Below are 144,179 nucleotides of genomic sequence, written 5' to 3' on the forward strand. Positions count from 1 at the left end.
TTACAATAGAAAACTTCTGTTAACTTACTCATAATTCCCCCCTGCCACCGCCCGTAAGTACCTGTGGTGGTTTTAAAATGTCCACAAATTCTTTGACAGTCCTTCCACCAAGAGGTAGAGTCCATGCCTTTCCCCTGGAGCCCAGGCAGCCACTATGACTCCCTTGATGAAACAGAATGTGCTGGGAGTGACAGGCCAAGTCAGAAAAGGCCCGGCCATTCTTGCTAGTTTCTCTTGAAACACTTTCTTTCTCTGGCTACTCTAAGGCTACCATGCAGAGACTGTGTTAAAATCTTCCCGGTTCACAGGCAGACAAGTAAGTGAGAAAGCTTTCGAAATGATTCTGTCTGGGGCTTGGAGATGAGAGTAAGGGAGAGAGCTGAGTCCAGGCATAGATTTAACAAAGGTTCTTTCAGATCTTTTAAAAAACATAAAGAAAAGGGAGAGGAGTTTATAATTCCAGAAAAACCGGCTAAGAAAGGAAAAAAAAAAAAAAACTAAAAAAAAGGAAAGAAAATATATATTTTTTTAAGTTAAAAAAAAGAAAAAGAAAAGAACAGAAGAGCAGGCTAGACATACTTGCCAAATACATACAGGTCAAGATCCATGAGGCACCAGGCAGATTTTTGTAATCTCCTTCCCTTCCTTAACTCCATCTCTAACCCAAACCCTTTGAGTCCTAGAGGAGCCAGGAGGTTAAGAGTCTGCCAGGAACAGCTTTAAAGTCAACAGTTATTACTAGGGAGACCTGTGCTGCTTGAAATGGAAGGAAGGAGGTGCAATAAGAAAGACATATACCAATGTTAGAGTTTTGAAGGAATTAAGACAACCCAATAAGGTAGGTTGAGGGCCTTGTATTCTTGGGACTGTAAGGACTGAGTAACAGTGGGGGAAAACCAAGTAGGAGACTGTCAGACCTCTACACTCGGAACTGCAGTGATAGAGGAAAATGGGAAACCAGAGAAATAGACCCATCACCAGGAGACTGACAGTCGCATAGGCCCATAGCCTCTATTAAATGCATGCAGCTCCATGGTAGGGGTCAAAGCCATGGGCCCAGGCACCACACTAATGGGCTCTAGAACAACATTCTCTCAGCAAACCCCTCCTTGGGGTCAATCAAGCAGGGCTCACAGATGTTGGGGATCAGCTCCTAGATTAATGCTAATAACTAGTTCCCTGAACTCAAAGCAAGGCCATGAGTAACATTTCCAGGCAGCCCCAAGGCTCACTGGAGCCTAAAAAAAGCAGACACACATTTCTGAGTTACATATGCTAGAGTTGAATATCTGAAAATCAAAGTGGGTAAAACCAGGTCAAGAGAATGAGCCTTACTCCTCTGGTGAGGGATGGGCTGGGTTCGCTCAGGCTTGCCAGAGGCAGAGCCTGGTCCCATGAGATTCCCTCCTCTTCAAGAGCACAAGTATGCCCTCCTACCTGGCTGAGGGCTTTTCAAACAGATTACAGAGAAGTCTCCTTGAATCTGAGGTGAGCTGGAAAGGGCCATCCAGTTTAGCCCTTAGCTACTGCTATGCAGTTTGACTGACTAATGCACTGATCTCTAAAACTATATATGGTTAGACCCTGGAAGAATAGTTCCTTTCTTATTAGAAACCCCTTTAAGAGTAGAATTTATCAATCTTCTTGTCTAAAAGGCTCTTTGGCACTTCAAAAATTATTTCAGATGTTCTAGACAAGTTGAGATCTATTAAGTTAAAGACAGCCTCTAAGGCTGTTATTTGCCTGATTCTCCCATCCCTAGTGCCTGAAGTTCTACAGGAATCTCACCTCTCAGTGGGTACACAGAAAGCATGCTAATCCCTCCCTTTCCCCCCAACTTGCCTGGAAACTCATGGGACATCAGCCCACAAACCAGATGATGCACCTGGTCTTCAGAGTGGCAATGGCGGCATTCACATGCTTGGGTACCACATCTCCATGGTAGAACAGGCCATTATTTGCCATGGTGAGGGTCACACTTGACCCATCTGATTGGAGGCTTTGGAGCAGACATTGGTAACCCCTGACACCAAGAGCTGCTCATGATGGTCTTTCTCAGCTGAGACAACGTGTGAGTGAGTCACCAAGGGAAAGTGGATGTGGGGGTAGGCGCCAGATTGGTCTTGGACTCTGTGAGGTTCACATTGAGGGCACTAACCAAACGCAGGAAGGCAATCGAAGGACAATCTGGCTAATGAGCCAGTTGAGGCGGGTGTAGATTGGGTACTTGATGTTCCAGTTACAGTGACAGATACCATAGATGGCTTCATTGTCTACATGAAGACAGAGTCCAAGTACTTCAGGGTGGAATGGTGGTAAGGATGGAGTTACCAACTTCTTTGGACACTTGAGAGGCTGTGTAGATAGCAAACTCCAACATGGATTTCTTATCATAGCAACAGAAGGCCAATCCATCAGCAAGATACAGAGCCAGTATCCCCCTCAAAGCTATAGAAGATCAGGAAATAACACTATTAAGGATGCAGATGGCATTATCATCTCTCCCCAGCCCTCTTCTCTTGACAGAAGGATTTCCTGTCTACAAAACTGTTGTGACCTAACTACAACTGTATTCAGTTCTGTACTTAAACACAAAACTTTCAAGCATAATCTATACTTAAGTGTATACATACTATTGTGTATACAATGAATGATTTGACAAATGTATATACCTATAGAACCATCAAACCAATCAAAATATAAAAATTTCCATCACTCCGGAAAGTTCTCTCATGCTCTGTTGCTCACCTCTAGAGATGTGAGAAGAGAATACTTAGAAGGGGCTTGGAGTTCTGGGGAGACAGATGACCTAGAAGGGCAGTACTGTGTGTATGAAGTGGTGGGGGTATGGAGAGGGGAGATGAGGGTCAGGTGGACACAGGATTTGTCGTCAGAGAGCTGAGCTCTCTCAGCTTTGTAGCTTTGCCACCTAGTGGCAGGAGAATGGGACTGAGGTTGGTGGTGCTGCAGTCCATGGGGTCACAAAGAGTTGGACACGACCAAGTAACTGAACAACAACAACAAATATATAATAAATTATTTAAAAGCTAAGGATAAAAGAATTAGGCTTTATGTAAATTGATAACTAAAAAAATTCTCCTTTTAAGAAGGCTCCAAGCTTAGTGAGTACTTCGTTTTACTTTCACACAGAATCCCATTCTTCAGATCTCCAGCAAATCCTCTGTCTCTGAGCAGCAGAAAGCATATCTGGACAGTCCCTCTAGTCTAGAAGGCCAGTGACAATGTACTGGCTCCTAGCTGGGCTCAGTCCTGGCATTCTTGGCCTCAGGCAAGGGTTAGAGTAAGCTGGAACAGGAGCCTCTCCCAGCTGGAAAGCCCTGCTTAGGAGTCTAAGAAAAACAAGCCGAACTGCTGAGGCAGCTTCCTTCCATCTGCTGGGGCTAGAGATGAATAAAAGATCAAAACAGGTTTGGATCAGACCGTCAGGCTTGGCAAAGCAAGGAACCAGCAAGGTGGAAGCCCGAGCCCACAGACTCAAGGCAGAGCAGGTTTCTCAGGCTTCTAACCCTAGATCCACACTCAGGACATGCAGCTCCCTCCAGAGGAAGCCAAGTGGACAGACAGGCCAGAGAAACCAGCACCAGCCTCAGGCCTGTGGCTCCCCTTTCTTCCACGCAAGTCCATACTCCAGGCCAGAGAAGAGGTTACGTGTGTGTCTGTCACGCAGTCGTGTCCGACTCTTTGCGACCCCATGAACTGTAGCCAGCCAAGCTCCTCTGTCCATGGAATTCTCCAGGATATACTCCAAGAGTATATACTTCAAGAATGCATTGATCTGCAGGTGCCAAGGGCACATGGTCTGCTCACCAGCTCTTGGGTCCAGTCCAGCGCGGGATAGGGATCTCCTTCCACACAGTGCAGTGGCCTCTGGCAGCACGGCTGACAGCATCTTTCTTGTCAGATATCAGCTGCTCAGGAAGAGCCTCCAATACCTGCCAGGTTTCACCCCGCCTCGTGGGGAGGAAAGGGCTCCTCTCCCATGGGGACACGGGCCCTAGGTCCCTTTCTGCTGAGTTCCCCCCGGTAGAGCTGGAGAGCAGGGCGTGAGAGGCATATGGCACTCCTGAGAACCGCTTCCAAAGCCCAGTCTTAACGTGAGCTGTGAGGAGTCCCAGATGGCCCTAGTGGTAAAGAGCCTACCTGCCAATTCAGGAGACATAAGACATGAGTTCAATCCCTGGGTGGGAAAGATCTCCTGGAGGAAGGCATGGCTACCACTCCAGTATCCTTGCCTGGAGAATCCCATGGACAGAGGAGTCTAGTGGGCTGCAGTCCATAGTGTCTCCCAGAGTCAGATATGACTAAAGCGATTTAGCATGCACACACCTGAACTGTGAGGGGGAAAGTTAGGGGGTCCCTTTTCCAGTCCTGTCCCATCATGGCCACTTCATTCTGCTTAGTGAGGAATCAGAGGCGTGTTTAGAGGAATCTCGTTTGACTTTTGATTCAGATAAGAACACAGACTAATGCAGAAAACCCCATCCACAGTTTAATATCTGCAACATGTCTTTAGGAAGCCAGGGGAGGGGCGATGTTTTCAAGAACAAGAAATAGGAAATCCAGACGCAGAGAATCCCTGGGAGCCAACAACAGCCAAGTTCACACAGGTCCACATCCTACTAAGCAACCCATTTCAGTTAAACTTAGAGCTTTTCTGATATCTCAGTTGGTAAAGAATTCGCCTGCAATGCAGGAGACCCTGGTTCGATTCCTGGGTCGGGAAGATCCACTGGCAAAGGGATAGGCTACCCACTCCAGTATTCTTGGGCTTCCCTTGTGGCTCAGCTGGTAAAGAATCTGCCTGCAATGTGAGTAGAACTCGGTTCAATGCCTGGGTTGGGAAGATCCCCTGGAGAAGGGAAAGGCTACCCACTCCAGTATTCTGGCCTCGAGAATTCCTTGGACTGAATAGATCATGGGGTTGCAAAGAGTTGGACACAACTGAGCGACTTTTTCTTTTCAGTTAAACTTAACTGTTATCTCTGAGAGCCTGAGGGTAGGGAAAGGGCAGTTTAAAGTTTCTGCTTTAATATTCACTCTTTTCTGCAATCCTCTTTCTAAGTCTGACCCTTGACTCAAATATTTAGCAGTTTCCCAGGCAGAGCTCTTTGACTAATCTCCCCCTCAGCACAGGAAGCCCCCAGGACCCCTCCTGGAAGACAGAGTCTAGACGAAAGCAACAGACCTTATTGCCGTTCTTGGTGGGTGATTGCCTGCAGTACAGGAGTTTTTTTCCCCTAAGCAGCGCCCCCAGCAGATTTTGGGAATCGTGAAAAATATGGGCTGGGAGTGGGGAACTCCCCAGTGCTTGCGAGCCCTGTCTCACTGATGGTGTCGAAAGAGTCACTACTACTAGCTCCCTAGTTGCTGGGCACAGTGCCATCTGTGCTCCTGGCAGTCAAGTTCCCAGCAGGCACTGCCCATCTGCACCCCAGCCTGGCCCACAGGGATAGAGTCACACTCATGCTGTTGGGGGAAGCAGAGCAGTCATATGATCTGAGAAGGTAGGGGGGTTTCAAAAGCCTTTCCTGGGAGCACCCCTTTGTCTTTGCTCCCCTGAGGCTGAAGCCTAATAGTGCATTACCCAGTTCCCTTTACTGGCTGCCCTTTCAGGCCTTCTTACACTTCACAAGGCCCTCATTTTCTCTTCATTTACTCAGGGCTTGAGAACAAAGGTGGCTAAAGCCTAGATCTTCTAGAGAAAGTCAATACCAAGCAGCCAAACCCCACTGCCTAGTGCCCTGTCTTGCTGGCTGGGGTGATTTGGGAAGGTGCAGAGCCCCACATGCAAAGTTAGGGCACCCTGGAGCCCTGGAGCCCTAGGAGAACGAGTCTCCAGGCCCGGGACTCCGCGTCCTCCACACCCTGAGGAGGCAGAAGATGGAGCTCAGGTCTGTGGGTTCATGGAGGCAGAGATTCTGGAGTTAGAACACTTTACAAGCTCATCTGCACCAAGGGCTGTGCATGGACACAGGCCCCAGTGCCTCCCAGAATCTCAGGATCCCCACCTCTGGCCTGAACCCCTGTGGAGGCTCTGGGGCTGTCTTGGAGGACTGTTTCTAACTAAACTGAACTGTGAAACTGTTGCCAATATTCTAGAAGACTCCCCTCTGCATCTAGAAAAGTCTAGGGTGGATTGAGGTGGAGGAACAGAAGTCTGGGGAGTCTGTCCATCATAGGAGCTACCTCAGTGAGGAAAGTAGACAGGCAGGGTGAGTTTTCTGCTTCTTTTGTGACCCTTGGAGCAGTTATCTGAATTAACAAATCTGTGGTCAGTGGGCCAGGACCAGTGTCCAGAGTAGGGGCTTATCCCCCTACGCCAAAGGACAGGCTGTGATGTAATAGGTTTATAATACTTTTCACACAAAAGAATACATAAAAAAATAAGCAAACATTAAAAATAAAGAAAGAATTTTTAATATTACAGTAAAGTATGACCTAAATCAAATCCCTTATGATTATACAGTGGAAGTGAGAAATAGATTTAAGGGCCTAGATCTGATAGATAGAGTGCCTGATGAACTATTGAATGAGGTTCATGACATTGTACAGGAGACAGGGATCAAGACCATCCCCATGGAAAAGAAATGCAAAAAAGCAAGATGGCTGTCTGGGGAGGCCTTACAAATAGCTGTGAAAAGAAGGGAAGCGAAAAGCAAAGGAGAAAAGGAAAGATATAAACATCTGAATGCAGAGTTCCAAAGAATAGCAAAAAGAGATAAGAAAGCCTTCTTCAATGATCAATGCAAAGAAATAGAGGAAAACAACAGAATGGGAAAGCCTAGAGATCTCTTCAAGAAAATCAGAGATACCAAAGGAACATTTCATGCAAAGATGAGCTGGATAAAGGACAGAAGTGGTATGGACCTAACAGAAGCAGAAGATATTAAGAAGAGGTGGCACGAATACACAGAAGAACTGTACAAAAAAGATCTTCACGACCCAGATAATCACGATGGTGTGATCACTGACCTAGAGCCAGGCATCCTGGAATGTGAAGTCAAGTGGGCCTTAGAAAGCATCACTATGAACAAAGCTAGTGGAGGTGATGGAATTCCAGTTGAGCTATTCCAAATCCTGAAAGATGATGCTGTGAAAGTGCTGCACTCAATATGCCAGCAAATTGGGAAAACTCAGCAGTGGCCACAGGACTGGAAAAGGTCAGTTTTCATTCCAATCCCAAAGAAAGGCAATGCCAAAGAATCCTCAAACTACCGCACAATTGCACTCATCTCACACGCTAGTAAAGGAATGCTCAAAATTCTCCAAGCCAGGCTTCAGCAATATGTGAACCGTGAACTTCCTGATGTTCAAGCTGGTTTTAGAAAAGGCAGAGGAACCAGAGATCAAATTGACAACATCCGCTGGATCATAGAAAAAGCAAGAGAGTTCCAGAAAAACATCTATTTCTGCTTTATTGACTATGCCAAAGCCTTTGACTATGTGGATCACAATAAACTGTGGAAAATTCTGAAAGAGATGGGAATACCAGACCACCTGATCTGCCTCTTGAGAAATTTGTATGCAGGTCAGGAAGCAACAGTTAGAACTGGACATGGAACAACAGACTGGTTCCAAATAGGAAAAGGAGTTTGTCAAGGCTGTATTTTGTCACCCTGTTTATTTAACTTATATGCAGAGTACATCATGAGAAACGCTGGACTGGAAGAAACACAAGCTGGAATCAAGATTGCCGGGAGAAATATCAATAACTTCAGATATGCAGATGACACCACCCTTATGGCAGAAAGTGAAGAGGAACTAAAAAGCCTCTTGATGAAAGTGAAAGTGGAGAGTGAAAAAGTTGGCTTAAAGCTCAACATTCAGAAAACGAAGATCATGGCATCTGGTCCCATCACTTCATGGGAACTAGATGGGGAAACAGTGGAAACAGTATCAGACTTTATTTTTCTGGGCTCCAAAATCACTGCAGATGGTGACTGCAGCCATGAAATTAAAAGACGCTTACTCCTTGGAAGGAAAGTTATGACCAACCTAGATAGCATATTCAAAAGCAGAGACATTACTTTGCCAACAAAGGTTCGTCTAGTCAAGGCTATGGTTTTTCCTGTGGTCATGTATGGATGTGAGAGTTGGACTGTGAAGAAGGCTGAGCGCCGAAGAATTGATGCTTTTGAACTGTGGTGTTGGAGAAGACTCTTGAGAGTCCCTTGGACTGCAAGGAGATCCAACCAGTCCATCCTAAAGGAGATCAGCCCTGGGATTTCGTTGGAAGGAATGATGCTAAAGCTGAATCTCCAGTACTTTGGCCACCTCATGTGAAGAGTTGATTCATTGGAAAAGACTCTGATGCTGGGAGGGATTGGGGGCAGGAGGAGAAGGGGATGACAGAGGATGAGATGGCTGGATGGCATCACTGACTCGATGGACATGAGTCTGAGTGAACTCCGGGAGTTGGTGATGGACAGAGAGGCCTGGCGTGCTGCGATTCATGGGGTCGCAAAGAGTCGGACACGACTGAGCGACTGATCTGATCTGAAGGTACCTTGAGAAGTACAGTGCGTGTTAAATCGCTTCAGTAGTGTCTGACTCTTTGTGACCCCGTGGACTGTAGCCCACCAGGCTCATTTGTCCGTGGGGATTCTACAGGCAAGAGTGGCAACTGAAGTGGGTTGCCATGCCCCCCTCCAGGAGATCTTCCTGACCCAGGGAGACAGGAAGATGACCCAGACATCTCTTATGTCTCCTGCACTAGCAGGCAGGTTCTTTACCACTAGCGCCACCTGGGAATGCAACAGCTCTTTACTAGCAGTTCTAGCTACATCACCGCTGCTTTCACTCTTGCTTCCGGACATCCTGGACTTGAAATAAAGATACTGTCTACTGTACTCTATACAGTACTGTAAAGGACACAAAAGCACAACCACTCGCAGAGGATTTGCATGTACATGACAATGTATGCCAGACACATGAACTAACTTATGTGATCAGACATGGGAATGCATGTTCATAACTTGGAAAGTTCACAACCTGAAGGTTCATATGTAAGGGACTAACTGTATCCTGAAATATTTTAAAACTTAATGCTCAGGTGGCAAAAGAGCTTTAAGTCCAGGGTGCAAAGGTTAAGTTTGGAACTCTGAAAACTATTCTTTGGTCTCAACCCTTGGGTTTTATGAGGTTGCCAGCTCTAAACTGGCTCTTCTCCAATGAATGTTTGTTCAAAACAACTCTAGCAATTTCCTTCTGCTGCTGCTGCTAAGTCGCTTCAGTCGTGTCCGACTCTGTGTGACCCCATAGACGGCAGCCCACCGGGCTCCACTGTCCCTGGGATTCTCCAGGCAAGAACACTGGAGTGGGTTGCCATTTCCTTCTCCAATGCAGGAAAGTGAAAAGTGAAAGGGAAGTCACTCAGTCGTGTCCGACTCTTCGAGACCCCATGGACTGTAGCCTACTAGGCTCCTCCATTCATGGGATTTTCCAGGCAAGAGTGCTGGAGTGGGGTGCCATTGCCTTCTCCAAATTTCCTTCTAAAACCTAACAAAAGCAAACCCCTCTTTGTTCTCTAGAGTTACCCATGATTCACCATAATTTGCTTTGGCAGTTTCTCACTGGATGCAAGTGGGAGTTAATGCATTTTTTCTTGGTAAAGGAGGGATTTTCTTTCCTTTTTTAAGAGCAGGAGATAGGGATTAAGAACTGCCTTGCAATGCAGGGGATGTGGTTTCGATCCCTGGTAGGGGAACTAAGATCCCACATGCCTTGGAGCAACTAAGCTTGATCACCACAACTAAAGAGCACACACACCACAACAAAAAATCCACTTGACACAATGAAGATCTTGCGTGCTGCAATTAAGACCTGACACACCCCCAAAACAAACAAATCATTTTTGTTTTAAAGCAAGAGATAAAATTGCTCTGTGAACAATGTCCTGCCAGTCAGAATGGCTGCGATCCAAAAGTCTACAAGCAATAAATGCTGGAGAGGGTGTGGAGAAAAGGGAACCCTCTTACACTGTTGGTGGGAATGCAAACTAGTACAGCCACTATGGAGAACAGTGTGGAGATTCCTTAAAAAACTGGAAATAGAACTGCCTTATGACGCAGCAATCCCACTGCTGGGCATACACACTGAGGAAACCAGAATTGAAAGAGACACGTGTACCCCAATGTTCATCGCAGCACTGTTTATAATAGCCAGGACATGGAAGCAACCTAGATGTCCATCAGCAGATGAATGGATAAGAAAGCTGTGGTACATATACACAATGGAGTATTACTCAGCCATTAAAAAGAATACATTTGAATCAGTTCTAATGAGGTGGATGAAACTGGAGCCTATTATACAGAGTGAAGTAAGCCAGAAAGAAAAACACCAATACAGTATATATACACCATATATATATATACAATACAAACACCAGTACAGTATATATACACCAATATGCATATATATGGAATTTAGAAAGATGGTAACAATAACCCTGTATACGAGACAGCAAAAGAGACACTGATGTATAGAACAGTCTTTTGGACTCTGTGGGAGAGGGAGAGGGTGGGATGATTTAGGAGAATGGCATTGAAATATGTATAATATCATATATGGAATGAGTCGCCAGTTCAGGTTCGATGCACGATACTGGATGCTTGGGGCTGGTGCACTGGGACGACCCAGAGGGATGGTATGGGGAGGGAGGAAGGAGGAGGGTTCAGGATGGGGAACACATGTATACCTGTGGCGGACTCATTTTGATGTTTGGCAAAACCAATAAAATATTGTAAAGTTTAAAAATAAAATAAAATGAAAAATGAAAAAAAAACCAAAAAAACCCAAAAAACAATGTCCTCCCTTATACCAGAAAAAAATTAACATTCTTTTCTTCCTTCTTGCGGCTGGTTATGCAGATTGCAACAAGTGGCAGGTGGGTGAGCACTCCCTCTTTAGGGCTTTCTGATTCCACTGAAGATGACTGTTCCTTTCTTTTCATATTTCCCCCTTTAGTCACCATCTTCCTTTGAGAGCATGCTTGACCAAGAGTCAGGTTTTCCAGATCTAGAGGTTTTGGTCCTCGGTGCCAGGGAGGAGCTTTATTGGTGGCTGTGCCCCATGTCTAAGGGAAAATGCAGATTGGAAATCATTGAGGCCACATTTGAAGAACAAAGAAAAGTAGGAGGGATAGGTATCAGGCATTTCCTATCTAAAGTCTATATCTTATCAAGGCCATAAACACTAGAGATCATCTTGAACTGGTAGGCTATTACCACCCTAGCAAACTTGGGTCTACTCACCCATGCACAGTAAAGCTAATCTACTGACACCCGATTGTGGTGGAGGAAACTGTAGTGCTTATTGCAGGGCACCAAACAAGGAGTCCAGGCAGCTGGTGCTTAAAAGACCCGAACTTCCTGATGGCTTTCAGGGAAAGGTCTTTAAAGATAAGCTGAGGGAGGGGAGCTGTGGGGTGCATGCTCAGCTCATGGAAATTCTTCTGATTGGTTGGTGGTAAGCTAATTGGGAGTCAACATCATTAATCTTTTGGTTCCCAACTGGCTTGGTTTCTATGTGCTTATGAGCAAAATATAGCTAACTTCATCCATTTGCAGGGGATTTCATTAGCTGCAGAAAAACTCAAAGGGATATAGCTCAGAATATTAGTTATAGCACTTGAGGAGGAGCTAAAGATTCTTGACTTTATGGCTAAACTGTTTATTTTGTCTTACTTGTTTTTCTTTTTTTGTGCATTTTCTCACTTCTGTAATTAAATTTATTCTTTGGAACTTAGGGAAGGCAAGTGGAGGACATGCAAGGGTGAGATCTACCCCAGAAGGCCTCATAGGATCCTGCTCAGTTACACTGGGTATATGTTATTCTTACAAAGGTTTAACGAGCACAAAAATGATTATGCAAAGCAGAGTTAAGAGAAATATAAGTTCAGTTTGTATTATGCTTCTAAACCAGGAGCCCAAATTTAAAGGTAACACTACATAGGTTTAAAACAAACAAAAACAAAAAAAACCTAGGGATCATCAGGTGAAATTTATTGTAACCAATGGGCTAGTTTCCTGATCTTTATGATTGAGTTTTTAATCTCTACAGAGGCATTTAACTATGTGTAACAGGTAGTATTTGCTACCAAAAAAAAAAATGCCTTCTTCTTCAGCAAGTAGGTAATGAGGGGATATGCAATTTTCCAAAACTACTTTAGCTAATGAGTCAGGTGATCATTGCTGGGCTGCTATGCTCTGGCTGTGGAATTGACTAGCTCTCCTAGTGTTAGGGAGTTTGAATCATGCTTTCATTGGAACTTATTCTGACCTTGAGGAGCAAGTCTCTCCATATGGAGGCAGACTCAGAGTCAAATAGGCTTCTTTTAAGAGGTGAATGAATGGGAAGCTTCAAATGTTTTACTCTGCAGCTGATGTCAAGTGATTGATGAGTGAAATTAGCAATAGTGCTTGGGACAGGTGAAAAAATGTGTTACAGGATGGACGAAAGGGTCACCACTGTTGTGAATAGATTGATGTCTCTAGGGGCAAACCCAACAATTAGGTAAGTTTCCCCCTTTTGTAGCAGATTGAAAATGTGGACAAAAGCACTGTCTTTCCAAGAAGAGGGAGAGGATAAGGCAGTAATAATAGAGGAAAAAGTTACACAAGTCTGGTCTAGTCATCTTGGGAAAAAAGATGTGTCCTTCAGCTGTTATCTACTGCAGTTCCTGGTCAGTTTGATTCAGTGGTCTTCAGAGCTTGTTATAGGATGGGATGCCAGGTGGAATCTTCTTTAGCTGTGAGATGGTTTATTGTTGTTTAGTTGCTAAGTCGTGTTGGACTCTTGCAACCCCAAGGACTGTAGGCTGCCAGGCTCCTCTGTCCATGGGATTTCCCAGGCAGAAATACTGGAGTGGGTTGCCATTTCCTTGTTAGATGTTTACCCAAGGTTCAAGTTTCTGGTGTTTTGGCGCATCTGGGTAGTGAGAAGGACCTTTGTGTCCAAGGAAATTCACAAATTTTATTCTTATTGATTCCAAACCAGAAGGGTTGGGAAAAGTTGGAAATGTTAATTTGGAGATTTGTAATCAGATATTTGAGGAAAAAAGAAGACTTAGGATCTAGTCCAGCTTATAGGTATATAACAAAACTTTAAAGAAAATTAACTGGACAAGAATCTAATATCTACAAAGGTGCAAACATAATTTCTCTCGCCATAATTTTCTCCCTTTTATCAAAAAAATCATAGTAAAACTAATTTGTTTGTATTATATTTAGCCTAATTATTTATATAAATGTAGCAAGAATAGTGATTGACCATATAACTTATTTTTTAAGATTACTGTGCTGGAACATTACAAGCAAGGTGCTAGGCTTAGTTTTTCCAAGCAATTCCTTAAAATTGGTCACATCTGAGTCTATGTATCTCTCTCTTAAATATGACATTCCAGCCAAAGCCTTGGCAATGTAGTTAATATTTCCTGTTGTATACTGTTATAAGAACAGGTCCTCACTGAATTCATGCAAATAACTAACTGTACTGTCAGGAAAAGAATATTTAAGAGTTCCCAAATTCTGAAGGGATCAGGTAGGAAACGATGAATATTTCATCTTTGTTTACAACTACTGTAAGTGACAGATGCTTAAGAGAAAATTTTCCTTAAATGTGGAAAAGTAAAAATTAGGAGACTAGCATAAGAAGTCATAAAGATTATAATCATCCTCTAAAAGACTTCATTCAGGAAAAGTAGAACATTAGGGAACCAGCATAAAAAATCATATGACTTATAGTCATTCTTATTTGTTCATTCAGTCTCCTGTAATTCTTGTTGATCTTGGGTTAGCGGCTTTATGAATCAATCAATTTTCCATTAAAGCTTTATACGTTTTTACCTAGTTCAGTGTTATGATCTTAAAGTTATCAGAAATCTGCATTCTAATTATTTGGGGAGGGGGGTCTTTTCCATGATTCTCCTTAAAGATGAAGCATTTTTATAGGAATATTTTTGCAAAGCATCAGAGTGAAACCGTAACTCTCTACGGTGACAAAAGACTTAAATGTCTGTTATTAGAGATCCAATAAGAGCTCATTATAGTAGAATGGACAAGGGAATTTGGTAAGTACATGACTTTTTAGAACTAACACCCAAAAAACATGTCCTTTTCATTATAGGGGACTGGAATGCAAAAGTAGGAAGTCAAGAAACACCTGGAGTAACAGGCAAATTTGGCCTTGGAATACGGAATGAAGCAGGGCAAAGACTGATAGAGTTTTGCCAAGAAAATGCACTGGTCATAACAAACACCTTCTTGCAACAACACAAGAGAAGACTCTACATATGGACATCACCAGATGGTCAACACCAAAATCAGATTGATTATATTCTTTGCAGCCAAAGATGGAGAAGCTCTATACAGTCAGCAAAAACAAGACCAGGAGCTGACTGTGGCTCAGACCATGAACTCCTTATTGCCAAATTCAGACTTAAATTGAAGAAAGTAGGGAAAACCACTAGACCATTCAGGTATGACCTAAATCAAATCCCTTATGATTATACAGTGGAAGTAAGAAATAGATTTAAGGGCCTAGATCTGATAGATAGAATGCCTGATGAACTATGGAATGAGGTTCGTGACACTGTACAGGAGACAGGGATCAAGACCATTCCCGTGGAAAAGAAATGCAAAAAAGCAAAATGGCTGTCTGGGGAGGCCTTACAAATAGCTGTGAAAAGAAGAGAAGCAAAAAGCAATGGAGAAAAGGAAAGATATAAACATCTGAATGCAGAGTTCCAAAGAATAGCAAGAAGAGATAAGAAAGCCTTCTTCAGCGATCAATGCAAAGAAATAGAGGAAAACAACAGAATGGGAAAGACTAGGGATCTTTTCAAGAAAATCAGAGATACCAAAGGAACATTTCATGCAAAGATGAGCTCAATAAAGGACAGAAATGGTATGGACCTAACAGAAGCAGAAGATATTAAGAAGAGATGGCACGAATACACAGAAGAACTGTACAAAAAAGATCTTCACGACCCAGATAATCACGATGGTGTGATCACTGACCTAGAGCCAGACATCCTGGAATGTGAAGTCAAGTGGGCCTTAGAAAGCATCACTACAAACAAAGCTAATGGAGGTGATGGAACCCAGATAATCACGATGGTGTGATCACTGACCTAGAGCCAGACATCCTGGAATGTGAAGTCAAGTGGGCCTTAGAAAGCATCACTATGAACAAAGCTAGTGGAGGTGATGGAATTCCAGTTGAGCTATTCCAAATCCTGAAAGATGATGCTGTGAAAGCGCTGCACTCAATATGCCAGCAAATTTGGAAAACTCAGCAGTGGCCACAGGACTGGAAAAGGTCAGTTTTCATTCCAATCCCAAAGAAAGGCAATGCCAAAGAATCCTCAAATTACTGCACAATTGCACTCATCTCACACGCTAGTAAAGGAATGCTCAAAATTCTTCAAGCCCAGCTTCAGCAATATGTGAACCGTGAACTTCCTGATGTTCAAGCTGGTTTTAGAAAAGACAGAGGAACCAGATATCAAATTGCCAACATCCACTGGATCATAGAAAAAGCAAGAGAGTTCCAGAAAAACATCTATTTCTGCTTTATTGACTATGCCAAAATCTTTGACTGTGTGGATCCCAATAAACTGTGGAAAATTCTGAAAGAGATGGGAATACCAGACCACCTGATCTGCCTCTTGAGAAATTTGTATGCAGGTCAGGAAGCAACAGTTAGAACTGGACATGGAACAACAGACTGGTTCCAAATAGGAAAAGGAGTTCGTCAAGGCTGTATTTTGTCACCCTGTTTATTTAACTTATATGCAGAGTACATCATGAGAAACGCTGGGCTGGAAGAAACACAAGCTGGAATCAAGATTGCCGGGAGAAATATCAGTAACCTCAGATATGCAGATGACACCACCCTTTTGGCAGAAAGTGAAGAGGAACTCAAAAGTCTCTTGATGAAAGTGAAAGTGGAGAGTGAAAAAGTTGGCTTAAAGCTCAACATTCAGAAAATGAAGATCATGGCATCTGGTCCCATCACTTCATGGGAAATAGATGGGGAAACAGTGGAAACAGTGTCAGACTTTATTTTTCTGGGCTCCAAAATCACTGCAGATGGTGACTGCAGCCATGAAATTAAAAAACACTTACTCCTTGGAAGGAAAGTTGTGAACAACCTAGATAGCATATTCAAAAGCAGAGACATTACTTTGCCAACAAAGGTTCGTCTAGTCAAGGCTATGGTTTTTCCTGTGGTCATGTATGGATGTGAGAGTTGGACTGTGAAGAAGGCTAAGTGCCGAAGAATCGATGCTTTTGAACTGTGGTATTGGAGAAGCCTCTTGAGAGTCCCTTGGACTGCAAGGAGATCCAACCAGTCCATTCTGAAGGAGATCAGCCCTGGGATTTCTTTGGAAGGAATGATGCTAAGTCTGAAACTCCAGTACTTTGGCCACCTCATGCGAAGAGTTGACTCATTGGAAAAGACTCTGATGCTGGGAGGGATTGGGGGCAGGAGGAGAAGGGGATGACAGAGGATGAGATGGCTGGATGGCATCACTGACTCGATGGACGTGAGTCTGAGTGAACTCCGGGAGTTGGTGATGGACAGGGAGGCCTGGTGTGCTGCGATTCATGGGGTCGCAAAGAGTCGGACACGACTGAGCGACTGATCTGATCTGATGACACACATTATAAGATAATAACTAGAATTATGAATGGTGCATGTGTGTGTGCTAAGTTGTGTCTGACACTTTGCAATCCTATGGACTGTAGCCCACCAGGCTCCTCTGTACATGTGATTCTCCAGGCAAGGATACTGAAGTGAGTTACTGTGTCTTCCTCCAGGGACTATTCCCAATTGAGGGGTAGAACATGTCTCCTGCACTGGCAGGCAAGTTCTTTACCACTAGAACCACCTGGGAAGCTCTTATGAATGGTAATAATACATCAGAAATATCAGATTTCAAGGAATGTTATATTTATGAAGCATTTATAACACATACCTATACAGATGCAATATAAAGAAGGCTTAGTATTATTTACTTGACAATGCTTCCCATGTAATTTCCCAAATAAGTCCTATTAGTTTAATATCTCCCTTTTTATAAACAGAGAGAACAGATCCTCTGAGATGCTCCAGAGGCCCTCCAAAAAATCCCAAAGTTAGTTTAAGGTCAAAAAGACTTCAATTATAGCTTGATTTGGAGGAAGTTTTTCAAAAATATCAAAAATTTTGGACGTGACTAAATTGGGTCACAGATCATTATAAAATAATATTTAACTATTCATTTAACTAAAGTGACAAAAAGATTTCAAAGGTTAGAGCATTGTTGCTGGGGCAAAGGAGGAAACTGCCTTCCATTTTTTAAAAGCAGGAGATAAAATTCCTATATGAAAAATGTCTTCCTTTATCCTAGAAGAAAAGTAATATTCTTATCTTTCTTCTTCCTTGTTAGGCAATCTGCTCGGAGTGGTACCCGCATGAGAGCTTTCCCCTTTGGGGCTTCCTGATTCCGTTTAAAATGAGCTTTATTTTTATAGTATACTTGGGAATCTAATGGCAACTGAAACATTAAACACTACAGAAAGCACCTGGGCTCTGGACTGACCACCTAGGTACCAATTCACTCCTCACTAGAGGTAGTTAACTAGCTTTTAAATCCTGTAAAATACGGATAAGATAGTATTACCTACCTCATATGGTTGTTACTGTATTCTGGCATACATTATAATGACATCGGCATTTAATTCTAATAAGGTATAGGACTCTACGTATTCTGTAGATTTTCAGGCCTAATGACCTCTACATTACTGCTTTACGTTCGAGTTTGCCCTTTTCTGATGCCCGTTCGCATCTCTGTTTTTACTTTCAGACCTTACTTTCCAATTTTAAATCTATAGTATGTTCCAATTTCATCCCATTTGTATTTTGAAATTCCACCCTTCGTATTTTGTATACACTATCTCATTCCCTAATAAAAGCATATTAAGAAACAACTTAAAAACAAACATTTTTCACAAACTGAAACGTGCAGATGGCAGACACCAAATCACCGGAATACACCACTTTGACCAGAGCGCTGCCGGGAGTTGTAGTCTGACGCACTGGCACGTACCTCCCCGCCTCTCCAGTTTGAAAAGCCCGAGAAAGGGCTGGTGGGCGGGGCGTTGAGGTTGAAGCGCGCTCGAAGCCCCGCCCCCATCCTTTCCGTTCTGAGTTCGCACTGGAGGGGCGCGCCCGGCCGCGGAAGGGGCGTGGCTTTTCCCTGGGGCGGTGCTGCCAAGGCCGGCGTGCGCGGGGAGGTCCCGGTGTCCCTCTGAGAGGGCGGCGGGAGCGCGGGGCGGGCCTGGTGGGAGGGTGGCGACCCGGCAGGTGGGGCGGGGCCGGGCTGGCTCTGGCTCCTTCTTCCTCCGCATGTGGCTGGCGACCGCAGGGCAGCTCAGTTCGCGCACTTCAAGCTACCCGCCTCCCATTTGGGCTCTCCTCGTGTCTCCGGAGCCATGGCGTTTGCCGAGACCAACCCGGCGGCATCCTCCTTGCCCAACGGCGACTGCGGCCGCCCCAGGACGCGGCCTGGAGGGAACCGGGTAACGGTGGTGCTCGGCGCGCAGTGGGGCGACGAAGGCAAGGGGAAGGTGGTAGATCTGCTAGCGCAGGACGCCGACATCGTGTGCCGCTGCCAGGTGAGGCGGCAGGGCTCTGACGGGAAGCCGGCCCCTGAGCTCGGGCCCAGAACTCGCATCCACCGTCCGAAATAAGGTGTCACCTTGAGGTTCTTTCCTCTTACTACGAGCTGCGGCGACGTGGAGAAATGGCGGGAGGTCGGAGACCCCTGACCTGGGTCTCGGGCTGCGGGCTCGTGATGGCTCAGGAGGAAAATGCGGCTTGACTCTGGGAGCCTTTGAAATGCGCGATGCCTGGGGAGTTGCAGTGTTCGGTCCGAGGACCAGTGCTCAAACCCAGGACTGGGGCCGGGGTGGAGATGGGAGACCGTTCGAGTTTGAGGAGCTACCGCCCGAGGCCTGCTGCCGGCTCCGGGCAGAGACCCTAAAGGGCCGCAAAATCGTCCCCGTCATCACCCATCCGCCCAGGGGATACCAACCGGGCCGAAACGCCCAGAAATCCAAACTCGCCACTCCCCCACCTGCAGGCCCGAGCTTGCCGAGCTTTGCCTCTTCGGGTCCACTTTGTTGACATGAGAACACACTTCTGGGCTTTAGGGCGGTTTATAACCGTGTAATGGCCCCTTTTTTTACTCGGTACACGGTTATACTAAGGAACGTTAATTTTACTTGTTGGTCCTAAAGGTAGGCATCCCAGCTCTTTTACGAGTGAGGCAAGTAAAAGAATACAAGTGTCAGATCTAGTATTTAGAAATATTTACATTGTTAACGCTCACACCTAGAGTGAACTTTCGGGAAATGGAATGGTAATATACTTCCTCCCCGAAGACTCGTGGTTTTCATTGTAAGCCTTCTTCCTATTTGTCGTTTGCTTTGAAGCAGCCAAGAGGCTGGGCCTTTAAGGCTCATAGTTAACTGTTACGAATTTCAAAATTCGAAATAGTTGAGCAATAAGCCCTTTCTGAACGAATGGTAATGTCTGAAGTTAACTGCTGTTTAGGTTGCAAGAATGTTTCTTCTTCATGAACTGTGTACATGGCATAATATAATAATGCTGTGTGCATTCTAATAAGTTCGTAGGCCTGCTTGATGAGAAGTGTTCTACCAACTCCAGTACTTTGGCCACCTCATGCGAAGAGTTGACTCATTGGAAAAGACTCTGATGCTGGGAGGGATTGGGGGCAGGAGAAGGGGACTGCAGAGGATGAGATGGCTGGATGGCATCACTGACTCGATGGACCTGAGTCTGGGTGAACTCCGGGAATTGGTGATGGACAGGGAGGCCTGGCGTGCTGCGATTCATGGGGTCGCAAAGAGTCGGACTGAACCTAAAATTGAATACCATTTTGGCAGGCAGAAAAAAGTAATCACAAGTACATCAAAAGTTAAATGAGAAAATTTTGTTTTTTGCATGAGGAAATCCATCCTGCCCGTTTCTGGGTTAAGCTGCTTCTTATTATTACCACTACCACCACCACCACTTCTCTTCCAGTCTTCTATTCTTCCACCTCTCTGGCTAGACACATAGGAGGTTACTCATGACACCCCTAAAGGTGTTGCCTCATACTGCTGTAGGAGCTGCTCCAGAAAACTGACCATCACCTTCCTTTTCTCTTAAGATCCTATATTGCTGTGCTGTGGCAAAGTATGGGAATACCTAACTCTGGGGGGGAGGAGAGGTTGGAGACCCCTTTATCTACTTCACTGTCATTTCTGATATCTTCCTTATACAGAAATGGTTGTGGTTTAGCTGCTAAGTCCTGTCCAACTGTTGCAAACCCATGGACAGAGGAGCCCAGTGGGCTCCTCTGTCCATGGGATTCTCCAGGCAAGAATACTCCAGTGGGTTGCCATTTCCTTCTCCAGGGGATCTTCCCAACCCAAGAATCGAACCCGGGTCTCCTGTATTGCAGGCAAATTCTTTTATACAGAAATAGCTAACATAAATAACAATATAGGTTGTAAGAAGTTTTGGGGGATGTAACCATTTTGCCTTCATTCTAAAAGATCCTCAATTTTAATAATCACTTTGAAAAGAAGTAGAACTCACTTGATGGTTGGAGAGGGTATTGCCATGTTACTGCAAAAAGTAGTTTTGAAGGAGGTCATGGGCTGATCTGATCTGATGCCCTTGGAAAGTCTGGAGAGAAGTGAGTGATAAGGAGCCAAGTTTGGCTTTAGTGTTGGCTGAAGATAGAGGAGACATGTATGAGCAAACTTGTTAGACAGATTTGACTCACCTGTAAAATTTTGACTTGCTACCTTCCTTATATAATTTTAAAAATTTATATTCTTCTAGTGTTTTAAGAACCCAAAGGATTCTTAATGTCTTGTAGAGGATTCTTAATGTCTTGTTAATGCTGGTAGATAGATAATGAATGGATTTAAGAATATCTGTTGTGATTCACTTTGGTAACTATATTATTTGGTCAGTCCCAGTAAGCTGACATCTCTTAGTGAAGTTCTCCTGAGTTATAAAATTGATAGTTATGGACTGTTGAAATTCTTAAGAAGTATAGAGAGCTGGGAAAAGTCAACTTTTGGAAGGACATTTGGACTTGAATTGCTCTGTTTGATGATTTAAGTTTTGTGTATTATTGAAAATAATATGCACTTTTTAGAGTTTAATCAGTATATTTTGTCATATTCATGCCATAAGCTCAGATTTTGTAGTGTTTCTCCAGAAGTGGTATACACATAATGTGTCTCTAATGGAATCATAAAATAAGGAATTTCTCCCAATGAAAATACAGTTTTTTAAAAGAAAAGCTGACATTGCATGTAACTATTTATTTTAAATATAAAAGATCTTTTTGGAAAGAATAGGTGCAAAGCTTGTGGCATTTTCATCATCATTTTAGATTTGGGATTTATAGGAAGTTATAACTTGTTAGATACTTATACTTTAGATCCTTAAATAAGTGTGTAGGACTTGGATGGAAGGATGACTTAATTCAATAGGTCTTGCAGGAAAAAGAGAAGAAGAATTAAGTATAGGACCAATTTCTGGCATAGTTCATTCATCCAACAATCGCATAATAAATATCTATAGGGGACCACTTAGCCCCAGAGTTTTAGCTGACAAAGGCAGGGCTTGTGCTCACAAGGTGTTTATAGTCTAGTGGACAACTGTTACTTAGAAAAGTATTGCCAGGATGGGGATGGAGAAGCGTGTTAGTGTGGGTTTTTCAAAAGGTTAAAATATGGGAATAGGAAGGCCCCTTCCTGGCAACACAAAAATAGTTTTATTAGAAGGTCATTACTGTCCCCCTACCCCAATTCCCTCAAAGTAAATTAGTCTCTATTTTCTTCATTTCGTCGAATAGAAACCACAGAGATTTTGACTATTGTACTTTATATCAGGCCTTAAGCATGGGCTTGTTTATTGTTCTGGTGAAAGTAAAGCTTGGCAGTCTTGGCTGTGACAGGCATGAGGTTAGTTGCCTGTGATCGGGGTAGCTAGAACAGTATTTCCTTTCTTTGTGATTTCCCCCAGGGTTTTAATGTTAATGTAAAGAGGAAATACTAAGTAAAATTAATTATAAAGGGAAAGTATGTCCTGTCACATGCTGTATGTAAAGTTGGCCATAAAACTAAGCACAATGAAAAAAATTTTTGTAGCTAGATGTGGGTATCTGCTGAAGGGTCTGAAACCAGCAATTAGCAAGTGATAAAGAAATGCAAAAGACATATCAGCAGCAACTGAGACTTTCTCCTTGAAATACTCAGAAAGGTTGAGAGATAATTTAAAAGAAAATAACTTCAATGTTCTTTTAATGCCTTGACCTTATACAGCTAAAATTATCTTCTAAACCACCTTCCATAATTTTGAAGCTGGTGGAGAATTAGCATTTAAGGTAAGCCATTCTTCCAGTTTTATAACAATTGCTGTTTCTTTGTCTCATATCAGGATTGTTTTCTATATATAGTATTTTCCAAGATCGTACATAAGTGATTACCACTGTGTGGTGTACTTGGTTAAATTTTACTTTCTTGAATTATTGTGCTTTCCCTAATAGAATGCTTTCCAGGTGGCGCTAGTGCTAAGAACCCACCTGCCAGTGCAGAGTCGGACACAACTGAAGTGATTTAGTACTATTAGAATGTAGGTTTCTCAGAAAGAGGACTCATTCCCTTTTTGTTTTCTTCCATAGCACCCAGTACTACATGAGGCAGTGTGTGCTTAGTCGCTCAGTTGTATCGATTCTTTGCGACCCCATGGACTGTAGCCCGATAGGCTCCTCTCTCCATGGGATTCTCCAGGCAAGAATACTGGAGTGAGTTGCCATGCCCTCCTTCAGGAGATCCTTTCCAACCCAGGGATCGAACCCAGGTCTCCTGCATTGCAGGCAGATTCTTTACCATCGGAGCCACTAGGGAAGCCCTGTGAGGCAGAGAGGAAGTAAATACTTAACAAATATATATTGTGTGACCTGAATCACCCTTAGAAATTTCTTTGAATTCCGTAGTTTAGCTCTTTCCTGTATTATTTTAATACTCATGCTCAGTCACTTCAGTTGTGTCTGACTGTGACCCTATGAGCAGTAGCCCACAAGGCTCCTCTGTTCATGGGATTCTCCAGGCAAGGATACTGGAGTGGGTTGCCATGCCCTCCTCCAGAGGATCTTCCCCACTCAGGGATTGAACCCACATCTCCTGTGTCTCCTGCATTGCAGGCGAATTCTTTGCCGCTGAGCCACTGGGAAAGCCTTATTATTTTTAATATATTCCTGGGCAATTTAATTGACTATTGATGTGAGCTTAATGTGGAATCCCCAGCGTTCCTTGGATTAACAATTGTTACATAGTATTTTTAGCTAGTATTTTTTTATGTTGTACTATTATGTTCAAAGGCTTTACTCCTTTAAAGTTTTATCTCCTGTATCTATGAGAAAATAGATAACTGATAATTGTATAATTTTTGTGCATTTCCTCAACAAATTTCAGTTGACTGCCATGTGTTTCTATTAAACAGTTTTTCTTTGCTGAGGGCAGTAGATCTCAAAGTTGTTCACTATTTAAGCTTACTGTATTAGTATAGATAATATAGCATTATCTTTATTTTTGAGGCATAAATTTTTTTAATTATATGAAATTATCTTCAGTAATCTGACCAATATTATTCTGTTTCTTTAATTTTTGTGAGAAAGGGTAGATTAGTTTGGTTGTTTTAAGTATCTTTAGGAATAATTGTTGCCTAGAACAAATCTAGAGTGAACTTGTAAATTGATAATATACTTAATAGCTTACTTAACAGTAATGGATACAAATCTATGTATGTTTTGGGGACTAAGTCAGTGTTGACACCAAAGTTTAATGTGGATTAGCTACATAGCAAACAGTAAGTGAAGATTGGTGATGTTAGAGTACTTTTTATCAGTAGAAAAAGGGATGTTGAGGTATTCAGTATTGTCTGGGGAAAGCATTTGAAAAGAACAGTAAAGTGTGTATAGCACAGGGAACACAATGTTTTGTAATAACCTATAAGGGAAAGGAATCTGAAAAAAAAAAGGTATATATGTGTGTATAACGAATCACTTCACTGTCTACCTGAAACTAACACAACATTGTAAATCAACTCTGTGTTGTTGTTCAGTTGCTAAGTTGTGTCCAACTCTTTGTGATGCCATGAACAGCAGCATGCCAGGCTTCCCTGTCCTTCACTATCTACAGGAGTTTGCTCAAACTCATGTCCATTGAGTCGATGATGCCATCCAACCATCTCATCCTCTGTCACCCCCTACTCCTCACGCCCTCAATCTTTCCCAGCATCAGGGTCTTTTCCAGGGAGTCAGCTCTTAGCCTCAGGTGGCCAAAGTATTGGAGCATTAGCTTCAGCATCAGTCCTTCCAATGAATATTCAGGGTTGAAGATTTCAGCTTGTGATTCATCCAGCCCAGCATTTCGCATGATGTACTCTTCATAGAAGTTAAATAAACAGGGTGATAGTATACAGCCTTGATGTACTCCTTTCCCAATTTTGAACCAGTCCATTGTTCCATGTCCAGTTCTAACTGTTGCTTCTTGACTTGCACACAGGATTCTCAGGTGGCAGGTAAGGTGGTCTGGTAGTCCCATCTCCAAGAATTTTCCACAGTTTGTTGTACGCTAAGTCACTTCAGTCGTGTCCTACTCTGTGCGACCCCAGAGACGGCAGCCCACCAGGCTCCCCTGTCCCTGGGATTCTCCAGGCAAGAACACTGGAGTGGGTTGCCATTTCCTTCTCCAATGCATGAAAGTGAGGTCACTTAGTCGTGTCCGACCCTCAGTGACCCCATGGACTGCAACCTTCCAGGCTTCTCCATCCATGGGATTTAGGCAAGAGTACTGGAGTGGGGTGCCATTGCCTTCTCCTCAGTTTGTTGTATGCTCAATTAAAAAAAAAAAAAAAAAAATGGGACAATTAATAGAGGACAGTTCCCATGGCTACTCTGGCTCCAAGATGGATGGTTCTTTACATTGAACCAACTTTTAATTATATTTAATTCAATGTAATAAAATTCCTCTTTACAAAATAGGAAGTCCCATGACATTTTTTAAAATGGGACTTTTGTCTGTATTATGTTTTGAAAACCCTTTTAAAGGAAGGGTTTTATTCATGAGAGAAAATTTTTTTGACTTGAAATCTGCAGTTCAATGTCAGTGTGTTTTAAGAAAATATCTCCATAAATGTTTTAATGATTAGGGGAGTTTTTATCTGGAATTTATAAAGAGCTGCATAACATTGGTTTATGCATTTTTTTGGTTGCATGTCTGATCCTCCTATCTATGACTGTGGTCATCTCTGACCCTTGTTAAGTGTGTATATTAGAGCACACACATGCACCTAGAATCGGAGCTTCTTAATCAGGAACCTGAGATCCTCCAAGTCTATTCCACTTTCCATTTTCCTTGTGAGTTGTTTTATAATGTAATTTAAGGTACAAAATACGAGGTACCTGAGATTTTTGTCATCCTTGTGACACTTATCTGTGTATGAAAGTGGAAGGTAAATGTAATACTGTAAGGTAAAGCAGATGTCTTAAACCTTTAAGAGATAACTGAGCAGTGCACTTGGATGTCTTTGCTAAAAAGAAATTCAGATACCCTGTATATGTTTTCCTATCTAGCGTGTCTGGTTACTGTTGAATAGTTTAATTTGATCAGCTTACTGCCGGTAACTTAAACCTGCTCTACTTTGGAATCACAAGCTAATTGCAGTTATTTGAGTGTTTTTATAAAAGAACAGTCATCCTTGTTTATAATTCCTTTATTGCTGTGGATTGCTGTGTTTTAGTTTTGGCAAATAGTGAAATCAACAATGGGACACGGGCTGGAACGGTCTTTACCAAGAAAATCAGCACAGGTAATCAGCACCAACTCCAAACAAGATTGTTAGGTTTCTAAGGAACTTCAAGACTAGATATGAAGTGGGAACCCTTTTTTGGTTGCTAGAACAGTTCAAAGGCATGGATCTGAAGCATTGCTACTCTATGCTGTAATTCATAGTGTTTATTCTGACTTTTTTTGATTGACGTTCATTTTGATCTCTATGATTACAGTATAGTATTCATGTATTCAGAGGAACAAGGACGAAGAGAAGACACAGACTATTTTGGAGGCCAAACTAAGTGGCCTGAGTAATGCCTTTGGGCTATGTGCATGAAATTGTTAGCCCTTAACACTCTTGCTATTAGATGGAAAAGAGATACCATTCTTTCAGGTTTGTAACATTGACTGTTTCCATCTCCTCTCAGAAACTCACTTAGTTTGAGTGATTTTGGAAAAGAGGAAGACCTAACAGCAAAATAAGTCAAGACTCAGGAGTCACTTTTGCAGACTAGTGTCATTTCATTCCAATCTAAAAAAATTTTTTTTTCTTTTCCTTTCCTTTCTTTTTTTCTTTCCTCTCTTGGACCTTCTTAGAAACTTACATATAACAACATTTCCTGATCCAAACTTGTATTATAGAGTTGGGCTTCATAGCCTCTGGTTCTGACGAACTATGGAAAGAAAATTTAAAACACTTGTCATCTGACTTTATTAAGTTTAAAATCAAATTGGGGGAAAAAGTGTACATGAAAACAGTATAAAAGAGCTAAATATTTTTATTTTGAAATATACAATTTAAAACCCCAAGAAACCAACCAGTGGAGCCCCAAAGTGGCTTCATATTGTGTGGCAAGTCTCTTTGAGGAAAATCATAAGTTTATAATGACTTTTATGATATTTAAGAGAACAGTTACAAAACAACTAAATAATATATTATCCCTGTGTCCTCCAGTACCATGTTTTAGAGGTTTATTCTTGATGGCATAGATATTAAAATTTAGAAATTAACTTTTTTAGAAATTAGTTTTTAATTGAACTGTAGTTGATTTACTGTATTAGTTTCAGGTGTACATAAGTTAATTATCTTATATTCAGTTATTACCAGTGCAGGACGTGAATTTAGAGAATGGGCTGTATACATACCGTCTTGCAGTGACTTTGTTTTGTAAATACTTTGGATTCTTTATAAACAATGGAAAACAGTCTGTCTTAAGCCAAATGGGGCTAGGCTTGAAGGAAGACCTAGATGGCTAAACCCTGGAGTGGCCTGGCCTTAGGCAACTCCTTGGATCTCAGCAGGCAGAACTGGCCGTTTTTAGGATGCTCTCTTAGAGATAGGCATCTCTCACAATCAAATTCCCTAGAGAAGCTTGATTGGCTCAGGCCTGGATCAGGTTTCCTCCTCTGGATCAATTACTGTTGCCAGAGGGGATGATTACATATTGTGATTTAGGAAGTAAATGGTAAGGGGGAGGGGAGGCAGAGGGACTCACTGTACTGAAGGTATAACTAACCTTCAGTTCATTTCATATGGGAAGATAAGAAATGAGGAAACAATTCAGGGTTATTCTCCTTTGTAAGTTGTTTTCTACTATATTGTAGACCTTTGGTGCTTTTCTGGAGGGAAAATGTTTGGTGTTAAATAGGTTTTTATTTTAACTATAATTAAAATAATGAGACTTAGCTGTATTGGTTTTTAAACCCTAAAAGTATATACAAGAAACTTTGCTCTTCATCTTGGAGAACATAGAATTTTAGTTCTGCTCTCCCCCACCTCCATGATAATATTCTAATTTATTTCAGTGAGGTACAGTGTTTTTTTTTTTTTTTGGTTATTAAGAAGCTTGTTTAATATTTACCTTGAATCTTAATGTAAGAATAATGGTCAAAGAAAATCAGTAAAATAAACACCAAATTAGAGGATGTTTTTGTGATTGTGATGAGTGCTGATTGGATGACTGGATTTTTTCCTTTTACGTATTCTTCACTTTAATATTGTTAATTTCCTTTTGTTTTGAAGAGGTGGTAGAATGGCTTTATTTTCAAAGAATTGTAGAGTTTTACTTTTCTAAAATTATCGTTGTTGTTGTTCAGTTACTAACTCTTTTCCAATTGTTTTTGACCCTAAGCACACCAGGCTTCCCTGTCCTCCACTGTCTCCCGGGGTTTGCTCAAGTTCATGTCCATTGAATCGGTGATGCTATCTAACCATCCCATTAATTAGTCCATATCAACTATATCAACCATCTCATTAATTAGTGCATATCAAATAAGTACTAACAGTGTCTAGAACTTTATTGGTCACTGTGGGGGAAGCAAAGAAGTATTGAGCCCTTGTATTTAAAGAGTTTATATTCGTCATCTTTTATCCCCGCTGAATTTTACATTTGTTCTTGTTATTTAATGTAAGAAAAATATATAAGGCATTATAAACTTATGTTTTTCCTCAAAGAGACTTGCCACAGAATATGCAGCCACTTTTGAGCCCCACTCGTTTGTTTAATGGGGTTTTAGATGGTATATTTCAAAATTAAAAATGTTCAAAAGTGAAGGCATCTGAGATTCATTAAGAAACATTTTCTCGATTGATACGGTTGATCTGTAAAACAGCATTAATTACTGTTCCACAACTCCTTGTTTCTATAACAATTGAACATATTCTGTTTTTTAGTTAAGTAGTATAAAATATACAGCTGTGATATTTAGAAGTATTTGTTAAATGCTGCATAAATGAGTGGGATCATAAGTGTTATGGAAATTTAGCAAAGCAACAAGAGGTAGTTACATATAACTATTAATATAAATATGTGACTAATGTTGGATCTGGGAGGATACTTTTCGAAATTTGCTTTGAGGCATCTGTTAAAAATAGAATGAAAGATATATTTATCTTCCATCATTTATCTGGCCTTCCCAGTGCTAGTTAGGAGAAACATTAATAAATATATATGTCCTTGCTACTTATCTAGGTACATACTGCAGAGAGTTGCCCATGTGAGACGCTCTTCATTGCAAATGTGGGAGTCTGCAGTTGAGAGTACAGTTGGCCCTCCGTATCCATGGGTTCTGTATCCAAGGATTCAACCAACTGTCAGTCAAAAATAAATTGAAAAAAAAATCCAGAAAGTTCCCAAAAGCAAAACTTTATTTACATAGACTTTATGTTGTATTGGGTATTATAAGTAATCTGGAGATGATTTAAAGTATCCTTGAGGGTTTGCATAAGTTATATGCAAATGTTGCACTATTTAAACACTTGTGGATTTTGGTGTCTCTGGGGGTCCTGGCACCAATCTCCTGTGGATACAGAAGGACTATTTGCCCTGGTAATGTGGTCATGGGTGTTGGTTGGGTGAGACTGGCAATGGTGGTTCTGTTGAAACCTCTTCGTTTTTGCTGTCTGCTGCTAACATGTGACCCCTCCTTGGACCTGTGTTTCAGAACAATTTCCTTAGCTCCCAAGAAGAATTTTGTATATTCCACACAATTTATGGCCTTTCCTGGTGTCTCAGATGGTAAAGAATCTGCCTGCAATGCGGGAGACCTGGGTTTGATACCTGGATTAGGAAGATCCCCTGGAGGAGGGCATGGCAGTCCACTCCAGTATTCTTGCCTATAGAATCCACATGGACAGAGGAGCTACAGTCCATGGGGTCACAAAGAGTTGGACACAATTGAGCGACTAAGCACATTGCACACAAAATTTATACATATTTTAGGTTGGCATCCAAATAGGCAGTTGAAATTTGAAGCTTCATCTGAGGCTTTTTGTGAAATGACTATACTGAAAGCTGTATCATATATAGATTTGTCAAAAAATGCCTTATGAGTAGCTCCGTCTCAGTTCACCCCAGGACTCTTCTGCACAGCAAGTGTTTCAAGGTTAGAAGCTTTTTACACCCCAACCCTTGTAGGGCACTAGTGACCAAGCATACTAGCTAATACACGCATTTTCTCCCTTAACTCCTCAACAGGATAGTTTAGGGTTATTCTTGAATATATTTAACCATATTTTCCTACTCAATTAAACAATTTAAGTGGGATTTAAACCATATAGTAATCCTTAATAAGGCATTGATTATTGAACAATCTTGGTTAATGTTTGAATGAGCAAGCTGTTCACGAAAGTGTGATTTCAAGCCTTTTGCAGCTGAACTTTTCTAGCCTGAACCACCACCTGTGTGTAAACTTGGAAGAACTCAAAGAAGTAAACCAATGTATTGCCCTAAAGTCATTTATCACCAATCACAATGACCTGTCTCAAACAAATGTATCAGCCACTATCCTTCCATCATTACGTCCTGTCTTAGTAAGATATTATCTAAGAGAGTAGTAGGCTTTGTTATACACAAGAACAACTGAGTTAAAAATTATTTATCCAAATGACTATATTAGTATATCTTTAAAAACAACTGTGTAAAAAAAATGTATAAAGAGAGTTATTTTAAAAGTCTACATCAAAATTACAAAGTGGATAGTTTGTTTTATATTAAGCAAATGATGAATTAAAAAGAAAACTGATTCTGCTTAAATAATAACACTTTATTGATTGTTTCAAAGTCACCAGTACTTGATAACAGTTTAATATGAATTCATTAAATTTAGTGTTTTATAACAATGTAAATAGTTATAATAACAAATTAACATTTTCCTAAGATTTGAAGAAATTTTAATGAGTTTTTATACTCTGAAAATATTTTTCCTGAAACTTGGAAGTTTCCTAAATCACAGAAAGTTGTGATAAAAAGGCTAATATTGGTATGAGGGATAGAATGAAAGAAAAGCCATAAAAACCAAGTAAGAATTGTTCTGTGGATTATTTAAGAAAGACTAAGATCAATATGTTCTTTTTTTTTTTTCCAGTATATTCTTTAGTTTATGTAATATGTTTTAGGATTCTGTCAGAGTTGGTGATAAACTTGCCAAGGGTAAAATAATAATAAAGTATGACCAGGAAGTATATTGCAACATTGTTAATAAAGACAAAAGGTTGGAAACAATCCAAATGCCTTTCTGTGGGACCAGTTTAATAAATGTATGTGTCCTTATAAAAAAGAATACAGTGCAGCTGTTAAAAGGTTTGCAAGGTTATAGAGAATGAGCTTTAAGATTTGTTAAGTAGAAAAGCAATTTGCCCAGGTATATATCTTTGCTATTATTTGCATAGGTGGAATATGCAAATATGTGTTTGTATATGCAGAATTACTTAGGGAAGGACACACAAAGCAGGCAGTAACAGCAGCCTTGTAGCAGGTAAGGGAGAGCAGAATACCAGAAAGACTTGACTTTTTACTGCGCATCCTACTGTGCCTTTTGTATCCATGTGCAGACGTTGCCTACAAATAAGTAAATAGTCAAAAAAAATTCACCTGTTCTTTGATGGAATCAGGTGAAGGAGGTGTTGCTTAAATCCCTGCTTCTGTCTTCCTGTGTCTTGTCACCTCCCTGTTACCTGGTAGACTACAGGCTACCACTGCCAAGTCTTTTGTTTCCTTTTAAACATACATGACATAACTCTAGTCTTTAAGCAAGGAATTCTTTGTGCAGTGCAAAACACTGTAAATAAGTATTTGCTTTGTTGAAGATTTTTTTTTGCAGGACCTATTTTTCTGGCATTTTTGTGAATTCATGATGACAGTAAAAGTACATAAATTTGGTAGCCTTGTGATCAAGTTAAACCAGTCATGTCCTACAAAGAAGTTAAACTTTTTATTTCTTCAGATATATTCCTAGTTTGTTGTTTATTTTTAAATTAGTGTTCTGTAGACGTTTAAACATAATCAAATTGATTTGTGTCTTTTCCTCATGCTTTTTAAGCTTAGAAATTAGAAAAATTGTCTGGTCACTTAATACTGTCTCATTTGTACCTGATTTTTATAATTCAGTTTTACATTTTGTTTCATAGAGTAGAAATTTCACCATGGATTTGTACTATGATGCTCAGCTTTAGAAGTTCCTTGACTCAGTGTATTACTTAAGCCAGAGACAAGCAGATTCAAGGAATTGGTCACTAACCAAGCTCACAAGACTGATTTTAAAATTTAAAAATTAGTCTTCAGGATAACTAATAGCTGAGGGAATTGCTTGGGAGATATCCTAGTTGATAAATCCATATAGGAATAATAATTTTAGATCAGAGTTGCTTGTCACACTTTTAAGACAATGAGAATTATATGAATATTTCTATCAAGTTAGGATAGATTACTTTTTCAATTTTAAGGATATTTTAAAGATCAGTGTCATGGATAATTAAGTAGATTGCTACATGTTCCACATAGTGCCAGAAACAGAATAACAAGCTGATTGTTCCCTGTACTTTGTTCATTTCTTTCTCTTTTTAAGACGGAATATGTCTTCCAGTCTTCCAGAAATCTGAATTCTCCAATTTCTAGATACTGTTAGGAATAATCACTCAAGTAGGGAAAGGAAAGAGGATGGCCAAACTGTTGTAAGCCTCTAGAGAATAAGTATTCGTGGCAAATACTTGGGTTGCCTCAAGTAACGTTGTCATTGTAGTAGGAGATCATTAATTCACTTTGGAAGGAGTTATATTGCTTGTCATATTCATTGTTAGGTTTAGTTTTCCCAATCTTGTATTTCAGGGAGGAAATAATGCTGGCCATACAGTTGTTGTAGATTCTGTGGAGTATGATTTTCACCTTTTACCCAGTGGAATAATTAACCCAAATGTTACTGCATTCATTGGTAAGTATGTAAACTGAACTTAGGGATTTTCTTCCCCCAGTTGATAATAGTGTTTATTTTTCATTAAGCTTATTTAATCTCTAATCAAATGATTTATTGATTGCTTATTAATCCTGACAGTGGTACCTCCTGGAATATACCTGACTTGGACTGTTTAACACATCTTTTAGATCTTTTAGCCCTAATACTTTTTGGAATGATTACTTTGCATTTATTTCTTTTTGGCATCTTAACTGTGTAGCAAAGTGTTGGATCATCGAATCAGGTTTCCAAGCACTGTGAAGCATAGTAAGAAAAGCGAGAAGTCTATGTTTCATGGATGGATTCTGAAGGCTTGTAACATAAGATGCAATCTGACATTTTCTCTTCTAGCCTTATTTTTAAAAATGCTAATCACAACCCAGTAAATTGATTTTATGGCCACTAATTGGTTTGAGTCCCCAAGTTGAAAGACTGTGATCTGGGTCAGTTTGCCTAAAACTATATAACTGGTTCCTTTCAAAATAACAGTTTCACTTCATTTCAAAGAAATTTCAAAGTTTATTGAGTATAGTTTTAAGTGTTTTATATTATGTGCATTATGTTCAATTGTATATTTACATTTTACTACTATTTAAGACTTGGAGTCATTTCTGTGGTAACTCCCTGATAAATTAGAATGTTCTACTAATTCAAGTGTATCGCTCTTCTATTATTCTAGATAAGGGTTATTGTAAATGTCTTTGTTTAAATATCATTATGTATTACAAATATAGATGTTTAAAGTTGGGAGTTGTTTATTTGTGTGTATGTGTTTTATTTTTTAAGGAAATGGTGTGGTGATTCATCTACCTGGATTGTTTGAGGAAGCAGAAAAAAATGTTCAAAAAGGAAAAGGTATGAAAGAATGAGTCTGCTTTATCTGGTAACCAGTTATTTGGTTTTTTTGGTGGGGGGCAAGGGTAAAGTTTTAAAGGGACTCTCATTCCAGAAAAAACTTCACATTTTTATCTTCTACTTTAAAATTACAGGTTATTGGGACATAATTTTTATGTCATAATTTTTATTTATTTGAATAAATTTTTATTATATTTTATTCATTATAATCAGTGTTCTAAACAAAAAACAAGCATAGCAAGTTCATTGTGTAAGTCCTGAATTTTTACACATTGGTTGTCTGCAAACCTTATCTTTAGGTAGCTAGAATTACTATATGCTGGTGGCACGACTCTGGGAAACAAGCTCATTTTGTCACTTGTGGTTGCTAGCATCCTCTTCTGCACAAACCAAAATTAGCTGAAGGCAGTTTCAGGAAGGCACTGTAGCCCATTTTGTACACTATTAGCCTCGTTTCCTAGAGGATCTGGAAGTCCCTTGGTTACTACAACCCAGGACAAAAGAGGGTTGTTTAGATCCCTCCCTCCAAGTGAGGAAAACGCTTCTATGCAGTGAATCCACTTCCATCTTAAAAAAAAAAAAAGACTTGATTTCCTGCCTTCTCTTATGTTTTCTGGGGTTTTGGAAGTCTGTTTACATTCAATTTGGCTGCCTTTCTAGGGTTTGAGGGGACTGTGACAATACAAATAAAACATAATTGAGAAAAATCATTAGTGTAGTTTCCCCTTAACTCATGTTTAATGTACTGTTCTATTAAATTTTTAAAGTTTATCTTTCATGCATAAAAGTAGCAGTCCATCCATCCTTAAGTGTTCCTTACAACTAAATCTGACTTAAAAGAAGCCTGTCTTGCTTCTCTCTCTGTAGTCTTCCTGAAATTTTACCTGTTTGTTGTGTCTGCTTTCTTTAATTGGTTAGGTTGAGGTTCCCATGCTGCTCTCCGCTGTTCTTCATCCCCCTTAACAGTTTTGCCCTACTGTTTTTCCTTCTTCCCTGCCTAACCCAGCTGAATCCACCTTACTGAATTTCTTTGTAATATTTACTTTATAATATTGCCTAAGCTAACTTTAGAATACATATGTGTTTACATGTCAACAACTATGGGGGCCTTAATATCTTCTTTATAAGGAATATTTTTAAAACAAATCTTTGAATATTATCAAAAGTAATTAATATTTTTTATTATTCAAATACTAATTTTCAAAATTAGTATTTGGTGGCTTATCCTTGAATACATATAACCTGGGCTGGGTGGCTAATCCTTAGAATACATATAACCTAAGGTTCTGTCTTTAAAGAAAAATATTTAAATTCATTTATTTATTCATTTTCTTTGAACATTTAGTCATTTTCTTTGAACATTTATTGGATACCAGACCCCATGTTATGAAAACTCATGACTCCTACTCTCAGGCATTCACACTTAAATGGGAAGATACATAGATCTTCTTATAATTCAGTGTGATAAGTGCAGTAATTGATAGTACTTTGGAAAAATTAGTGAGAACATTTTATTATTTTGTTTAATCACATTTTTTGTAATTGTCTTGGGAAAGGGCACCATTCCCAAAATTAACTCCCTTTCTCAAAATTCTCCCCATGCTCTGCTCCTCACTCCCCACTGCTGACAAAATGATATTTTGTACCATTTGTGTTTTTGGATGCTTAAAAGTATTTTATGTGGCTATGGCTGGCTTGAGTTTGGAATAACTTAGAGCAAAACATTTAGAAAGATAGAATTTGTGAATGAGTTTGTATAATGACAGATGAGAAAATTCTTGTTAAACATATTTCCTATGCAGAAGAAAAAATACTAAAATGATTACTTCAGTGAAAAACACTTTTAAACATTGTATTTATAAGGAAATTAAGATTTAAACATTATTATACAAATGTTCAATTAAGCATGTCTATTCTTCCCTTCCTTCTAGGTCTGGAAGGCTGGGAGAAAAGGCTTATCATATCTGACAGAGCTCATATTGGTAAGGGGGGGTACACTGTATTTATATATAACTGTCTTTTTATCAGAAACATGAAAGCGTTTAATAGATGATTTGATCTTTAATTTTATTGAAAACTAAGTAGGATGAATTGTAACAATTGAGTTCAAGTACATGAAATATTAATAATTTTTTTCTTCTGTTTCTGGTAAGGACTAGGTTAAGATTACCTACTTCTGAAGAATTAGCTAACCAAATGAATAAGCAGTATTTCAAGAGGCTTTGCTACTTCTATTTGAAAATAAGCCATATTAAAATACAAAGAGCATTTATTTGCATATATTATTAGCCTATTTATATCTTTATATTTATCGCTCATTTATTGTCAACAAGTATATTGGGACTTTGCTTTTTATTCATTGTGATAATGTTCCTTTTAATTGGAGTATTTAAACTATTTACTTTTAGTATAATTAGTGGTATGGTTGAATTTATATTTACTCTTTGTTTTCTATTTGTTCTTTGTGTTTTTTCTTCTCTCCTGATTTCTCTGGGATTTGATTTTTTTAATATTATCTCCACTATTAGCTTATGAGAAAGAGAAGAGGGAGATGATCAACATAACCCCCAAATTTCTAGAGTCCAAAACTTGCAGAGAATATCTTAGTAAATGAGCTTTATAGAATTCCAAAATTACTGTCTTAAGGACTCATTTGTAAAAATATGATAGATTGCAATAAATAGGAATGAATGAACAGGTATATTTTCATAATAATATACCAGTTAGGCTTGTATTTGTCATAAGCTAGGCTGAAGGGATTTGTAACTTAAGTAATTTAAAACAAAATACATTTTGCTTTCCTACATTACTTTTGAGTCAATAACAGCTGATTTTGTTTTTTCTCCCTCAGTATTTGATTTTCATCAAGCAGCTGATGGTATCCAGGAACAACAGAGACAAGAACAAGCAGGAAAAAAGTATGTTCTGTTTTTTGTGGGTTTTTGTGGGTGGGTGTGTATGTGCAGTTTTAAGCATATCTGGTCTTTTTTTGTTTCAATTCTGGGCCAGAAGTTTAAGAAAAATAGCTATTAGACTATCCTGTTTAGATTTCAGAGAAAATCATTAAGATCATGAAAATAAAATAGCATAAACAGAAAACACTCATAGTAACTTAATTCTTTGTGGTCAGCTGACATTAAGAACTGGATCTTTCTCTTCTAACTCAGAGCTTGTTTTGATCTATTTTTAAGTTTGGGTACCACAAAAAAGGGCATTGGCCCAGTTTATTCTTCCAAAGCTGCTCGGAGTGGACTCAGGATGTGCGATCTTGTTTCTGACTTTGGTGGCTTCTCTGAGAGGTAACTATCTTGTATTTTGAAATGGAAAGAACAAATGGATTTTTAGAATTTTTAAAACTCAATATGCAAATTGATAAAAATCTGTATTCTACTTGATTTGTGGTGGTTGGCTTTTTTGTTTCTTTTGAAATACTATTTTTTATTACATTTGAATTGATCCTTAATTTGAGATTAACTTCATGAAAATAACATGATGTTGATATCATATGAGTACCCCCAGAAAGACAAAGCCAAAATTATATTTAAGGATTGGAATTTAGAATGCTTTACTGAGAAATAGACATGTTTCCGGGAGTATGTGGCAGTGCTGTGGTGGAGTCTGCATATCCTAGGGTCTTGATCCTTAGATTTTCAAGTTCAAAGACACTGCTGTGTCCTTTCACCTAGAAATAATTAGGTTATCAAGTACTTGTGAACTAACATGTATCAAGCTCAGCTTGAAAAATAGGAATGCCCCCTTGACATTTAATCACTGTAGAAAAATCTCCGTGGGAAACCTAATAATCATCAGTAAACTATATGGTGACTCAGTAATGAGTTAGTTGGTTGCATCTAATAACAGCATTGAAGATCACTCGCTGTATCCATTTTCAGTCAGCAGTTTGTCTGTCTGCATTGTTAGGGCACCTCCAGTGAGAATATTGGAGACAAGTTGCTAATGTCTGCCGCTGACTCTCCTAAAAGCATCATTTTAGACCATTCCCTTTTATCTTTCACAGAGTATAATATAATTAATTCAGATTTAAGTCTTGTGGTTACAGATTTGAGTCATTCCCTGCTCCTCCTGCCCCTCACACACATCACCTTAATTATATTGTTGATATTCCTATCAGTAAAAAATATTTTGAATGTATCATTTATTCATATGACTGACCTTAATTAGATTCTGTTTCTCAGAGTATAACTTCACTTTGGGGATTGTTATTAAGACCACTTAACTCCAGAAATCATTTGAATAGAATGAAATTATTCAGAATATTTTAAAACAGAGCTAAGGTCTTGATTTATCTGTTTTTTCTCAGGTTCAAAGTTCTGGCTAACCAGTACAAATCTATATACCCTACTTTGGAAATAGACATTGAAGGTGAATTACAAAAACTCAAGGTAATGCTTTCTGACATTTATAATGTCCTTCTTAAAACTTGTTTGCCAAAATAGCATCTAGATCTTTCATTCATTCAGTCTTTGTATTAGGAACTGAAAATACGAGATTGAAGAACATGTGGTTAGTAAGTGCCGCACAGATATGTGTAAAGTATTATAGGTAAGAACTGGTAAAGTGAATTTGTATTTTTAAGTCTAAAAGCATATAGGCCTAAAAGGACGTGGCATGTTTGAGTAATTTTACATGATGTGCCTTTAACAAAACATCCATTGGGGACCAGGGAGCAAGAATAAAGTACTTGAAAAGGAGCTTGACAGGCTACAGTGAATGAGATCACAAAAAGTTAGACAAGTAGCAACCAAATCATAAGTCTTGTGTTGATGTTATATGCAGTAATAGGAAGGTTAGCTACTCAATAATTTTGAGCAGAAAAAAAGGACTAACTTTGTATTATATAAAAATCACTCATAAGCATTTGGAGGGTAGATCAACTAAGGGACAAGTGAGAGATGATAACTTTTAAAGCTAACCAGCACAGGTAGGACTGATACCCCAAAGGGTCAATTAAAGGGACAGCTCTAAAGCACTGTACTCTTTAGAGACATAGAAGGTGATTGACCAAAGATTAGGACCACAGTTGGTGCCTAAGTTAGTCAGTAATCAAGTTGCCTATCCTCTCTACCCTTCCTTTCCTCCAAAATCTTTGGAGTTTCAAGCTGCTTCCGTTGTGTCTGACCATTACTCTTTGTATCCTGTGAATAAGTATGACATCAGTTCCAGAACTGAATAGGAATTTACATACCTTATATATCATTTTAGAGTTGTAGCAGACCTTAGGTCACCTACTCACTGAATTTCTTTTGAAAAAGTGACCTTCAAGGGACATTGTGAATGTTAGGTATTTGGATTTCAGTATATTGATTGTTGCTCAGAGTAGACTGCCACTTTGTTTTCGTTCTGTCATGCAACAAATATTTTAAATTTATTAGTAGCAACTTGAAAATATTTACATGCTAATATACGGGTGTATCTTTTCAATTCTATTTTATATTCCATATGAATGTAAAGTATATGAATAATAATGACCAGAATTAAGTAAGAAGATTCTTAATAGGTGTTGAACAGTATTCCCCCCTTATCCTTGATTTTGCTTTTTGTGGTTTCAGTTTCCTGTGGTCAAGTGCGAAACAACTCTTAAGTTTTAAATTTGAGACCTTCTGAGTAGTGTGATGAAACCTCTTGCTGTCCTGCTCCATCCTGCCCAAGACATCAATCATCCCTTTGTCCAGTGCATCCTGCCCGTTAGTCGCTGACTAGCCATTTCACTTGCCAGATTGACTGTCCTGGTATCACAGTGCTTATATTCAAGTGACCCTTTTAACTTACTAATGGCCCCAAGGTACAAGAGCAGTAATGCTGGCAATTTGGATATACCAAAGAGAAACCATACAGTGAAAATTCTTGACTTAATAAGGAAAGAAAAAAATATGCTGTGGTTGCTAAGGTCTACAGTAAGAATAAGTCTTCTATCCAAGGAAAAAGAAATTTATGCTAGTTTTGCTGTTGGAAAAGTATAACTGTGTTACATAATTTTTACTATAGTATATTGTCATAAGTGTTCTATTTAATTATCGGTTATTGTTGATCTCTTGCTGGGCCTCATTTATAACAAATATTATCAAAGGTGTCTATGGATAGTAGAAAACACAGTGTATGTAGAGTTTGGTATTGTCTGTGGTTTCAGGCATCCCCTGGGGGTCTTGGAACATATTCCCCTAGGATATGTGGGGGGACTGCTGTATGTTGAACCAGGACTTTAAGGAACATGATGAATGGTACAGTCACTTCAGACATTAAAAATAAAGGACTAAAACAGAAAGAAGCATGAGACTGGCGACTAGAGCCAGAGGGGGATTATATGTCCATCAATAGGTATAACATACTTAGTGAGTTCATGAGTGGCTCTTGGAATTTCCTTACTGGTCTGGCTAAACACTTAAACATGGCTGAAACTAAATTTTATTGCAGTTATACTATAGGCCTTGGGAGAACTCTTGTTTATATTTTTAATTGAATCTCTAGAATTAAGCAGTATTATTAATACTTTAAACATGTTTTGAGAAAGTTTTATCATGTTTATGTGAGTTAGTATTTGATATTACTAGTAATACTGCTAAGGTATTTTACTGTAATGGAATACAGTGGGAAAAGAATATTAGTAATCAATTATTGATGCTTGTTGGCAGTGACACTGGTGGTCCTCACAACATTTTGAGAAAGACTTTGATGCACTTATGGTTATATGGACTCTTAAGTGCTGCTTTTTTAATACCTACAAAATATAAAAGCACAATATTCAGTTCTTTTTGTTTTCCTAAAAGCTGTTATATGAAGTATGAGTACTGGGCTGTTCAGAAGATTGTTATCATTATTTGCAGTGAGGTTGAAGTAGAACCTTTGAATTTCATTGTATCTCTACTTTTCTTAAAATAGTGTCTCTTTTCTGGTTCTGGGGAATCAGCATGAGAGACCAAAGCCAATCCAAATGTTGCAATAGGGTGAGCATTGTCACCAATCCCCTTCTCCTTTACAGTTGTCAGTTTTCATTGTCAAAAGTTGGGTGATTTTTACTCAGATAGTTTACATTGTAAATTTATTAGTATACATCGAGCTTGGTTTTTGTCTTTGTATATAGGGTTATATGGAAAGGATTAAGCCAATGGTGAGAGATGGAGTTTATTTCCTGTATGAAGCTCTCCATGGACCACCAAAGAAAATCTTGGTAGAAGGTGCAAATGCAGCACTACTAGATATTGATTTTGGTAAGTGAAATACAATTTACGGGGAGCATAACTGAGTCCTAAATTGCTTAAGATATGCATAATTAATGTTAGCATTAAAGTATTTTAGAATAAGGCTTTTTGCTTGTATATTCAGGAATGATGAAAGTTTGTCATCTTATCCTAACCCTTTTTTTAAAAAGGGAATATTTTGTGTTTTGCAGTTATTAGAAAAATGAAATCACTCTTTGGGTCAATGGGATTTTTGTTGTTGTTTGGTTTATAGCAATTCCAGACTATTTCCTTGGAACTGAAAGATGATTAGGTGAATTCTGTGAAAGAACCTATAATTCAACCTTTTAAAAACTGTCAAGAGCTAATAATATACAGTGTTACTAAGCATGCACATCCTAAGATCTATGGAAGTCTGTTTAATTAACTCCCTGGATGTGAGATTCTGAATTTAAAAATTTGATACTTATCATCTTCAAACTACTGCCTTTGTTGACCTTCAAGCTAAACATGATCTCTCACTATAAGACTGTTCTCAGCTGTTACTAACATTTCATTGACTTTTGATTCCAAGTAAGCCAATTAAAGTGTACTTGTGTACAGTAGATACATATTCTTGATACCATAATATGCCTATCCAATCTGGAAGAAAGCAGTGTCTAATTAGCGTAGGAGAGAGTTCAAGTATGAATAGGATCTTGGGGTCAGGGTTGGGGGGGATAGGAAGTACACCTTTGTTTACTCTTGTCATTTCTGGGGTTTATTCCCTGAAGAGAGATCAAAAGGTCATAAACTGTGGAATACCACAGAATTCTTGGTGTACTCTTGTCACTCCAGGCTGCTGGGGTATCCGTATCAAGGGAGTAAAATAAAATTTACTCCTGTTTTAAATTAACAGGAAAGTATAAAATATAAATCTACATAGTAGGATAACAGCAGAGTTTTGGCATTAAATTAGGTGAGTACCTACTGGACAGAACCGAGTAATTGCATGTACTCAAGGGGCGTCTGTAGTACAGCACTGCAGCTATAGCTTAACCACCTATGTTTTTATCTCTGCAGACAGAAAGAATCAGGAATAAAACATCGAGGCTTTGAAAGGGTGGTTCCATAAGTCTGTCAGATACGTAGAATATACTCAAATGCAGAATTTGAAAAAATAATGTCTATCATTTGTGTATATTTTACTGTTTGTTTCTGTTTTTAGGAACTTATCCTTTTGTGACCTCTTCGAACTGTACAGTTGGAGGTGTGTGTACTGGCTTGGGTATGCCCCCTCAAAACGTTGGAGAAGTGTATGGAGTTGTGAAAGCTTATACAACTAGAGTTGGTATTGGTGCCTTTCCTACAGAACAAGACAATGTAAGCCTGTTTCTCAGTAAATCTGATTCAAAAGTTTGAAAATGAAAAATCATGCTTTTTTCTTAAAGAATTATTGTCTTTTATGCATTTCACTTAATTTGCAAGATTAATCAGCACAACTCTAAAAGAAAATTACATATACCTTTATTGTTAGTGGCAACAGATTGGCAACAAAAGGGGGAAATTAGTGGGCACTTAAAGGTAACTGTAATTGCAGGCAAGTGAAGGTGGGTTATGAAGGGGATTAAGATAGTAGAGGAGGGAGAATTTAAAAATAACAGGTATCTTTCACCAAGAGCTTATTAGGAGTCAAGGTTGAGGAAAGTGATCTCCAGACGTTGTCTAATCATAGCCCACTGTTTACTTGGTGGTGACCTCAGGCCAGCCCCTGTGTAATCGCTGTAAACTTAAAAGCTCTTTGTATCCTCACAGCAACTCTGGGAGCTGGGTGCTGTTACCATCCCCATTCTACATATGGGGAAACTGAGGCCTGGAGAACTGAAGTAACTACCCCAGGCCACACAGATAAACAAGGCTGAAATTCAAACCTGACAAAGCAGTATTTAAGTTGTAATTCCGTCAGAGTATGTGTGATAATGAAATGATGGCTTTAATCAGAAAGGTGTAAATTAAGGAATAGATAGATGATAGATGGAAAAATTAGGTTGTAGGGAGTGGCTGTAGCTTAGAACTTTGAGCATTGTTTTCAGCCTTAATTTTCTTCGAAGGACATTGTGGTAGCAACTACTAGATGGGAATTTGCCTTATGGTTTTCAGGAAAACCATCAAACTATAGTTCTTAGAACAAATTGGCCAAACTTATCTATTTTAGTAAATATTTATTAGCAGCTTAGTTTTTAATATGCAATATTTATATATGTTAATCTAAATTTTTAGAAGTTATCTGTATAACGTAAAAAAATGTTGGTCTTAAAATAGTGTTTAAAAAATAAAGTCAAAAGTGGATGTATTTCAAATAATGCCTCCTTCACATAAAATCTATCTCTGTGAAATTATACCTTCCAACTTATTTTTTCTGAAAGATGTTTATCTCTAAGAAACTTTATGCCTTGTTATATCATCTGTAACATGTTATATCATCTACTAGATTTAGACTATTGGTATTCTAATCCTAAAGTTTTATTTTCTGTTCTTTAGGAAATTGGAGAATTATTACAAACAAGGGGTAGAGAGTTCGGTGTAACGACAGGAAGGAAAAGAAGATGTGGCTGGTTGGACCTTGTTTTGCTCAAATATGCTCATATGATTAATGGATTTACTGCGTGAGTATTCTTAGAAACCCTTACTTCATAAATGACAGTTCTTGACTACAGGTTAAATTTTGTGGAGTGCAAACTTGAGGTAGTGCACTAATACAAAAATTTCACTCTTTAGACTCCAAATGAAATTGCAGTTCAGAAGTGGACCAGAATACAGGGGAGGGGTGCGTAAGGAGAGAGACCCTAGTTTTTCTCCCTAGATATCCAAGGTTGGGAGAGAAAATCTTGATACTCTTACATGCATATAAGTTTAGAGGGAGGTAAGCCAGGCAGGTAGAAAGGTGAGTAGGTAGATAGATGGAGCAACATGGAGCATGCATATCAGAAGGGAGGCAATGGAACTGATTGAGTGGGTAGGCTTGATTGACATCTGACTTCTGGATTCAAATACCAGATCCATACATTATGCTATGTGACTTTGGGTAAGTCAATCTTTCTGTGCCTTTTTCATCATCTTTAAAATCTCAATAATAGTACTACCTACATCCAAGGGGTATTTTGAAATCTAGATGAGAGTATATAGCATGCTCCCTGGCACACTAAAAATGCTCAGCAAAAGTTGCTATTAATATTGCATACACATAATAAATGTAAAAATGTATTCATGTTTATATTATTTAGGCTTAACTTTTAGCAAATATTAGAATAAAGGATAAAAAAATAATCTGTGGACAAGAATCTCAGACCTAGTGTTTCATCTAATTTCTATAGATTTTCCTAGAAAACTGTTTTCCAGTCAGTTTATTGGGAGGTTTTGATGTGTTATGAAGAGATCCTCACTCTCCTTTGACAGTTTCTGACCAGAGGGTAGTGTTAAAGGAGAGTGAAGAAATGAGGATTGATTGCATCTGTGTATGTATCGTGCATGTACCTTGTCATTCACGTGGAATAGTCAGTCTTGCTGTGTCAGCCACAGAATGCGTCCTTTACTCCAGGCAGCCCTCTCTGGATATGTATTAGCTGATCCTGAGAAACTAAGCCAGAGGACGTGGACTATCAATCAGTGAAAATCTGTTACAGTTATTAGAAAAGTGACTCACTAGTAGATCAGTTAAGTCATTGTTTTTAATAGAGGAAAATATATCCATAAATTGCCCTGTAGTGTTTTATGTGTGGTATGCTTTAAAATATAATTCTAACCAGTTTTCAGAATTGCTTTGGAACTTTTAGCTTTGTATGAATTTGCTTTACTCCTTCATCAAGTTGTTGACGTCTCCCTTTCTTCCAAAATTAGGTTGGCACTTACCAAATTGGATATTTTGGACATGTTTACGGAAATCAAAGTTGGAGTTGCATACAAATTAGATGGTGAAATTATACCTCATTTTCCAGGTACTCTTTTATTAGGTATATGTATCAGAGCAATTCATAAAACTCTTTTGTATAATTTATGACGTACAGCCACAGACTTGAAATGCGCTCTGTGAACAGTGCAAGTATACGCACTAACGTTTGTTTCATAGTTGCTGTGGATTTGGGTGCTATGTCGTGACAAGCTTGTGTTCACACTTGAATAGAAAAGAAGAGACATGGTAGCACTGGGCCCAGTTATGCTGCTCCTGAATCTTATCTTCCCTACTTTGAAAGTAACCTTTCTGTAGGCATTCCTTGAGAAAATGTGAGATAGGAGAAAAGAGCCCTGCTTGTCAGGGTAAGCAGGCTTTTAATGCATTAACCCACTGTGTCCTTCAAGCTACAGGAATGATTTTTTTCTGACTTATGTGTCTAAAGTAGATGGATGTAAGGAGATTTCCTACTAGAGCCAGTGGGTTTCTTCAGGCATATCTTTAGTTATATGAGTTCTTCAGTTACTCAGCAAGTTCCAAAAATGTTTCCATTTTCCAGAAATAGAAACTGTTAAATTGTTTAGTCATCCTGGAAGACTAAGAATATGTCAAATGAAGGAATAGACTAGCTTAATGGAACTTGGTAGACTGGTAGGTTGGAATTGAGAACTGTGAGTTCTTAGAAGCATGTTTAAAGTCATCATTTGTTAGCTGACATCTGGCCATCTCCTGTTTGGCTTCTTCTGACTATTCTTTTCCTTGATTGTGGATCACTGTGTCTGTGTCTCATGACTTTTGGTTGAATATTGGACATTGTGCATAATATGTTGTAGAGACTTGGATTCCGTTATCTTACTCTGAAGAGTATTGGTTCTTGTTTTAGGGGACAGTTGAATTACTGGCTTGTCATCCTGAACCTTGTATAGCTTGGTTTTTTATACTTTGTTCATATAGTATATGGAGATTGTAAGGTGTTTCCCAAGTCTTTCTAACCTAGTGTGAGACAGTCTCCAAATTATCTCTGTGGGTCTTGGCAGAACTTAGTTTTAGGCTTTATTGAGGGGTGGATGTGGGAGGGGGTGGGGCGCGGGCAGGGTGAGGGAGAGTCTATAGGAGATTTCAAGTTAAAGTTTGGTTTTTACTTTCAGTGAACAACCTTTCTGTTGTCTCAGCTGGATGCCAGGAGAGTTAAGGTATAAAGAGATCTTTCCAATCTGGCAGTGCTGGAGCTCCAGTGTACCCTGTCCCTTCCCTTTCACCAGCACTGCTTGGCCTCTAGAATCTTTGTCTCACTCAGCTGTGTGACAGCTGCTATCCGGTGAGCCACCTATGGGACCATGAATGTATGGTTGAGCTTTAGCCATGGTACCTTCACACCCATTTCTGGGGGAGGAATACCCTCTCTGTATAGCTCTCTCCTCTCTGATGCTTGCCCTTGATGGTTCTAGCTGCTTCAGCTTTCCTGAAGTCTGGTATCTGTGTTCTCAGGTCAGTAGGACCACCATTCCCTACTGACTCCAGTGTCCTGACTTTCCTTGATCAAGAAATTGTCCCTGGCAGAGAGTTAAGTAGTTTCAGGAATTGCTTGAGTTTTCTTCCTCTCAGAGACCACAGTTTGTGCTACCTGTTGACCACTGCCTGGAAAGAATTGTCATGTATTTGGTTCAGTTTTACAGTTATTTATGCTAGAAAAGTTCATTTAGAACCATGTACTCCATCATGGCTAAAAGGAGAAGCCCCACTGAGTCTCTTGATTTCTTCTTCTATGGTCTGTCACAAGCAGTGCGACATAGTGTGGTTCATCACTTTCTCTAGATGTCCATGAACATTCCTAACATGATACATTCTCATTGTATCATGGATCATAGGAGAGAACTCTCGTATCCATATATTCTCTTACTAAACTTTTTATTCCACCACTTGTAGAATCCTTTCATCCTGTACCTTTAGGATCCAGTTTTGTACATACTCCTTTCGCTCCTACTAGTAAATATTGGCTCAGTTACACAGATCCTTCAGAATATATTTCCCCTCCTCCTTTAGCAGGCCCTGTGACTCCTTGGCCAACTTATGTTTGCATGTCAGGAGAGGAGGCCCTGAGAGGCTTCTACATCATCCTCAAGCCAGGGGAAGCCTCAGCCATTCTGCAGGCCATCAGTGAATCTATAGAAGGATTCAGCCAGATGTCTCAAAAGTCTCAGGGTCCCACTTTTTTCTCAAACAGGATCTGGCCTTGTCGTAGCAGATTCGCTGGATTTGAGAGTTCAGCTTTCTCTGGAGCTCTGCCATCTGTATGATTGAGTCCTAAGCCTGATCCTCAGCTCTTCCTGCTGTCCGCTGTAGGAGATGAGGTTCTCTCTAGGTGTTTCCATTAACCTTTGTCTTTGTCCAGTCCATGAATGGCATCCATCCAGAGCTGTTCAATTCCACGTTTCCCTTGTGCTCATTTCTCACAATGAAATGAGAACGTCAGCTATTGCCAGTGCTTTACTTCCCACCACGGCGTCCCAGTTCACCTTCTGTGGATAGTTGCACGACTAGAACATGCCCAAGGCTGCACTCTCTCTACCACTCGCAGTCGTCCTTGTTGCCAGCCCGCTGGCCAGTGACCAGGCTTCCAGATCCCATTCTAGAGCCACTCCTGGCGCCAATTGTCTTACTCTTGGTTCCCTGGGAAACAGTCTACGTTACAGAGATGTATGTGTAGGTAGTTTGTTGGCAAGCGCTCTGAGCAACAATGTCTGTAAGGGAGGGGGAGAGAAGTAGCAGGATTAAGCAGAAGTTGAACTGCTAAGAAGTTCCATGAAAAACCCTCAGTTGGTCACATGGGGAACTCTGGGACTAGAATAGTCCTCCAGAGTAGTCCCAAGTTAAGGTAAGTAGGCAGGTCCTTCATATCCCCGTTTTGATTAGTCGTTGGTATGGGCTGCTCCAGGGGATTCTGAAGAGAATTCTGAACTGTGCATTCTCAGCAGGCAGTACTCCCATAGCTGGGGAATTAGCGTGTGAATCCTGAAGAGGGAAGTCTGGACAGTGTACCATAGCATCCACCATACAACCTCCAGTCAAAGACACTGTTCTTGTTTTAGTTTTCGGCTTCTATTAGGGAATACGGAGAAACTGGTTAGGTGAGATAATGAAGAAATTTTCTGGCTAAGTCTTTGTATACAGTCACAAAAACAATAGAGGATTTCCCAGGTGAGAGCACGTATGCAAACCTTCTTTCTGTGACACTGCTGCCGTTATACGGATCCATAGCCCCCAGTCCATAGTATGGAAATCTAAAAAGCTCTGAAGACGGAAAGTTGTAAGTTTGGCACCAAAACTGATTTGACAGCAAAACCTGACTTAAAGTACCCACTTAAAGTAAATAATCCTATTACTGCAAAAATATGTTTGATTATGAAATACTAGATAGTGTACTTTTCTACCTCCCTAAATTCTGAAAAATTATAAATTTCAAAACATTATTTGGCTCCAATGTAAGAGATTGTGAACCTATGATGTATTAAAAACTCATTTGACAATAGGCAGTGTACACCATGGGCAAATATATTTATTCTTTAACTTTCAGCAAACCAAGAAGTCTTAAATAAAGTTGAAGTTCAGTATAAGACTCTCCCAGGATGGAACACAGACATATCAAATGCAAGGACTTTTAAGGAACTACCTATTAATGCACAAAACTATGTTCGATTTATTGAAGATGAACTTCAAATTCCAGGTAAATACACTTTATGAACAACTATTTTTTCTATTTTGATTTCAACTACCTTTGAAATAGGATAAAAAACAGATTATTTCTCAGTAGAGTGCTTATGATTTGCACAGATGCCCAGGAAAAGATAAAATGTCTTTCTGTAATCTTTCACATGCCTCAAGATAATATATTACCTCTCACCCTTTTTGACCCTGTTTTTAATTCTCTGTTAGTCTTTTTTTTTCTTTTTGCCCTATGACATTCATTCTTATTTCTTTCTCCCTCTTAATAATAAATCATTATGTCTTTACCACCATCAAAACTGGTTTGTGATTTCTTTTCCACTTGAGGTTGTTACCCTTGAGAGTTGGTAAAGTTTCTTGACTAGAGTTTAGGAAATAGTAGATGCAGAAGATAGGAAATCCAACTTGAAAAAAATGAAAGAATAAAGAATAAAAGTTCTTTATTTAAAAAAAATAAGTAAGCTGGCCAAGGAGTTAGACATAACCAAATTATGGCTATGAACTAGTTATGTGAAATCTGTCTTTTAAAACATTGCTTTTTTCCCCTTTGGTACTGGTTCAGAGACAAAAGGTAGAGTGGAAAATCGCCTCTGTATAAAATCTGTTATGCACTTAACCTGATTTTATATTGTTGATTATATTTGTGGTTCATTTCCAAACATGAATCTTGTTTTCCATATTTTTTGTTTTGTTTTGTTTTCCATATTGCTAGCTGTGTCTCCCAGCTTGATATTAAATCTTGTAAGCATGTTTGCTCACTGTACTTTGTCAGTGTCTTCTGAAATAAAAAGCAGTGAGTTTAACAATGACATCTGTAAAATGCCATAAAGGTTTGCCCATGTAGTGCCGATGAGGAGAGATTCCCCTAGACTGGTATAATAGCCAGATTCTCAGGCTGTGCAAATAAACAGTATTCTCTTCCACATACTTCAACTTTTTGTGGGATATGGACATTGCAGTGTCACTTCAGTGTCCTCTTACTGTCATCCATTTATTAAAGATGCTTATTTTTTCTAGTTAATTAGGAATTTGATTAAAGGTTCTTTAGGTCTCTGCTGGTTTGGGCCAGTATTTTACTAATCACTAGGAACTGAACAGTTGTAAATATTGTACAATTAAAACAGGAGAATTTTAAGGCATACTACCCTGTCCTGGATGTTGACCGCACATTCTGTTTAGAAATTGGCATAATCTGCTAATAGAGGAAAAAGATAGCAAAAGACATGGGGGGAAAGTTAAATGAGAAACACTGAGAAAAGCGGGGGATCTGTTAATCCCAAAGATTGAACATTATACGTGGATTAATACTATTCTTATACTCTTTTTCTCCCTCCCAGTTAAATGGATTGGTGTAGGTAAATCCAGAGAATCTATGATTCAGCTCTTTTAAGGATTACCAGTGATGCAGGAAACACTCCTGGAGAGGCGGGGAAAGGACTTTCTTAAATATTTCGTTTATGATCTGCAAATTCCAAGAATAAAGACATTGAAGTGAGTTTGAAGCCCTACAGTTGTTTCCAGTCTTTGAGATGGATGACTGGTGTGGAGATACACTTTGGCGTTTTCCAGTGTCAGCTTCCTTAGCTGGCATAATTGCCGAATCATTTGTTGCTCCTGCTGCTCATGGTGCCATGTTTTCTTTGAATATTTAGTAATAATAAAATCAATGTTGTTTGAAATCGAAAATAGAATTACTTTCAGTGTAGTTTTTCTTCATTATTGTTATTGTGTTCATAGGTTTTACCTCTGTTGAATGGTCAGAACAATTAATGCAGTTTTGCACAAATATTTTCACATTCTGATCATTCATTTCTGTCGCTGGAACCTTTGTTGTTCGAAAGAAAATAAGAAGAGAGGAGTCCTGTAAATTTTTGTAATGCTTTAAATTGTTTAAATTGTGAACTGTTTATTTTCTGCTGAGACCATTGCAAATTTGAGCTTTGGTGGTGGGAGGGGATTATATTCATGAGTCCTCTAATTTGTACAGAACACGAAACTTATTTCTCTTGTGTAAATTATTTAACATTGAACATTTAGCTAACTGTTCAAAGAAAAGAAAAAAGTGTTCCCTAAAATAACAATTGTAATGTTAAAAAACTTAGTCATTAAAAGATCTGTTGTGATATTTGGTGGATATTTTTCTTTTATTTCAGACATTAATTCTGAAATGTATAGCTTTCTTACCATTATTTCTAAAGTCAAATGGGTTGATATTTGAACATCGTGCCTGCCAATATGCCTACAGAGTCATCTATAAGTGTCCAAACGAAACCAACTTGTTGGTCATAATTTTGATCATGCCTTTATTTCTTCTTTCTTGAAAAAAAAAAAGGTGTTATTTTGACTATTTGGCTTAACGTACTGCGTTGTAGATTATCCTTCAATGAACTATTTTAAATGTTTAAATTAGGTGCCACTTAAATTTATTTTATTATGCCATCAATAGCTGATTAAAAAGAACCAACTATTTCTAGTATGTTTTGTGTATTGTGTTTTTGTTCCAATAAGAGAATTAATAGTAATACTACTAGTGCGTATAAGACAGAGTTCTACCTTTACAGTCTGTGGGGTAAAGTGAGGAAAACTCAACAACAGAATCTTTGAAAGGATCTAAGTGTCTTTTATCTTTACTAAGTGTATTTAGATAGTTTTTAGAGTCCATTATCTTGGCTATAAGCTTCGCATTATTAAAACGTGTCTTTAGTAATGGTCCAGAAGCAAATAAAGTGAGCTGTTTGCGGACTTCCCTGAGGGTCCAGCGATTCTGCGTTTCTGCGGCAGTGGGTGCGGGTTCAGTCCCTGGGCAGGGAACTAAGATGCCACAGGCTGTGCAGTGCAGCCAAAAAGTTTAAAAAAAAATGAGCTGTTACTAATTAAGTTGGTTGAGAGAATATGTTCTTCAGATACAGTTAAGTCTTAAAAATCATAGGCAACTGTATTAAAATAGTCTTTGTTGATCAAATAAATATGCTAGGTATTAGGTATGTGATAAGTAAGTACACAGTCTTCCTAAAGTTTATTGTAGTGGGGAGAGCATGCTAAACAGACATATGCTAGGGTGGAAAAGTCCCGGAGTGCTATGCAGGAGAACCTAATCTAAATTTGGAAAAGGTCAGAGAAGGCCTTTAGTGGAAATAGCATTTAAACGGACCAAAAAGTTAGGTGGCTGGAGTACAAAGTAGTCAATATGCAAAGACCCAGAGGCTCGAAATAATTTGGAAAGTTTGAGCAACTGAACAAAATAGCAAGGGACTGGTGAGGCTGCTGAGGCTGGCAAGAAAAACCAGAGGAAGGTAAAGCCAAACAACCAAACCATGTTTTACATGAGGACTGTAGGCTAATATGTATATACTTCAGGAGGCATAATGACTGCATGGAACAACCGCGGAAACAAAACTCTGAATTGTAAAACTTAGTAGAAGGGAAATAAATGACAGAACAAGATATTTTAGTGTGGAGAGGACCTGCCTAGTATATATGTTTATGTATATTAATACAGTTAAATGGGGATGCCTTCCCTTCACAAATGAGTATATGAATGTAATGCCATTCCAACCAGAATCACCATGGTGTTCCTTGTAACTGGACAAAAATTATTGAAGCTTAGGTGAAAAAAATGAATATGTAAGAGTGTAAGATATTTTTGAAAAAGGAATGTGTTGAGAGAGGAGGTTTTTACTCACCAGAGATTAAAGCAGTATAAAGCTACTAAAATCAAAGTATGTGATACTGTCATGGGAAAGAACAGATATGTAAGGGAAGTGGACTAGACATTCCAGAAATAGATGCACATGTGTGGGAACGTAATGTAAGCACTCCATTTCACTGGGAAAAGAATACATTAAAAATAATGATAGCAAAACAACCTCAACATAGAATAGAAATTTGTAATAGAATAAAAGTTAAGTTATAAAGTTTTAAGTAATGAAAGTAATATCAGAAAATATATACTCTTTAGAGCCTTCTAAAGAAAAACAGGAAACTTGGAAACCCTAAAGAAAAAAATTTGACCAAATTAAAATTTTAAAAACACTATAAACAAAATTTTTAAAAAACAACTGAGAAAAGTAAAAGTTTAGAAAAAGTCAACATATATCCCTAAAACAAAAAACTGCAACAAATAGACCACTGACAACCAGTAGAATGATAAGCAAAGCTTTCATTTGGGAGGCTTCTTGTCTAAGTTCTGTGAAATAGTTCTTTGAAAAATACCTCTAATGTTTATCGCTTTGTGTCTTATTAGTTAGATGATGGACCTGATTTATTACTTCACAACTTAAGACTAAGGCAATGGAGATGTATGTATATTAATACATGTGTGTGTGTATATACATATATATGTGTGTATATATAACTGTTCTTGGGGGTAGTTTATTAACAGACTTCACTTTGGGGTGATGAGTAGGGGATCAACTACTATGCTTGGGGAATCCCTAGGGAACAGAATGTTTAAGATTCTTTTCTTTGGGAGCATTTCTTTAGAGAACCTCTATCATTTTGCCTAGGGAGCTGATCCCTAGTTGTCAGGCTTCTTGTCAGTATAGGGATATTAATTCTTCTTTGTGGAGACTTTCAGTTAATCCTCTCACTGTAGCTCTCTGCCATACCAGGTTCTGCATCCAGAGCACCTTCAGGGTCTGTGATGCCAGGAATCTTCCTTCTTGGCTACATCTTTAGGTTCTTCTCTCTTTTTTTCCTAACAGTGATACAGTTATTGAACAGATGCAGTTATCTCTTTAGCTGGTCCCACATGTAACCACTGGACTAAATGTGAGATGGTTTGGTGACATTAGCAACAAGACTGGTAGTGGGGCCTTAAGAACAGGTGACAAACTCTTTTAAGGCTGATCTTGATTCCCTGCCCTAGGCTGGCCAACTGATTGGAAGAGAATTTGCAACATGTAAATATTTTTAGGATTGTAGCCATCAGGATACACACTGAAAAGTAATTCTGTTAACCATTATTTTAGCCTAAAGGAGCCACTTAAGAATGCCAAATGTTTTGTTCAAAATGCCATGGTTACTTTAGTTTAAAAGCCTTTCTTTCAAAGCCACCTCCCTTCACAACAGTAGTGCTCTGGCAGTGAATTGAGTGGTCTAGGATTCGATGAAACTGTGGCTAATTTCCGTTCCCAATCTGGAAAATAAAACAAATTAATGATTTATTTTAAGACTACTTAGTTTTAACACACTGTCTTTTCAGCAACAATTGTGTGCAATAACAGTGATTTATAAGATTTAAAACAAAGGAATATATTTAAAAGATGTGGGGGCAAAAGGGTTTAATCAAAAGGTTGTTTTTGTGGTTCAATCTCTGATTGAGGCATGTTATTAGATTATTCCAAAATGTAAATAAAACGAAATAAATTCTTAAATTTGTATTCTTACATTCTAATTCTAGATACCCGCTTTGTCCTTTAAGCCCTAATAGGTCTCTTTGTGTCATGTTTGTATCAAAATGTAGTTGTTACCATCCCTAAATTCAGACCCATTGGAGTGCCCTCATGTTTTATATTCCTTGTCTACAATCACCAGCAGTTCTGCTTATCTAAAGGTATGGGTTCAAGGAGTTGGGTTGGACACTGCAATCATTGCATCTACACCCAATGGACCCAAGACTAGAACGTTTCAGTGATAGTGTAACAAAACTTGATCAGGTACCATGCTGTTCCCTGTGTTAGGTGTTGTACTTAGGGTTAACCCTAAAATTCACAGATCCTCAGAGGCCCACTGATAGTTTCACCGCCTCAAAGAGATCAATGAATTTTCCTGAGTTTACAGAGCTTGTGAGAGAGGAGGAGCCCACATTTGACCCAAGATTGTCAGGCCCCAAAGTCCCTAATCTTTTCATTGTTCTCTCCACCTTCCATAGCACTTCAACAGCATTTAAAGAAATAAACATTTCTTAATATTAAGAATGAATAACATTTCATTTACTCAGGAAATATAGCTGGAAATGCCATCTCTGGAAGATTTTAAAAATCAGATTTAACTAAATGTGATGCTGTCCGTAGTTGGTAACCATATGACTTCTCAAAGCTTACTATTGTATTAAATATTAACTCTGACCTTCTTAAGGATTACATTGTATTCCAGGGAAATAATATTAATGATGTTTAGAAGTGTTAGGAATCCTACTTGATAGCCTTAGTGATCTTTGTTATGAGAATTATAATGGAGCTGAATTAGGTACTTTTAACCAGGTAAATTTGACAGCAAATGTTTTAAGAACAGAGCAACATTTTGGGGGGATTTCTCCTGCTATTCCACTTAGTGCGTATATATGCCTTCTGACAGTGGGTGCTACCAAGTCTGAAATATACTATACAAATTTGGGGGTGGGGAATACTATGGAAAGAACTGAAATGATTTTTTAGATTTCTATATCATTTGACAAAGTCAAATTATTGTTCATGTGGATTTGTGTGTGATGACTGCTTTGAAATGCATTGCTGAAAAATGAAGTGAAAAATTAGTTGAGAACCACAGAGAAAATTTAATGAACTTGCTGAAGAGTCCCATGTATTCCAAATGATTTAATGATTTAGTATTATTTAATATTATCACTTTGGGCAATTAAGAAATTTTAAAGGATAACCTTGATTATATATGATTATTACTTTATGCTCTAGTTTTAGAAATTAATCCCAGTGAGATAGGTTTTTTTTAAAAAACAAACATTTATTGTGGCACATGTTTGACTTTGATCATTAGTAATAGCTAACAGTTTTGGAGGTTTCTTAATGTTATGTACAAGCACGATGCTAAATTACTTACATGGGTATCTCAATTCTATTAGGTAGATATTATTTTTATCCTTTTTGCATGCGAGAAAACTGAAGGTCAGAATCTTAAGTGTCACACTGCTACTAAAGGAATATATTGTATTTCGGAAGAATGAGGTTTTTTAATTATTTGGCACCAAGGTGCATAAAACAAGGGCAACTTTCATCTCAGGGGCCATCTCACCCTCCCAGGCTATAAATTCCCTGAGAACAGAATCTTCTCTTCTACTGTGTCTTGCACATAGTCAGTACTTAATAAATATTTCCCAAATAAATGGACCCCTATGTCCTAAGAAAGAACTTTTACTGAGGAGGAATTTCTTAATCAATAACCATAATCTGTCATGGTCTGTATGTAATCTGTTCTTCAATTGTTCCCAAATAAGAGGTAAGAACCAAACATGAAATGCAAATTGCTAATCTAGACATGAACTTGGCCCTTAAAGTCTGATGACAAAGACTAGCCAAATGGATAAGATTTAAAAACAGTCTTACACCTTGATAAACACTGTAATAGTACTTTCTCTTATTCTGTGAAAGGCCTTCCCCCAAATACTCCTTCAAGGAGTCAGTTTCTTGAATTAAACAAAAGCTCGATTCAGTCAGTACTCAGCTTCGTAATATTTATCTGTTAGGTCTCTTGCAAACCAGCCCTTTGCCTGCCTGATAGTTGTTTATAAAATAATTGCCACCTAAGTATCTCTAAAATCCAAGTAAGGTGGTTCAGTTCAGTTCAGTCGCTCAATCATGTTCCAACTCCTTGCTACTCCATGGACTGCAGCACACCAGGCCTCCCTGTCCATCACCAACTCCCAGAGTTTACCCAAACTCATGTTCATTGAGTCGGTGATGCCATCCAACCATCTCATCCTCTGTCATCCCCTTTTCTTCCTGCCTTCAATCTTTCCCAACATCAGGGTCTTTTCAAATGAGTCAGCTCTTCGCATCAGGTGGCCAAAGTATTGGAGTTTCAGCTTCAACATCAGTCCTTCCAGTGAACACCCAGGACTGATCTCCTTTAGGGTGGACTGGTTGGATCTCCTTGCAGTCCAAGGGACTCTCAAGAGTCTTCTCCAACACCACAGTTCAAAAGCATCGATTCTTTGGCACTCACCTTTCTTTGTAGCCCAACTCTCACATCTCTAGATGACCACTGGAAAAACCATAGCCTTGGCTAGATGGACCTTTGTTGGCAAAGTAATGTCTCTGCTTTTTAATATGCTCTCTAGGCTGGTCATAACTTTCCTTCCAAGGAGTAAGTGTCTTTTAATTTCATGGCTGCAGTCACCATCTGCAGTGATTTTAGAGCCCCAAAAAATAAAGTCTGACTGTTTCCACTGTTTCCCCATCTATTTGCCATGAAGTGATGGGACCAGATGCCATGATCTTCGTTTTCTGAATGTTGAGCTTTAAGCCAACTTTTTCACTCTCCTCTTTCACTTTCATCAAGAGGCTCTTTAGTTCTTCTTTGCTTTCTGCCATTAAGGGTGGTGTCATCTGCATATCTGAGGTTATTGATATTTCTCCCAGCAATATTGATTCCAGCTTGTGCTTCATCTACCCCAACATTTCTCATGATGTACTCTGCATATAAGTTAAATAAGCACGGTGCAAATATATAGCCTTGACGTACTCCTTTCCCTATTTGGAACCAGTCTGTTGTTTTATGTACAGTTCTAACTGTTGCTTCCTGACCTGCATACAGATTTCTCAAGGAGCAGGTCAGGTGGTCTGGTATTCCCATCTCTTTCAGAATTTTCCTCAGTTTATTGTGATCCACACAGTCAAAGGCTTTGGCATAGTCAATAAAGCAGAAGTAGATGTTTTTCTGGAACTTGCTTGCTTTTTTGATGATCCAGTGGATGTTGGCAATTTGATCTCTGGTTCCTCTGCCTTTAAGGTAGTGCTAGTGATAAAGAACCCACCTGCCAATGCAGGTGACATGGGTTCAATCCTTGGGTTGGGAAGATTCTCTGAAGGAGGGCATGGCAACCTACTCCAGTATTCTTGCTGAAGAATCCTGTGGACAGAAAAGCCTGGCAGGCTACGGTCCACGGCGTCACATAGAGTTGGATACGACTGAAGCGACTTAGCACACAGGGACGCATGCATTCTGTGCTGCTAGTAGACAGACTGGGCACCTGGTACCCTTTACTTCAGTGCTATAATGCTTACACCTGGAAAAACTTCTCCAGTAACAAAATATTAGTACAAAGAAATGAAAAGGGACTAAAAATAACTGCATGCAGGCAGTTGGGGGAAACAAAAAGAGCAAAAATCCCAACTGCCCCTTTTGAGGAGCTGGAAGCAAAAAGAGCGTCTCAGGAGCTTTGGCTCTGCACATGCCCCCTGCACACACCACCACCAAAGAGGTGGGCAAAACACCTACGCCCGATCCCTGAGCACACCTCTACTCACATCCCATATAAGGAACCAGCTCTACCATCTACCAAACAAGGGAACCTGTTACTTGTTCTTGCTCCCTCCTGCAGCTAGCACAGGAGCCCCAGTACAAACCTTGCCTGAATTTCGTGTCTGGCCTCTAGTCAATTTCTATTGCTTGGGGAAGGCCTAGCACCCTGGTCGGTTTCACTGCCTCCCATCATCAGCTGCCTGAAGCACTGGTTCCCGACTCGGCTGTACAAAGGAATTATCTGGGGAGTTTCACAAATTACTGATGCCTGGGACCTTCTTCCTCCCACCAGGAGATTCTGACTTAATTGGTATTGGGTATATCCTCGGCATCTGGATTTTTAAAAGTGATGTAGCTGAAGTTGGAAACCTTCAGCCTAACCCCTGCAATCATCTCCTGACCCTTCTTACTTCAACTTGGCTCCAGTCTACTCCCCATCCTGTCCCTTTTTCTTCTCCATAGTTGGAGTAATCTTTTCAAACTGCAATTGTAACTGTGTCACCTCCACCTCCTTAAAACCTGGGGGCTTCCCAGGTGGCCCTAGTGGTAAGAATCTGCCTGCCACTGCAGGAGACATAAGAGACGCAGGTTTGATTCCTGGGTCAGGAAAATCCCCTGGAGAAGGAAATGGCAACCCATTCCAGTATTCTTTCTAAAGAATCCCATGGACAGGGGAGCCTGGTGGGCTACAGTCCACAGGTTGCAAAGAGTTTGACACAACTGAAGTGACTGCATGAACCCCTTAAAACTTTTCAAAACTTTCCCAGTAATGTCAAGCTAGAGGCCCCAAACCCGAAAATGGCTTATAAAGCCCTCCTTGTTCTTCTTTTTTTAAGTATTTATTTATTTGGCTTCGTTGGGTCTTAGTTGCAGCGAGTGAGATACTCAATCTTCCTAGTGTCATGTGGGATTTTCAGTGGAGGCGTGCAAACTCTTACTGGCATCATGTGGGATTTAGTTCCTTGACCAGGGACTGAACCCAGGCCCCCTGCATGGGAGTGCAGTTACAGTCACTGAACCACCAAGGAGGTCCCCAAGCCCTCCCTGACCTTGTCATCTCTTTGGCCACACCATTCTTGACCTCTGGGCTCCAACACATTTATTTTTTAGTTCTTCAACCATGCCATGCTCTTACCACAGTGCCTTTGCACACACTGTGCCTAGTGAAGCTCTTCTCCCATTCCTTGCCTAGTTAACTTTTAGCTCATCTTTCAGCTGTCAACTCATCGTTTTCCTGACCTGTTATATGCTCTTATAACACCACATAAACTCTGCTTCATAAGACTTATGGCCAGTGAGATTTTATGCTTATTTCTATGCTGGTTCCCCCATTGAAGCTCCTTGAATGAAGAAACTTTGGGTCTATTTCTGCTTCACATGGTGTTGCTAAAACCTTCCACACTGGCCTATAATTATACTCTCAAATTAGTTACTGAAGGAATATGTATGAACGAATGAAAATATGCTTGACATAAGATCTGTCACAAGTTCAACTGATGTCAGCTCCAAAATATCTCCAGGACCCATTTATTCCTTTTTGTCTTCCCTGCTGGTCCAAGCCACCATCATCTCTGGTCTAAACTACTAAACAGTTTCCTCACTGGTCTGCAGACCCTCCCTCTTTTTCCTCTCCAGTGTTCTAACAGCAGGCAGACTGATCTTTTTAAATCCCAAATAATATGCTACCCCTCTGTTCAAAATTATTCCAAGTCTTTCCATTGTTCTCAGAATAGAATCCAAGCATCTTACCACTCTCACCCTCACTGACTATCCACCGAACTACACTGGCCTCGTTTCTGTTCCTCAAACATGCAAGCCCTTTCCAACTTTCAGGCTTTAGCACTTACTGCTGTTTATATGATTCATTGTTATTTTCCAGGGCTCAGCTAAAATTATATACAGATATTCCCTGACTGCAGTATTAAAAGTAATCTCCCTTGGCTACATTCATCACTGTTTACTTCCCTAACAGCACTGCTGCTGCTGCTAAGTCACTTCAGTCGTGTCCGACTCTGTGTGACCCCATAGACGGCAGCCCACCAGGCTCCCCTGTCCCTGGGATTCTTCAGGCAAGAACACTGGAGTGGGTTGCCATTTCCTTTTCCAATGCATAAAAGTGAAAAGTGAAAGTGAAGTCGCTCAGTCGTGTCTGACCCTCAGCGACCCCATGGACTGCAGCCTGCCAGGCTCCTCCGTCCATGGGATTTTCCAGGCAGGAGTACTGGAGTGGGGAGCCATTGCCTTCTCCGCCTAACAGCACTACTACAGTCTAAAGTTCTTTTTAAAAGCTACTTGGTTATGCTCCGTATGGGCTTTCCAGGTGGTGCCAGTGGTAAAACAAACAAAAATGCCGCCTGCCGATGCAGGAGACTTAAGAGACAATGGGTTCAATCCCTAGGTGGGAAAGATCCCCTGGAGGAGGGCACGGCAACCCACTCCAGTATTCTTGCCTGGAGAATCCCATGAACAGAGGAGCCTGGCCAGCTACGGTCCATTGGGTAGCAAAGAGTCAGACATGACTGAAGTGACTTAGCTCATGCTCCATATCCCCCATTAGAATGTCAGCTCCATGAAAGCAGATGTCTTGTTTATCCTGATCACTGTATTCCCAGTAGACAGATAGTTTGTACTGGGTGTTCAACCAGTAACTGAATCATCTTACGGCTGCCAGCTTCCAAGATGGATCCCAATGATTCTTGCCCTCTGGTGGTATCCATGCCCCTGGGTCTGACTCCCCTCCCACACTGCTTCAGGGCTGACTGTAATATGACCTTCAAGTTTAAGTCATAAAAGACATTGCAGTTCCCACCTTCATCTCAGATTACTCATTCCAGGGGAAGATAACTGTCACACCATCAGGATGCTCAGCATGGAAAGACATCAAGACACCAATCCCCAACCAGCCTGTGACAACCATGTGAGCCATCATACTTGACAACTGTATGAGTGAACCACCTTGAGGGTGGATCCTCCAGCCCCCGTTGAGCCTTCACACCATGAAGCTTTCACTGTCATAGACTGCTACCTTGAGAGAGACTCTGAGCAAGAACTGCCCACCTGAGTTCTCAAACCCTAACCCACTGAAATGATGAGAGGTAGTTATAAAAATCATCATTATTGATGTTTTAGGTCACTGGGTTTTGGAATGATTTGTTATTCCACAATAGAAAACTAACATACACACCCCATGAGTGATAAACGGAGCCCTGAATATTTCAACGTAAATTATCTCTTGAATCGGTCAGGCTTCAAACCTCATTAAGCAGGGAATGATCCTAGGCCACACTTTCAAGTACCATATTTTCCATATTTCTATCAGAGGCTTTAACAATCTTGCAGTACAAGTGGGACACTGTGCAATTAGCTTTAATTGCTCTCCTGTGAATTCTTTATTTGGTACTGTCTTTTCTCTCTCCTGAGGCTCTGCCATATGAGTCTTCTTCCCATTTCTCATGAAACTTGCTCAGTTCAATTTAAGAGCCAGTTTTGGGAGTGTGACACCTCTGCATATGACCCAGACTGATGACTTAGCAGTTGCTTGCTTGAACAGGTTTTGAAGTCTCTGAGCCTCTGTTTCCTCTTCTGCTAAACGGAGTTGGTAAAAATACCTACTTCGTGGGGACAATACGACTCATTGCAACGGTAAGCGTGACACGCATATGAGTAAGTCACTTAGCGCACTTTGGGCACGTGACAAATATTTTAAATTTTAGCAATTATCCTAAAATGCGGACTCTGATCTCTATTTTATAGACAGAAAGGTTCAGAAAAGTCGAGTGTCCTGCCCGACACCACACAGCTAGAATGTGCCAGGCCTGTAGCACTCTAAGGCCTGAATTCTGCTCACTGCCTCACACTGCTCCATCCATGGTTCTGCCACCGCCTCCCAGCTGCTCTTCTCACCTGCTGGCTGTGTCTTCTCCTGCCTGAGTTAAGCAGTCCGACAGACTGATGCTAAGCTAATCATCAGACAGAGGATGCTAAGCTAACGTCCTCTGAAGCTGACTGGGTTGCCCTCTTGACTCTGATCCTATAACGGCTCTGATTATGCAGATTCAACTTTGCAGGCTCCTGTAGCTCCTCTTCAGTTCCAGGCACTCTTGCCCACTCTGCCAATCTGCATTTGGCTTCCCACTTCTGTTCTACCTTGCTCAATCAGGCCTGGTCCTCTTGGGGATCCTCCCTGCTCCCCTACCCCACCCCCCCACCACAAACCTCCCCCTTCTTCTCATCCACTGCCTCTGGTATGTCCCCCTGTTTCTTTTGCTACCTGCAAGTCTTATCCATCGAGATCAAGCTTAGGTCCCCACGGGCGCATTCTGCTCCAGGCCCCAGTATTCTCATCTTTCAGCTGCTGCTCCTCTACTTTGCACTTTTTCCTAGGGAGCTCAGCAGTAAAGAATCTGCCTGCCAATGCAGGAGACTCAGGTTTGATCCCTGGGTCAGGAAGATCCCCTGGAGAAGGAAATTGCAACCCACACCAGTCTTTTTGCTGGGAAAATCCCATGGACAGAGAGGCCGGTGGGCTACAGTCCATGGGGTTGCAAAGAGTCAGATATGACTTAGCGACTCAACAGTAGCAGCAGCAACCTCTGATAGGTTCATCATTGCCTCATCTTCCCAGTTAGACTGTGAGCTTCCTGAGGCTGAGATCATAGTATGGACTTCCTTTTACCTCCTTCCATGGCACTTAGCCTGGGTGTTTTCTTTGCTAAGCATTCACCTGATTCGATAGGTTTGGAAAGAATTAGGAATTGTCTTTTAAAAGTGTTTACCATCCCTTTGGAAACTAGAGGTCCCCTAGATTCCCTCATACAAAGGAAAGAGATTTCACACTCAGTCAGCCTCCAAAAACTGCTTCTACAGGGATGGGAGCCCCACCGATGCTTCCCAACCACCCCTTCTCTTTTCCAACCCCACCTCAGCCCCAGGTAGTGTCCTCCACCCGAAGCTGACTTTCTTTAATATAACCCCCCCAAGGTCCCCTGATTCCTTCCACTCCATACCTCCTCCTCCAATGACCTATATCTCAGCCCTCACCCTCCTCCCTATCCCCTCAGCTTCCTCTCTTCTCAGGCTCCAAACTTCTCTCGCCTCCCGGAACCCAGATTAGCCTGCTTGCAGCTTCTTATGCCAACTCGCCCTGTTACTCTTTGGCCCCAATCCCAGCTTCATCCATCACCACCCCTATGCCTGGCTCCACTCCCCAAGATCTGCCTGGTTCTGCTGGGTTCCCGCTCTTCCCAATTGCTATTTTTTCCTGTCCCCTTGGGACTGAGTCTCAGCCCTGCTCTGTCATTCCCTCCAGGCTGCAGCTCTTTGTTCAGGGGAGAAAAAAAGAGGGGTAGATTCTTCCCATTCCACATCCCATTCCTCTCACCATACTTTTACTAGTTTTGTTATTTTTAATTTTAAGATTAAAAAAAAAAAGTGGCTCGTTTTAAAGAAAACTGTTGAATAGATAGTAGTACAAGTGATGCTCAGCTGTGACAGAGGTAAAATAGCTTAAAGGTCCAGCACAGACCTTGGGCCAGGGCTGAATTCTGTGTCTGAAATTGCCTGGGTCTGGGTTTTGCTTCTCCTGTTTCCTGTGACTTGGGGCTGTCTTTGCAACTTGGTCACTGTAAAGTGGAGGAAATAATAGCATTTACTGCAGAGAGCTGTTGCTGCTGCTGCTGCTAAGTCGCTTCAGTCGTGTCTGACTCTGTGTGACCCCATAGACGGCAGTCCACCAGGCTCCCCCGTCCCTGGGATTCTCCAGGCAAGAACACTGGAGTGGGGTGCCATTTCCTTCTCCAATGCATGAAAGTGAAGTCACTCAGTCGTGTCCGACTCTTAGCGACCCCATGGGCTGCTGCCCACCAGGCTCTTCCATCCACGGGATTTTCCAGCCAAGAGTACTGGAGTGGGGTGCCATTGCCTTCGGACCAAATATATGCTTGCCACCGTGTAAGAGACCCAGAAGTATTGGGGTTTACTCATTCAGAAAGTCTGTCAATAGAGCAATCGATACTGTGACTAAAATCCAAAGTGTCAGTGATTACAGGAATGCAGTCAAGTTTAAGGTCATAACCACATGTACTCCCAAGGGTCATATCTGTGGGGGGCCTTGGCCCCTCAGCACTCACATACGGGCTGCAGCATGGAGAAATACTACAGAGGGAACTTAGAATTTTTGAAACATACATGCAAATATTAAATAATTGTCGTAAATCCATTTAAAATAGAGTGAGGGGAGGAAGATCCTCTCAACAGTATGGTACAATAACAAATTTGTCAAGTGACAAGGGGCTCCAAGGAGTGGTCAGACTCGAGCTTGCTTTCTACCAAGGACATTTATGAATTTTCAGCCTGAAAGTCTCCTGTACGAGGAGCTAGGAAAGAAGGATGTAGCCCAGGGGCAGCTCTCTAAACTCTTTTTCCTGCACCAAACACAAGTGAATACCCCTCCCTGCCAATGTGACAGGTCCCAGACGTGCTCCCTGAGACAGCAAGCCCACAGAAGATGCTCAAATTTGGCCCAGGCAGAGTTGCTCTCAGACAGTAAGAACCCTTGATCTAACTTACCCGTCTTGTAAAATGGCAAAGAATAGTCTCTTTGGTAAGAGGTTTCTTTATACCATGGTTCGGCAGGCTTTGAACGTCTTCGAAAACAGATGTACTGAATGAGAGTTTGTTGGTCTAATTGAGGCTGATACTGACTTTTCTTCTTAAATGGAATGTCCAAGTCTATGAGACGTCTAAATGAAAATAGAAACAGCTTGCTAAATGCCCACCTGGTAGAAGAAAAGCATTTCATTTTCTCATCAGCTGAAATCCATTCCCTAAACGTGGCCCGGAGGCTACCAAGATAGTATTGACAAGACTCTGTAACTCCAAGGTTAGCCCTAGCAAACTTGTCAGTAGACGGTTCAAGGATTCCAGACTCTTGTTCTTCCCTTTAGCATCCCTCCTTCTTTCTAATCACAGGTCACAGAAGGTGACCGGCATCAAAACTTCCTCTGGATCTGTTCTGGCATGGTTATTTCCCAGTACCCTTTTGAAGTATAATTTTTGTTTGCATATTTAGTTCCCTCAAGGTGCTACTGCTTTATTTTGACCAGACTAACCACTATGGTGCATATTGGTGTTTGATTAGCCTGAAACTGGTTATAACCTTCCTGTACCTCCAGATGAGTATAATGTGAGCTGTGGGCTTGTCATATGTGGAATTTATTATGTTGAAGTATGTTCCCTTTATGCCCAGTTTGTTGAAGGCTTTAATCATAGCGCTCAACATCACTAATCATTCAGTTCAATTCAGTGCATTCGCTCAGTCATGTCCGACTCTTTGCGACCCCATGTATCACAGCATGCCAGGCCTCCCTGTCCATCACCAACTCCCAGAGTTCACTCAGACTCATGTGCATCCAGTCGGTGACGCCATCCAGCCATCTCATCCTCTGTCGTCCCCTTCTCCTCCTGCCCCCAATCCTTCCCAGCATCAGGGTCTTTTCCAATGAGTCAACTCTTCGCATGAGGTGGCCAAAGTATTGGAGTTTCAGCTTCAGCATCAGTTCTTCCAATGAACACCCAGGACTGATCTCCTTTAGGTTGGACTGGTTGGATCTCCTTGTAGTCCAAGGGACTCTCAAGAGTCTTCTCCAACACCACAGTTCAAAAGCATCAATTCTTCGGTGCTCAGCCTTCTTCACAGTCCAACTCTCACATCCATACATGACTGCTGGAAAAACCGTAGCCTTGACTAGATGGACCTTTGTTGGCAAAGTAATATCTCTAATCATTCAGTTCAGTTCAATTCAGTCCCTCAGTCATGTCTGACTCTTTGCGACCCCATGAATCGCAGCACACTAGGCCTCCCTGTCCATCACCAACTCCCGGAGTTCACTCAGACTCACGTCCATCAAGTCAGTGATGCCATCCAGCCATCTTATCCTCTGTCGTCCCCTTCTCCTCCTGCCCCCAATCCCTCCCAGCATCAGAGTCTTTTCCAATGAGTCAACTCTTTTCATGAGGTGGCCACAGTACTGGAGTTTCAGCTTCAACATCATTCCTTCCAAAGAAATCCCAGGGCTGATCTCCTTCAGAATGGACTGGTTGGATCTCTTTGCAGTCCAAGGGACTCTCAAGAGTCTTCTCCAACACCACAGTTCAAAAGCATCAATTCTTTGGTGCTCAGCTTTCTTCACAGTCCAACTCTCACATCCATACATGACCACTGGAAAAACCATAGCCTTGACTAGATGGACCTTTGTTGGCAAAGTAATGTCTCTGCTTTTCAATATGCTATTTAGGTTGGTCATAACTTTTCTTTCAAGGAGTAAGCGTCTTTTAATTTCATGGCTGCAGTCACCATCTGTAGTGATTTTGGAGCCCCCAAAAATAAAGTCTGACACTGTTTCCATTGTTTTCCCATCTATTTCTCATTAAGTGATGGGACCAGATGCCATGATCTTCGTTTTCTGAATGTTGAGTTTTAAGCCAACTTTTTCACTCTCCACTTTTACTTCCATCAAGAGGCTTTTTAGTTCCTCTTCACTTTCTGCCAGAAGGGTGGTGTCATCTGCATATCTGAGGTTATTGATATTTCTCCCGACAATCTTGATTCCAGCTTGTGCTTCTTCCGGCCCAGCGTTTCTCATGATGTACTCTGCATATAAGTTAAATAATCAGGATGACAATATACAGCCTTGATGTACTCCTTTTCCTATTTGGAACCAGTCTGTTGTTCCATGTCCAGTTCGAACTGTTGCTTTCTGACCTGCATACAGATTTTTCAGGAGGCAGGTCAGGTGGTCTGGTATTCCCATCTCTTTCAGAATTTTCCACAGTTTATTATGATCCACACAGTCAAATGCAAGTCAAAACCACAATAAGATATCACCTCATACCTGTCATAAAGGCTATCATCAAAAAAACTAAAAATGACAGGTAGTAGAAAGGATGTGGAGAAAAAAAAGTCATCATGCACTGTTGAGGGGAATGTAAATTGGTTACATCAACTATGGAAAGCTGTATGGAGATTCCTCAAAAAAAAAAACTAAAAATAGAACTACCATATGATCCAGCAATTCCACTTCTGTGTGTTTATCCAAAGGAAACAAAATCACCATCTCAAAAAAGATAACTGCTCTCCCATCTTCACTACAGCATTATTTACAATGGCCAAGACATTGAAATAATCTAAATGTCCATTGATGAATAAATGGAAAAAAATGTGTGAAATGTATATACTATGAAATACTATTCAGCCTAAAAAAGATGAATAGCCTGCCATTTGTGACAATACAGATGAGCCTCGAGGACATTATGCTAAGAGACAAAGAAAGACAAATACCGTATGATCTCACTATTATGTGGAATCTAAAAAAACTGAACTCATAAAAACAGAAAATAGCATAGTGATTGCCAGAGGTGAGGTTTGGGGCCTGGAGGAAATGGATGAAAATGGTCAAAAGATACAAACTTCCAGATATAAAATAAATAAGTTCTGGGAACGTAATGTACTGCATGGTGACTATAGTCAACAATGCTATATTGTATATTTGAAAGTTGCTAAGAGAGATAGACCTCAAAAGTTCTTACCACAAGAAAAAAATTGTAACTATATGAGATGATGGATATTTATAAACATAGTAATCATTTTGCAATATGTACAGGCTTCCCTGGTGGCTCAGCTGTAAAGAATCAGCCTGCGAATGCAGGAGATGAGGGTTCAATTCTTGGGTTGGAAAGTGAAGAAGCAAATGGCCACCCACTCCAGTATTCTGGCCTGGAGAATCCCATGGACAGAGGAACCTGGCGGGCTGCAGTCCATGGGGTCCCAAAAGTTTGGACACAACTTAACAACTGAACAGCAACAACAACATATACAAAATCACTATGCTGCATACCTTAAACTAATAAAATGTTATATATAAACTATATCTCAATAAAACTGGGCAAAAAAGGGTTTCAAAATACCATCTCATTCTATTTTGTGTAGATCTGGAGGATTTTACATGTAATCTATCTCTGGGTAATGGCATTATGGATAATTAAAAAAAATTTTGATTATCAGTGTTTTCAAATGTTCTAATGAACACGTGTATTTTTGTACTGTAAAGTAGAGAAGGTGAGCTACTAGAGATGTGAAAAAGATTAAATCTTGGGTGAGATTTAAGAACATCCTAATCCAATCATTTTGAGTAGGATGTCATCTTACTTGATTGTATAACCGTGATTAATCACACTGAAACGGGTGACTGACACTATTTAATCATAATGAATTATGTTTATATACTTGGGTAAAACTTGATTGTGATGTGCCTTCTTTAAAGAGGAGAGTTTGTTAGCAGAAATGGGATGCCTCTGCCTGAAGTTCAGGAAAAGAAAGAGCAAGACTCTGACTCTGTGTGTGGTACTGGACAGCGGAGCAATGCTGGATGGGCCGGAGATGTTCTGTTGAAGACAGGTGTGGAGAAGCACCAAGAATTCCTTCCCACCTCTACTTGCTTTTGTTTTGTGCTTAAAAGGTTCTTGGTCCTAGAAAATGGGTCCCTTACATGGTGGGTGGGAGCACTTCTTTTCCTATGAAAGCTTGTCTCCTGCTGTGAAGCAAAACATTTGCCTTCTGATGAATGGATCAGTCTCTTGTGAGTTTGTGTTCTGCCTGTTACTGTCATCTGGTCACTTCTATGCCATTGACAGCCATGGATGGCTCCCGAACCGGATCCTGGTGAGTGCTCCCACACCCACCCCTCCTAGACTGGCAGCCTATTCTGACTTTGTCCTGGATGTTTCTATGGAACCAGAATCATCTCCATTTTCAAGAATACTGATGGTGTTCTGGAGACAAGACTTTTACTCAAAAGGGGGACTCTAATTCTGAAAATATCACATTGGTGGGAGAATATATCTGGGGAAGGTAAGCCATAGGCATCTGTCTGTTTAAATTATGAGTATAAAGAAGTTAGGCCTGGTCCTAATAATTGCATGATTTCCTGTCTTGTTTGTCTGTTTTGGTTTCGCTTGTCTTTTCCTTATTCTTAACCAGAAGTTTAATAAAGTCATTGCTTGACAAAACATTGACTAAGTTTTTCCCCTAAGACTAATTTTAAGCAGGCTCAAGTCTTGTCAGAGTCAAGGTTCCCTTTGCCTGAGCGTTCTGTGGTAGCAGGAGGGGCAGATAATGCAGCTGAGGGAACGGTCAGAGTCCACAGAACATGTGTGGAGAGTGCCCTGTGGAGCTGGCTTCTGGAAGAGGGTTTCAGTTGTTTCCTTCCTTGTTTATCCTCTGGCAGAGATCATGCTCCTACCAAGATTTTGATATAAGAATGTATTTGAATTAGAACAAAGAACCTTGAACTGGGAATCAGAAAGTGTGGATCAATTCACAACTCAGCTTTTAGACCAACCAGCTACATGTCAGGCAAGTCATGTCATTTCTCTGGCTACATCTTATTTATCAGATAGAATCAGAATTTAAAAAGCTAAAGCTACTTTCAGTTTGGTCATCTATTACGTTTAGTCTGTGTGCTATTCTGTCATTGCTATGGCTCCCTTTTCTTTACTTGAAGAATAATCAGGAGTTGACTATGTCAAAGGTAATTAAGAGAAGAAAAGTAGTTTCTAAAATACACTATGATGATGAACTCAAAATAATAGCAATAGCATTTTGAGTGCTTACTATGTTCTGGAATTTTACATCAATTATTTTATTTAACAGGTAAGCCTATTGATATTCAGAATGGATGAAAACTGCCTAAAATCAAATACTTCATAAGTTATTCAAATTGATGTTTCTAACTGGATCATTGAAAAAGCAAGAGAGCTCCAGAAAAACATCTATTTCTGCTTTACTGACTATGCCAAAGCCTTTGACTGTGTGGATCACAATAAACTGTGGAAAATTCTGAAAGAGGTGGGAATACCAGACCACCTGACCTGCCTCCTGAAAAATCTGTATGCAGGTCAGGAAGCAACAGTTAGAACTGGACATGGAACAACAGACTGGTTCCAAATAGGAAAAGGAGTTCGTCAAGGTTGTATATTGTCACCATTTATTTAACTTATATGCAGAGTACATCATGAGAAACGCTGGGCTGGAAGAAGCAAAAGATGGAATCAAGATTGCCAGGAGAAATATCAATAACCTCAGATCCGCAGATGACACCAGCCTTCTGGCAGAAAGTGAAGAGGAACTAAAAAGCCTCTTGATGAAAGTGAAAGAGGAGAGTGAAAAAGTTGGCTTAAAGCTCAACATCCAGAAAACAAAGATCATGGCATCTGGTCCCATCACTTCATGGGAAATAGATGGGGAAACAGTGGAAACAGTGGCTGACTTTAGTTGGGGGGGGGGCTCCAAAATCATTGTAGATGGTGACTGCAGCCATGAAATTAAAAGACACTTACTCCTTGCAAGGAAAGTTATGACCAACCTAGACAGCATATTAAAAAACAGAGACATTACTTTGTCAACAAAGGTCTGTCTAGTCAAGGCTATGGTTTTTCCAGTAGTCATGTATGGATGTGAGAGTTGGACTGTGAGGAAAGCTGAGCACAGAAGAATTGATGCTTTGGAACTGTGGTACTGGAGAACACTCTTGAGAGCCCCTTGGACTGCAAGGAGATCCAACCAGTCCATCCTGAAGGAGATCAGTCCTGGGTGTTCATTGGAAGGACTGATGCTGAAGCTGAAACTCCAATACTTTGGCCACCTGATGTGAAGAGCTGAATCATTTGAAAAGACCCTGATGCTGGGAAAGATTGAGGGCAGGAAGAGAAGGGGATGACAGAGGATGAGATGGTTAGATGGATCACTGACTCGATGGACACGAGTTTGGGTAAACTCTGGGAGTTGGTGATGGACAGGAAAGCCTTGTGTGCTGTGGTTCATGGGGTCGCAAAGTCAGACACAAATGAGCGACTGAATGAAACTGAACTGAACAGCCTCCCCAAACTAGAAAATAGCATTGAAGTGCCTGCTTTTTTCCCCTTTCTGTTAAAATCACTGCAGAAAGGCAGAAACTGGTTAGGCCAAATTTGTGACTTTATTGAGAAGGAAAATGAGTGTCAGGAAGATTAAGTTATTTGATTGAGTTAAAATGTTAAACTAATGGTATTTCTTACGTTCCTTTGATGATTTAAATAATTTTATATTTATTGCTAATTATAAAAGTAATATATGTTCATCATAGAAAAATCTGGAAAATAAAGAAAAAGATAAAAAATGAAATACAAATATCAATAATCTCACTATTCATGAAAAACCAGTGTCAACAGTTTGGTGTATTTCCTTCCAAATTTTCCATGCATTAAATAATAATTATTATTGTTATTATCATTGCAAATTGTGATTCCCAGTTTTTCATTTATTAGCCTAACTTTAGTACATTAAGATTTAGGAAAGTGTCTTACCTGGGAGATCTCTTCACACTATAATCATAATGGACTCTTGCCAGCTGCCCAGTGTAATAACCACGGAGATCCTTTCCTTGGTGAACAATGAATATACTAGTGGGGACAGGAAGGAGAGTGAGACAAAAGGAATTAATATTATTAGCTCTTTACAGAGGAAAACCAGCTGTGGTATGGTAAAAAAATATATTCAATCTCTATCCTCAGTTCCTGGCACAAAGGTCCTAAAATCCTTGGAATCTTTTGATAGGAGTATCTTTTGTTATCCAATTTTCAGGATTCATAAAGAAATATTTGACTTGTCAGGTATTAGTTTCAAAATATCAAGAAAAAAATAAGAGAATATATAAGGCCAGTGGGGCAAATGTTGATAATTATTGAAAGATGGAAATGGATAAATGGAGATTCTCTATACTATTTTTTTCTACTTTTGATATTTTTATGAACTTTCACAGTGTTTAAAGAGAAACTCTTATAATTAAATATATAGGGGCTAAAAATGAAGCAGCACTGTGAAGGTCAAAGCACAAGTTACTTGTAAGCCTGGAGGAGGGGTTCCAGCCTTGCCTGGGAGGCTTGGGCTGTGAGGATGTTGGGAAGCACAAGCATAAGTGAGTAAGGTGGAGAGTGGGGGGAAATCTTCTGGGGCGTGAGATGAGCCGGGTGTACGCAGCTGAAACACAGCAGTGTCGGGAGAAGTTGAGGGCTCATGGTGCCCAGATCTCACATTTTGAAATACATCTTCTTTATAATAAATTACTTTTCTTTTAGATGATAGTTCTAGCATTATGTTGCTGTTGTTTAGTTGCTAAGTTGTATCCAACTCTTTTTTGACCCCATGCACTGTAGCTCACCAGGCTCCTCTGTCCATGGGATTTCCCAGGCAAGAGTACTGGAGTGGGTTCCCATTTTCTCCTCCAGAGGATCTTCCCAACCCAGGGATCAAATCTGTGTCTCCTGCATTGGCAAGTGGATTCTTCACCATTGAGCCACCAGAGAAGCCCTACAGCATTATACTGACATCTTAAAACTATATGTAGTTGTATTATGTTATTTACAGATTTTATTTCAGGAGAGTATCAGAGACATTACGAAATATTTATTATAAACCAAGGGAGTGTGTCATCTGAAAAACTGAGAACCATTGATATAGGTAATAGGGAATCTTTGTAGGATTTTAAAGAAAATCCATGATGAATGCAATTTTTGTTGAAGAGAGATTCTGCTGGTGGCAATGTGGAAAACAAATCTGAAGACGATCTGACTAGAGGTACAAAGATTTGTCAGGAGGTAATCATAGTAATGTATGTGGGACGTAGGGAAGCTTTGAACTCTGTGGTGGAAAGTTCACTTGGGGAGGAGAGGCCTGATTAAGATGACTGCTAGGAGAGAGGGTTGAGGATGAAAAAGGAGGAGGACATCAAGACAAGGCTTCAGATGCTGGGAAACAGGCTGCCACTCACCAGGAGACAGAAGGCAGGAAAGGGAGCCTTCTTGAGATGATGACCGTAGAGTTTGTGGTATTTGGGGTCTTTGGGGACCTTCCATAGGTTCTTACTCAGTAGGTGCCGTAAGAATTCAAGAAGAGTCAGTAGAAGGTAGTACATAGTTTTGCATGGAGTAGCTCATCAAGTACGTGTTGAATGATGAATGGAAACTTAAGCTATGCCTCCAGTTTGACCAGAATTTATTAACTATGCATAATGTATACTACAGCAAACAAAACCATCCCAAAGGAAAAGAAAACCAAGAAGGCAAAGTGGTTATCTGAGGAGGCTTTACAAATAGCCAAAGAAATAAGAGAAGCAAAAAGCAAGGGAGAAAGGAAAAGGTATATCCAACTAAACGCAGAGTTCCAAAGAATAGCACAGAGATAAGAAGGCCTTCTTCAACAAACAGTGCATAAAACTAAAAGAAAACAGCAAAAGGGGAAAGACTAGAGATTTCTTCAGGAAAATTGGATATCAAGGGAACATTTCGCCCAGAAATGGTAGAGACCTAGTAGATGCTGAAGAGATCAAGAAGAGATGGAAAGAACACATGGAAGAACTCTACAAAAAAGATCTTAATGAACCAGATTACTACAATGGTGTGGTCAGCCACCCATAGCCAGACTTTCTGGAGAGCAAAGTCAAGTGGGCCTTAGGAAGTACTGCTGCTGCTGCTGTTAAGTCGCTTCAGTCGTGTCCGACTCTGTGCCACCCCATGGATGGCAGCCCACCAGGCTCTGCCGTCCCTGGGATTCTCCAGGCAAGAATACTGGAATGGGTTGCCATTTCCTCCTCCAATGCATGAAAGTGAAAAGTGAAAGTGAAGTCACTCAGTCATGTCCGACTCTAGCGACCTCATGGATTGCAGCCTACCAGGCTCCTCCGTCCATGGGATTTTCCAGGCAAGAGTACTGGAGTGGGGTGCCATTGCCTTCTCCGTTAGGAAGTACTAGTGTTAATAAATCTAGTGGATACAATGGAATTCTAATAGAACTATTCAAAACTCTAAAGGACCATGCCATCAAGGTGTTGCATTCAATATGTCAGCAAATCTGGAAGACCCAGCAGTGGCCACAGGACTGGACAAGGTCAATCCTCAACCCAATTCCCAAGAAGGGTGGTAGCACAGAATGTGCTAACCATCACACAATTGCACTCATCTCCCATGCTAGTACAGTCATGCTTAAAAATCTTGTATTCTAGGCTTTAGCATTATATGAACCAAGAACTTTCTGATGTCCAAGCTGGGCTTAGAAAAGAAAGAGAAACCAGAGATCAACATTTGCTGAATCATAGAGAAAGCTAGGGAAATCCAGAAAAACATCTACCTCTGTTTCATCAACTACGCCAAAACCTTTGATGGAAGTGATGGAAATACCAGACCATCTTCCCTGTCTCCTGAGAAACCTGTACACACGTCAAGAAGTAACAGTTAGAACCCTGTATGGAACAAATGATTAGTTCAATATTGAGAAAGGAGTATGACAGGGCTGTCTGCTGTCACCCTGCTTGTTTAACCTATATGCTGAGCACATCGTGGAAAATGCTGCCCTGGATGAGTTACAAGCGGGAATCAAGACAGGCGGGAGAAACATCAACAACCTCAGATATGTGGATGATACCACTCCAATGCAGAAAGCAAAGAGAAGCTAAAGAGCCTCTTGATGACGGTGAGGGAGGAGAGTGAAAGAGCTGGCTTAAAACTAAATATTAAAAAACTAAGATCTTCATTTTGATATTTGGCAAAACTAATACAATTATGTAAAGTTTAAAAATAAAATAAAATTTAAAAAAATTTTAAAAAAATAAATAAAAAATTAAGATCATGGCATCTGGCCCCGTTACTTCATGGTGAATACAAGTGGAAGTACTGACAGATACCTTATTCTTGGGCTCTAAAATCACTGCAGACGGTGACCGCAGCCATGAAATCAGAAGACGATTGCTTCTTGGCAGGAAAGCTATGACAAACCTACACAGTGTGTTGAAAAGCAGAGACATAACTCTGTCGACAAAGGTCCGTATAGTCAAGGTATGGTCTTCCCAGTGGTCACGGATGTTTGTAAGAGCAGGACGGTAAAGAAGGCAGAGCAACAAAGAATTGATGCCTTCAAACTGTGGTGCTGGAGAAGGCTCTTGAGAGTCCCTTGGAGAGCAAGGAGATCAAACCAGTCAGTCTTAAGGGAAATCAACCCTGAATGTTCGTTGGAAGGACTGATGCTGAAGCTGAAGTTCCAGTATTTTGGTCATCTGATGCAAACAACTGACACATTGGAAAAGTCCCTGATGCTGGGAAAGACTGAGGGCAGAAGAAGTGGGCGGCAGAGGATGAGATGGCTGGATGGCATCACCGTGCAGTGGACATGAACTTGGACAAACTTCGGGAGATGGTGAGGGACTGGGAGGCCTGGCATACTGCAGTCCATGGGGTTGCAAAGAGTCAGACATGACTAGGCGACTGAATAACGACAACAGTGTGCCCTGCACATTACTAGGTTCTACAGATACAGAGCTGAATCAAAAGCAGTCCTTGTCCTCATCACGCTCTTTATGTGCTGAAATCATGACCTGAATAAAGGGTCATTGGGGCACAAAAGAGGGAGGGCTGTCTAGGGTTTGAGCAAGTCAGTAGGAGAGGGAAGAGATTCCAGGTGAGGGAATGATAGAACCCAACTCTCGGACAGAGTTGTGATCAGAGTGGAGTGTGTGAAGGCCAGTGCGGACTTTGCTGTCTGGCTGGTGCAAAAGGCAAAGTGCTGTCAGCAGGGCGGGTCTGCCTGTCTATGCAAACAGGACCTCAGGGAGCTCTGATTTGCAGAAAACCCACAGTCTGTCTGGGCCTGCCCAGTGGCTGGGATAATATGACTGAGCCCTGAACAGTAAATAACAGCAGGGGATTAGGTCACAAGAAGAAAGAGGAACTGGCACAATAATAGGGAACAAATGACATTCCTGAGGGCATGGGAGTGGGAGACACAGATTTCTTAGGTGCCTGTCCAGTTTCCAAGCCCCACCTTGGGAAGATTATCTCACTGGATGCTCTGTGAAGCATCCACCTGGAGTTCCAGAACAACACTGATTTCTCACGGTTGCTATACCATTTGCACTAGGCTGTGTTTTGACTCTGGGTTCCTTCCTGGCATGAGTCTGGGTGAGCAGCCTAAGCCCTGCTCCTAGAAACGGTCTGTACAAGCCGTCTAAGACTGGAGAAGCCCCTCACCAGCACCAGGTAACGTGCCCACCCCAAGTCCCTCGGGAGTCTCCCTGGGTAGCTTTTTAATTTTTTTAATTTGTTTTATTTTGGCTGCAACACGTGGCATGTGGGATCTTAATACCCTGACCAAGGATCCCACCTGCAGCTCCTGCAGTGGAAGCGGAGAGTCTTAATCACCAGACCCCCAGGGAAGTCCCTGTCTGGGTAGCTTTTGAAGTGGAGAGAGTAGGAAAATGTGTAAGCAGGTGGGTGTTGGAGGCAGGGCTGGGTGAGGTCGTGGAGAGGTTTGAGGAATGAAGGTGTGGTATGCTTTTCTTCCAACTCTTTGGGTACTTTCCAAGTTCCCCCACGTGGTCTTCACCTCAGAGAGGAGAAAGCTCTAGATGAATGTGGTAACATGTCAGTGGTTTGGAAGAGAATTTTTATGTCCTAAAAGATAATGCCTGGTCTGGCCTGGCAGTCAGTCCTCCCAGAGGCTGCACAGTACCTGGCCTCTCCTGAGGAGGGGCTGGGGGTGAGGAAAAAATCGATTAATGAGTAGGAAAGCAGGGCTGGCCTCCTGGTCTGGGAGCCCTGCCCTGGACTCTGCTCAGACCCACTTTATTGACTTGGCTTGTAAGATTCTTGAGTCAGCTGTAGAAAGGCCTTTTCTCCTCCCTGGGTGGGAGTAGGAGTCCGGGCACAGTATTTACCAGTCCCTGACAGCTTGGCTCTTTGAGGTTACACATTCAGTCTAGACAAGAGCAAACCTGTTCCCTGGGAGGGTGAATGTAACCAGAGCAGGATCTGGGCTTCCCCGCAGGCAAAACTCAACACCCAAAGGGGAGGATCCCTCTGGGACCTGAGGCAGCCCGGGCCACTGTGATGGTGCAGCCCTGTGTCTGTGCTGGGCCTCATCGTTACAAAGCTTCGCAGAGATGATCTCATCTAACTCTCACAGTCCTGTTGCTAGGTAAACATTGTTAACACCCTGTTATAGAAAAGGAGACCAAGGCTCACAGAGGTTAAGTGGGCTTTCTAAATAACACCCAGCTGATAAATGCCAGAAGCATGAGTCAAACCCAGTTCTCTGAACTCCAGATCACATCCAGAGTCATCTCTGTGTTTGTGCGATGACTTCTTTTTCAGAAGAGTTCAGCGTACTTTTGTGTGAACTCTGTGATTCACTGTGGGCAGACAGGAAGTGGATGTCCTGTACCAAAGCAATAGGAAGAGAAGTAGATCCAGCAGTGTAACTGGAGGCGGCTTTCGGTTGAATAAAAACAGTGCTTATTGCAGGCTCTGAAGTGTGCTAGATGCCAGGGCTGCAGTGATGAGAAACACTGTCTTTCCACCTGAGAGTTCATGATCAGGCAAGGAAAACCCTCCTCAGGCCTAATCATATAGAGTGGGGGTAAGTGCTGCACCAGTCAGGAAACAAAGGCTCAGGGGGAATGAGTCTCTTACTAAGGACAGGAGCCAATAAGTACAGAGATGGGAGGCCACCATTCCCGCATCCTCATGCTTTCATTCCCCAGACCCTACTAGCTTCACAAATCTCCTCAAGGAAGAGGGAGCCTCAGTTTCCTCATCAATAAAATGGGGTGGGGAGGGCTTCCCTGGTGGCTCAGTCGTAAAGAATCCACTTGCCAATGCAGGAAGCACAGGTGTGGCCCCTGATCTGGAGAGATCCCACATGCTGCGGAGCAGCTAAGCGTGCTACAACTAGTGAGCCTGTGGAACCACAACTACTGAGCCCCCGCGCCCTAGAGCCCACGCTCTGCAACATAACAAGCCATGGTAATGAGAAGTCTGGGCACCACAACGAGCAAGTAGCCCCCACTTGCCACAGCTAGAGAAAAGCCTGCATAGCAACAAACCCCCAGCACAGCCAATAATAAATAGATAAATGAAATTTTAAAAAAGTATAAAAATAAATAAAGTGGGGATGATGCTATCTCTGTTAATGACTACATGAAAGTCAACAAGACGTGTGAACGTCCTTGGTGACTGAAGTATCCCTTTGCTGTTGCCATCTATCATTCAAGGCAGGATGATCTGATCTTCACAGCTGCCCCTTGATGTCTCAGAGATCATTTCAGTTGATGTTTTTAAAATTCATTTAAGCCCAAAACAAATTCTTTGTCTTTTGCACACCACAGTGAGTTTAATCCAACCTAAGTGATCTTTCCAGGAGCATCCTAGGCCCCGCAAGTCAACACAATGCTCAGCCCTGCCCCTGCGTGACAAGGCTAAGATAATTTGTATCTAATGTAATTCTTTTACGAGAATTTTGTGTGGTCACTACTCCTTGTGAATCACTTAATATTTAACTTTATGAGGTGCCCCTACTGGTTTGTAATTCAGTTTTCCCTACTATAGCCCAAGGGTTAGGCATTTAAGGATGAATTAATTGGGTAAATGCTTACAGAGAGGAGCAGCAGAGGGCAGACCTTCTGTGGATACTGTCAATCACCAGGAGGCCAAACCTCAAACACATGCCAGAATGAGTTTTTCTCACTGATTCATTCATTTTCAGTTTTCCGACAAAGGTGCACAGAGCTCCTACCAAGTGTGGCAGTCTGCTAGGCAGAGTGGCCAGTGAAACAAGCCCCGCCCTGGGGGCTGACCTGGGGATGTCAAGGGCAGTGACCAAGAACGCAGATGTTGGCTCCAGACTAGCGGGTTCAAATCCTCCTTCTGCTAGTTCACTATGGTGGAATCTCAGGACAGTCACTTAACCACTCCTTGCCTCAATTTCCTCCCAGTCACTGTGAAGATTAAATGAGTTGATATATACTTGGAACAGTGCCTGCCACATATTAAGGGCTGTAAAAGTGTTAACTATTAATCCAGTGGGTGATCTAGACAGGAAATAAAGAAACAGAAAATACCTGAAAGTTATGATGGGAGTCATACAGGAAACCAAAAACGGTGTGAGAAGGAGAACTAACAGAGGTGATGAGGTCGGTGAAAGGAAGAGACCTCCCCCAGCCTGGATGGTACCACCTTCTGCTCACTGAGCAGCTGATAACAGTGGAGACATGCTGAGTGAAATCGGGCTGGTTGAACCGAGTAAGAAGAGTAGCAGAGAGTCCAGAAGGCAGTGATGCAGGGGAAAGGAACATGTCCCAAAACCCTGAGACATCAAAGAGTGCGGGCCTCCTGAAGCAACAAGAAAGATCATGGGGCTGAGGTTAAGAGGAGGTTGGAGAGATCAGCAGGGTCTGTTTATGTAGGGCTCTGCAGGCCCTGGCAAGTGTTGAGGCTTCATGCAAAACGCAATAATTGCAGGGTTTGGTTTTGTTTTGTTTTTTGACTGTGCTAGGTCTCTGTTGCGGCACTTAGGATCCCTAGTTGTGGAGTTCAAACTTAGTTGCCCCGCAGCACGTGGGATCCTAGTTCTCTGACCAGGGATAAAATCTGTGTCTGCTGTGTTGGAAGATGGGTTCTCAACCACTGGACCACAAGAGAGGTCCCAGATTGCACGGTTTTATGCAATGGAAGGCTCTGATCCCATTTATATTTTATGGGGTTCTCTCTGGAGAATGGATTGGAGGAGGACCAGAGTGGCCATCGTTGTAGGTGAACAGGGGAGAGGCAGTGGTGGTCTGGACCAAGTGGTGGCTGTGGAGATGAAGAAAAACAGTCAGATGGAGATACACCCTAGAGGCAGAATTGAGGACCCTGCTGATGGACTGGTCCACTCTGTTGCAAGGCAGGAGAGACACAAAATAGACAGAGACCTGCCCCACAGGGAGCACTCAAGTGGCGAGTGGGGGCCCCAGTCTAGTGCAGGCACACTGTGCCTCTCTGATGGATGAGCCCAAGAGAGCTGAATGCAGCCCAGCCTGAGGATATCAGCGGCCCGGTGCCTTCTGCACTGTGTTCCACCCCAACCCTCCAGCTCCCCAAGGGCTGCTAAGGACCCTAAGTCAGGTCTAGTGATTCTGACTTGGTTCCATTTAGCTCCGGGCGGCAGCAGCCAATGGAGGATTGTCTCCATTTTCCCCAGGAGATGAGACCACAATTAAACAGGCCCGACAGTGGTGGGCAAAAATCTCAAACACACACACGGAAAGCCAAGGGCATGTGCGGAGGCAGAAATCAAATAATTCTGGAACCCACCCCTTTCTCTCCGCCCTGCTTCCTCCGTATGTGCATTTCAGGGAAGGAAGGATAGGGACTATACTTTCTCTAAAATAGGACTCTTTTTTAGAGAAAGAACATCTTTTTAAGAACAAAGCAGCCTTCCCTTCCTCCTTCAGTGATTTCTGGAAGCAAAAGGACATATCTTTGATGACTAAACATTGTGGAAAATAACTAAATACTAAAATTTGGAGTTGCCAAGTTTGCATAGATGCTGCCATAAATGTTGGATTTTTTTTCTTAAACAGCTTTTTCTAAACCCAAAGAAACTTCAGTAGAACCTCTGGCAGCAGTTATCTCTAAATCAGGGAGCAAGCAGCAGGATGAATAATTCTAGCCTCCCAGGAGTCCGTCTTCCGTGCTGCAGCTCTGGAGGTGTCTGCATTTGGAAGACCATTACCTGGGTGGGATTGCTGGGCGGCGGTCAATAAATTCTCGTAGCCGGATGGCAGTCATGATGGATAAGATTCTGAAAAAAAAATTTAAGTGAAGTTTCTTATTGCAAGTTTATACACATTTCCCAGGCATGCCTACCTAGTACTACAAAGTCTGTCTTGAAAGTAGAAGGGTCATTCATAGCTTCTGCTAGACTATTTAGGGAAGGAAATAGACTCTTTAAAAAAATTATTTATTTATCTATTTATTTGTGGCCTTCTTCAGTTGTGGTGAGCAGGGGCTACTCGTCATCGTGCTGCGCGGGCTTCTCATTGTGGTGGCTCCTCTTGTTGCTGAGCATGGGCTCTCGGATGCTCGAGCTTCATTTGTTGCGGCACGTGGGCTCAATAGTTGTGACTTAGACTCTAGAGCACAGGCTCAGTAGTTGGGGCACTTGGGCTGAGTTGCCCTGAAGCACGTGGGATCTTCTGGGATCAGGGACCAAACCTGTGTCTTCCGCATCGGCAGGCAGATTCTTTACCACTGAGCTGCCTGGGAAGCCCCAGGAAATAAACTCTAAAAGAAGCAAAAAGAAATGGAAAGCATAAGCCAACACACAGACGCATGCTTTTCTTTAACAGTAAAAAGTACTGTGTGAGTTGGGGACGTAGCCTCCTTTGTCATTCTTCTTGAGGTATCTTCCTACTGCGCCCGCTTTTGGGCTAAGCTCTGCATCTTCCACATGCCCTCATAATTAGAGTTCTGGAAATGAGTTAGATGTACTCAAATCAGATGTAATTGAGATTTGGAAGATGAAAACGAGACAGGGGCTGATTTCTGCTTCTTTGCCTTTTTCTATTGGCAAAACTGGTTAAGACAATGTGATATTTCTTTATGCAGCAGAATGCCAGTGTCCAATCTCCAGCTTTGACGGTGGAAGAGGCAATCGTGTTGAAGCAACGCTGAACACTGTGTTTAGAGTTCAACTACCAGCTTCTTGAGGGCAGAGAGGGAGCTGGAGTGGCAGTGTTGTTAGCTTTGGGACCAGGTTCTTGAACTCAGTTGTCTGGAAGGAACTTCCTGATCAGGGCACAGGTAGCTGCTTTTATGATGGGTCAGTTTTGTGAAGATGTTCTAGAAGCTTCCTGGAGGCCTTCCCCAGGGCCTACTCTTTCCAACACTTCAAATGATTTTGTAACCATCTCATTATCTACACTGAACTCTTTTCTGTTCATATGCTGGCTCCAGTTTAAACATATAATACATAATGTTTCTAGTCTAAATTTTCATTTTGCATCTGCTCATGTACTGGAGAACTTGCCATAGAAAACCACTGCATCTAAGTATTCACTTGAGAAAGGGTCTACAATGGGGCGGACACTAAGTGCCTGGGGGACAGAGGTGGGAGAAAGCCTTATTTTTTACAGTTTACCTTTGGTGCACCTTGGGAGTTTTGTACAAGGTGTATATATTATGCATATACAAAGACAGCTGGGCTCCAATTTGCATCAACATGGGGTAGCAGAAGAACATTGTCCTGAGACCCACGTGACTTGTGGTCAGTCTTTGCCTCGCTAGAGTGGAAATGTGTGTGAATGGTTGTGTCCTCCCTGAAAGTCATATATTGAAACCCTAATCCTACTGTGATGGTATTTGGAGGGGGAGCCTTTGGGAGGTAATTATCTCATGGGCATGGAGCCCTCATGAATGGAACTAGTGCTCTTATGAAGAAGACCTCAGAATGTTCCCTGGCTTTCTTTCTGCCATATGAGAATACAAGAAGTCTGCAGCCTACAACTTGGAAGAGGGTCTCATCTGAACCCTACCATGCTGGAACCCCAATCTTTGACTTCGGCCTCCAGAAACCTGAGAAAGAAACTTCTATTGTTTACAAGCCACTCAGCCTCTGAAGCTTGTTACAGCAGTTGAACAGACTCAGGCACCAGCTTAGTACGTTGATGGTTATGATATCTTTCTGGAGAGTTATGTGAGACAATGATGCATGTGTGTTTTCTAACCTAAAAATCACGTTGGAGAAAGGAGACTATATGAGTTTCTATTTATGAGCATGTATTATGTGTACAGTAACACGTATTAAGGAGCTTTCCTGGTGGCTCAGTGGTAAAGAATCTGCCTGCCAATGCAGAAGATATGGGTTCGATCCCTGGGTTGGGAAGACCCCCCTGGAGAAGGAAATGGCAGCCCACTCCAATATTCTTGCTGGGAAATTGCATGGACAGAGGGGGTTGGCGGGCTACAGCCCATGGGGTCACGAAAGAGTCAGACATGACTCAGCAACTAACTACCACCACCACCAACATGTACAAACTCCTATCAGCCTCCCAGTAATCCTATTAAGTGTTTATCACTACACTTTACTGACAAGAAAACTGAAATTCTGAGAAGTAAAGTAACTTCTGAGGATCCATGGTTAGACTCCTCTAGCTCCACAAACAGTTGTCTATCAGAACAACCACGGGCACCCTGACCATCAGCCAAAACAAAACTGGGATAATACACAAGAAGCAATAACCAGGAGGGAGAAAGAACTGGGAAAAAAGAGTGTGATATCTCCCTCTTTTCCTTGTATAACTCGACTTCTGTCCACAGGCCACCTGGTTGCTTTACTTCACCTCTATGTTTTTCAAGCAACTTGAAAAGTTTCAAACAAGATCATAATAGGACAGTTCAGCTATCCAACAGAATCTGTTCATTACAAAGTGTGTTTTTACTTTCAGCACTGGTGTGTTTATTTAAAAAAAGAAAGCAGAAAGAATGAAAGAGAGAATCTGAGCAAACACAATTGAGCTCTCTTTTAAACTCAGAAAACATCACTGCTGGGATTTCAGTTCACTAGAAGTGACATGCCGGAGAAGAATGCAAGATATTTAGGACATTTGTGCTCCTAACCAAGACAACAGCAAGTGTGCCTTCGATGATGGAGTGACTGCTCAGTGCCTAGAAATTCTGAATCAGCATCACAGGGAACATCAGGCCTGGGTGGCTGTGACTTGGCTATGTGGTAGAAACCCTTTCAGAGGAACACATTAATAACTCACTTTGAGTCTAAGTCTAAGCTTCCAGAATAATCAGAAGACCTTGTCTGGGAGGGTGACCTTGCCATTCTACATCTTTAGAGAATGCCTCTACCATGCGTATAGGGTACCAGATCACATTTTGTGTGATTAGCTATCATCTCTTGAACACATAAGAAAATGTAGCTTGCAATAGATATGTCAGTGCATTTTATTTTAGTTGATCTTAAAAAATAGAGTCACCCACCAAATCAGAATGTGACTTAGGTATGAACATATGTTAAACTTGCCATCATTTACAAACTCACAGCCAATACTGCACAGCTGTTGTCAGAGGCACCACGAACAACATATCTTTTATCACCTTTAAAATGTATAATTTCTTAGTTACCTTAATAGAAGATTCTCCTTCTGATGTGCCCTTAGTAAAATTCTTCCAGAACAAATATGAGTTCTGTCTACACTGTCATCCTACCTTTCATTCAAACTCACATTAACTCTACAAAATCTTCAGCTTTTTTCTTTTTAAAAAAAACTGAAATACAATATGCTCAGACTGAATAATGCTATAAAATAATATTAAAACCACCCATAAACAACTATTTTAAATTTTTAAATTTCATGTATGCACATACATCTACATTTATATGTGTATATGTGGGGCTTCCCAGGTGGCTCAGTGGTAAAGAGTGTCCCTGCAAGCAGGAGACGCAGGCTGTATCCTTGCATTGGGAAGATCGCCTGGAGGAGGAAATGGCAACCCATTCCAGGATTTTTGCCTGGAAAACTCTATGGACAGAGGAGCCTGGTGGGCTACAATCCATGGGCTCACAAAAGAGTCATATACGACTTAGTGACTGACCAACAACAAATGTGAATATCGTTTTCTTGGGCTCCAAAATCACTGTGGATGCTGACTGCAGCCACAAAATTTTAAAATGTTTGCTCCTTGGAAGGAAAGCCATGACAAACCTAGACAGTGTATTAAAAAGCAGAGACATCACTTCGCCAACAAAGGTTAAGCTAAAGCCATAGTTAGAGCTATGGTTTTTCCAGCAGTCATCTATGAATGTGAGAGTTGGATCATAAAGAAGGCTGAGTGCCAAAGAATTGATGCTCTCGAACTGTGGTGCTGGAAAAGACTCTTGAGAGTCCCTTGGACAGCAAGGAGATCCAACCAGTCAATCCTAAATGAACTCAACCCTGAATATTCTTTGGAAGGACTGATGCTGAAGCTGAAGCTCCAGTACTTTGGCCACCTGATTCGAAGAGATGACTCACTGGAAAGATTGAAGGCAGGAGGAGAAAGGGGTGACAGAGGATGAGATGATTAGATGGCATCATCGACTGAATGGACATGAGTTTGAGCAAACTCCGGGAGATAGTGAAGGACAGGGAAGCCTGGCATGCTGCAGTCCATGGGGCTGCAAAAAAGTTGGGCGTGACTTAGCGACTGAACAACAACATAAACAGCATATATACTTAAAAACTTGAAAACACAGCAGGCATTCTGTTTCATATTTTTTGGTTTTCATTTAACAACATATTATGCTAAAATTAATACAATATATTAAAATTTTCTACACTGCTACAGAATATTCTTAATTCTAATATTTAATGTTCTTTTGTGTTGTTTAGCTCACCTATTACTCTATTTAAAACAGTATCCTCTTCACTCCCTGGACTCCTCATCCATGTTCGATGCTTGATTTTTCTCCAAAATACTCATCACCATCTGCCATACTGTATGTTTACTTAGGTATCTTGTTTTTGTCTGTCTGCCCCATTGGAAAGAGAGTTTTGAATGTTGTGTTCACAGCTGTATCTCTAGGACCAAAGATGATAACTGACACTTGGTAGACATTTAACAAATATTCTTTGAACAACTGAATGTGCTATAATTTATGAAACCCAGCTCCCTAATGTTGGACATTTTGGTCATGCTGAGCTTTTATATGTTTGATGCAGTTGAATTAATTTCTTAGGATACATTCCTAGAAGTGAGTCAAGGTTTGGGCATCTTCATGGCTCTTTTTAGGAGGATTGGAGTCACTTTCAATAATTAATTTTGGTACCTAAATCACTATGGATAGACCCTAGGGCCTAAGAATTAAAATTTAATAATAGAATTTTTTATCACGCTGATGTTCAGGAGGTGAACGAAGGTAAATGTATATGAGATGCACATTCCAACAAGCTTCCTCAAAGTTAATATTCAACATATTCAAAATGCTGACTTCAGGACTTATTCTGGCAACTTTCTGGTATTGTATATTATGGATCAAACCAGAATTTTATAAAATATAATAGCAGTCAAACATCTGATAAATTCTGCCCATTTATGGTAATATTTCTTAGCAAGTAATGAAGGAACTTTCTCAGCCTGATAAGAAACATCCATAAAAACCTACAGCTAACATCATACTTAATGGTGAAAGGTTGATTTCTTCTTAAAATCAAGAACAAAACAGGATGTTACTCTTACCTCTCTACTCAACATGCTGCTGGAAGTCTTAGGGCAAGAGGCAAGAAAATGAAATAAAAGGCATGCAGATTGGAAGGAAAGAAAACTGTCCTTATTTGCAAGTGACATAATTGTCTCTGTAGAAAATCTCAAGGAATCTACAAGTAAAGTCTTAAACTAATAGCTGTTTTTAACAAGATCTTAAGATACAAAGTCAACACATAAAAAATAAATATACTTTAAGTAAAAAAACAAACAGAATTTATAACACAACTATTTACAATAGCACACAAAAAAAGAAAGAAACAAAGAAAAAAATACTATGTATAAATCTAACAAGACATGCTAACTGCTACTGCTAAGTCACTTCAGTCGTGTCCAACTCTATGCGACCCCATAGACGGCAGCCCACCAGGCTCCCCCGTCCCTGGGATTCTCCAGGCAAGAACACTGGAGTGGGTTGCCATTTCCTTCTCCAATGCATGAAAGTGAAAAGTGAAAGTGAAGTCGCTCAGTCGTATCTGACTCCTAGCAACCCCATGGACTGCAGCCTACCAGGCTCCTCCGTCCATGGGATTTTCCAGGCAAGAGTACTGGAGTGGGGTGCCATTGCCTTCTCCCAACAAGACATGTTCAGGTTCTATATGCTGAAAAGTACAAAGTACTAATGAAAGAAATCAAAGACCTAAGAGGCACTGTGTTCCTGGATTGGAAGACTCAACATTGTAAAGATGACAATTCTCTCCAAATTGATTTGATTTCTTTGGTTGAACTTCCCAGCAATATTTTTGGTAATAGATACAGACAAAAGCTTTTTCTAAAGTTTATTTGGAAATGCAAGGGAAATGTTAATAAAATAGCTGAAGTAATTTTGAAAAAGAGCAATCACGCTTTGGTAGAAAGGGGATGGAAAAACACTAGTCCTCAGCTCACATCTAGTATCAACTAGACATTTCACATGTGTTATTTCACTCAGTCTTCATAGGAGTAGTGAGAGCTGTTTATCGGTATCCTGAGTTTGTAGAAGATGTTAAATTACATGTGTAAGGTCATGTAGTCCCCAGTAGCTCAGTGGGTAAAAATCCACTTGTAATGCAGGAGATGCAGGTTTGATCCCTGGGTCAGAAAGATCCCCTAGAGAAGGAAATGACAACCCACTTCAATATTCTTGCCAGGGAAAACCTATGGACAAAGGCTACAGTTCCCGGGGTCTCAAAGAGCCAGACATGACTGAGTGACTAAACACACACACACATACTAAGCACAGCCAGTAAACAACAAAAATACAGATCTGCCTGATTCCAAAGCCTGTCTGCCTTCTCCTCTAGGGCCACTGATTCATTGATTTACTCAGCAAACATTTAATGATCAACTACCTTCCCATGGCATTGTACCAGGTACTGGCAAAAAGCATTTAGCCAAAAGTATGTGGTTTTGTTCTCCTGTTATGTGTTAGAGGAGATGAAGTCAGATATGAATCAGAGTCGCACAAGGCAATGTAAAATTGAAGCTCGGTAACTGCTGAAATAGAATCCTCTGACGTTAGCTTTCAGGTAGTTGAGGGGCTGCATCCCTCCTCCCCTCTTTCAGAATTCTAAAGACTCTAAGAATGGGTAAGTCACAATTGCTTCAGGACATTTTCCCTGATAGGAAACATTCGAGAAGCTCTCCTCTTGGAGATGCGCTTTCTGAGACTGAGAAAAAGTTTGTAAAAACTGACACCAACTTTTATGGTAGGAAAGAGTTAAAAATAAGATTTGTTAAATCAAAGGTTTACAATGTTAAACGGATCCAGCAGCAATTACCTGGTAAGTTAATCAGCTTGTGGACCTTAAGCATTAATACATGATAACTAGCAAGTTATCAGGCTTCCCTGGTAGGACAGCTGGTAAAGAACCATCTGCAATGCAGGAGACCCTTGTTTGATTCCTGGGTCAGGAAGATCCTCTGGAGAAGGGATAGGCTACCCACTCCAGTATTCTTGGGCTTCCCTGTGCATAAGAATCTGCCTGCAATGTGGAAGACCTGGGTTCGATCCCTGGGGTTGGGAAGATCCCCTGAAAGAGGCATGGCAACCCACTCCAATATTCTTGTCTGGGGAATTCTATGGACAGAGGAGCCTGGTGGGCTGCAGTCCATGGGGGTTGCAAAAAGTCAGATGTGATTAAGCACAGCAGAGCACAGCAAATTATCGTTTAATTCATCTGTCCAAAGAAGGGCAGAGGCAGAATATTAGTGGGGTCCCCAGACTCTGATGTTGTTTATCTGGTAATTTTTGGAAATAGAAGGGAGTGGCATATAATCTGGCACACACATGGCAACAATTTACTTTCAAAATGCAGTGCGTAACACCAGAGTCCTGGGTGTCCCCTTTCCTTGAAGGTGTGGCGTCTGTACTCTATACCAGGGGAAGTTGGGCCCCTGGAGCAAGCCAGGTCCTCGTAATCTGCCAGCGCACAGAAGGCATGTGGGGCGGCCGGCTTTCTCAGAATTCCTATGCCTCGCCCTTGCTAGGAGCACGACAGTAGCCTCGCTGACTGCAGAGTTACTCTGTGGCCAAGGCAATTGCTCTCTGCTGCTTTTCAGCATGTGTGTCATAAGAGGTCATTTAGAAAATGGTTTTGAGTAACTGAGTTACTTGCTTCTGTTTCCTCAGGAAGCCAGGGTTCCCAGTTCAAGAAGGTTGTTTACCCACTTGCTCTCTTGCCCTTCCACATTCCTGCACCCAACCCCCAAAACCCTACCATGAATTTTGCTGCCTGAATGTTGCTTCCTTCCTCCTTTTCTAATCTAAATTCCATCCACCCTTCAGGGCCTTCTTCAGGTCCTTTACAATCTCTTACTAGGACTCTGAGTTCCCAGGGGTCTCTTGTCTGCCCCTGAATTCCCAGAGCCCCTGATTAATTCTATGATGCACTTTGGTTCTTATTGGTTCATTGATTTCTGAACTCATTTATTCATCATTTAAGAAAATGTTTAATGAGTGGCAGTTTTGTGCCTGGTCTTGAATAAGGCTCTAGAGATTCTTCAACGAGTAAGATACTAGTTTCATACAATGTCTTGCCTCTCAGCTAAAGTTATGTAAGCTCCTGGATGTTGAACCATGTTTATTTTTTCAATTAATAAATTTGATTGTGCTGGGTCTTAGTTGCGGCATGCAGGATCTAGTTCCCTGACCAGGGATCGAACCTGGGCCCCCTGTGTTGGGACTGTGGAGTCTTAGACACTGAACCACCAGGGAAATCCCAGAACCATGTTGTTTTGATGGTCTTTATCTTCCCTCTCCTTGTCCTCCTACCTCACTGTCTTGCAAAGTGTTCCCCATCCAAGGAAATGCTCACTGCATACAGAATCAGTCAGTCAGTCAGCCCACTCCATAATCTGGCAATCTAGTTAATACGTTTTAAACTTTATTCTTCTTGTATCATAAAGAGCCAGTTGCCTTAACATAGGTATATCCCATTTCTAAGGAAAAAATGTTGATCTAGAAAAAGCTCTTCAAATAATTCAAAATTGAGATATGAATATTCAGTTTCCAAAAGAATTCTTCACTCTACAAAATGGTTTGCCACAGTTTCTTTATATTGTGAGCTCTTGTCCCTAGAGCATTCAAAATGCAATCAGCAATTCAGTAATGCAACCACTAAGTGAGACGAGAGAGGTTTGGGCAGTAACTGGTGTTACCTGCTTAGGCTGAAGTGGGTAGAGACCTCCTTGTTCTTAAAAGCAGTCCTCTAAGGACAGCAGTTATTTTAGCTGTCTCCAAGTACTGCCAAGGCTCACTGCAGAGTTATAGGACTTGATCTTTTTTACATCATTGAAAGGGTATTGTGATGCACTGTGACTTAGAAACTTTTGGTAGGTAATGCCTTTCAAGTCTTGGACTTATTAAAAATAGAGATCCTTTGGTCTCCCTGTACACGAAAGAAAGGATAAAAATTGGTGTGGAAAGGAAAACCATGTGGCAAGTAACCTGGACTATTTAATCACTAGAATTTTCTGTAAAGGTTATTCCAGAGACAGCATAAGGTCAAAGATCTGAGAGGTGCTGTACTGCAAGCACTACCCTTTGCAAGCTAAAATTGAGGAAGTAGGGCTTGGCCCCTGGAACAAATGAGTCTAGCTCTGCTTGGTCCAAGGTTAGATTAGGCTCCATCCTGCTACTACTGAAGGTATCAAAGGAGACATTTAATTGGCCCTCTGTATGTCTTCTTTGGGAAAATATTTCTTCAAGTTCTCTGTCCATTTTCTAATCAGTTTGTTAGTTTTTCAGCTAATGTGTTATACAAATTTTTTATGTATATTTGGCTATTAACCTCTTACCTAACATACTAGTTGCAAGTAACTTCTCCCATTCAGTAGGCTGCCTTTACATTTTGTTGACAGTTTCTTTCATTGTGCAAAAACTTCTTGGTTTAACTTACTCTCATTTGTGTATTTTTGCTTTTGTTGCCCTTGCCTGAGGATCCAGAAAAATATTGCTAAGACGGATATCAAAGAGCATGCTACTATGTTTTCTTCTAGGAGTTCTATGGTTTCAGACCTTACATTTAAGTATATAATCCATTTCAATCTTTGAATATGGTATAAGAACATGGCCTAGATTTATTTTATCGTATGTAGCTGTCCACTTTTCCTGGCACCATTTTTTTTGAAGATACTATCTCTTCCCCACGTGTATTCTTGCCTTCTTTGCTGTAGATTAAGACTAAACCTACAATATCTCTGAGGTATGCCTGTAGTCATTTTGCGAGCTATAAATTGGTATCTGATTATGGCTTTGATCTGCGTTTTCCTGATGATTAGTGATGTTGATGAGTTTATTTTTAAGCTATTTTGTTCCATTGATCTCTGTGTCTGTAATTTTACCCAGTACCATATGGTTTTCATTACCATAGCTTTCCATAGTTTGAAATCATGGAGTGTAATACCTCCAGGTTTTTTTCTTCTTTTTCAAAATTATTTTGACTATTCATGGTCTTTTGTGATCCCACCCAAATTTTAGGATTGTTTGCTTTAGGTCTGTGAAAAATGCCATTGGTATTTTGATAGGAACTGGGTTAAATCTATAGATTGTTTTGTGTGGTATGGACATTTTTAACAATATTCATTCTTCCAATCCAAGAACATGAGATATCTTTCTATTTCTTTATATCATTCTCAAATTCTTTCATGAATATTTTATAGTTTTTCAGAGTATAGGTCTTTTACCTCCTTGGTTGTTTATTCCTAGGTATTTTATTCTTTTTGATGCAATTTTAAATGTTTGTCTTCTTGCTTTCTCTTTCTGACAGTTCATTATTGGTGTACGGAAAAGCAACAAATTTTTTTGTATTGTATCCTGCAGCTTTACTGAATGCATTGATTAGTTCTAATAGTTTTGTATATTATATATATATAATTATTGTTTCTATATATATTATTATGCCATCTGCAAATAATGACAGTTTTACTTCTTTTCCCCAATGTGGATACATTTCATTCTTTGTGTTGTCTAACTGTTATAGCCAGGACAACTAATGCTATGAATAAAATACTAATACTTTGAATAAAAGTGGCAGGAGTGGGCATTCTTATCTTATTCTTGATCTTAGAGGAAAAGCTTTCAGCTTTTCACAATTGAGTATATGTTAGCTGTGGGTTTACCATATATGGCAGTTTATCATATATGTCATATATGTGCCAATATTGTAGCTGCCTGGGAATTTCCTGAAATGCTTTGAGAAATTATTGATAAAGGCATGTACTTATCTAGCAAGTTTTCTTTTCCTGGGGATATGGAGTTTATGATCATCACAGGAGTCTAGTGAGATGGAAGGCGCTTTCCTCTCAATAATTCATTCATAACCTTAATGCTTGTTTAGCAGATATAAATTCATGTCTGTTACATTTGACAACAAGGCTTCACAAAATATTTAAGTAGATGAGAGCACAGCTGAGTTTCCAAAGCGTGTAGTGTGGAGCAGAAAGAGAACTTGTTTGGACAGAATTCATTGTATCTCGTCAGCATCTGGTCATCCTTAAAGAAATGCCTGGCCTTCCAAAAGGAATTTTTTAAAAATTCCTAAACCTTATTGGATTCTTCCAAGGTAGTAAAGTATCTGTCCTTCCTTTTCAAGCAGTGGTTCACGGCATCTCAAAGCATGCTGATGCCTGAGGTTCTAACTTAATGGGCCCGTGGTGGGGGAGGAGGAAGGTGTGGACACCAACATTGTTTAAAAATGTCCCAACTGACTCCAGCAAATTGTTGGCATTGAGAAATTTGGTCCTCAGGGTTCTCCAACCTTCCTAATCTCACGTGTCTTCACTAATGCCCTTGAGGTAGTCCCTGGGTCAGGCAACAAGCTCTTCCATGAGATAAGAAACTAAGGCACAGAGAGGTTCATGGGCTTCTCTGATGCTGTGCAGCCAACGAGTCAAGATTGGAATCAGTGACTCCAAAACAATAACATCACCTTTTTCCTCAGCAACTGGTGACATGAACACAGACTACACGTATGAAGAACAACTGGGGGTGAGGTATGACCACCTGTGTCAAAGATATCACAAAAGGGTATGAAACAGTTCTGAGCCAACTGTTCTCCTGATCAGACACAGATGCACAAAATGGGGATACTTATTTGAAACCATGCAAGGAATGAAGCATTAATTTCCTCTTTAAAGCCTTCCTTCCCTCACATTTATTGCTATTGATTCCATTTTCTTAGAAAATCCATCAAGATCCACAGACTTCCTACCACCTGGGTTCTTAGCTCTGTCACTGAAAGACACTGGAAAATTCTCAAATGTCCCTGTAATTTAGGTCCAAAAGTCACTACAAATCTGCATTTGCATGTGACAGGACTACAAAAACTTCCGTGCTTGCTTTTTTTCTTTTTTCTCTCTATTTTTTGGCTGCACTGTGCAACATGCACAGTCTTAGTTCCCTAACCAGGGATCGAACCCGTGCTCTGTCTAGTGGAAGCCTAGTATCTTCACCACTGAACGGCCTGTGAGTGTGTGTGTGCTCAGTTGCTCAGTCCTGAATGACTCTTCGCAACACACTGGACTGCTGCCTCCCAGACTCCTCTGTCTATTGGATTTTCCAGACAAGAAAACTGGAGTGGAAAGCCATTTCTTACCCCAGACAAACAGGTTTTTTATGTGGATAAGACATGACTGTAATGGAAGAGGATGCCAGACCAAAGTTACATCAGTAAGGAGGAAAAGTTGATGCCAGCCTATAAAGTGGCAAAGGACGAGCTACTTCTGTTGTTTGGCGGCAATGCTTCTGGTGATATGAAGGTGAAGCCTCTCTTTGTTACCATTCAGAGAACCCGAGAGCCCTTAAACAGAAGAGTCCCCCAAAGACTGGGTTCAGTTCAGTTCAGTTCAGTCGCTCAGTCGTGTCCGACTCTTTGCGACCCCATGAATCGCAGCATGCCAGGCCTCCCTGTCCAACACAACTCCCAGAGTTCACCCAGACTCACGTCCATCAAGTCAGTGATGCCATCCAGCCAACTCATCCTCTGTCATCCCCTTCTCCTCCTGCCCCCAATCCCTCCCAGCGTCAGAGTCTTTTCCAATGAGTCAACTCTTCTCATGAGGTGGCCAAAGTACTGGAGTTTCAGCTTTAGCATCAGTCCTTCCAAAGAAATCCCAGGGCTGATCTCCTTCAGAATGGACTGGTTGGATCTCCTTGCAGTCCAAGGGACTCTCAAGAGTCTTCACCAACACCACAGTTCAAAAGCATCAATTCTTCGGTGCTCAGCCTTCTTCACAGTCCAACTCTCACATCCATACATAACCACAGGAAAAGCCACAGCCTTGACTAGACGAACCTTTGTTGGCAAAGTAATGTCTCTGCTTTTGAATATGCTATCTAGGTTGGTCATAACTTTCCTTCCAAGGAGTAAGTATCTTTTAATTTCATGGCTGCACACAAGCCATTTTTCAGGTCTGGTTTTGCCACCACTTTATCCCTGAGGTAGAGAAATATTGCCTAGAGAAGGACATCCCATTCAACAGTCTTTTGCCAAAAATATTAATGACAGATCCACAGATTACAAGTAGCCCAGCTCCATGGACCCTCTGGAACCAACTGGCTGAGACTGAATTGTTGTGTTTGAGCTCAAGTTCTCCCTCTATCCAACCCAGCTCACTTTGTTCTATTACAGAGTTAGTTCCTGAGACTGTTTCCCAATAAACCACCTTCATACAATTCTGTCTCAGAGTTGTCTGTTTCTCAGTGAATCTTAAAAGAGTTGGTTCTGTGAGTTGTCTGAGGAATAGACTCTGAATTGAATTTTGGAATTGCGTCACCCAAGACTATTGGTGAGGACGTCACCACTGGTGGCAGGTGGAGCAGGGAGAGCCGCTGGCATTCTATAGCAAAGCAACTGTTGAGACTTTCACTTAGAGGACATGAAAGGAAGGAATCCATGGGCAGGTGCAGTTTCTCAGGCATTGGAAAAGCTGGAGAAAGAAGTAATTATTAGAGCAATGGAATTAGATGGCTTTGATGAGTTCCACTGTGTTTTGCAATAAGATAGAGAAGTATGAGGATGACTAAGCATTAACTTAGGCAAAATGTGAAATTGAGGACCTCCCCTTGTAGCACATAGAAAGACTCTCATTTGTTGTGGCAGGAAGGCGGGAACCGATGAGAATCAGTCTCAGGACGTAGGCATAAGTGTAGTGAAGTTCCAGAGAATAGTGAACAAATTTGCCATGCAAATGTCAAGGCCATGATTGGAAAGGAGTAGCAACCTAAGATTTGGGATGAGAAAGAAGAGGTACTTGGGAACCTTGAAAACAGACTTATCTGAATTTCTGGACCTGCAGAAGTGAACTACTCGTCTCTTTAAAGGGTTATTGTTCCTCTCTTGCTTGAAGATCATGCAGAGTCCATCTTCCCTCTTTAGAATCTACCCACTTTTCCTCTTCTGACCATCAGACAAAACTTAGACCAAGTAACAGTGTAATCTGCAGGGAGTGTTGGACCTGCTTAGAGAGGAAAGAAATTTGAGTCCAAAAAATATAACCTGAATTCTAATCATAAGGAAAGTTTAGACAAGCTGAAATATTTCTACAAAATAACTGGTTTGAACTCTTTAAAAATGACAAAGGAAGATTAAAAAAAAAAGCTAAGACGCTCTTCCAGATTGAAAGCCTATAAGAGATAAGACAAATAAAAGCACTCTGTAATCTTGGACTGGATCCTGGCCCAGGTTGTAAAAGGGCTCTTCAGCCCACCCAGACTCCACCTACTGGAGTCCCAGCTGAAAGTATTCAGTCCTTCCCTGAGAATTTCCCATGACTGAAAAGAGTGTTTCCTGAGGCAGACCACCTCCAGCGGCTGGTTAACATGGGTATACAGAAGCCCAGTCTCCTGGCTCCAATTTGGGACGTCTCTGAAATTCCATTCTAGCTTTGGAGCTCTCCATGGCATTGGCTGAGGCCTCTGATGCAAGTGCAGTTCAGCTGATCCTTTTGCCAGATCCTGTTGCTACAAGTGTATGTGTCCTCAACTGGGTCCAACTGTTTGTGACTGCATGGACCATAGCCCGCCGGCTCCTTCTGTCCATGGGATTTCCCAGGCAAGAATACTGGAGTGAGTTGCCATTTCCTCCTCCAGGGGATCATCCCCACCCAAGGATTGAACCTGTATCTCCTGCATCTCCTACCTTGGCAGGTGGATTCTTTACCACTGAGCCACATGGGAAGCCATTTCTACAGGAACATACCCCCAAATCTCCGCTAGGCAAATTTCTATCACAGAGTGTTTTCCAGGAAACTTTATGTGGGAGACCCACTCAGAGCTAAAAGACCTCTCTCTTTTAAAGAGCCACAATTCCTGCTTTCTCCGTCTGTTTCCAGTCCAATGCTGGGGAGAGGAGGAGGAAGTAGTGACTAAAGTGTATTCCATTTAAAGAAAGCTTAAAAGAAGAAAAGAAAGAAAAAAGTTTCTTCCCTGATTAAAAAAGTTATTCTCAAGTTTCTGGTGTCATGAAATCTACTAAAAAATCTAAAAACTTGAGAACTATTTAACACAATACTTCTAATTTTAAATTAACAATTAAAAATTTTCTCTTTCTCTAGTAAACCCTACATGAATGTTCAAGAAGAACCTGCCAGGTGCTCATTACTGCACTGGCCGCAGGGAGTGAGGAAAGCCTAGGAGGATCAGAATCAAACACAGGCCAGAATTGCAGCTCTGCTGGTCAGTTCTGCACCTTTGCTGCAAAGTTGGATTAAAAAAACAAACCTACCACATAAGGGTCATTCCCATTAGGCTTATAGGATATGATGCCTGTGGCAGCAGCTTGTTAGTTTGTAAAGGTTCGTTATAATTATATAGGGCAGTATAGACCTGTTTCACGCTGACTCATGAATCTGTCCTTTAGGACAATTGCATATAGTACACTTTTTCAGAGATTTTATTTAGAAAACTGCAAACTCATAAAGTTGAAAGAACAGTACAATTAGCATCTATATACCTTTTACCTAATTGGGGAAGTTTTTAAATAATTTATGAAGTCATATAAATTTTTTTGTGAGTCATTTGAAAGTAGATGACATGACACAACTAAGCATTTCAGCATGTGTTTCCTAAAAATAAAATTATTTTCTACTGTAAAAAATGAATGAATAAAAAATCTCAATTAGAGTCAAAGCACTAGAAGGGGAAGCTCTCACTCCCTTCTAGGGTAGCAGAGCCTAGCAGAGGAAAAAGAAAAATTCCTCTTCTTTCCTGGCAAGGACTCAGCCAATGAAAGCCATGGACAATTTGTAGCCCTCCCAACTTCTTTTCCCCACTATAAAAGCATTCTCCTTCCCTTGTCATGGGGTGACTTATGCGGCTTCCCATGGCTGCAGACCCAGAAATGTAACTCTCATTGATCTTGAATAAATCATCTTTTCTGGAGAAATAACTGTGTCTGTTTCAGGTTAATGCTATTAACTTCAGTACATTGTCTCACATAAGTGACACTAAAAATTCTATAGTATTTACTCATGTACAGTCTAAATTGACTCAGAATTGTTTTTGAAAGCTGATTTTTTTTGTAAATAATTTAAAACCTGAAGTTAGTGCTGGCTTTAGCAGCACATATACTAAAATTGGAACAAAACAGAGAAGATTAGCCTGGTCCCTGTGCAAGGATGACATGCAAATTCATGAAGTGTTCCATATTTTGCACCTTTCCCCACATCAAGACTTGAATCACAAGCTGGATCAAGAAGATTTCTGGGAGAAATATCAACAACCTTAGACATACAGATAATATCACTCTAATGGTAGAAAGTGAAGAGGAACTAAAGAGCCTCTTGATGAGGGTGAAAGAGGAGAGTAAAAAGCTGGCTTAAACTTAATGTCAAAACAAACAAACAAAACCCAAACCCAAAGTTAACACACCATAGTTGGCTGTTATGTCTCTGGTTTCTGCTAATCTACAACAGAAGCCCTCAGAATTTTGTTGACTTTTTATGATAATGATTTGCTCTAAGGGGCCACACTAATTGTCTCATAATACGTCTCACAGTCTATTATTTTTTCATTTCCTCATAATTAAATTTTATGTAAACATTTTTGGCAAGACTATCACATATGGGATATTGTGGCATATTATATACTTCTAAAGACTTGATCAAGATGTATGTCAATCACACCTCAATAAAGTGATTTAAAAAAAGACCCTACCAAAAAGTTGGATAGTTCTTTTGCTTGTAGGTTACAAAAACGATTACTATTAACCTAATGGAAAGTATTAATTTCTTGGAAGGCTATTAGTGTAGGATTTCATATAAAATGAAAGGGAGGGGGACTTCCCTGGTGGTCCAGAGGCTAAGAATCTGCCTTCCAATACAGGGGACGTGGGTTCAGTCCCTGGTCAGGGAAATAAGAGCCCACACGCTGCAGGGCAACCAAACCCTCGTGCCACAACCACTGAGCCCGTGAGCCGCATCTACTGATGCCCTCACATCTAGAGCCTGTGTTCCACAACAAGAGAAGCCCCCACAATGAGAAGCCACTGCAGCAAAGAGTAGCCCCTGCTTGCCACAGCTAGAGAAAGTCTATGCGCAGCAGCAAAGACCCAGAGCAGTTAAAAACAAAATAATAAATAATAATTTTTTAGAAATTGAAGGAAGGATGAGAATCACTAAGCCTCAGGAAGGCAAGCATTAGGACAGGTCTTGGGATCCCAGAAGCAGGGGTTCCTGGTCCACTGGGTACTGAAATTGATATGACAGTAACACAGCCCATCAGTCAGAGGATAGGATCACAGCCTGTTCAGAGCCACTAGGAAAATAGGATCAGGCAGCCACTCCAACTGCTTTCTATTTACATGATGCTGACAATTTACTGTTATACAAAGCTTATGTAAAAGATACTTTTACTTGCTTTAATTGTTTGATTGTCCCATCAGACCAAGAGATAGGAAAAGTCTGTGAAGAATCCCAAAGCAATAAAATGCATCCTGAGTCATAAAATCATTTTATGCATGGTACAGACTGAATGAATGTGCCACCTGAAAAATGTATATGTAGAAACCATATTCCCCAGTGTGATGGTATTTGGGGTTGGGGCCTTGAGAGGTTATTAGAGTTCAATTGAGAGTGGGGCCCCTTTGATGAATATTTTGTTGTTAAGTCTCTCAGTTGTATCCAACTCTTCACAACTCTATGGACTGCAGCACACCAGGCTTCCCTGTCCATCACCAACTTCCTGAGCTTGCTCAAACTCACGTCCATTCAGTCGTGATGCCATCCAACCATCTTGCCCTCTGTCATCCCTTTCTCCTCCTGCCTTCAATCTTTCCCAGCATCAGGGGCTTTTCTAATGAGTTGACTCTTCGCATCAGGTGGCCAAAGTATTGGAGTTTCAGCTTCAGCATCAGTCCTTCCAATGAATATTTAGAGTTGATTTCCTTTAGGATTGACTGGTTTAATCTCCTTGCAGTCCAAGAGACTCTCAAGAGTCTTCTCCAACACCCCAGTTCAAAAGCATCAATTCTTCAGTGCTCAGCTTTCTTTATAGTCCAACTCTCACATCCATACATGACTACTGGAAAAACCATAGCTTGGACTATATGGATCTTTGTTGGCAAAGTAATGTCTTTGTTTTTTAATATGCTGTCTAGGTTTGTTTCTTCCAAGGAGCAAGCATTATTTAATTTCATGGCTGCAGTCACCTCTGCAGTGATTTTGGAGCCCAAGAAAATAAAATCTCTCACTGTTTCCATTTGATGAATATAATGTCCTCTTAAGAAGGTGAAGACAGAGAGAGAAACTCTGCATGTGAATGAAGGAAAAGCCATGTAAAGACTCAGTGAGAAGGCAAATCAAGAAGAAAGCTTTCCTCAAGGAACAAATCAGCCAGCACCTTGATCTTGGATTTTTTAGCTTCCAGAGCTGTGAGAAATAACTTTCTATTGTTTTAGCTGCCCTGTCACATAGAGAGACTTGTGGACACAGCGAGGGAACAAGAGGGTGAGACAAACTGAGAGCATAGCATTGAACATGTACATTCAGATCAGATCAGATCAGATCAGTCACTCAGTCGTGTTGCTCAGCCTTCTTCACAGTCCAACTCTCACATCCATACATAACCACAGGAAAAACCATAGCCTTCACTAGACGAACCTTTGTTGGCAAAGTAATGTCTCTGCTTTTGAATATGCCATCTAGGTTGGTCACAACTCTCCTTCCAAGGAGTAAGCGTCTTTTAATTTCATGGCTGCAGTCACCATCTGCAGTGATTTTGGAGCCCAGAAAAATAAAGTCTGACACTGTTTCCACTGTTTCCCCATCTATTTCCCATGAAGTGATGGGACCAGATGCCATGATCTTCGTTTTCTGAATGTTGAGCTTTAAGCCAACTTTTTCACTCTCCACTTTCACTTTCATCAGGAGGCTTTTGAGTTCCTCTTCACTTTCTGCCAAAAGGGTGGTGTCATCTGCATATCTAAGGTTATTGATATTTCTCCCGGCAATCTTGATTCCAGCTTGTGTTTCTTCCAGTCCAGCGTTTCTCATGATGTACTCTGCATATAAGTTAAATAAACAGGGTGACAAAATACAGCCTTGACGAACTCCTTTTCCTATTTGGAACCAGTCTGTTGTTCCATGTCCAGTTCTAACTGTTGCTTCCTGACCTGCATACAAATTTCTCAAGAGGCAGATCAGGTGGTCTGGTATTCCCATCTCTTGAAGAATTTTCCACAGTTTATTGTGATCCACACAGTCAAAGGCTTTGGCATAGTCAATAAAGCAGAAATAGATGTTTTTCTGGAACTCTCTTGCTTTTTCTATGATCCAGCGGATGGTGGCAATTTGATCTCTGGTTCCTCTGCCTTTTCTAAAACCAGCTTGAACATACCATGTATCAAATACACAGCCAGTGAGAATTAGCTCTATGGTGCGGGGAGCTCCATCCAGAGATCTGTGATAAACTAGAGGGGTAGGATGGGGTGGGAGGGAGGCTCAAGAGGGAGGGGACATATGTATACCTATGGCTGATTCATGTTGATGTTTGGCAGAAACCAACATAAAAGTGTAAGGCAGTTATCCTCCAATTAAAAATAAATAAATTGTTAAAAAAGACCAAAAAAAAAAAAAAGCTGCCATGTCTGTGGTGCTTTGTTGTGGCAGTCCGGGCTGACTAAAACAAGGCATCTTATTAGTTTGCCTTCCAGCTATAGCCCTCTGCTCCCTGGTTAATTTAGTCACTGACATCCCAGTCACCCAAGCCATAAATCTAAACACCTAACAATCCTGGCCTCTCAGTTCTCACCTCTAGTATCTCACTAAATGATTTCAGTTCTTCCTCTCACTCGTCTTACTGCGCTGTTCTCAGCTCCCCCTGGACTTCAGTGTGAAGAATGGTGACCCGAGTCTATGGGCTGCCTGCCTCCCCGCCTCCCATCCCCGCTTCCTTCTTGGCCAACACAGCCTCAGTTCTGTTAGTGCTGCAGTGGGCCCAGCCCCAGCGGATGATTCATGACTAACCACAGGAAATGTGACTTTTCTGTCCTTTCTCATGGCTTGCAGTAGTCTTGTGACATGATCTGGCCAGTGGGACATAACAAAGTCTGTCGGGGAGTTGCTGAGCAGTATTTTCCTCACTAATCAATGAGACATCTTTTCCCACCCACACCTTCCTGAGGGAGAGCCCATTTCTGGAGCCCAGCAGCCACTTTGTGGTCAGTGAAGGCTGTGCCATAACATCTGTTGGCTCCTGGATCCAGAACACTTGTGCCTCTTTGTCTGCCTGGCCGATTATTCATTCTTCCTCTAGGGAGCCCCCGCCACGCACCTGACCTCGTAGGCACCTGGTCACTATGTACTGTCTCCTTGCCTCTCAGCCTCTATATGCCTGATGTTGGTGTATATCTTCTCTCTGTGAGAAAAAAGACAGAGTGAGAAATCTGACCTTTCAAAGCCATGGGTTCAAATTCTCACTGTGCTACTTTACTAGTTCCATTGGTCATCTCTTAATCTCTTTCTTTAGTTTGAAAAGTGGCAATAATCATATTATGTATATCACAGGATTTTTGTGGAGGATAAAGAAATGCATATAAAATGTGTAGCCTGTGCCTAGTGCATGGTAACATCTCATCAGGCATTAATTACCACTGATATTTCTGTTCTGGTACCTATACAAAATCACTCACAGGATGGCTGAACTCCGATTCTTAATTCTGAACTCCCGACTCCAAGTCCAGCGCTCTTTTTATGGACTGCAGGGAGTTAAAGACGCAGATGCTTTGCTAATGTCTTGGGTTCAAGTGTGCCGCTGTCGCCGGCTGTGTAGTGACAAGTACATACTCATCACTCAGTTACATCCAGATGTCGCCGGTGGTCTGGCTGCTTAGAATCTAGATAAGATTGCCTCAAACCCACAATATTGTTCCATGCGGAAGTGCAAAGCCCTCTCAAGATTGAGCAGCCCTGGGACCACATGATGGAAGCCATGCGTCTAGGATGATAGTAAGTCTGAAGCAGCTCACTCCCTCATGATTTTGGAGCCGGCAAACAAGCCTTGACTTTGGACTTTGTTTAGATGAAAGCACACTGGGCTTCTGTTGTTTTTTTTTTTTTTTAATTTTGTTTATTCATTTATTTATTTTTGGCTGTGCTGGATCTTTGCTGCTGCATGAGAACTTTCTCTGGTTGCAGAGAAGGGTGGGGGGGTACTCTCTAGCTGCAGTGCCCAGGCTTATCATTGCAGTGGCTTCTCCTGTGGCAGAGCATGGGCTCTAGGGCACATGGGCTCAGTAGTTGTGGTGCATGAGCTTAGTTGCCCCACAACATGTGGAAACTTCCTGGGCCAGGGATTGAACCTATGTCCCCTGGATTGGCAGGTGGATTCTTAACCTTTGGACCACCAGGGAAGTTCATGTTTCTGTCCTTTTTAAAGCTCATCTCATCACAGCTAAAGCCACATATGTGCTGAGCAGGACAAGAAACATCTTCCTCAAAGGTAATCTTGTTTTTAGATAGGATTTTCTCACCCACTCACTCCTCTTCATTCATTCATTCTTTGAAATGTGTTAATTATTATATACTAATACTTTCTTCACTTCATACTTAGAAAAGGACAGGAATTTGAGCACAAACACAAGGGCACTGGGAAAAAGCTAAATGGTTATTATGACTAACATCCTTTTTTAGTTCCCAAGTCTAGTGTGGCCTGTAGGAAGCAACGATTAACCAATAACATGGTTGTCACAACACAATCAAAGTTTACAGTCATGTTTTTAGAGCTAACAATACCCATGGTAGGATATGAGTATCTATACTGTTTTCTTGTGGAAACTTGTTTTGTTTCTCTTCCTTTCTTTGCAGCTCCACAGAGTGTGGCAGACGAGTGTAAATATTTCTCCTTGTCTCCTACGAGGCTTTGAACACTGTGCCTGATGTTATTGATGTTAATCACTTGGACTTTGGCTCCTTGCTATAGTGTCATTGGAAAGTGGCAAGATCTTAGAGAGCAATGCCTCAGATGGGAACCTAGAACATAGCCACAGTCAAAATTAAGTTTATGGAAAAGAAAGAAATGCAAAAAAAAGTTTTTGTTTATGTAGATTTTGGAAAAAGAGTCATATTTGCTCTGTAACTTCCGTTTGTCGAGAACTTACCACAAACCTGACAGGTTGTAAAGGACTTTGTAAGATTATTTTTCTTAATTCTCACAATGATACAAGGTGAGGAATGCAAAATTCATTTTACAGTGGAAGCCAATGAGGCCTGGAAACCGTCAGTAACTCGCCAATAGTTACACAAGCAGTAAAGGTAGTCTTTGAACCCAGGTCCATGTGACCCCAAGGGTCTGGCTTTGAACCATTGTTTTTCTCTGTTTCCACTGAGCATCCTGTGAGCACAGTGGGTCAGAAGACCTGGCTTGGCACTCAGTAGCACCCTGATTTTGGGTGTTTAAACACTCTGGACTTCCGATTTCTCATCTAACAGCATCGTTTCCTCTTGTGCCCATCAGCAGCAGCAAATCATTGTCCCACAACCCCATCCTTCTGTTTCTGTGATTTCCCATTTGCTCTCATGTGATGACTGATTAACGTGCAGAAAACTTCTGGGAGGATTTTATCGGGCAATGGACTGGGTGGTTCCATTGGGAGGTTCCTGCAGCAAGAAAAGGAACTGCAGGTAAATTACGATTCCTCTCCCACTCCGGCTCCCTGGGACCACAGCTCTTGTCCTGGAAGTGAGTGACTCAGTACTTGTGATGGGAAACAAGGCTGAAGTTGCCAGAGGAAACCAAACAATTCTTATTTACCGAACTGTCAAAATCCTATCATTGCAATTAAGGAGATAGGCAATTAACTGTGTCTTAATTACAGCAGCTGCCACTTCATCTGAATGCTGTAATTTGCACAGAGAATGGGAGGAGACTTTAAATTAATGTGTGTCTTTAAACAACGAAAAACATTGATGGAGCCTAAAGAAAATTGTCAGCAGTGGTCATGGAGGCCCCTCCTAAAAAGAGGCATTGTTACGAGATATGCTTACAGAATGCTGCAATTTTCTTCTGCCTTTGTTGCCTAATGGCTGTATTCTTAATAAATGCCAGAAAGACAGTATTATATCCTATTTTGTCTACAATGCAATTTAGTGATTTCAATAGCAAAATCATCTGTGAAGTCCTCTGCAAGTGTCTTTTTTTTTTTCTTAACTCAGCTTTAAAACAAAGATTTTAAAATAATGAGTCCAGACTCATGGCCAGCGAAACAAGCTTTTAAATTTAGGATTTTAAAGGGTAGTCAGATTCGCATCTGTACAACTGTTCTCTGAGGTGAGTTTTAACATCACACCTTACATATGAGGAAACTGAGGCTCAGAGTAGTTTAGAAACTTGCTCAGGGTCACAGAGAAAGCTATGAAGTGGCCAACCCCAGATGTGACTCCAGAGTTTGGTTTTCCCCCAAAGGCTGGTTAACAGCATGAAGTCAAGTTACCACAGACGGGAACCCCAAGCCAGGAAGTGGACAGAGTTGTGGTAAATCTAAGGTGAATAGCACTTAGATGTTGCTGGGTGTCAGAGAGGGGGCTGGCAGGTCGGGCCAGACAGCTGCATTTAGAGCTGGGCTTCAGTCACTGGGAGCCTCCAGGGTGGAGGGGTAAGAACATAAAGCTTTCAAGCCAAACTGACTGTGATTCAACCTCTGTTCCTCCATTTAGAAGCCAGGCGACCTTGGGAAATGTCCTTATTGTGTCTAAGTTTCAGTGACTTCAATGCTCTTCATCTATATTTGGGGACTAGTTTTGCACAAGTGCTGTGAGGACAGAAAGGGATAATGCAGGCACAGGGAAGCCATCAGCAAATGTTAGCTCATCCCTCCTCTCTCCAGAAGGGATCCTAGCTCAGATCTGGGAGGCATGGGTGGTGGTGGTGATAGGAGGATGTTCTGGGCAGTTGCCAGATTAATTAAAAATATCCAGGAGCCTATGGTAAGAACTAGATCATGTGTTGGGGAGGAAGAGAGTCTAGGAACAAAACCATGATGCCTGGTCTCCAGGACCAGACCAATGTGGACAGCAAGTACATCAGACTTCATGTTGAGTCTGGCAGTTGAGTTCGAAGCCCTCCTGCTTCAGGTCAGAGTGAATCCTAGGACCTGTGTGTGACTCTAAATGACTTAGCTTTGGGGGAGGGGGAGACGCTGAGCTGTGGGGCTGGGCAGGCTCGCACATCAGAAAACCAGCTGCGTGGCCCTGGGTCCTGTTTCCCTCTAGCCTCAGTTCTTGAAGCAGAGAAATGACAACTGTGGTAGAGGAGAGTACTGAGTGAGGAGCAGAGCTCCGTGGTTGCAAGCTACCACCTTTGCCAGCTTGGCTGGGACAATCACTTCTCTTGTCTGATTGAACTTTGACCTCTCTTCCAGAAAGCCAGCATTTTCAATACAATATAGTAATATAGAGATAAAACTACATAACAGTACAGCTGATGCCATAAGTACCTTCACAAGAGGAGTTGAGAGTTATAGACAGGAGCCGCCCTGACCTTGCCGACAGTGACCTAACTCTCCTCTGCTTTCCCTTGCTTTCTTCCTCACTCCTCTGACCAAGGTCAGCACCCAGGAAAGGAGCTGATGTTTATCATCTGGATCCTAATGTAATCTGAGGTTTGGCTTGCCTCTCTCGGAAGAATGAGCATTTTAGCTTCTCCATTTGTAACCCACATAATTGCAGAGGCATCACTCATCTAACCACCAGCAGACGTGGTTAGGCCAGGAAACTGATGCTCTGTCTTAGAGAGCTGCTAGTAGCTTCCCAGAGAGGAGGGCAGAAGATGAAGGAGCACAGGTGGTGGTGGCCCAGGGGGCTGCAAGACAGAAGAAGTGTTGGGGGGATCATCCCAGTGAGCCTTACTGTCTCAATAACTGATATCTTTATTCTCTAGTGGCAGGAGGTTGCCATCATAAGGAAGGCAGACTCTGCATCTTATAAATCTTGTATATCTAGATTTAGCACGGAAGCAACAAATGTTTACAGGCTCCAGTCAACTGGAATTAATATTTGGCAGACTTTAGGGTCTGTGCCCATCACCCTGTCATTCAGCCATATGAAGCCACCTGAAACTCTCTTTTGCCCTCACAGAATCACAGAAAGTAGAGCTCAATGAACCTTGGAGACCATCTGGTTAAGTGAGGAAACTGATTAAGACCATAGTAAGGTTTGTTCATTCATTTGAAACTTCTTACCAGAGCACCTAGCGTGTGCTGGGCATGGTGCTAGTTACCAAGTGTAAAGTGAGAGTGTTAGTTGCTCAGTCATGTCTGACTGCGACCGCAGGGACTGTAGCCCACTAGGCTCCTCTGTCCATGGGATTCTCTAGGCAAGAATACTGGAGTCAGTTGCCATTCCTTTCTCCAGGGGATCTTCCTGACCCAGGGATCAAACCGAGGTCTCCGGCATTATGGGCAGATTCTTTACCATCTGAGCCACCAGGGAAGCCCAGTTACCAAGTGTACTATGGTTACAAAATAGGCTGCAGGCAGATCTCGAGAAAATCCTCATTTCTCTTAACCTTGTCTTTACTTTTTCGTAACCCATGGGAAGGCCAGCAAGCCCCCTGAGAGTTCTATTTCTAAGGTGTTTTGTAGAAATAATTTAATGAGATTCTCAGGACTAGAGGACAAGAGGCAAAGAGTCAGACATGACTGCTTAACTAACACTCACTTTTGTCTGCTGTGAGTGAAGAGCTTGGAAAGAGACCAAGAGAAACCTTCTTCTTGGAAATAGAAGAAGGTTTGAGAAGAGTTAAAGAATCTGTGAAACAGGGGTCAGAAGACTCAGAACCCTAGGAACGAGGAGCCGGCAGACGGACAGAAGTGGGTGGAAGCCCTCAGGAGCCTAAGGATGGAGGGGCTGTTGGTACGGGGGGCTCCCCGCCCTGCAGGGGGGCGACTGCTGCTCGGCTCCCCACTACAGCTGCTGCTGTGGGAGGGTGGACCCAGGGAACGCAGGTCTTCCAGAGTTTTCAGAGAAAACACATTCCTAATGCAATGTTTCCGACTTCCAGTACCTTGAGCAAGCTGAACAAAACGTGTGGTTGAATTTATCGTATTAGCCTTTCATTCTTGTTCTCGCCCCTGTGAAATCTCCAAATTAAAGAAACTACTTACATGCGTCAAAGTAAAACAGAATACCTCAAAAAAAAACCAAAAAACAAAAAAAAACAGAATACCTCTCCTCTTTTTTAATCTCCTTCTTCATATTCTTTGCTTTAACAAAGGTCCCCAAATTAATTATTCACAGTGCTGGAAATGAAAAATTTAATTCAGTAGTAGAACTCCATTAGCTGAATCCATTCCAGGGGGCACACTGGGGGTGCCTTCAGCAGCTGAAGATGCGGGGCCTCACATCCCAAGGAGAGCTGGCCCGACTGGGACTCATGTTCCTGTGAACAGTGTTGTCCTTTCCTGCTGTTCTCCTCAGGCTCCCACATTGCCTCTTTGGCAATGAGAGAGTATCCCAGGAAGCTCTCTTTTCATAGACAAGGAAACTTCAGCTTCTTCAGAGCGTTCTCTCTGCCTCTGGAGACTGGCACTCCCAGATGAACCCCCAGGGCTCTCAGGGTTAGGGTGCGGTGGGTTTTCTGCTGCCCAGGAGAGGTGATCCTGGGAAATAGGTGTAGCCTCATCAGTCAAGCCAAAGAATGGGTCTTGTCCAGGGCATCAAGGCTTTCAAACATTCTCCAGATGGCAATAGTGGTAAAGAACCCACCTGCCAATTCAGGAAAAGTAAGAGATGCAGGTTCAATCCCTGGGTCAGGAAGATGCTCTGGAGAAGAGCATGCAACCCACTTCAGTATTCTTGCCTGGAGAATCCCATGGACATAGGAGCCTGGCGGACTATGGTCCATAGGGTCACAAAGAGTCCTACATGACTGAAGTGACTTAGCAGCACTCATTCTTTATTTGTGAAGCTAAGAGTATAATTTTTAAAATAACTTTTAACTGCAGATGTGGAATTTAGGAACACTACTAATTTGGGAATTACTCGCTTATAGTCACTCCTTACAAGAAGCAGTGTGTGCTTAGAGAGGACTGCTTCTGTTAACTGACCTGCTTTCTATCATTTCAACATCTTTTTTGAGCCCTTCACTGTCTGCTGAATAAGGACCAAACTCCTTCATCTGACATTCCTGGTCCTCCATCAACCAGCCGCCATCTCATTTAGGTCAGCTCTCCACACAGACATCACGCTCTAATCTCCCTAGACTATTTGTAGTTCCCTGAACACTTAATAAGGTTTACTTCAGTGCTTTAATTGTTCCAACCTGATATGCCCTTTGCTTCATTGTCCAGTTATTAAATTTCAATTATTTGCTTCTTTAAACGATTATTGTGCATTGGAACTACAAATGTAATATGAAAAAGAACTAGACCTTGTCTTGCAAAAGTTGAGAATCAAAAAAGGGAAACAGAGGTAGAAACAGATGACCTCTGTGCTCTCTCCACCTGGCTAACTCGTCATTTCCCTCAGGGCTCCTATATTCCTGTCCACTGGAAAGCTTTTGATGACCAGTAATGGTTGGGTCATGCACCATAGTTATGGTAATTGCCTAATTTCCCCCACCTAGGCTCTAGGCTTCTCAAGAGAGGAGACTTTTAAAATTCATAGTGGCTTTTTCAGTGCTTGAGAGTTTGGTTATTCAGTAGACATTTATTGGACAGAGGAGTGAATGAATTGTTAGGCAAGAGGAAGCACACAGTTCCGGGAAAGCACGTAGAGGGTGCACTCACCCCAGTCATTAAAGCCAGAGACCGTTGTCCAGAGACTGCCTAAATTGAGCTCAGGGGATTAACGAACGTAAGAACAATCAGTTAAGGACTTTGAGTTTCTGATTCCATATATAAGGTGCTTGGAAATTGCCACTCACTCCACTGTGACATCAAGTGAAAAGCTGAACAAACTGAAAATGTGACTTCTTAGATATGCAAGAGACATGAAGTCACAGGACTGCTGCCTCCAAAACGGGAAAAACAGAAAGATGAAAACAGAGAATCACAACTTACTGGAGCAGAAACTCAGGAGCAGAAACTGTGTGAGAACCAGTGTTAGGGTAGGAAAAGCTAAAATGTTATTGACAAATCACTGAAGGCTCAGTGTGGACAAGTAGCAGAGACAGAACTACAGGGGGACCCAATCATAAAGGGGTCCCACACTTTTGTGAAAGATCCCCTCATGCTTTCGGCAGGGGGATGGGAAAAGGAAACATTTGAAATGCACCAGAGCATTTTGTTCTTCTTAGCAAGGCTGGAGAAACTATTTTACCAGGGTCCAACCTGCTGGGATATTACTGGAGCCTATGTGACCTAGAGGAAGGGAAGTACCTAACTCCAGCCCACCCTAGCCATCCTGTCCCATCTGAGAAGGAGGGGCTGAGAAGCACTGGTGAAGTTCATGGTCCAGCAACACAGGCTCACTGAAACTCCTGAGACCAATCATAGGGCTTTAGACTGCCTTCCCTTGCCCCACACTTCACCACCACACGACTGAAGTCTACTTACAGCGGTTTCTTTTAACTGGTATATCATATCAGATGTCAAGGGGAAAATGACAAAACATATTAAAAGGCAGAAAACACAGTCTGAGGAAACTGAACTAGTATCAGAAACAGACTCAGACACAGCAAAGCTGTTAGAATGATCAGACTAGGAATTCAAAACAACGATAGTTACAGTGTTAAGGGCTCCTAATGGATAAAGTTGAGAGCATTAAACAACAGATGGGCGATGTAAGCAGAGAAGTAGAAATTTTGAAAAAGAACCAAAAAGAAATGCTGGAAATCAAAAGCCCTATAACTGAAATGAAGAACGCTTTTGATGGACTCATTAGTAGACTAGATATGTCTAAAAGAACCTCTGAGCTTGAGGATATAGCAGTAGAAACCTTCAAGACTAAAAAGCAAAGAGGAAGAAGACTGAAAAAAGCAGAACAGAATATTCGAGAATGATTGGACAATTGTAAAAGGTAATATATATGTAATTAGACCATCAAAAGGAGAAGAAAGAAAGAAAAGGACAGAAGAAATATTTGCAAGCTGATTGAGAAACTTCCCAAATTTATGTCAGATACCAAACCACAGATCCAGAAAGTTCAGAGAACACCATGCAAGACAACTGCCAAAAGACTACACATAGACATATATTCAAATTACAGAAAATCAAAGATAAAGGGGAAAAAATTACAAGATAAAGAAAAAGCCAGAGGGGGGTCGGGGGTGGGAAATACTTTAACTATAGAGGAACAAAGACAAGAGTCACATGCAACTTCTCAAAAATTATGTAAGCAAGAAAAAAATGGAGTGATGTATGTAAAGTATCGAGAGAAAAATTCCAACCTAAAAATATGTACCCTCTAACATTTTCCTTTAAAAGTGAAGGAGAAGTAAATAATTTTTTTTTCTAACAAACAAAACTGAGGAATTTTTGCCAGTAGGTCTGCCTTGCAAGAAATGTTAGAAGAAGTTCTTTAGAGAGAAGGAAAATTATATAGGTCATAAACTTAGACCTACATAAAGAAAGAGCACTAAAGAAGGAATAAGTGAAGATAAAATACAAGTATTTACTTTTCTTTTTTTTTTGTGTGCTTTTCTTATTTTTTATTGATGTAACAATATTTTGAACAGTTTGTTCAAAATAATAATAGCAAAAATGTACTCAATTATATATGCCTACATATGCATATGTTTATGTACATATGCTTGTATGTGCTTATATATAAGTGAAATAAATGGCAGCAATGACACAAGGAATGGAAAGAGGAATTAGGATTATGCCGTTATCACCAGGTACTTGGTCTCACCCTGAAGTTATATGGTGTTATTTGAAAGTAGAGTTGGGATGATTTGAAAATGTATATTCAAACTATACAGCAACCACTAAAAATTTTTATAAAGAAGTATAACTGAGATGCCAAGAAAGAGAGACAATGGAATCTTATAAATGCCCAGTTAAAACCGCAAAAGTAGAAAAAAGAGTGAAGGACAATAACAGGAGCAAAGAACAAGGGCAACCAATAGAAAAGAGTAAAAATCATGTTAGATAATGATCCAACTATATCCATGGTGGTCTGGTCGCTAAGTTGTGTTCAACTCTTGCAACCCCATGGACTGTAGCCCACCAGGCTCCTCTGTCTGTTGGATTTCCCAGGCAAGAATACTGGAATGGGTTGCCATTTCCTTCTCCAGGGGACCTTCCTTACCCAGGGGCTGAACCCATGTCTGCTCTATTGCAGGTGGGTTCTTTACCAACTGAGCCACAAGAGAAGGCTATATCCAAAATCACTTTTAATGTCTTTAGTCTAAATACCCCAAAGGAAAGACAGATTTTGTCAGAGTAGGGCAAAAACAAGACTCAGCTATATGTTGTCTATAAGAAACCCACTTTAAAGTCACATATAAATTACAAGCAAATGAATGGAGAAAGATATACCATGTTAAGACTAATAAAAATAAAGTGAGACTACCTGTATTTCAATCAAAGTAGGATTCAAAGCAAGGAGGATTATTAGGGCTAAATAGGGGCATTACATAATGATAAAGGGGTCAATTTTCAAAGAAGACATAACAATTCTCAATGTGTATGTGCCTAATAGCAGAGTGTCAAACTACATGAGTCAAAAAAAACTAATAGAACTGCAATGAAAAATAGATGTCTCCATTATTGTAATTGGAGTACTCAACACCCCTCTATCAGAAATGTACAGATACAGCCGGCAGAAAATCAATAAGTACATAGTTGAACTCAACAATACCATCAATCAACTGGATGTAATGGACATCTGTAGGTTGCTTTATCCAACAACAGCAGAATATACATTCTTCTGAAGCTCACATGAAACACTCACCAAAATAGGTCACATTCTGGGCCGTAAAATACACCTTAACAAATTTAAAAGAATGGAAGTCATACAATATCTCCTGTCAGACCACAATGGAATTAAGCTAGAAACCAATAACAGAATGATAGCTGGAAAATCTCCCCAATACATGGAGATTGAACAGTACATTTCTAAATAGCACATTCATCAAAGAAGGAACCTCAAGAGACATTAAAACATGTTTTGAACTAAATGAAAATGAAAATAGAACTTAAAATCTGTGAGATGCAATGAGAGCAGAGCTTAAAGGAAAATTTTTAGCTGTGAATGCATGTATGAGAAAGAAGAAATATTTAAAATCAAGAATCTAAGTTTTCTCCTCAGGAACATAGAAAGAGAGCAAATTAAATCCAAAGTAAGCAGAAGAAAAGAAATAGTAAAATTTAGAGCAGAAATAAATAAAATTGAAAAAACAGAAAATCAACAAGAAAATCAATAAATTCAAAAGCTAGTTCTCAGAAAAGATTAATAAAATTGATAAACCTTTAGGCAAGCTAAAAATAAATCAAAGAGAGAGAACACAGGTTGCTAATATCAGATATTAATAATAATAATACTATGAACAACTCTATAGCCACAAATTTGAAAACCTAGATAAAATGGACCAATTCCTTGAAAGGCACAACCTGCCAAATTTACACAAAAAAATAACAGACAATTTGAATAGGTTTATGTCTATTAGCTGGAGAAGGCAATGGCACCCTACTCCAGTACTCTTGCCTGGAAAATCCCATGGATGGAGGAGCCTGGTAGGCGGCAGTCCATGGGGTTGCACAGAGTCGAACACGACTAAGTGACTTCACTTTCACTTTTTACTCTCATGCATTGGAGAAGGAAATGGCAACCCACTCCAGTGTTCTTGCCTGGAGAATCACAGTGATGGGAAGCCTGGTGGGCTGCTGTCTATGGGGTCGCACAGAGTCAGACACGACTGAAGTGACTTAGCAGCAGCAGCATGTCTATTAGCTCAGCTGGTGAAGAATCCACCTGCAATACAGGAGACAAGGGTTTGATTCCTGGGTCAGGAAGTTCCCCTGGAGAAGGGATAGGCTACCTATTCCAGTATTCTCAGGTTTCCCTGGTGATTCAGACGGTAAAGAATCTGCATCTGCACACTTCTTGGGCTTTCCTGGTGGCTCAGATGGTAAAGAATCTGCCTGAGATGCCACAGACCTGGGCTTGATCCCTGGGCTCAATCCCTGGGCTCGATCCCTGGGTTGGGAAGATCCCTTGAAGGAGGGCATGGCAACCCACTGCAGTATTCTTGCCTGGAGAATCCCATGGACAGAGGAGCCTGGTGAGCTACAGTCCATGGGGTCACTAAGAGTCGGACACAACCAAGCGACTTTCATTTCACTTCTTCATGTCTATTAAAGAAATTGAATCAATTTTGGTGCCTTCCAAAACAGAAAGCATCAGACCCAGACAAGTTCACTGCTGAATTCCACCAAACACTGAATGAACAAATTAGACTAACTCTCTATAATATCTTCCATAACCTATTAAAAGGAATTCTTCCTAATCCATCTTATGAGATCAGCATTGCCCTTATATCAAAACCAAAGACATTACAAGAAAGAAAACTACCGACCAATTATCTATCATGAACATAGGTGCAAAACCCCTCAACAAAATACAAATAAATTGAATCCAACAATGTATAAAAAGAATTATATACCATGATCAAGTGAGATTTATCCCAGATATGTTAGTCTGATTCAACATTTGAGAGTCAATTAATGTAATTATCACTTCAGTTCAGTTCAGTCACTCAGTTGTGTCTGACTCTTTGCAACCCTATGGACTGCAACATGCCAGGCCTCCCTGACCATCATCAACTCCCAGAGCTTGCTAAAACTCATGTCTATCGAGTCAGTAATGCCATCCAACCATCTCATCCCCTGTTGTCCCCTTCTCCTGCCTTCCATCTTTCCCAGCATCAGGGTCTTTTCCAATTAATCAGTTCTTCGCATCAGGTGGCCAAAGTATTGGAGTTTCAGTCCTTTCAATGAATATTCAGGACTGATTTACTTTAGGATGGACTGGTTGGGTCTCCTTGCGGTCCAAGGGACTCTCAAGAGTTTTCTCCAACACCACAGTTCAAAAGCATCAATTCTTTGGCACTCAGCTTTATTTATGGTCCAACTCTCACATCCATACATGACTCCTGGAAAAACCATAGCTTTAACTAGATGGAACTTTGTTGGCAAAGTAATGTCTCTGCTTTTTTTTATGCTGTCTAGGTTGGTCATAGCTTTTCTTCCAAGGAGCAAATGTCCTTGAATTTCACAGCTGCAGTCACCATCTGCAGTGATTTTGGAGCTCAAAAAAAAAAAAAAAAAAAAAAAGTCTCTCACTGTTTCCATTGTTTTCCCATCTATTTGCCATGAAGTGATGGGACCAGATGCCATGATCTTTGTTTTTTAAACATTGAGTTTTAAGCCAACTTTTTCACTCTCCTCTTTCACTTTCTTCAAGAGGTTCTTCTTCACTTTCTGCCATAGGGTGATGTCATATGTGTATCTGAGGTTATTGATATTTCTCCCAGCAATCTTGATTCCAGCAATCTTCTTCGTTTCATTACTTCATTGATTCCAGCAATCTTCATCCAGCCTGGCATTTCACATGATTTACTCTGCATAGAAGTTAAATAAGGGTATATAAGACAATATACTCTGCATACAATATAACCCTATTGTATATAAGACAGTACACAACCTTGACATACTCCTTTCCCAATTTGGAACCAGTCTATTGTCCCATGTCCAGTTCTAACTGTTGCTTCTTGACCTACACACAGATTTCTCAAGAGGCAGGTAAGGTGTATGTCTGGTATTCCCATCTCTTTAAGAATTTTCCACAGTTTGTTGTGATCCACACAGTCAAAGGCTTCAGCGTAGTCAATAAAGCAGAAGTAGATGTTTTTCTGCAATTCCCTTGCTTTTTTGATGAGCCAAAGGATGTTGGCAATTTGATCTCTGGTTCCTCTGCCTTTTCTAAATCCAGCTTGAACATCTGGAAGTCCATGGTTCACATACTGTGAACCCTGATTTGGAGAATTCTGAGCATTTCTTTGCTAGCATGTGCTGCTGCTGCTGCTAAGTCGCTTCAGTTGTGTCCAACTCTGTGTGACCCCATAGATGGCAGCCCACCAGGCTCCCCCATCCCTGGGATTCTCCAGCAAGAACACTGGAGTGGGTTGCCATTTCCTTCTCCAATGCATGAAAGTGAAAGTGAAGTCACTCAGTCGTGTCCGACTCTTAGCGACCCCATGGACTGCAGCCTACCAGGCTTCTCTGTCCATGGGATTTTCCAGGCAAGAGTCCTGGAGTGGGGTGCCATTGCCTTCTCCTTGCTAGCATGTGAGATGAATGAAATTGTGCGGTAGTTTGAATATTCTTTGGCATTGCCTCTTTGGGATTGGAATGAAAACTGACCTTTTCCACACAGATTTAAAGAAGAAAGTCTGATTATGAAATCAATAGATGCAGAAAAACCATTTGACAAATCCAATACCCATTCATGATAAAACTCTTAGTTAACTAGAAATAGAGGCATACTTTCTCAATTTGACCAGGACTATCTACAAAACACCTACAGCTAATATCATACTTAATGGAGAAACTAGAAGTCTTCTTATTAAGATCATGCACAGGGCAAAGATGGCCTCTGTCATGAAGTGAAGTGAAAGTCGCTCAGTTGTGTCCGACTCTTTGCGACCCTGTGGACTTTACAGTCCATGGAATTCTCCAGGCCAGAATACCCTGGAGAGGGTAGCCTTTCCCTTCTCCAGGGGATCTTCCCAACCCAGGGATCAAACCCAGGTCTTCCGCATTACAGGCAGATTCTTTACCAGCTGAGCCACAAGGGAAGCCCACTAACCTTTTTCAATACGGTATTGGAAGTCCTAGGGAAGGCAGTAAGGTGAGAAAAGGAAATAAAAGGTATTTTATTGCCTTTTTTAAATAAAAGGTATTTATTTCCTCTATTTACAGTGAGAGAAAGTGATCAGTGACTGAGGGTAAGGAGAGAGGATCAGCTGTAAAGATGATACAAGGAAGTTTGTAAAGAGAGAGAACTACTATATACCTAGACAATGGTGGTGGTTACCAGCTTTCATATCAATATTAAAGCTTATCAAATTTCTCACTTAAGATAGATAAATATTTTTGTATATAATACCTCGATTAAAGGAAAACAGACATTTTAAAAGTGCTTGTACAAGAGTTTGCCCACAAAAATTCTGGTTTGACTCATTAGATGTGGGCCCTGGGAAAGCTGTTGACAGCTCATTCTCCAATTCTATAAGATGGCGAAAAAAGTATCTTAGAATTACTGTGATGAATACATGGGGTAAGTAATGTGCCTGTCACCAAGCTAATGCTCAGTCCACATCAGTCCTGATGATAAAGGTAGGCCAGCAGGAGAGGTAGAAAGCATATCTTAGGCTAAGCAGGCACAGAAATGGAGGCACAGAGAGCATTCTTTGCTCAACTGTGAGACTTGCCCCCAGTTCCTCCAAACTGGAGGACAGGTGACATTTTGAAGAAAAGAGACATTTTCTGTGGGGCAGGGAAGCTGCTTTATCACGTTTCTGGAAGTTGGCTCAAGGTGACTCCTCATTAACCAGACTGAATTGTTTTTTCTTTCCTGAGAACTGAATTGTTTTTCTCTTCTTCAACTGGTCAGGGAACTTTGAGTCAAGACTGAGTCAGAGCTGTGCTATGCTCTCCAAGAAAACAAACCTTGTTTTTTAAGCCACCAAGAAAATGTTTGAGTAAACTAAATGTTCTTCCGTAGTTATAGGTCATCTCCAATTCACGATCTTTGAATGGTTCACTTGAAAATGGTTATTCTGTTTATAGCAGAGTTGGTACACTGGATGTTCTTTACACTTAAGTTAGTCTTGTACTGTCTTCCCCAGTCTGTCTTGGAACCACTCTTTTAGTGTCTTCATAAGAAATAATACAAAATTTACTAATTACTCCAAAGCTGGGCAAACCAGTTCAATGGCCTCAGTGCAAGAGGGAAAAGGAAGAGAATCAAGTGAATGATTGGTTTCTTTTTTTCCTGAGTGTTTTTGTTTTTTTCCCCCTCTGATTACTGATGTAAGAGCTGTGGTTCTACTTTTGGTCTTTTTGAATTGCTTCCAAAACCCAAAAAGTCCAACCAGAGACAGAAAATCCAGTGAAAAAGGATCAAAACTATTCCTATTAAGACTTTTGTTTTTTGTTCTGTTTTCCCAGACTCAGCAACATTACCCAAGTATGTTAATGATAATGACAAAGTTTTAAACAAAAAGATTGAGCAGCCCTGTCTAAATGTCAACTAGACCATCAAACAATGCACTTTTAGTGATTATAGAATCACAGAGTCACATGTTAGAAGCAACCTCAGAGAGCCCCTGGTGCATCCCTTGCATCTTAGAAGAGACAGAATTCAAGGAAACAGCAGTAACCTGTCAGGGTCACAGAGCTTAGTCTGCTGAAACAAACTCCATACTCTCTTATGTATTGAATGTCTGTGATTACATGTGATAGTGGGGTACAGATTTACAAACAACAAAAGCTGGGGTGTAAGGTATTGTTTTTTAAAAATAACATGTTTATATATCATTTTCTTACTAGAAATTTGTCAGAGCTGGGGACACTCTTGAGCCTTTGAGGGATTTAGAAATCAGGGAAACCCTTGATGTATTTAAATATGCAATGGCTATATACTGGCTTAGGAAGGCAAGTTTAAGTCTCTAAGGGTTTGTAGGTTGAATTTCGTGGTTGCTTTCTTCAGGGCTGTCAATTCTATACATGTCTTTAATATTCTCCCCCTCATCTGCCCACTTCATGGAGTCACCGCCCCCTGCTCTTGAAGCATCAAATCTAAAGGTGGCCCTGAATCTAGTTAGGAGAAATGCTGGGGAAAGTGGACCCTCTGGAAGTCACTTCCAGGACCCAGTCAATGCCCATTGGGAGAGTTTTTTGTTTTGAGGAAGAAAACTGCTCTGGTTTCAGATGACCAAGTAAAAGACAGTTATGTTAATCCTCACCAAGGGAATCAATTTCAATTATTTTCATTCAAATGGTGAGCCAATTGTCCCACGGTCATTGAGTGAACACTTTACGCTTTATTTTTATCATATGCTCACATCACAGAAAGTGAGAAAGACTTTTAATACGATTTCTTTCATCTCTCAATTCTGCAACTGTTGCACACAGCTTTCATTATTGTAGCTTTGCTGCTGCTAAGTTGCTCCAGTCGTGTTCGACTCTGTGCGACCCCATAGACGGCAGCCCACCAGGCTCCCCCGTCCCTGGGATTCTCCAGGCAAGAACACTGGAGTGGGTTGCCATTTCCTTCTCCAATGCATGAAAGTGAAAAGTGAAAGTGAAGTCGCCCAGTTGTGTCCGACTCCTAGCGACCCCATGGACTGTAGCCTACCAGGCTCCTCCGTCCATGGGATTTGCCAGGCAAGAGTACTGGAGTGGGGTGCCATTGCCCTCTCCAATTGTAGCTTTAGGGACCCCTTAATTACCTGAATGGGCAAGTAGAGACAGAATTTGTTGCCCTGAGAGACCTGTGGGCACCTGACCTTTGGCCCTGATCTTCAGTGCAAAGGACCCCCAAAGAATCCCTGGATGCTTTGTTGTTCTGGTTTGACAATGGCCAAAGGATTTTCCTGCCAGATCCCTCCATGGAGAGTGAGTTAATCACAGTGGAGGCTTGCCCTACCTCTTAAAATTCTAAAACCACAGGTCAACATTAGCATTCATTTCTCACTGGAAATAAGCACGGCAACTGCCATCGTGCCACACGCCTACTCCTCTTGGACTGCAAACCAGTGCACGCTCATTGCAGCAGTTATTTGCTCTTTGTCTCACTTGTTTGCCAAGCCAAGTCTGCTCATCTGTTTTGTCATGTAATATCCTTAAAAATTTATTTTTATTTAATCGGACAGTCCAATTTTGTTTGGCTCTCTGGCTCAGTTTTAGTTTTCTCTGTTACTTCTTTCATGGTTCAGCTCATTTCCTTTCTTTTGTCATGGGCAGTCACACTGTTGGTCCTATTCACCTTGCAAATCCCCAAGCATAGCCTAACAGTTTTCACTTGAAAATACAGTATGGTTGCCAGGTAAAACACAGGATGTGTGCATGTGTGCTAAGTTGCTTCAGTCATGTCCGACTCTTTGCAGTCCTATGGGCCTGCCAGGCTCCTGTGTCCATGGCATTCTTTAGGCAAGAAATAATGGAATGGGTTGCCATGCTCTTCTCCAGAGTATCTTCCTGACCTAGGGTTTGAACCTGCATCTCTTTTGTCTCTTACATTGGCAGGCAGGTTCTTTATCACTAGCGCCAACTGGGAAGCCCAAAATACAGGATAAAATGGGATATGATTTATAGGGTGCTGTGCAACATTTGGGATATACTTATACGAAAAAATTATTTATTATTCATCTGAAATTCAAATTTAACTGGCTTTGACTTCCCTGGTCATCCAGTTGTTAAGAATCTGCCTGCCAGTTCAGGGGACACAGGTTCAGTTCCTGGTTTGGGAAGATTCCATATGCCTCGGGGCAATTAAGCCTGTGTGCCACAACTACTGAGTCCACGCCCTAGAACCCGTGATCCTCAAGAGAAGCCACCACAATGAGAAGCCCACACACAGTGACTAGAGAAAGCAATGAAGACCCAGTGCCGCCAAAAACAAGAGAAAATTTAACGGGCCATCTGCATTTTTATTTGCTAAATCTTAAACCCTAAAAACAACTACCTCTGTGCATTTGAGACGTAATAATGTACAAGTGGGGCCCAGATCCAACTCATGAACTGGCCTCCCTTCACTTCTCTATCTCCAAAAACCAGTGTCCTTTCACTATTAAGAATTCTGGTGTCTGTGTTGTCAGCAGAGGAGGGGATACAACAAGATAAACCCAAATATAGTTTTTGTTACAGTTGATATGAATAATAAAATTTAATTGAAAATTGATTTATTTTTCTTTTAACTTAAAAGCAAAATGATAAAGCAAAAAAGAACCCCATAAACTTAAGTCTTCTCTCTGGGCTTTCCTACCCACTGTCTCTGAGCCCCTCTGAACCATCACCAGTTCCTGTGGACCATGAACATACCACGGCCACCATACACATATCATTTCAGTCTTGGGAGTCATAGGGAACTCCTGCTGGCTTCTCAGTCCTTGTGTTTGGTCTGAACTTGAAACAATTCCTTTTTATTCCCACCTGAGGTGGTCTAGCTCTAGAGAAACCAAACAACCTCGACACTGATCACTGGCTATGCAAACATAGGTCAAATTCCTTTGTAGCAAGAATCCTGTGAAAAATACCTTCAGGACGTAGCCAGTGATCTTCTTACATAGAGAAAAGTTTTGTAACAAATGACCTCTGTGTCAAGAGGGAATATTTCTCCTCACAAAACTCTTTAAAGAAAACAACCAGAATGGTCAAAGGGTGGTTTCATTCACATTTTGCCTACTTTCAAAACCTCAAATGGCAATTAACTTAGCAAATGATTCCTGTATCTACGCAGGCGAGCTGTTAATGTAACGTCACACTGTTCTCATACCGGAAAGCAGAATCTTGGGGGATAGCGTTTCCAACAGTCTCTTTCAAGTACTTCAAAGCAAAATTATCAGTCTCCTGTATTCTGAGTTTCCAGATCCTGCTCTTTAAATAAATGTGAGAAATATTTGATTTAGGTTAACACATCTGTCTCCAGAGAAGTTACCCATAGGAAATCGATGCTCCCATTCCTATTCCTTGCCTTTTAGACGTATTACAAATCCAGGTATTTAAGGTCCTAAAGTTAACTAGTTCTGTCATGCAGAAGGAAATGTAAATACGAGTTATATAATCATGAAAGAGAGACCATCTGTGTAAGCAGATAGCATGCACCTTGAGGGGGAATAGGATGTTGAAATAAATTATGTCCAGGGACTTCCCCGGTGGTTCAGTGGTTAAGACTTCAACTTCCAATGCAGGAGGTGTAGGTTCCATCCCAGGGAACTAAGATCCCATATGCCTCAGGGCCAAAAAACCAAAACATAAAACAGAAGCAATATTGTAATAAATTCAATAAGACTTTAAAAACTGTCCACATAAAATTAAAAGATACTTGCTCCTTGGAAGAAAAACTACAACAAACTTAGACAGCATATTACAAAGCTTGAGACTTGGACTGTAAAGAAGGGTGAGTACTGAAGAATTGATGTTTTCGAACTGGGGTGGTGAAGAAGACTCTTGAGAGTCCATTGGACAGCAAGGAGATCAAATCAGTCAATCCTGAAGGAAATCAACTCTGAATATTCATTGTAAAGGCTGATGCTGAAGCTTAAGTTCCAATACTTTGGCCATCCGATGAGAAGAGCTGACTCACTGGAAAAGACCCTGATGATGGGAAAGATTGAAGGCAGGAAGGGAAAGGGGTGACAGGATGAGATGGTTGAATGGCATCATCAACTCAATGGACATGAGTTTGAGTATATACCCTGGGAGATATACTCTTATCCCTAGAAAGAGTAGGGAAAGACAGGGAAGCCTGGTGTGTTGCAATAAATGGGGTTGCAGAGAGTCAGACACGACTGATAGACTGAACAACAATAACAACATTAAAAATTTTAAAAAAACTTAAAAAAATGATAGCTCATGTCCAGACTGCAAGATGCAGGATGGTCCAGCCCCGTCCCTGGTCCCCTGTAGATCTGAAGGACTCCGGCAGTGCTGCTGCCTGAGAGCCCTGAGCTGTTTGCCTTCTCCAGAAATTACCCTTGGCTACAGAGGTCCATCCTGCTCAAGGTCACATCCTCTTCTTGGGGAAGCCTGTATCCAATGACTGCTATTTGTGAGGGTATAATGCCTCAAATGCCTTACCCCAAATCATCACAACTCTGAAGGGGCATCCCAGTATTAAAGTTCCCCATGGGGTCAGCGGAGGCTTTTGTTGAGACCACAGCACAGTCCAACTTCTCCTTGAGGTCATTTCCCTCTCTTTCTCCAGGGAGGTTAATCCCAAGAACACACTCTCTAATAAGTTTCCTGAACAACAATAACAACATTAAAAATAAAAAATAATAAATAATAAGATCAATAAGCATGTTGATGTCCATCTCACAGTCTGTTTCCTAGGGACTCAACCTGTATTTGTTGCTACCAGCAATAGTCCAAGAAGAGGACGTTAATATGGGATTGTGCAGCTGAAGCGTCTGTTGTCCAGTTGGCAAAGTTAACTTCATAACTGGTGGTTGTGGCCCATCTTAGCCCTGGTAGAAGGTAGCAGTGCAAATGATAAAGCTTTGACCAGTAGTGAACTGGGATGATATGCCAGTGAAATGAAACGCACTCATAGGTGAAATGTATTACACATTTAAGAAATGAGGGGGAAAAGGAATTAGAAGGACAATGGATTTAGATGGCTATTTCTGGGAAGCAATTGATGCTTTGGAAAATGAAAGGCTGACAGTGATTGCACGGATTACGAGGTAGTTACAAAAGTCAGAGGCTTTCTTGGCAGCATATAAAGGAATCTGTAGCCCCTGTAGCCAAAGGGCAGAAAAGCTGAAGTCCAGCCCAGGATTTATAATTGAAAGAGTAGCTGAGCTCTAGAGAGTGTAGAACACTCAGCCTAGATAGGTTTGCTCTGTCCAAGTCAGGACTCTCATGAGTAAAGAATGGGATCTGGAAATACAAAGTGCAGATGTCTGGGTTGATGCTCTTGAATATCCTGATTCTTCTGTCCACAGAATCAGCTCCCTTCTCCATACTAACATCTAACATCTATCCCGACAAGCCTTGAGACACTTTAGAGGCCATTCCCTTGTATGACAGCAGGCACCTTCATCGGGGTCTGCCCTCATCTGACCTCTTGGTTGTTAGGCCAATAACTAGCATGAAGAGAGGCCATTCTCCAGCTGGGAAAGAGCTATATTTGCTAAGGGAGGAAAGGAATTATCCACTGAAGGGGCTGCAGGGCCTGGCCAACATCTCCTGGAGGGAACCAGCAGTGTACAGAGAGGCCAGGTTCTCAGAGTGCTGAGTCTGAGAATGGGGGATGGGGGGGAGTGGGGGATGTAGTGACTATATTTTCTTATTCTCTGTATTCTTAGTGCTCTGGCATCTGGGTCTTTGATTCTGAAGAGACTGCTACTCCCAGGGCTACTCATTCCTAGAGAGAGCACATGACTCCCATGCGAGTGCACTTCTCATATGCACACCAACCCATCCTAACCCCATATTCCCCAACTGTGTCCTTTGAGAGACTCCCACACACCAAGCCAATATCACCCCAGGGCTGGGTATGGGACAACTGTGGACCACTCTTATAGTCCAGAACCTGGGGAAATTATTCAAACTATGCAGTCTTAAATCTTCTCAGAGTACTGTTGCAGGAAGTGGGGGGGCCCTTCCAAGGCCTGAGAGTGGGCTCTTGTCTAATAGGACAATTAGAAGTGACATTTAGAAGTGACAATTAGAAGTGAATTGTCTGAAGAGAAACACGTGATGACAAAGCAAGAGACTTTACTGGGCGGGGCGCCCAGGTGGAGAGCAGCAGGGTAAGGGCACCCAGGAAAAGTGCTCTGCCACGTGGCTCACAGTCTTGGGTTTTATGATGATGGGATTAGTTTCTAGGTTGTCTCTGACCAATCATTCTGATTCAGGGTCTTTCCTGGTGGTACACACATTGCTCAGTCAAGATAGATTCCAAAAAGGAGGATTCTGAGAGGTTGGTAGGACGTGTGGCATCTCCTTTGGAACTTTCCTGAATTTTGTGGTTGGTGGTGGCTTGTTAGTTCTGTGTTCCTTACCAGGATCTCTCACTGTAAAATACTCAAATGGTTACTCAAATGTAAAATCCCAAATGGTTACTATGGTACGTGGCCAGGGTGGACAGTTTCAGTGTGTGTTTCCCTTAATAGTACCTGCCTCACTTATTCCTTTCCAAGAAAACCCTCCAAAGGCTCTGGGTCACACTCTCCTCTTCCTTCTTCTGACTCCAAGCCATCCCTTCTCTTTCCCCATGTGGTTCTGCATGGGTGTCGTGCCTCCTGTGTCTGGGTATCTGTGAGTATAAATGTCTTCCTTCATAACAACCATTTCCATGTCTGCTATCTTACCAAACCCATTTAGACAAATTCTGGGTATATATTTATATTATGAGGTAGAAAATACAGTTGGATAAGGGAAATTTTATAGATACTGGAGCATTCTCCTGGGATATAAGATTTAACTCTCTGGCAAAGATCCCAGGAGACAGAGCAAAGATAGCTCCCAGAAGATTGGAGGAAGCAATGGCCCATGTTAAATCAAGTAGATGTGCCAAAATGCTGTGGCAGGAAGTGGAGGGAAAGGTCAGAGAAGTGGGCCATAATTATCTGTACAGTATAAGGCTGGAAAACCCACCCCAATGACCACATGCTGCAGGAGGTAGGAGGTGACTGGCAGGTCAGTTGGTCAGCCAAGGGACCAAATCTACAGTTATGGAGATGGTTAATAGAACACGTGTTGCTAAGACACTATAGACGGGCACCAAACACGGGCAATATTAACAACCAGAAAAGTAAAGGACAGACAGGGGCAGCTGCCACAATTAAAAGTCACAATCCTTTTCCCATTTTCTGGTCCTGAGATAGTTTTCAGACCCATTGATTGAAGAAGAAACTGGGTTATTTCAAGGAAAAACTCCACAACATCACAATTGTATGTAGTAATGTTTGTCCTAGTCTTTCTATAGTGATTGTTGTGGTTATTTTCCTGCATAATGACATTGATCACCCTCAGAGTTAGATGATCATGGCACCCCTGTTTGAATGGAGACATATGAGGACCAGGTAATAAAAGTAATAAATGGTATTCTGGCCTAAGTCTGGCTTATAGGGAGTCCACTGGGCTCACTGACCCATCTGGTGGTCCTTCCCCCAGAACCTGAATGCACAATCATGATGGAAGTACTTGGTGCTGGTTTTACCCCTACATTGGTTCCTTGGTATAGCTACTATAGTTAAGCAGGAAGAGAAGGAGTCTTTGAAACTCTCCTCTTCTTCCCTGGATTAGCGAAGACAGTAAAACAAAACTAATACTCCATCCTGAAGTGCACACTCAGTCTCTTTAATCAGGTCTGACTCTTTGTGAACCTATGGACTGTAGCCCATCAGGCTCCTCTGTCCATGGAACTCTCCAGGCAAGAATACTGGAGTGGTTGTCATGCCCTCCTCCAGGGCATCTTCCTTCCCTAGGGATCTAACCTGAGTCTTCTGCATCTTCTGCATTGCAGGCAGATTCTTTACCACTGAGCCACCAGGAAAGGCCATTCCATCCTGGAGGAAATGGCAAAAGTCAGATACAGAGATGTAGGGGTAGGGAAGGAGAGATGTTTTCTGATATGGAGAGAAAATGAGACTCCCGTTCATCTCTTGTTAAGATTTTCCAAGTGCATCTGGGAGGTACAGAATGGATCCTGATAATAGAGGTTCACCTTGGAGAGAACTGCGTGGTTATTTTAAAAACTCATTGAGAATAATCTCCACATTGGCCAGTTTTTCCAGTACTGTCTTTGGAGGGAAGCCTGGAGGACCACACACCCAGCAAGCTTTCCTGGCCAGCCTGGAAGGAAGGTGACACACCTTGGAAATAAGCATATTGGAAACAGACAGAAAAACAAGTCTTGTATGGGCCTGAGGACTGCACCTCTGCAGAATTCCTACCCAGGGCTCAGGGCCGAATGGGTCAACCACATCCAGCCAGGCTGCTGTGACCTCCTTGACCCCGTCCTTTCGCCTTGTGAAATGTCATAGGTCACCAGCACGTTTCATTCAAAGTTTGGTTGGATATTAAAGATCACTGACTTTAAAACACAGATGATTGGATTATGTGAGACGTAAACAATATTTTTAAGAGAATCATAGCCCTGGAGTGGATGAATTTTCTGAAGACGGGGCAAGGATTCCGTGAAGACTATGGTGTGAACTAGACTAGAGGCTTGAGAGACAGATGGGGAAGACAGCCTGCAGGGTCACTGCTCTAAATGCCTCATACCCTAGGGATCATCCTCTTAACAGTCACTGTCAAAGCCAGTCATTGCAAGGAAGAGGAAGAAAAGGAAAAGAAGGAAAATCAGGGCAGGATGATAAAGGGCCAGTGGAAGTTTCAAAGATTAAAGGTAAAAAGTAAAGGTAAAAAGTAGGAAAAGTAAAACACAGAGCAGTCAACAACCCGCTAAACCTGAAAGGTAACAAGAAACAATAAAGAGTAAAGTGAGATTTCAAGCAGAAAAATAAAAGGCAAAGCCCTTTTATGGGCTGGATTAAAAGGTTAAAAACACGCAGAGATAGATTTTAGATTGAGAGTAGAAACATGTGTGATGGGCAAAAAGGAATTGTGTTTCTCTTTCTTTGATAGGAGCTTCCCTGGTAGCTCAGCTGGTAAATACTCTGCCTGCAATCCAGGAGACGCCTGTTTGATTCCTGGGTCAGGAAGACCCACTGGAGAAGGGGATGGCTACCCGCTCCAGTATTCTGGCCTGGAGAATTCAAAGAGTTCTGGGTCGCAAAGAGTTGGACACGACTGAGTGACTTTCACTTTTCTTTGATAGGAATAAAAAGAAGAGAAAATCAGGAAAGACAAAGTGAGAGTGAAAAGGCTAAACATGAGTCTGAAGTCAAATTAAAAATAAAAACTGAAGGCACGCAGCACACGTGGCACTGGGTGATCCTTAGGCCAATGCGCGGCTGCCCAGCCCTGGAGGCAAGGGCACAGCACCCAGCCTTGTGAACCAGATAAGCCACTACCCTCACTCTTAGGCTTTGCTTGAACAAACCCTCTCATGTGTGTTAGTCGCTCAGTAGTGTCTGACTCTTCATGACCCCATGGACGGTAGCCCTCCAGGCCCCTCAGTCCATGGAATTCTTGAGACAAGAATATGGAGTGGGTAGCCATTCCCTAGTCTAGGGGAGTCTTCCGGGCCCAGGGATCAAACCCCAGTATCCTGAATTGCAAGCAGATTCTTTACCATCTGAGTCACCAGGGAAGCCCCAGACTTCTCATGGTTGTGACCAAATTGTAAATCAGTTCCCTCTGAAATTTGATCTCCTTGACCCCAAAACAATATTTCAAACCCTGGAAAATGCTGAAAATGTGAAAGGGCAAGACATTGAGAGGAATGGGGGTTCTCATGCTCTTTCCTACCCAGTCAAGGAGGGTTGTCCCCAAACTTTGAGACCCTCAAACAAATGACAAATGGTGGCCAAACCCGTGGAAGCTTGAACATCTTGCTTATTGTTTCTTGAATATTGCCCCATGAAAACCTTCAATAAAGGTCAAAAGCAGGTTTTTAAAAATTTAAATGATTCACTTGGAAATAATTTCAAGTGTATAGAAAGTTGTAAGAATGTTCCACAAAGAATTCTTGAGTCTCTTGTTATCACTATCTGAGCTTTTTGAGAGCAAGCTGCATTCACAATGCCCTGTCATCCCTAAACACTCCAGTGTGTGTTTCTGGATACAACCCTATTGTGGGTTGAATAGCGTTCCCTCAAAATTTTTTTCCCACCTGGAACCTCAGAATGTGGTCTTATTTTGAAATAGACTGATGGAATTAAAGGTCTCGACATGAGATCACTTGGGATTAGTGTGTGGTCCCTAAATCCAGTAGACTGATGCTCTTATAGTAAGAGGAAAGGACAAAGAGGGACCCAGAGACATACAGAGGAGAAGGCCATGTGAAGATGGAAGCAGAGACTGAAGTGATGCTGCCACAGGCCTGGGAATGGCAGGGATTGCCGGCACCCTTCAGAAGCTAGGAGAAAGGAATGGGGCAGTTTTGCCCCCGGTCTTCGGAAGTGATTTAGCCTCCAGGTGGTGCTAGTGGTAAAGGATCGGCCTGCAACATAGAAGACACAGGAGATTCAGGAGACGCAGGTTTGAGCCCTGGGTCAGGAAGAGGCCCTGGAGTAGGAAATGGCAACCCGCTATGTATTCTTGCCTGGGAAATCCCACGGACAGAGAAGCCTGGCGGGCTACCATCCCTGGGGTCGCAAAGAGTTGGACATGACTGAGCGACTGAACACACAGACTCCAGTGAAGAGATTTCTCTCATTTTAAGCTCCACTTGTGGTAATTTATGATGGTAGTCCTAGGAAGCTAATGCAAACCCTTCAAATGAGGAACTAACAAGGGCCCAACATTAACATCCAGTCCACAGACCTCCTTCAAAGTTTGCCAGCTCAGCCAACTCTCTTTCCCTTTTGGTTCAGGATCCAGTCAATCCTGGAACACACACATTGCATTCAATGGCCACATCATTTCAATCTCCTTCAACTTGGAGTAATTTCTCAGAGTTTTTCGGTCATTAATGTCCTTTAGATTTTTTAAAAAATTTATTTTGCATTGGGGTATAGCTGATTAACAAACAATGTTGGATAGTTTCAGGTGAAGAGTGAAGGGACTGAACCATATATATGTATATATGTATCCATTCTCCCCCAAACTCCCCTCCCATCCAGGCTGCCACATAACAATGAGCAGAGTTCCCCGTGCTATACAGTAGATCCTTGTTGGTTATTCCTTTTAAATATAGCAGTGTGTTCATATTCATCCCAAACTCCCTACATATCCCTTCCCCCTATCCTTCCCTCCAGCAACCGTAAGTTCTTTCTCTAGGTCTGTGAGTCTCTTTCTGTTTCTCTTATAATACAAATAAGCTCATTTGTCTTATATCTTTTTAGATTCCCATGTAAGGATGTCATACAGTATTTCTCCCTCTCTGTCTGACTAACTTCACTCACTATGACAATCTCTAGGTCCATTCATGTTGCTGCAAATGGCGTTATTTCATTCTTTTTAATGGCTGAGTGATATTTCATTGTATATATGTACCACATCTTCTTTATCCATTCCTCTGTTGACAATGTACTTTGGTTTTAAAGAGTACAGGCCTTTTATTCTGTAAGATGACCACAGATATGGTTCTATTTGATATTTCCTTTTGGTTAGACCTCGCTATTCATTCTTGGCAGCAACACCATGGAAAAGAAGCTGGACTTGACATATTATGGCATAAGATGTCATCCTGTCTAGCCATGGGACGTTGATCTTCATAGCTTGGTTGTGCAGGCATCTTCCAGATTTCTCATCAAATCACTACTTTCTCTTTAGTAATGGTAAGCATTTTGTGGGGAGATTTTCTGAGATACCAAGATCCTAGTCCTTATCAGCCTCCAGTAGTCAGTTTTGCATTCATTGTGGACCCTTACCTGAATAAATCACCGCAGTGGTGTCATATGATGGTTTTCTACCTTCATCATTTTGTTTCCATTTACAGCTTAGCAGTCTACTAGAAGAAAGAGCTTTCACACACACGTCCCATGAACTTATTTATTCATTTATCAATACAGATTCTTATTTCATGTAATAAATGAAAGTAAGATACTAGCATATCATTTTGATGTTTAGATTGTCCCAGATTTAGCCAATGGGATCTCCTTCAGCTTGTTCCTGTGTCCTTTTGACATGTCCTAGTCATTGGTGGCTCAGATGGTAAAGCATCTGCCTGCAATGCGGGAGACCCGGGTGTTCGATTCCTGGGTTGGGAAGATCCCCTGGAGAAGGAAATGGCAATCCACTCCAGCACTCTTGCCTGGAAAATCCCATGGACGGAGGAGCCTGATAGGCCACAGTCCATGGGGTCGCAAAGAGTCAGACACGACTGGGCGACTTTTTTCACCTTCAGTTTTAGTCATTCTTTAAGCATCTCATTACTTTCTGGCATAAGAAGTTCCAGGCTTATTTTATTCCTGGTTCCTTTTAATGAAGAATGGTAGGGAGAAACCAATGTTAGATGGTCCATACACTCACGGCTACTGAGATGTTATAATTTCTGGGCCCTCTCAGCTGATAGGGCTAAAATTTGTTTATATGCCTTTGTGTATCTGTCTATATATATCTGTATATATCATCTGTATCTATGTATGCAGGTTTATATTTTTATGTTTATATATTTAAAAACTATGAACTTGTACTATACTTCCAATTATAATCTAATACCTCAACAATACGAGTTCCTTTTCAGTCTTTCCTTTCGCCTCCTGTCATCTCTCCAGCCTGGCTCTCACTGCCCTCCCTACATTTACTCACTTGCTCAAGTTAGTTATTTGCTCAGTGTAACCCACTCCAAGCTCATCACGGCCTCCACGGGGGACAGCCCCCTTCCCCTCACCTCCATGCAGCTCAGTCCTTCAACACTAAGGCCTCTGAGAGAGGACAGGAGGGAAGAGAAAGCTTGAAAGCAGTTTAAAAGAAAAACACAGAAAAGATAACTCTCCTGGAAGCCAGTTGCAGAAGGTGAACTTTGATTTTATAGCACACGTTTTGCCCTTAACGAAAGGAGGAAGTGAAAGGCATTATGTTATGCTGAGTCAGAAGAAGAGGCCTGAACTTCCCCTGACTCCACCATGATATTTACAATTAAGTAAAACTGATAGAGGAAGAAAGTGGGCTGGTGTGAGACCAGAGAGAAGAATAAAGAAGAAGGGGGTGGAGAGAGCCTCAGTGGCAGACATAAGGCACTGACACTGGAGGCAAAATTCCTTCCCAGGGCTTCTTCCTCATCATTTGCCATTGGGGCCACCCCCGATCTGACTGTTACCCTTCCTGGGCCCAGCCTTTCTTTGTCCCCAATACCTCTTCTCTTGGACCACCAGCACTGGGCTTCCCTCAACATAGCCCCTCCCCTGGGCCCTGAGGCCCAACGCATTTTCCTTTCGTCCTTAGGATTCACACTGCCGTCTTTAGCACTTTGGGATTTCCTCTGCCTAAACTCCTATGCTGTAGATAACAAGTTGGCTCTCAAGTCAGGCAGCCCTAGAATTAAAAATTCTACTTCTTCAACTGTCTAGCTTTGTGTCTTTGGGCAAAGATACTTTGAGTATCTCTGAGTATCTATTTCATCACCTTTAGAATGCACATGACAATATAAACCCTACAGGGCTGCTTGAGTATTATGTGAGTAATTTAGCTTTCCTTTTCTCCTTGCACAAATCAGGATGACTGATTTTAGGCTGCTTGTAAGTTCCTATTCATTCAGAAGCCAAAGTCCAGTGCAGTCTTGGCAAAGACTCAGAGAAATGACCTTGTTTGTCTACAGTGAAACACTTTCTTAAGAAAACATTGCTATGAAAAAGGAGATAAAGCTAATAGCAAAAGAAATTTTAGCCATGAAAAACTTCCATGACTCAGTAACCTGGAGAAAATTGATAAGGAATAAGAAATTGTTTTGAAAGAGAGGAGAAACAAATTACATAATATTATAAGAATTATATACTGAAGTATGTAATTCAGTGGGTTCTGGCAGAAAGAATCCAGGATTCAAAGATTTAGGTCTAGTCTCCCTTCTCAAAACTGCTTCATTACAATCATAGTATTCCCTCTTTGTTACTTTCTTCCTGGGTTGTGCTGTAAATCAATCACAGGGCCATTAGGGGAAAAAAAACAGTTACTGGAAAAACCTGCGCGGGCTCACAGGGCAGGCTCTTGACTAACACCCTCCCCATAACAGCCTCTCTACTGTCTTTGTCAAAGACACACTTTCTCTTTCCAGTGTGGGTGAGGACTTCTAAAGGAAGAGAGCCCAGCCACCTGGGATGAATGTGTCACTTGAAACAGGAGTGAGTCCTCTTCCTTCCTCTGAGCAAGGACCACCCTTTATTTTGGCAAAGATGCTGATTTGCAAATCTGTTGTAAGGGGCTGGGAGTGCGTGTCTACAGCCCATCCTGGGAGGCTTCAGCACTGAGTTAACTCAAGAATCTCCTTATAAACCAGCCTCCTTGGAGGAAGGCACGGAGGTCTAGGTGGCTCCTAGAGCCTCCAGCATAGCCTCCCCCTCGATGCTTTGTTCCTTTTAGCCTGGTCCATACCAATGGGCCTATTTCTGGGCAGCACTGAAAAGTTACTTTGTGACTTTCTGATGTGCAAATCTGGCTTCAGAACTCGGCTCTCAGCAAACTGCTTCTGTAATTGAGGCTGGCTGCCTCCAGGTGGCACCAGAGTGCCGTCATCCTGAAGCGGATCCGCCCTGGGATAGAAGCAAGAATAGTTTCTCTCCCCCACCAGTTCATTTCCGCAACTACTGCCAAGATGAATCTTCTTAATGATGAGGTTTCTTCTCTGCTCAAAGCCCATCAGAGGCTTCCTGTTGTCTGCTGAATCAAGCCAGACTGTCAGTGGTCTGGGCTTGAGATCAAGCTGAGATTCAGTCTTGTCTGAGCAAGCAGGATGATGGAAGAGGCTGGAGTAGACGGAGGAGGTTGTCTAAGTCTGGGGAAAAGAGTTGAAGCAACAAAAACAACGAGCCTGAGGAGGAAGCCCTGATGACCATGTCTTTGTGTCTTGGCAGAAGGGCACTGCAGGCAGAAAGTGCAGGCTCTACTTTCACACAAGACTCAGGACTCACTGTGTAGGTAATGAAATGTGACACAGGCTTGGGGATGGTGGTGGTGTATACCTCCAGGCACGCACGACACCTGTGACAGCGTCTGGTGGCAGCCCTCACCGACCTTCATGGGCAGCAAACGATACAGGTCCAGGGCCAAAGGACGTGAGGGGACCCTGTGAACACATAAAACACACTCCAAGGACCCCACAAACGTTGAGCGGCTTTTGCAAAGTCAGATAGCCTCTAATTAAGGGTGTCAGGGCAAGAGCCAGCGAAACAGGCTTAGGACCGTTGCTGAGGTCTCATTCCCACCTCCATGCTGAGAGACAGAGTGGTTATCTTAGCGACAGCAAAATACCACAGACTGGGAGGCTTATACACAGCAGAAACTTATTTCCCACAATTCTGGAGCTGGAAGTCCAAGGTTAAGGCACCAGCATGGTTGAGTGGGGTTGAGACCCCACTTTCTGGTTCATAGCTGATGCCTTCTCATTGTGTTATCACATGGTAGAAGGAAGAGTGGGATCTCTTCTGTAAGGGCACTAATCCCACCCTTGAAGGCTCCACCCTCATGACCTAAGACCCCATCTCCTAATGCCATCACTTTAGGGGTTAGGATTTCAACATGTGCATTTTGGGGGGACACAGACATTTTGGACCATAGCAGTGGCCATACACTTTATCATCCTGGGTGTTTTTTTTGTTGTTGTTATTTTTTACTAAAGTAATTCAAGAACATCCTTTTCCCCTTTTCTAGACACTTGCTGTTTTATGACCAGAAGAAAAACTATTATTATTTTTTTCCTATCACTGCACTCAAATACATTTGGTCAGATATTCTTTTTCTACTCCTGGACAGTCTCTTGGGCAAAGCCTATAACTTCTTCAGTCTCAAAAAGTCCCAAGCTTTCAGGAATTGGGATAGTTTCAGTTTTGAACGTAAAGTCAGAGCTTCGTCTTCCAGCCAATGCAAAGCTGAGGACTGACCAGCAGCCTTAGGGGAAGCTCCCGTTTTTCCTGTTGCTCAGCTCACTCTACTACCTCTGGGTTCTCCAGAGTTGGGGGCAGGGGGAGAAATGAGAGTAACTTTATTTTTGGCTGTGCTGGGTTTTCACTACTGTTTGTGGGCTTTCTCTAGCTGCAGCAAGCGGGAACTACTCCTCCTTGCAGTGCACAGGCTCCTCATTCTAGTGGCTTCTCTTGTGGAGCACAGGCTCCAGGGCGCAGGCTTGGTAGTTGGTGCACAGGCTTACTTGCCCTTGGCATGTAGAATCTTCCCAGAGCAGGGACTGAACCTGTGTCCCCTGCATTGGCAGGTGGACTCCCAACCACTGAACCACCAGGGAAGTCCCTGACACTTCTGATAGTGAAAGGGGTGCTCCTAATATTTATGCTGGGGCAACTGATCTAAGTGCACACTCTTCTCGAGATGAGTGCAAAACCATCCTCAAGGCCTGGGTGGCCAGGCCCCAGCCTACTTTTGCAGTCATACTTATTCTCACTCCCACTTCTGAGAGCAATACTTCAGTGTTCAGGCCAAGATACATTACCCTCTCCGACACCTCCAGCTCCCCCAGGCTTCTGTGCTTCCTTGAGAACCTGGGTGATAAAGTGTGAATACACAAGACCAGGATGCTGGTGACCTGGGGAATTGAGTCCAGCTCTGCATGTCATCTGCTGTGTGACTGTGGGCACGTCACATGTCCTCCCTGAGTCTTGCCTTCTTTACCTATGAAGGGGACTAATGCATCTATTTCTTGGGGTTTCGAGATTGAATGATGTAAATTATGTGAAAGTGAGATGGGAACTTCACACGGCCATTCAGATTCTAGAATTTTTTTCCTCGATCTTTTTTCTGGTCTCAATTTCCCAAGAAAAAGGAAACCATGAATTTAGTGTGGAGGGAGTGACGGAAATGGTGCAAGTATCTTTATTTTTATTTATCTGATTTCCCCCAGCATTCATTCCTCACGTCCCCACCAGCTCACATGGGGTGGTTTGCTTTCGATAGAGTGAAAGTGTCTCCAGAGGTTTGTCAGTTTTGTCCAGCTTTATCCTACAACCGTGCTTGATACGGAGTAAGAACTCAGTAGATATTTGTTGAGTAGATATAGTTTGTAATATAATAAGAAATAGGTTGATGGTGCTATTTCTAAGCCCATCACCGACGTCCCTGTTTCCATTTGAGGGTCACTGGTCTGAGCTTGTTTGAAACACGTTGAGCCCAATTCCGTGCCAGATTCCAGTGGGGCTGTGGGGGAGGTGGTGTCAGATGAACAGATGGATGAGAAGACCCTTGACCTTTAAAAATCTAAAATCTAAAAGGGGAGAAAGGATACAAATATAAATGAAAACAACCCCCTTACTTTCTTCAACTAAGAAGTATTACAAGTATCGTAGTGCTCAGAAAACACAAAAGTTCACACACTTCATCGATCAAATTGTATACGAAATTGTACATTTAAAAAACTTAAAAACCCTCTTTTTGAAAATGATTGACTTTGCCTTTTTTATTTTTTCTCTTAAGCTATCTGATAAAGCCTTGCTTGCAACACATTCCTAATTTCCTAACAGTAGTGATTCCTAAAAATGACATGCTACAAGCTTTTTATATTTTCACCCTGGATGTTAACTTGTAGTGAAGATCCCTTAAAGTTCAAACAGTCATCTAGCTCAAAATGGAAATTATGAATAGCTGATTACACTTGGTTGCCAAATGGGACCCCTGTGATGAATAGCTTCTCCTCTCTGACTGTAAAGTAGAATGGATAGAACCTCACAGCTGAAGACAGAAATTATTCTCTGTGTTAAATGTACATGCAAATTCATAATAGGTAGGAAATTAACTGGAAGGCAATGGGACAACTAGGGCTTCAGAATAGGGAGCTGTGAAGTCTACAGGGCAGCTAGAGAAATGACCCAGAAATCAGAGCAAAGGAGGCAGCAGTGGATTGGAAGAGAAATACTGACAAATGAGGTGGTTTCGGTACTTTGGAAAGAGACCGATTTAAGAGCCACTGTGGGCGTTGGGAAGGCCAGGGAGCATCGAGGCTGGAGTGTCAGGCAGACGCTGGCTCGTCTGTTCTGCATTTAACCTGGAGACTGAGCACAAAAGAGGGTGGGTTGTGTCGCCTAGGTCCTACTGCTGACCCAGCAAAGTGAGAGTATGAGTCATTACAACTTTCGACTCCAGTGTCCTCGGCTGCTTCCTAGAGGGTTAGGCTAGACCAGTGGTTCTCAGCTTTTACTAGAAATTAGAATCATCTAGGGAGTTTTAAAAATCCACTGCTGCCTGGGCTTCGTCTCCAGACAGTCTGAAGTAATGGGATAGGACAGGGCACAGTTGTGGATGTATTTTAACAACTTTATGGAGATATCATACATATGCCAAAAAAACCCCACGAAACTACCCTTTGAAAGTGTCTGATTTGGTGGGTTTTAGGATGTGCACAGCATTGTATAACCAGCTCTAATTTTATAACATTTTTCACCCCCAAGAGAAACCCATGTATCCATTAGCAGTCACTCTTATTTCCCTCTCCACTAAGCCCTCAGCAACTACTAATCTACTTTCTGCCTCTATAGATTTGCTTTTCCTGGACATTTCATAAATGAAATCATATGTGGCCCTTTGTGATTGGCTTCTTTCTCCTAGCATAACGGTTTCAAGTATGTTCCATGTTGTAGCATGTGTCAGTAAAGAATCCACATGCAATGCAGGAAGTGAGTTCCATCCCTGGGTTGAGACAATCCTCTGGAGAAGGGCATGGTAATCCACTCCAGTATTATTGCTTGGAGAATTCCATGGACAGAGGAACCTGGAGGGCTACAGTCCATGGGATCACAAACAGTCAGACATGGCTGAGTGACTCACTCACACACACACACACACACACACAATATTCCATCGTCTGGATATACCATATAATAAGCCTGAATAGTTTTTAAAGTACTTTTTAAAAAATAGAACTTATTTCTAGGAATAGTTTTAGGTCCACAGCAAAATTGAGAGGAAGATACAGAGTTATCCTGTATCCCCCTGCCCCCACACATGCATAGCCTCCCCTACCATTAACACCCCCACCAGATGGTACATTTATTACAACTGATGGACCTTCAGAGGCACAACATAATCACTGAGTCCATGGCTTCCATCAGGGTTCATTCTTGCTGTTGTATGTTCTGTGCATTTGGACAAATGTGTAATGACATGTGTCCATCGTCATAGTATCATACAAAGTCGTCTCACCCCCAAAGTCTTCTGTGCTCCACTATTCATCCTTACCTCCCCTTGAACTCCAGGCAACCAATGATCTTTTTACTGTGTCCATAGTTATGCCTTTTCCAGCTATGATGAATAACCAGTAGATGATCATTAAGACTGTGCTGGGCTCCATGGTGCTCATGGGTGGGACAGGAGAGCCAACCAGAGCCTCTGTCTGGCAAAGCCAGTCTCCAAAAGAGCCACATCTATATCCTGACTTACAGGCCAGAAGAGAGCTTGTACCTCCAGTTTGGACCCCATTTTTCAGTGAGGTTGACTGTTGTGCTCTGGGAGCTGGACATGTGTGAGTCTGTAGGTGAGGAACAGCACACCAGGGCCCCGGCTCAGTGTCTTTGTGACCAGAAAGGTCACAGATAAGTCCTAGAAAAAGGTGCTTCTAAAACCCAAAAAGGATTTCATGGAGTTTAAGAGGCTCCCCTGTTGTGGAGAAACAGATTTAGTTGTGAAGTCATCCTAATAAATTCACTGGTTGAGCAAACTCGTAGCTGTGCCAAGTTCCTCTTCTGCAGCTTTTGTTCGGCCCTTTGACCCTCCCACTACTAGACTCTTGCCCCTTAAGTGGGTTGATGCCAACCTACTGAAAATACCATTCACTGGGTCAGAAAAGATGGTCTCACCTGTTCACAACTTGGTTGGAATCTTTACTGTAGCCGGAGGTGTTTCAGCAGCTGTTCAGACCATTAATGGGAAGTGGGTTCATACTTCTGTCCCTGCCTTTTTTTAACCTGAGAAGAAACTTAGTGCTTTTCAACACTATCACAAAGCAGAATGAAGATGGATGAAGGCATAAAACTCGTAAAAGCAGCGTGAAGTCACCTCCCATTATCCTGGGGTCACAGAAGGGACCCCCTGGTTCCACTGCCACCCGCACCAGCCAATCAGCTCTAGCGATCTTTGTAAAATATGAATGAGATAATGTTCTTCCTCTTCTTGGCTTAATAACCCCACAATGACGTTCCTATACTTAGGATGAAATCCAAGACTCTTAACCTGGTTGAGAAAGACTGAGGGATCTGGCCTTTGCACTTGCTTTTCTCTCTCTTTTCCCGTCAGTTTATTCACAACCCTCTGTCTCAGTATCAGTGTCTTTTCCTCAGAGATGCCATCTCTTTCTCCTTTGAAAGTGAAAGTTGCTCAGTTGTGTCTGACTCTTCACGACCCCATGGACCATACAGTCCATGGAATTCTCCAGGCCAGAATATTGGAGTGGGTAGCCGTTCCTTCCTCCAGGGGATCTTCCCAACCCAGGGATAGAACTCAGGTCTCCTGTGTTGCAGGCAGATTATTCCCATTCTTTCTTTTTCTTATGGCATCCTTTACTGGCTTCATACAGCTCCTCACCTTTAGTAATTCTATTTTTCTTGTGTTAGTTTCACAACCTTTCCCCGACTAGACTGTAGACTCCATATTGAGTTTGTACCTGCTCTGTTCTGTGTGGTGCCTGGCTGTGGTTTCATACTCAGAGATATTTGTTGAAGAAGTGACTGAATGGTGCATGGATGGATTCCTGGGAGTCCGGAGTCCTGGGGCTCAGGTCAATGGTGAGTGGGTGTTTAAGACCAGGAAACAGAGGCTCAGACACCAAGCACGTTGTCAAGAAGAGAGATTCATGATACAACTGATGGCTTTACAAACGAGGCAGGTCTGACTAGTGGGGCAGGAAAGGTGCTTTAGGGAGACGGTAGGTGACCACCAGATCTCTGAGTTTAGGGTGGTTCCCCAGGCTGCAGAACATGTTCTGTAATCTGGAAACCTAGATGAAAAGTCAGGGGAAGCCTTGTGGATATTTTTGCTGTTGGAGTCATAAGAGATCTTCCTCCTTCCCTTGAAGGCTAGAATGGAAACCTGGCTTCCCAGGGGGCTACCTCCTCCACAGGTAATTTGAAGCACTGAGGATGGCCGGGGGTCATGGTTGCCCAGGAGCCACAGACTGGCACCCAGCGCAGGGAGGGGCGTGTACCTTAAAGTCCCCTCAGAAGCCAGCAGTGTGGGCGAGCCGTGATCTGCCCCCTCCACTTCTGGACCACAGAGGTGGCATGAGATATTGGAAGGCTGCAGTAGGCAGAATAACAGTCCCCTCCCAGCTGCGGTCGGAGACGTGATGACAGAAGCTGAGTCAGAGAGATGCCACGCTGCTTGCCTTGAAGACGTGTGGTGACCTCTAGATTCTGGGGAAGGCAAGGAAATGGATTCCCCCTTTGCCCAAGAGATGATGCCCACCTCAGGTGTTTATAATCGGTTCATAGCTCCTCCCAGTTCTTAGGTGATTTACCAATCAGGAGACAATTTTAACATGAGCAAAGTTGCCTGGCAGTATAGTTGGCATTCCCATTTTATCTGGTTTCCCGGGTGTGGTAGGCAGCATAATGAACAGCTTCCTGAAGGTGTCCACCCCCTAATCACTGGAAACCGTGAACACGTTATGGTTAAGTGCCAGAGGGGAACTGAGGTAGCAGATGTGATTAAGGTTATTAATCATCTGACTTTTAAAACACGATGATTATCCTGAATTATCTGGGTGGGTCCTTGCAAGTGGAAGAGGGAGGCAGGAGTGTTCGTGTCAGAGGGATTCAATATGAGGAAGACTCCTGCAGACCCTTCTTGGCTGAAGCAAAGAGGGATCACGAGGCAAGAAAGACAGGAAAAGGCAAGCAATAGATTTTCTCCTAGAGACTTGCCCAGCCAATGATTGATTTTCATCCAGTGAGACCTGAGTTGAAATTCTAACCAACAGAACTAGGACAGATTTGTGTAGTTTAAAGCTGCTAAATTTATGATGATTTGTTACAGCCACCCTGGAAAACTAATACAAAGGCTCCCCGGACCTAGTGCAAACAGACTAAGATCCCAGACCAGATATAGACAAGTGTTACTGAACCAGGTTCACTTTGCCCAAGGCACAGCAAACCAAGACACAGAGACACCGAGGTTTGCAGCAAAGAGAGAGTTTATTTGTAAGGCAGCCACGTGAGGAGATGGGAGAAAACATCTCAAATTTACCTCCCTGGAGGCAAGGAACCTGAGGTGCTTATGGGACAAGGAGTAAAGAACAGGGCAGCCTGAAGTGTGGGAAAGGTGACTGGATAAAGGGGTGATCATTCTGCTCACGCACACTCACAGGGGCACCAAGTTGCACACACCCAGTTGAAGGGTTGATGGTTCTATCCAGTCTCAACCAGCTCAGCTCCAACTAGATGCTGCTGACTCTCAGTCCCTAGATAACAACTTGGGCAAACATCTTTTTTTTAAAAAATATATTTTAAACTTTATTTGGCTTTGCCAGGTCTCAGTGGTGGTACACAGCTTCTTCATTGTGGCATGTGGGATGTAATTGCAGACCAGTGGTCCAGTCTGGGTCCTCTGCATTGGGAGCGTGGAGCCTTAGACACTGGACCACCAGAGAAGTCCCTCGGGCAAATGTCTTGTTGTTTAGGCTATGGGCAACTTGGAGGACGTGCAAGTCTTAAAATGACCTTGAATAGTGAAGACAAGTGAGGTAGATTTGACTAATAAAGTCACATTCTGAGGTTCCAGGTGGACATGAATTTTGAGGAGGCCGTGTTGGTATTTCGAGGTGGCATCAGTGGTAAAGAGTGGGATTCCCTGGTGGCTCAGATGGTAAAGCGTCTGTCCGCAATGAGGGAGACTCGGGTTCTATCCCTGGGTTGGGAAGATCCCCCAGAGAAGGCAATGGCAACCCACTCCAGAACTCTTGCCTAGAAAATTCCATGGATGGAGGAGCCTGGTAGGCTACAGTCCATGGGGTTGCAAAGACTTGGACATGACTGAACAACTTCATTTTCACTTTCAGTGGTTAAGAATCTGCCTGCCAATGCAGGAGACATAGGAGATGGGGGTTCGATCCCTGGGTTGGGAAGATCCCCAGGATAGGAAATGGCAACCCACTCCGGTATTCTTGCCTGGGAAATATCATGGACAGAGAAACATGGTGGGCTATAGTCCATAGTGTTGCAAAGAGTGACATGACTAAGCGCACACACACACAAGGATTTACTATGTCTCTGGCACCCTTCCAGTTCTGGAAGAAGAAGTTCTATAAAAAAGGGACTAAAGGCTGCAAGCAAACTAGGATTGTGATAAATGTCCTGAAAGCCATGAACAGGGGCATCCATGGGAATCAGTAGGGGTGGTAAGGAGGCCTTAGAGAGGGTGATCAGGAAAGGCTAGTCTGCAGAGCAGAGCTGAGCTCCCAAAGCCAACAAGGACCAGCCACACAAAGTGAGCCGGAGAGCCTGCACACGATGGATGGGTGGAGCCAAAGGCCTTGGCAAGTTCCCAGTGGAAGAAATCCAGCAAGACTGGGGCAGGGAAGAGGAAAGGCAGTGATGTGAACTGAGCTTGTCTAGAGCAACCTGTGAGAATTGGAGTAGTAAAGAAGACATTAGACCATGTGTCAGAAGGTTCCTTCTTGCCTGGAGGATGGGGCTGGAGGAGGCAGGGAGATAAAACAAGACACTATCGCAGCCTTCCTGGAGAAAAATGCTAAGAGCTTGCCAGTTCACAGGTCCCCAGGAATGGGTCCAGGCGGCTCGGAGAGGCTCCCGGGGGAAGAATGAACAGGACTGAGCTGGTGACTAGACTTGGAGTGAGGCGGGAGGAAGAACTCAAGAGGCCTTCCAGCACAGGTAAAAAGCAGTGCCATTTATTTCGAGGAAGATGCAGGAAAGAAAATGCCCAGTCATTTGGGACAAACAGCTCAGAAAAGGCTCTGCCACCCTGAACAGTCCTCCTCTGGGAACTCGCTGTCTGCACCTACCTCAGGTCCAGGCATGATGGAGCCACCACTCGGACACGTGTGGACGGCCATTGTTCTGTCCTCCGCATGGCCCAGAGTGAGGAGACTGAGGGAGTGTATCCCCATCACTTCCAACTGTGAGCCCAGCATTTGGGGGATGTTTAGAATCATGGACAAGAGACTTCAGGTCCCACTGAAGTTCTCCAGAGGGAGGGAGGGGGGACCATGGCCATGTTCCTTCATACAGAATCTCCTTTATTTCTGCAAACAGCCCTTTCAGATAGCTGGTGTGATTCCCATTTTGAGAGATGAGGAACTAGCTGAAGAAGGTGAACATCCTGATCAAGCTCGCACAGCCAGTAAGTTGCAGAGCCAAGACCAGTTTCCTGATCAGGGCAACTCTCTTCTCTTTCCTGGCCCTCTGTCACCGGAGGAAGGCATTGTGGAAAACATGCGTCAGGGGTCCTGGGGTGGTTCAGGGTGAGCATTGACGCAGGCCTGATTTCAGGAGGTCAGCTTGATGTAAAAGGATGTCAGTCTGTTTCAGAGACTCTGCTTCTTCTGTGAGGATGGGTTTGAAGAGGGTTGGGTGTAAGGGAGCTCTTTCTGGAGTGCTTATATAACATTTTTTAAAGACATTCATGCACTGTCTTTTATTCTGCTTCCAGGCAGAATAAAGTCAGCCACAGAATCAAACTGATCACACTCATAAATTCACAGGATGTAAGGAATTGTCCTGACAAGTCTCTTCTGTTGTTTAATTCGTTATTATTTTCTCAGTCAGTCTCCCAGCTCCAATCCCATTGCCCTCCTCCTCCCCTGCCCCTCTGTGCATACCTAGACATATATTTAACACATCTCCTTCCAGTCCCTCTTCCATCACACATATGTGTGTGGAAACATCCTTGATAATATAGAGTGTGGTTTTGTGTGTTGTTTTAAAATTCTTAAAAGTGTTGTGCTATAAATATTCTGTTTCTTTCATTTTGAGCTTAACAGTATGATTTTGAGAGTTATACATGGTTTATGTAGTCTGGGTAATTTCTTCTGTCTACTGCAAAGTATTTCACCAAATACCTGTAACATATGTTGCTTGTTCATTTCCCCGGTAAGGGCCCCTGGTTGCCTCCAGCTCTGTGACAGCATCCAAGTCTGTGTGAAGCTCTTCACACATATGTCTCTTTGTGAACTTGTGATGGTTTCTCCAGTGGATAAACCCAAAGGTGGCTTTCCAGGGTTCTAGGGATACATGTAGAAAATGCCCTTGGAGTGGCTCACCAGCTACCTTCGAACCAACAATGCTCAAAGGTCACATTTCCCCACATCCTTTTCCAGTATTTGATATGGTCTGGCTTTCTCGTTTTTGCCAACTTGATGTGTATAAAGTGGCATTTTGTTGACTCAGTATGATTCTCCCCAAATTCTAGTGTCTATGATCATCTTTGCTAGGACTGAAGGGAACATAATTAATGTATCAAGTGTTGTGGTAAGTGTATTTCTACATGCTTTACAGTCTTTCTTTTCCTGACATAAGTTTATAAGTTCATGAGCCTGCCTCACAGTGTTGTTGTAAGGCTGATCTAAGAATTTGGCCCACAGTTCGTGCTCAGTAGAGGCAAGTTATCATCACTGTCATAAACTGTGAGTATAAAGTAAGTATCACAGTGTTAGCTCCAGTATAATGTAGGCTCCATGAGAAAAGGGATTTGTGTGTCTCTTGTGCACAGCTATATCTCCAGAACCTAGAAGAGTGTTTGGCTCACAGTTAGTGCTCAGTAGGAATTTATTGAATGAATGGATAATAATAACTGTAAGCTGCTATAGTGATGGTGATGATGCTTATAAAGTAACTAGCACAGTGGATGGCACATAGACTTCAATCAGTTCAGTTCAGTCGCTCAGTTGTGTCCGACTCTTTGCGACCCCATGAATCTCAGCATGCCAGGCCTCCCTGTCCATCACCAACTCCCGGAGTTCACTCAGACTCACGTCCATCGAGTCAGTGATGCCATCCAGCCATCTTATCCTCTGTCGTCCCCTTCTCCTCCTGCCCCCAATCCCTCCCAGCATCAGAGTCTTTTCCAGTGAGTCAGCTCTTAGCATGAGGTGGCCAAAGTATTGGAGTTTCAGCTTTAGCATCATTCCCTCCAAAGAAATCCCAGGGCTGATCTCCTTCAGAATGGACTGGTTGGATCTCCCTGCAGTCCAAGGGACTCTCAAGAGTCTTCTCCAATGCCACAGTTCAAAAGCATCAATTCTTTGGCGCTCAGCCTTCTTCACAGTCCAACTCTCACATCCATACATGACCACTGGAAAAACCATAGCCTTGACTAGACAGACCTTTGTTGGCAAAGTAATGTCTCTGCTTTTGAATATGCTATCTAGGTTGGACATAACTTTCCTTCCAAGGAGTAAGTGTCTTTTAATTTCATGGCTGCAGTCACCATCTGCAGTGATTTTGGAGCCCCCCAAAATAAAGTCAGCCACTGTTTCCCCATCTATTTCCCATGAAGTGATGGGACCGGATGCCATGATCTTAGTTTTCTGAGCTTTAAGCCAACTTTTTCACTCTCCACTTTCACTTTCATCAAGAGGCTTTTGAGTTCCTCTTCACTTTCTGCCATAAGCGTGGTGTCATCTGCATATCTGAGGTTATTGATATTTCTCCCGGCAATCTTGATTCCAGCTTGTGTTTCTTCCAGTCCAGCATTTCTCATGATAATGTTGACTAATACAGTTGGCTCGTCTTAGCATTAACTCAATGGCACCCCACTCCAGTACTCTTGCCTGAAAAATCCCATGGATGGAGGAGCCTGGTAGGCTGCAGTCCATGGGGTCACTAGGAGTCGGACACGACTGAGCAACTTCACTTTCACTTTTCACTTTCTTGCATTGGAGAAGGAAATGGCAACCCACTCCAGTATTCTTGCCTGGAGAATACCAGGGACGGGGAAGCCTGGTGGGCTGCCATCTATGGGGTCGCACAAAGTCGGACATGACTGAAGCGACTTAGCAGCAGCAGCAACAGCAGCATTAACTCGTGTCACAAAGGCCCCATGTCTTTGCTGATGCTTTATTCACAGGAAGAAGTTAGGCCACTGATTCTCCAAGCTGGTTGCACTCTGAAATCACCTGAGGAGATGTAAAAGTAACTGATGG

The 144,179-nt window shown here is 41.7% G+C and overlaps 2 protein-coding genes and 1 non-coding gene across 4 annotated transcripts; 2 read left to right on the forward strand and 1 right to left on the reverse strand.

Moving 5' to 3' along the window:
• Positions 1–18,367: 18,367 nt before the first annotated feature.
• ADSS (adenylosuccinate synthase) lies at positions 18,368–50,838 on the forward strand. The gene is made up of 13 exons (XM_027564684.1): positions 18,368–18,683; positions 32,537–32,639; positions 33,447–33,515; positions 35,447–35,497; positions 36,367–36,433; positions 36,707–36,814; positions 37,837–37,918; positions 40,615–40,741; positions 41,919–42,073; positions 43,232–43,356; positions 44,588–44,685; positions 48,214–48,363; positions 49,700–50,838. Exons 1-13 carry the CDS (start codon positions 18,501–18,503, stop codon positions 49,750–49,752), a joined length of 1,371 nt encoding a protein of 456 aa, XP_027420485.1. The 5' UTR covers positions 18,368–18,500; the 3' UTR covers positions 49,753–50,838.
• Positions 50,839–53,332: 2,494 nt separating this feature from the next.
• C16H1orf100 (chromosome 16 C1orf100 homolog) lies at positions 53,333–89,435 on the reverse strand. 2 transcript variants are annotated; one of them, XM_027565944.1, is made up of 5 exons: positions 89,349–89,435; positions 80,191–80,259; positions 70,959–71,054; positions 64,128–64,300; positions 53,363–53,499 (listed from the first exon to the last, which is right to left on the reverse strand). In XM_027565944.1, the coding sequence occupies exons 2-5, from the start codon at positions 80,244–80,246 to the stop codon at positions 53,408–53,410; spliced, it is 417 nt and encodes a 138-aa protein (XP_027421745.1). In that variant the 5' UTR covers positions 80,247–80,259; positions 89,349–89,435; the 3' UTR covers positions 53,363–53,407. The 2 variants fall into 2 exon arrangements, with proteins under 2 accessions (XP_027421746.1, XP_027421745.1); XM_027565945.1 differs by lacking the exon at positions 89,349–89,435 and having other exon boundaries at positions 53,333–53,499; positions 64,128–64,204; positions 80,191–80,246.
• A 7,299-nt stretch (positions 89,436–96,734) lies between these two features.
• LOC113907120 lies at positions 96,735–96,841 on the forward strand. Its single transcript, XR_003515107.1, has one exon. It is a non-coding gene; the product is annotated as a U6 spliceosomal RNA (small nuclear RNA).
• The last annotated feature ends 47,338 nt before the right edge of the window (positions 96,842–144,179 follow it).

The sequence above is a fragment of the Bos indicus x Bos taurus genome, chromosome 16 (assembly GCF_003369695.1).
Source record: "Bos indicus x Bos taurus breed Angus x Brahman F1 hybrid chromosome 16, Bos_hybrid_MaternalHap_v2.0, whole genome shotgun sequence".
Classification (NCBI taxonomy): domain Eukaryota; kingdom Metazoa; phylum Chordata; class Mammalia; order Artiodactyla; family Bovidae; genus Bos; species Bos indicus x Bos taurus.

Bases quoted from the DNA above. Each gene is read 5' to 3' on its own strand.
- ADSS (XM_027564684.1), top strand. From the start codon at position 18,501: ATGGCGTTTGCCGAGACCAACCCGGCGGCATCCTCCTTGCCCAACGGC. The intron at 33,516-35,446 runs GTATGAAAGAAT...CCTTCCTTCTAG, and splicing joins AAATGTTCAAAAAGGAAAAG to GTCTGGAAGGCTGGGAGAAA. The intron at 42,074-43,231 runs GTAAGCCTGTTT...TCTGTTCTTTAG, and splicing joins TTCCTACAGAACAAGACAAT to GAAATTGGAGAATTATTACA.
- C16H1orf100 (XM_027565944.1), bottom strand. From the start codon at position 80,246: ATGACTGCCATCCGGCTACGAGAATTTATTGACCGCCGCCCAGCAATC. The intron at 71,055-80,190 runs GTAATGGTCTTC...TGTCCCCACTAG, and splicing joins CGCCCAGCAATCCCACCCAG to TATATTCATTGTTCACCAAG. The intron at 53,500-64,127 runs GTAAGTTAGATC...TTTATTTTCCAG, and splicing joins TTTGCCATTTTACAAGACGG to ATTGGGAACGGAAATTAGCC.